The sequence below is a fragment of the Pelophylax lessonae genome (genome assembly GCF_965119305.1).
Source record: "Pelophylax lessonae genome assembly, chromosome: 6".
Lineage (NCBI taxonomy): Eukaryota > Metazoa > Chordata > Amphibia > Anura > Ranidae > Pelophylax > Pelophylax lessonae.
The window spans coordinates 34,025,597-34,169,775 of NC_138773.1; the positions used below are offsets into that span (position 1 = coordinate 34,025,597).

Genomic DNA, 144,179 nt, shown 5'->3' on the forward strand with positions numbered 1-144,179 from the left:
ACCTTCTTCCCTCAGCCAGAACACTGAAGATGGATCATGTATGGGTCTTACAGCATAACAATGACCCAAAACCTACCCCTAAGGCCACAAAGGAGTGGTTTAAGAAGAAGCACATTAAGGTCAGGGAATGGCCTAACCAGTCTCCAGACTTACACCATATTATCAAAAGTATTGGGAGGCCTGCCTTTATACGCATATGAACTTTAATGGCATCCCAGTCTTAGTCCGTAGAGTTCAATATTGAGTTGGCCCACCCTTTGCAACTATAACAGCTTCAACTCTTCTGGGAAGGCTGTCCACAAGGTTTAGGAGTGTGTCTATGGGAATGTTTGACCATTCTTCCAGAAGCACATTTGTGAGGTCAGGCACTGATGTTGGAGAGAAGACCTGGCTCGTAGTCTCTACTGTAATTCATTCATTCATTTACACATGTTCTATTGGGTTGAGGTCAGGACTCTGTGCAGGCCAGTCAAGTTCCTCCACCCCAAACTCACTCATCCATGTCTTTATGGACCTTACTTTGTGCACTGGTGCGCAGTCATGTTGGAACAGGAAGGGGCCATCCCCAAACTGTTCCCACAAAGTTTGGAGTATGTAATTATCCAAAATGAATTGGTATGCTGAAGCCTTAAGAGTTCCCTTCACTGGAACTAAGGGGCCAAGCCCAACCCCTGAAAAGCAACCCCACACCATAATCCCCCCTCCACCAGGAATGGAAGGATGGTCAAACGTTCCCATAGACACACTCCTAAACCTTGTGGACAGCCTTCCCAGAAGAGTTGAAGCTGTTATAGGTGCAAAGGGTGGGCCAACTCAATATTGAACCCTACGGACTAAGACTGGGATGCCATTAAAGTTCATGTGCGTGTAATGCAGCCAATAGTTCTGATAATATATCTTGCATGGAAGAAGGATAACAAACAGTACAGGATTAAATAAACATATCAATCGTTTAACGTATTGAACACAACTGAGCGATGTTACCAGTAGTTGATATGAAGAAAAGGGCTGGACAGTGGACATCCTTACATAAATTCTTAACATTTTTTTTTTTTAAAGAAGATTTTGCAGATTTGTGTCAGTGAAATTATAGATCCAACTTACATCAATTCTAATTAAAAATTCATACTTTACAAAAAAAAAAAAAAAGAACATAATTGGTTACTTAAAAATTAAAATTAATTAAATTAAAAAAAAAAAGTAAAAAGGCTTACATACATTTTTAATGAAAATTCCTTTTTTTAATAGAAGATTTTGTAGATTTGTGGCAGTATAAACCCATAATAACCACTTGCCGACTGCCTAACATCTATCTACGTTGGCAGTCAGCCCCTAACAGGCAAAGCAGCACTACGTCGCTAGACTGTGAGGCTCTAGGGAGCGAGCGCGCACCGCTGGAGGCGCGCTCCCGCTTGCTCACGGACCCCCCCGCGCGTGTGTCTGGCAGACCCGATGTCCGCCGGGCACTCGCGATTGTCCGTTACAGAGGGAGAAAGGCAGGCGGCTAATGTAAACACAGCCACCTGTCATTCTCCCCTGTGTAAGAATTAAGATCATATGGTTCTGCTATGTAGGACCATTGATCTCTGTTCTTACACCTCAAGCCACATCCAATCACAGTTAGAAACACGCCCCTAGGGACACACTTAACCCCTCCTTCTCAAATAAAGTTAACTCCTGCCCTGCCAGTGTCATTTTTACAGTAACAGTGCATATGTATAGCACTGATTACTGCAGTAATGTCACTGGTAACCCCAAAAGTGTCAAAAATGTCAGTCAAGGGTCCGATCTGTCCGCCGCAATGTCGCAATCCCGCAAAAAAAATCGCAGATCGCCGCCATTACTCGTTAAAAAAAAAACAACAAAAATCTTTCCCGTAGTTAGTAAACGCGATAACTTTTGTGCAAACCAATCAAAATACGCTTTTTGCGATTTTTTTTTACCAAACATATGTTGCATAAAACAAATTGGCCTAAAATGTTAAAAAAATTTTGATTTTTAAATTTTTTTGGGGAATTTCATATAAAAAAATGTGAAAAATATTGTTATTTTTGCAAAATTGACGCTCTTTTTTTGTTTATAGCGCATGATCAAAAAATCGCACAGGTGATCAAATACCACCAAAAGAAAGCTCTGTTTGTGGGAAAAAAAGGACGTCAAATTGGTTTAGGCACGGCGTCGCCCGACCGCCCAATTGTCCGTTAAAGTCACGCAGTAAAAAATCGCAAAAAATCGCAAAAAGATTTTGCAGATTTGTGTCAGTGAAATTATAGATCCAACTTACGTCAATTCTAATTAAAAATTCATACTTTACATAAAAAAGAAAAAAATTGGTTACTTAAAAATTAAAATGAATTAAATTTAAAAAAAAAGTAAAAAGGCTTACATACATTTTTAATAAAAATTTCTTTTTTTAATAGAAGATTTTGCAGATTTGTGGCAGTATAAACCCATAATAAAGAAAATTATTACATGTTGCAGCTCTTTGTCAATAGACTGTCATTTAAATACTGTTTACAAGTCTGATTAATCTCTTCTTCAATTAAACTGGCTGCAGTCACCTCTGTGCTACAGCCCACGTTCACATCGGTCCGATTTGACATATCAAATCGCATGTCCAATCTGAAGGCAATTCCCAGCAATGGCACTGTCCAAATCGGTGCGCCGCAGACTTTGCACCAATTCCCAAAAGTCGTTTCTGTACTACTTTTGGCGATTTGGGGGGCGGATTGGAATAGACATCTGTACAGGAACCCGCACAGATGTCTGTGAAATCGCACCCAAAGTCAGACTGAAATGCCGGCTTGAAATCGAGCGAGTTCAGCATGATTTGGAAACGTCCTTAGTGTGAACCTGGGCACAATGTGATCTCCCCGCCTTCCATTACCTACACACATTACCAACGTAGAGTGACTCACGGCTGACTCAGGGATTAAACTTCATCCGCTGTCATCATCAGAGTTATATTTACTACTGGAGAGTCTATCTGGGTGAGCAGAAAGGAGCGGAGATGTGTGGTCACCCAGAGCAACCAGTAATTATATCTTTGACTTTTTCACATCATGTCCAATGAGCTGCATCGATTGACGTAAGCTTAACACGAGGACACATACAAAACAATTGTTCCCTCTGTGTATGCCCCCCCCCCCCTCCAGCGCTGCTAATATTACACATGTGCAGATGTTCCTGTAGCACTGCCCCCTTAGGAGCTGCTGAGTGTGGATTCCCCTGGGTTACCCATAGCAACAGTCCGTAAAACTTATCACTTTAGGACTTGGCTCAGACAACGAACAGTCCAGGGGATTTGGTTTTTGTGTTTTATTTTAGAACTTGGATGGGAGAAGGGATGAGTGGGAAGCTCCAATTTGAACTATGCACAATTTCTGAGCACAACTGACTGTAATGAGTGCGGCAAGGCCGCTGCTTCACCTTGCCACTGAAGTGAAGTAGAAAATAGGTTCCTGACTGAATTTCTCTTCAGGGTCCTGGCTTGGCCCCCCCTTTCTCACTTCCCGTGCATGCTGGCCCCTTGTCCAGTGACTCTCCACTAGAGTGGTCCCCTTCCTGGGCAGAGCCCTGGCAAGCTTCCCGGTACTCACGGACACTGTTTTTTCCCTGGGTTGCTCTGCCTTCAGCTCCACTCATCAGTATCCTGGACCTCCTGGCTCAGCATCACACACTTAAACCACCAGGCCGACGGCCTGTGACCACCATCCTTGCTGACAGGAGGAGAGACCCAGGGCCGTCTTTGATATTGATTGGACCCTGGGCAAATATTTTCTAGGGCCCTCCCGAATCCACTTATCAACTATTTGCAGGCAGTGCGGGCTCAAGGGGGAGCTGCTTTGGGCCCCACAACAATGAATGGACCCAGGGCAGCTGCCCCTTTTGCCCTGTGTTAAAGACGGCCCTGGAGAGACCAACCATCACCCTCCTCCTGGGACCTGGCTTCCCGCCCAAAGACGCCTTGTCACATGTGCCCCTGGCTTTTATGACCCATCCCAGGATGCACCAATGTTGTGACCTCCCACTGGGACAGCCACAAAAGCCTGTGTTTCCTCCACTGTCCAACAGGCTCCCCTACTGGATACAGTGGCGACACTCCCTCAGACCAAGTGAATCACACATGGACACATGTAACAGGGAAAACTACTGATCAGGCTCCCCTGATAAGCAGATGGAGCAAACAATGCTTTTACCTAGTACCTACCTAGGAGATGCTACATACCCAAGGGCTCTGCTCAGCCCTCAGGTCCTGGTGGAGCCCGTCGGCGCATCTGCGCACATGCAGGGGATTTTCAATGCATGTGCAAAGACAGGAAAGGTTTTGGTCCCCCCTGTTAGCAGTCTATAAGCGTGTGTGGATGGCCAGGAAGACTGACGCATGCACAGGTGTGCTGCAGGGCTCTCTTGGGACCCGAGCCCTGCAGCGCATCTGCACATGCACAGGGGGCGGGGAGAATGTCTCCCCTAGGCAAGAAATGCGGAAGTGCTGCTTTTTAGCACAAAAAAAACCATTGTAGAAAAAAATCATAATAATGTAGCGCACTCCTAGGTAGGTGCTAGAGAGAGTATAGTTTTTGGCTCTGTCTGCCTATCAGAGGAGCAGCAGGTAAATCTATATTGCTCTCTGCTTATTAGCGAGCAGGATCTGTTAGTGAGGTCTGCTCATGGTGCTCAGTATGCGATTCATTCTGTCTAGAGAGTGTTTCACACTGGTCCAATAGGGAGGCATGTTGGACAGTGGGAGGAAACCTGACAAATGGAGGCATAGGCTTTGGTACAGTTCTGGTGATTGGCAGGGACAGGTCGCCTCGGTGCATTCTGGGATACTGTATAAAAGCCAGGAGCACATGTGCTGCAGGGTCTTTGGCTGGAGAGCAGAGTCCTGGAGAGAGGGTGGCGGCTGCCTCCTTCTCTGTAGCAGTGGCACGTGGCCTCATGAGGTCGTCCTGAGGGCCAGAGGAACGGAGCTGAACCCAGAGGTCCAGGAGAGCTGACTGAGGGGGAGACACTGGAGACCCTAGAAAAACAGTATCGTGAGTACAGGGGATCGTGTCAAGGGGCCTGACCTGAGGGGGGTCACCCCAGGAGTAGGATAGTCAGTGGACGGGTGTCGGCAGCCAAGAAAGAGGATATTAAGGAGAGCGTCCTGAAGATACACTTAGTTAATCGAGTCATCTGGGAAAGAGACTTAAAGCTAAATTCACCCCATCGGCAAGGTGGATCAACAGCCTGGTTGTACCAAGAGATAGAAGTCCTCCAGTACTGTGCATAGTTAATTCAGGGTATTCCACTATTCCCTTCTCCCATCCCTAATTTATCAATAAAACACAAAAACACTACATACCCCTGGACTGATTATTGAAAGATGCCAAGAAGGAAAGAGAGAGACTATTAATGTCAAGGTTGCCATTGGTAACCCAGAGGGACCCGTAAGTGTGAAATCTAGCAGTCCTCAAGGGGGCAGTGCTACAATAATTTCCACTCTTAAGAGAGGAAGGGGGCAAGATGACATTTAGGGTGAAGGTCCACTTTAAATTAAATGAAGACCCCCAACTGGGTAACACTTAAGACTAGTTTACACTTACGGTTTGCGGGCAGTAAAAGCAGTTGGTTGAGTCGCATTTTTACCGCCTCCCTCAAGCTGCAAAGGTTTTGGGGTATACACATGCCTTGGCCATGATGCTAGGCAAAAGTTATCCACCCTGTCATGTCCGGTGGGCAGGACCCACTGAAGTAAATGGGGCTGGGCAGCAATCGCCTTGAAGCCGCATGCAATGCACCTGGTTGCGGGTCAGTGGAGTGGGCAACCAGGGCGGACCTCCTCACTCGATCCCCGACGATCGGGGAAGAGCGGCGGTGATCACCACCTCTCCTCCCCTGGCCCGACTCCCGCTGTGTCTGAATACAGCGGGAGCGAGCCTCCGGCGGCGCGCGCGCGCCGCCCACAAGGGGAGGAGTCCTGCGACGTAGACCTACGTCGCTGGACGATAACGAGCCACTTTCCCGCAGTACGCTCTATGTGAGCGGTCGGCAAGTGGTTAAATATAGCGTTTATCCCCGAGTGCACCTGAAGTTCAGGGAGCCGGCAGGAGGCAACAGGAGATACAGTATGTAGGAACAGCACATTATACAGCAGTGCTAGCTTAAAAATGCATATCATAAGATCCTCACTTATCGGGATGGCCACGGGATGATGTCAGACAAGGAGGCCCCACCCCTCCTATGCGGGTTACGTCTCTGGGCATAGACTTCATCAGTAGGGATGTCCTATATTATCCCCTGAGGATCAACCTCCCCACCCCGGACAGACCGGCATCTGTAGTGGCCACTGTCCAATTCAAGGGGAGAAAAGACTTGCCCTGTCGAAGAGCGAAGCCACCAGACCAGGGAACCCCTAGTTTCCCGGCTCGGCCAAATCTGACTGTCCACAGATTTTGGACACTTGTCCCATTTCACCAGTAATCTCCCTTTGAAGGGACCTCGTATGGAACTGTGCAAACGGAACCGCCTCGAAGGTAGACACCATCAGGCCCAGCACTCGCATGCAAGTCTGGAGGGAGGACCACCTGCTGGACAGCAATAGATGAACGCAGCATGCAACTTCTGGACTTTGTCCAGAGGAAGGAACACTCTGGCTAGAGCTGAATCCAGAATCTGACCCAGATAATCCAATTTTCTCGAAAAAAAAAAAAACAGGACAGACTTCTGGTAGTTTAGAAGCCAACCAAACTCCTTCAGCGTCTGAATAGTGATCTCTCCATCAAGGCAGAAGAGGAATCCGCTCGCAAGAAAGAGCGACAATTCTAAAAAAATAAAAAAAAAACAATATATTTCACATTTTATTATATAACATTCCCAATAAAAAGAAAATGTAAAAATCAATTTTTTTTCATCATTTCAGGCCAATTTGTATTCTGCTACATATTTTTGGTAAAAAAAAAAAAAACCCCAATCAGTGTATTTTGATTGGTTTGCGCAAAAGTTATCGCGTCTACAAACTACGGGAAAGATTTATGTCATTTTTTTTTTTTTTTTTTTACTAGTATTGGCGGCGATCTGCGATTTTTTAGCGGGACTGCGACATTACAGTGGACAGATCGGACCCCTAGCTGACATTTTTGATACTTTTGGGGGGACCAGTGACATTACTACAGTAATCAGTGCTACAAATATGCACTGTCACTAAACTAATGACACTGGCAGGGAAGGGGTTAACCCAGGGGGGTCAAAGGGTTAAGTGTGAGCCTAGGGGGTGTTTTCTAACTGTGAGGGGAGGGGCTTGTGAAATGATCATAGAGACCTGTGTTCCTATATAGAAGGATCACATGGGCTCTGTGATCATTCCAGAGAGAAGAACGGTCAGATGTGTTTTCAATAGCTGACTGTCGTTCTCTCTCAGCGGGGAGCGATCGCCGGTGTCCAACGGCAAACGTGGCCGCCGGCCCTGTGAATCGGCTTCCCCGCTACCTAATGGGGGTGAGGGCGCCCCCCTAGGAGCGCTTCTGAGAACCGCCGTATAGGTACGGCGTCTCACACAGCCAAGCCAGCCTCCCGCAGTATATCAGCAGCGAGCGGTCAGCAAGTGGTTAAAGAGAAGCAGGCAGCGCTGATGTGGAATGAGGATGACGATGGTAAATGACATCACTGGAATAGATAACGGGGAGGTGAAACTTTGTTATGGCCGTTATTTACAGCAATGACAGCTTGGATCCTGCCAAAAATCCTGTCTCCTTCTAACTTCCTATAGACTGAATGAAAAATATTATCAGTTTTTCCTGTGGATTAGTAAGCATCTCCTCTGTATGTAATAGAGATGAGGAGATGAGGAGGTGTTCTGTAGTCTTGTCCTTAGGTGACACTGACAACATTGCTGCTTCATAGATACAGTATAATGAGTGTTGTCATCCCAGGACAGGAAGTGAGTTATGGGCGGGATCACCAGAGAAAAGATGGCCAGGATCACCATGACAGATCCATTCCAGGGTTTGTATATACTTTAATTATTTTATATGATTAGATAATTGGTTAGTACAGTGGTAATTATTGATCAGCGGTACAGTGGTATTTATTGGTTGGGGTACAGCGGTATTTGATAAGGAGTACAGTGGTGTTTATAGGGGAGGTACATTGGTATTTATTGATTAGGGGTACAGTGGTATTTATTGGTTAGGGGTACAGTGGTATTTATTGATTATTGGTACAGTGGTATTTATTGGTTAGGGGTACAGTGGTATTTATTGGTTAGGGGTACAGCTGTATTTATTGGTTAGGGGTACAGCTGTATTTATTGGTTAGGAGTACAGTGGTATTTATGGGGGAGGTACAGTGGTATTTGATTAGGGGTACAGTGGTATTTATTGGTTAGGGGTACAGCTGTATTTATTGGTTGGGGTACAGTGGTATTTATGGGGGAGGTACAGTGGTATTTGATTAGGGGTACAGTGGTAATTATTGGTTAGGGGTACAGTGGTAATAATAGGGGAGGTACAGTAGAATTTATTGGTTAGGAGTACAGTGGTATTTATGGGGGAGATACAGTGGTATTTGATTAGGGGTACAGTGGTATTTATAGGGGAGGTACAATGGTATTTATTGATCGAGGGTACAGTGGTATTTATTGATTAGGGGTACAGTGGTATTTATTGGTTAGGGGTACAGCGGTATTTGATTAGGAGTACAGTGGTGTTTATAGGGGAGGTACATTGGTATTTATTGATTAGGGGTACAGTGGTATTTATTGATTAGGGGTACAATGGTATTTATTGATTAGGGGTACAGCTGTATTTATTGGTTAGGGGTACAGTGGTATTTATGGGGGAGGTACAGTGGTATTTGATTAGGGGTACAGTGCTATATATTGGTTAGGTACAATGGTGTTTATTGATTAGTAGTACAGTGGTATTTATAGGGGAGGTACAGTGGTATTTGATTAGGGGTACAGTGGTATTTATTGGTTAGGAGTACAGTGGTAATAATAGGGGAGGTACAGTGGTATTTGATTAGGGGTACAGTGGAATTTATTGGTTAGGGGTACAGTGGTATTTATGGGGGAGGTACAATGGTATTTATTGGTTAGAGGTATAGTGGTATTTATCGGTTAGGGATACAGGGGTATTTATTAATCAGGGGTACAGTGGTATTTATTGGCTAGGGGTACTGTGGTAATTATGGGGGGGGGGGGGTATAGTGGTATTTATTGATTAGGAGTACAGTGGTATTTATTGGTTAGGGGTACAGTGATAATTATGGGGGACTTACAGCGGTACTTGATTAGGGGTACAGTGGTATTTATTGGTTAGGGGTACAGTGGTAATAATAGGGGAGGTACAGTGGAATTTATTGGTTAGGGGTACAGTAGTATTTATTGGTTAGGTACAATGGTGTTTATTGATTTGGGGTACAGTGGTATTTATTGGTTAGAGGTACAGTGGTAGTTATTGATTAGGAGTACAGAGGTATTTATAGGGGAGGTACAGTGGTATTTATTGATTAGGAGTACAATGGTATTTATTGATTAGGAGTACAGTGGTATTTATTAATTATGGGTACAATGGTATTTGTTGGGAATACGTTGGCAGTTTACGCTGATAGGTCCTCGCTGTCACACCGGAAGTAGCCAGGGGGCGCCCATCCTGCTCCCTCGCACACACATTACATAAAGGCCGAAGTGGATGATGACGTTCAGGTCACGTGCTCCCTCCCCGCACCTCCTCTTTTTTCCCGCCGCGAGCTCGCGCAGCGCAGGGTTGCCAGGCAGAGACGAGAACGCGCCGCAGCGGAAGGGGAGGGGGCGGAGTCGGTGAAGGCGGGGCGCGGCGGTATTGACGTCATCCTCTCGCGGTGCTTCTCTTTCGGTGTGTGAGGAGGAGGAGGCGGCGGGAGCCACACCGGAGGAGCTGAGGGGGGAAGAACATCCGCTGATACCCCGTCTTACACCGGACGCAGGGGCCTCCCCGGGACACCGAGAAGGTAATGCTGGACTGAGGGTGGTCAGAGGGACGCCGCTACCGGGGAATCGCACCGTATATCGGGGCCTGTGTATAGAGTTCAGTCTATTTATCCCATACAGGAGGCTGTGTATAGAGTTCAGTGTATACAGGATCTCACATAAGTAAGTACACCCCTCACATTTGTGTAAATATTTTATTCTATCTTTTCATGTGACAACACTGAAGAAATTACACTTTCTACAATGTAAAGTAGTGAGTGTACAGCTTGTATAACAGTGTAAATTTGCTGTCTCCTCAAAATTACTCAACACACAGCCATTAATGTCTAAACCACTGGCAACAAAAGTGAGTACACCCCTAAGTGAAAATGTCCAAATTGGGCCCAAAGTGTGAATATTTTGTGTGCCCGTCATTATTTTCCAGCACTGCCTTAACCCTCTTGGGCATGGAGTTCACCAGAGCTTCACAGGTTGCCACTGGAGTCCTCTTCCACTCCTCCATGATGACATCACGGAGCTGGTGGATGTTAGAGACCTTGCGCTCCTCCACCTTCTGTTTGAGGATGCCCACAGATGCTCAATAGAGGTTTAGGTCTGGAGACATGCTTGGCCAGTCCATCACCTTTACCCTCAGCTTCTTTAGCAAGGCAGTGGTCCTCTTGGAGGTGTGTTTGGCTTGACACCATCTGAACCCAATAAGTTTATCTTGGTCTCATCAGACCACAGGACATGGTTCCAGTAATCCATGTCCTTAGTCTGCTTGTATTCAGAAAACTGCGGGTTTTCTTGTGCATCATCTTTAGAAGAGGCTTCCTTCTGGGATGACAGCCATGCAGACCAATGTGATGCAGTGTGCGGCGTATGGTCTGAGCACTGACAGGCTGACCCCCCACCCCTTCAACCTCTGCAGCAATGCTGGCAGCACTCATACGTCTATTTCCCAAAGACAGCCTCTGGATATGACGCTGAGCACGTGCACTCAACAGCTTTGGTCAACCTAGCGAGGCCTGTTCTGAGTGGAACCTGTCCTGGTAAACTGCTGTATGGTTTTGGCCACCGTGCTGCAGCTCAGTTTTAGGGTCTTGTCAATCTTATAGCCTAGGCCAGCAATGGCGAACCTTGGCAGTGGCACCCCAGATGTTTTGGAACTATATTTCCCTTCATGCTTATGCACCCTGCAGTGCAGTTAAGAATCATGGGAAATGTAGTTCCAAAACATCCAGGGGGCCAAGGTTCACCATCACTGGCCTAGGCCATCTTTATGTAGAGCAACAATTCTTTTTTTCAGATCCTCAGAGTTCTTTGCCATGAGGTGCCATGTTGAACTTCCAGTGACCAGTATGAGAGAGTGAGAGTGATAACACCAAATTTAACACACCTGCTCCCCATTCACACCTGAGACCTTGTAACATTAACGAGTCACATGACACCGGGGAGGAAAAATGGCTAATTGGGCCCAATTTGGACATTTTCGCTTTAAGGCTCCGTTCACATGTTAGCGTACGGATCGCGGGCAGAACCGCCGCGGTTCCGCCCACGATCCGGAGATTGTTGCAAATCGCGGGACGCCTGTGCGTTGCCCGTTGATTTGCAATAGCCCCCCAAACGCTGATCAATGTTGCCGCGATTTCCGCCTGACGAATCGCGGTAACATCGCGCAAAAAAAAATCGCGGGACGCATTACGCCCAAAAAAGTACAAGAGCTTCTTTGGAGCATTCGGCAGGCGGAAATCGCGGCAACATCGCTCAGCGTTTGGGGGGCTATTGCAAATCAACGGGCAACGCACAGGCGTCCCGCGACTTGCAATAATCTCCGGATCGCGGGCGGAATCGCGGCGGTTCTGCCCGCGATCCATACGCTAACATGTGAACGGAGCCTTAGGGGGGTGGTTGCCAGCAGTTTAGACATTAATTGCTGTGTGAGTTATTTTGAGGGGACAGCAAATTTACACTGTTATACAAGCTGTACACTCACTACTTTACATTGTAGCAAAGTGTCATTTCTTCAGTGTTGTCACATAAAAAGATAGAATAAAATATTTACAAAAATCTGCAGGAGCCTGTGTATGGAGTTCAGTGTATATGTATATCAAATACAAAAGCCTGTGCATAGAGTTCACTATATATGTATATCCAATACAGGAGCCTGTGTATGGAGTTCAGTGTATACAGTATATACATCAAATACAGGAGCCTGTGTATGGAGTTCAGTGTGATGTGTGTGTGTGTGTGTGTGTGTGTGTGTATATGTATGTGTGTGTATATGTATATGTGTGTATATATATATATATATATATATATATGTATATATATATGTGTGTGTATAATTATTTCTCCCATACAGGAGCCTGTGTATAGTGTTCAGTGTGCATACAGTTTTTCACAAGTGAGTACACCTCTCGCATTTTTGTAAATATTCTATCTTTTCATGTGACAACACTGAAGAAATTGCACTTTGCTACAATGTAAAGTAGTGAGTGTACAACTTGTATAACAGTGTAAATTAATATCTAAACTGCTCGTAACAAAAGTGAGTACATCCCTAAGTGAAAATGTCCAAATTGGGCCCAATTAGCCATTTTCCCTCCCCGGTGTCATGTGACTCGTTAGTGTTACAAGGTCTCGGGTGTGAATGGGGAAGCAGGTGTGTTATCGCTCACTCTTACTGGTCACTGGAAGTTCAACATGGCACCTCATGGCAAAAAACTCTGAGGATCTGGAAAAAAAGAATTGTTGCTCTACATAAAGATGGCCTAGGCTATAAGAAGATTGCCAGGACCCTAAAACTGAGTTGCAGCACTGTGGCCAAGACCATACAGCAGTTTTAACAGGACAGGTTCCACTCAGAACAGGTCTCACCATGGTTGACCAAAGGAGTTGAGTGCATGTGCTCAGCGTCATATCCAGAGGTTGGCTTTGGGAAATAGACGTATGAGTGCTGCCAGCATTGCTGCAGAGGTTGAAGGGATGGGGGGTCAGCCTGTCAGTGCTCAGACCATACGCCGCACACTGCATCAAATTGGTCTGCATGGTTGACGTCCCAGAAGGAAGCCTTTTCTAAAGATGATTCACAAGAAAGCCCGCAAACAGTTTGCTGAAGAAAAACAGACTAAGGACATGGATTACTGGAACCATGTCCTGTGGTCTGATGAGACCAAGATAAACGTATTGGTTCAGATGGTGTCAAGTGTGTGTGGCGGCAACCAGGTGAGGAGTACAAAGACAAGTGTGTCTGCCTACAGTGAAGCATGGTGGTGGCAGTGTCATGGTCTGGGGTTGCATGAGTGCTGCCGGCACTGGGGAGCTACAGTTCATTGAGGGAACCATGAATGCCAACATGTACTGTGACATACTGAAGCAGAGCATGATCCCCTCCCTTCAGAGACTGGGCTGCAGGGCAGTATTCCAACATAACAACCCCAAACACCTCCAAGATGACCATTGCCTTGCTAAAGAAGCTGAGGCTAAAGGTGATAGACTGGCCAAGCATGTCTCCAGACCTAAACCCTATTGAACATCTGCAGGGGAGCGCAAGGTCTCTTAACATCCACCAGCTCTGTGATGTCCTCATGGAGGAGTGGAAGAGGACTCCAGTGACAACCTGTGAAGCTCTGGTGAACTCCATTCCCAAGAGGGTTAAGGCAGTGTGGGAAAATAATGGTGGCCACACAATATTGTCAGTTTGGGCCCAATTTGGACATTTTCACTTAGGGGTGTACTTACTGTTGCCAGTGGTTTAGACATTAATGGCTGTGTGTTATTTTGAGGGGACAGTAAACTTACACTGTTATACAAGCTGTACACTCACTACTTTACATTGTAGCAAAGTGTAATTTCTTCAGTGTTTGTCACATAAATGGGGCGGTACTGTGGTGTAGTGGTTAGCACTTTCACCTAGCTGCAAGAGGGTCGTTGGTTCGAATCCCAACCACGACACTACCTGCCTGCACTGACTTTGGAGTTGATAAAACCCAGTGGACCAACACCAGCAGATGACATGGCTGCTGTAGGAGCCGGCGTGTCGAGCGTTCAGGCTGGAGCCCGTAGGAGCCGGCGCGCCAAGCGTTCAGGCTGGATCCCATAGGAGCCGGCGTGTTGTGAATAGTGGTCAGTATATATCCCATGTAATGGGTCTCGCAGTAGTGATCTTCATGAACTCTCTAGGACTCTATATGGTGACCGGTAGAATATAGTGATTATTATGGCGGATGTCCCATTTGAATGTTCAGCCACTCTGTGTCCCTCTCCCCCTTTTTTATATTTCTATATACTACTTATTTGAATATAAATTTCCTGTAATAACTTTTAATGGCTTATGGGTGCATAATTATAGTATTGCACACACTGTCATGTGTTTAGGGGTATGATCCATTCCTAGTACTCCCCAGTGATTATTCACCTATATATTACGATTGGTAGCTCTTGTGTCCTTTATTATTAAAGTAGTTTGCAGTCCTCTGAGATTATATCATTGGGACACAGGAACTCGTATTTCCTCTTCTATACTAATTATAGAATAAACACTCCATTATAATAATTTGGTTTAATATTCCTTTGGTATCTATGACTGTTCACACCCTATATACTGTCAGTTGTGTTTATAGAGTGGTGTGTTGATGTTTTGTCAGTACGATTTCTATAATCTGTATACCTCAGTACAGCTGCTTCATACAATACATACCTCTTGCAGAATTAGTAATATATGTACCATTTTTAAAGAAAACATGAGCGTGCAGGCAAAGCGTGTTGTGTGTTTTTTTTTTTTTTTTTTTTTCTTATGGGATTCCTGTTCTGTAACTGTAGGTCATACCAGAAAGGCACATGCCTAGAACAAAACATGGCAACAGGTATCTTCAAAAACTACTTGTCTAAGGGACTAAATCGTGGTCTCAAACTACTTGTCCTGATAAAAAAAAAAAAAAAATTCAAATCTACAGTGCTTTTAATATTAAAGGGGCTTTATGGCGACTTTTGCTGCCAGAGCTGTTTTTATAAGAACATGAAAAAAATGTAAGCCTGAAGATTACATAACCCCCCCCCCCCCCCCAAAAAAAAAAAATACATTTTCTGAAAGCGGACACTCCAGAGACTAAAATGGAAGTTCCAATTTTGTCACACAAAATTACCGCGAAGGTCTGGGAAACGCAAACAAAAGAACACACAAGTTAATTTTAGGGCCATGCAAGCGGAGACGGAGCTGTCATCCGCCGGCTCAGCAGGGATCGTGCATTGATCCCCGCTGAGCAGCACGGATCCGCCTACGGAGGCGGACCGTGTGAAAGAGGCCTTACGCGACTTGTCAGCCTGACGTCGCGGTCCATTGACTGCTACAGGACCTGTTCTAATAGGAGCGACACAAGTCGCGCCGATTAGAAAAAGGGTCCTGTACTACTTCGGAGCGACTTGCATAGACATTCATTATATGAAGTCCGTGCAAGTCGTGCCGACGTCGCTGTGCACGGGACTTCACAAGTCGCCCCCAAAGTAGTACAGAGTCGTGCCGCTGCAGTGTGAATGCGGGCTTAGGTTGCGAGTTAACAATAAACACAGGGTTTTACGATGTATAATTTCCTTCTTTTAGATCAAAGGAATGGAACTTCCATGTCTGAGTGCAGTTTAAGCTCTCAAAGACAGCCTTTGTTTTTGCTTACAAGTTAAAAGTATTTTTTGCTAGAAAATTACTTAGAACCCCCAAACATATTTTATATATATATATGTGTATATATATGTATATGTGTGTGTGTGTGTGTGTGTGTGTGTGTGTGTGTGTGTGTATATATATATATATATATATATTATTATGTATATTTATTTTATTTTTTTTTTGGGTGACCCTAGAGAATAAAATGGCGATCATTGTAATATATTTTTATGTCGCACAGTATTTGGGCAGAAGCCTTTCAAACGCAGTTTGTTGGAAAATACACTTTAATTTAAAAGAGAAAAAAATAAACAGTTAGCCCATTTTTTTTTTTTTTTTTTTTGGGTATAATGTAAAAGATGTTATCCCGAGAATTATGATTTTTAAGCAAAAAAATATTGTGATTCTCATTTTATCCAGAATCGTGCATCTCTACTGTCCGCCGCTCGCATCCCTGCAACAAGTAAACAATTGTAATGATCCCTGTACAAAAGTCTGCAAACCCTTAGTTCCTAATAGTGTATTGCCCCTCTTATCATCAATGACCACGTGCAGTCTTTTGTAATAGTGGTCTGAGGCACTGAATTCTTACAGGTGGTATAGCTGCCCATTCGTCATTGGCAAAATGCCTCCCAGGTCATACAAAGTCTTTGGTCGTCTTGTATGAACCACACGTTTTTGAGATCTTCCCAGAGTGGCTCAATCTTAAGATCAGGGAACTGTGATGGCCACTCTAGAACCTTCACCTTTTTCTGCTGTAAGTGCTGTGGGGTCAGCCTTGTGCTTAGGGTCATTGTCCTGCTGGAAAGTCCAAGAGCGTCCCACGTGCAGCTTTTGTGAAACAAAATGTAAATTATCTGCCAGTATTTTCTGATAATATGCTGCATTCATCTTGCCATCAATTTTTCACAAGTTTCCTTCTGCCTTTAGAGCGCACCCCCCCCTCCCCCAACGCATCAGTGAGCGACCACCATGCGGAGAAAATCCGTGTGAAACCAGCCTAGTTCTCCTGAGATTCTCTGGGGTTCTCTTTGTATCCCGGACTGTTCTTCTGGCAGTTGTCTGCAATCTTTCTTGGTCTACCTGACCTTGACTTGGTATCAAGAGATCCCAGAATTTTCCTCTTAGGTGATTTGCCAGCACTGACCGGCATATAATCAAGGCTTTGGCTATCTGTTTATATCCTTTTTCCATGACCTTATGCAGGTATTTTGACAGTTCTTTTTCTGCTCCCTATGGCTCAGTATTGTCTGCTCAGTGCATCCACATGAGTGCTAACCAAACTATTACCTATTATTTTAAAAAGCCAATAATGTGGGAAATTAACCTTTTTTTTTTTTTTTTTTTTTATTGCATTTTTAACGTGTGTCTCACCTTGTGTGTCTGTACCAAGGCCAAACATTCCATGGGATGGAAACCTTTTTTTTCAGCAGGGCCATTTTGTGGTTTTATCTTCAGATTTAAAAAGGAGCCAAACCACTATGAGAATAAATGGCTTTTATATGAATACGTTTTTTGGTATGATCATATCATATTTTCAATATCTCTGCCAAATGTAATGATTTTTGCCGGGGGAATGTAAACTTTTGAGCACAACTGTTTACAAGAATAAACTTGTTACATTTAAGATGTAGCACTTACTAGACAGGTGATTGTAAGAATCGCAACAGTGTTCAAATAACTTTTTTTTTACTGGACTGTTTCTATAGAAGTAGTAATAAGTGATCATAAAGTCATTTTTGTCATAGTTCCTGTCCTGTGTAATTTTGCAGGGAGGGGGACACAAACCACCTTCTTGGGTCCCCCACCAGTGCTCTTGGCTCCTCCTTAGTAGTACCCCATAGTAAGCGGCTTACCATGGGGTACCACCTGCTCCCCAGTTGCGCTGCCTGCATCCATAGACAGACGGCATGGCTCAGCCAGCTCTCTCATCATATTTGACAGCAGCGGGAGCCTCAGCAAAGCCTGTGCGACAGGAAATGAGAGGAGATAACTGCTATAGAGGAGCACAGTGCTGGATCAAGTGAGGATACCAGTAAGGATTGGGGGAGGAGAGGTGGGGATGATCCGGTTACCTAATGTAGGGAATACATTAAGGTAAAAAATGTTTGGGCTTTAGATTCACCTTAAACACTTGAAGACCAGGTTTTTCTGGCACTTTTTTTGTATACATGTAAAAATCGTGTGGGTTAACACCAGGGGCGATCAAAGGGTTAAATGTGTGCCTAGGGGGTGCTTTCTATCTGTGTGGGGGATGGGCTCACTGGATGAACAGAGACCTGTGTTCCTAAATGGGAGGGAGGAGCAGAGGATCCCTGTGTTTATCACTCACAGAACAGCGGTCAGCCATGTTTACATTGGCAGACCGCCTTTCTGTCTGCACTGGGGAGAGCTCACTGGTGCCTGGCGGACATTGTGGCAGCCAGACCCACTGTTTGGCTCCCCCTCTAGCCAACTGGCGCATGCACAAGCCCACACTGCTACATGAAGAAGTGATGTACACCCTAACACTATATGTATGTATGGTATGTATAGATTTATTTATTTTTAATGCAAAGAACAATAAGTCTGCCTGTCAAAATCTAAAAGATGTCACGTTTTAAAATTGGGCACGCCTCCATGTGGCGACTGAGCAACTTGAATTTTATTATCCATAGGTGGCACTTCAAAAGCCCTTACAGGATACCACCTTATACAGTGGTCTAGTGCTAGAATTCCTGCCCGTGATCTGGTGTTTGCAGCGATAACTTTACATGTAAGGGACGATCGCTGTATGTGTGCGGAATCCATACATAGTTACATAGTAGGTGAGGTTGAATAAAGACAACAGTCCATCCAGTTCAACCTGTGTAGGTGTGTGTGGCTGTAATCATCTCGCATACCCCTGAATGTTCTGATCCTTGAGATGTACGTCTAGAAGTCTTTTGAAAGCCACCATATTGCCTGCAGAAACCACCTCTTGTGGTAGAGAATTCCACAATCTTGTAGCCCTAACAGTAAAGAACCCCCCACGTTGCCTGAGGTTAAAACGCTTCTCCAATCGCATTGTATGCCCCCGAGTCCTCATGCAATCACTGCGACTGAATAGCTTTTCTTCTAAGCCTAGATCCCCATTGAGATATTTAAAAATTGCTATCATGTCCCCCCTCAGGCGTCTCTTCTCCAGGGAGAATAAATCAAGCGATTGCAGACGCTCCTCATAATCAAGGTCCTCCAATCCCCTAATTAGTTTAGTTGCCCTTCTCTGGACTCTCTCCAGCTCCAACACATCCCTCCTGAGGACTGGTGACCAGAACTGGATAGAATACTCCAGATGCGGTCAGACCAGAGTTTTATAAAGTGGAAGGATTATAGTCTTATCTCTGGAATACATCCCTTTCTTAATGCATGCTAATATTCTGCTGGCTTTGGCAGCTGCCGCTTGACATTGCATGCTGTTGCCTAGTCTATCATCAACCAAGGCTCCCAGATCCTTCTCCATTTTTGATTCTCCCAGGGGTTATCCTCCTAACGTGTATTGTGCTTTTATGTTGCTAGTCCCCAAGTGCAAAACCTTACACTTCTCTACGTTAAACCTCATTTGCCAAGTTGTTGCCCACTCCGTTATTTTGTCCAGGTCATTCTGTAGGATATCTGCTTCATGCTGTGCTGTTATTGCCCTGCCCAATTTTGTGTCATCTGCAAAAACTGATATTGAACTACTGATCCCGTCCTCGATGCTGTTTATGAATAAATTGAACAAGGTTGGTCCCAGGACTGAGCCTTGGGGGACCCCGCTTACCACCCCAGACCAGTCTGAGTATGCGCTGTTTATTACCACCCTTTGGACACGGCCTTTTAGCCAGTTCCGTATCCAAGAGCAAACCCTGCTGTCGATACCTGCAGACCTTATTTTATAAATTAAGCGCTTATGGGGAACTGTAGCGAAATCCAAGTACACCACATCCACTGGTCTGCCCCTATCTAGCTCACAGCTCACCTCCTCGTAGAATGTTAAGAGATTGGTTTGACAAGAACGCCCATTAGTAAACCCGTGCTGGTTACTACTAATGATGCTGTTGCCCTTAGCAAACTCTACGATATAGTCCCTTATCATCCCCTCCAGAAGTTTACATACTACTGATGTCAGACTAACAGGCCTATAATTTCCCGGGATATGCCTCTAACCCTTTTTGAATATCGGAATCACGTTAGCTTTCCTCCACTCCCCTGGTACATCCCCTGTCCTAATACTGTCAGCAAAGATCAGGAACAGTGGTCTGGATATAACCTTACTGAGTTCCTTGAGTACTCTCGGATGTACGCCATCCGGGCCTGGTGATTTGTTTGTGTTAAGTTTATCCAGCCTTTCCCTGATTTCACCCTCTGTTAGCCATAGTGGCAAGTCCTGTGTATTACTACTAACCATACAGTCATGGTCAGTGTACCCCTCCTTTTCCTGTGTAAATACTGACGAGAAAAAAGCATTCAGCATGGTTGCTTTTTCAGGGTCTTCTGTAACCATCCTCCCATCATTGTTAATTATGTGTGCAATATGCTCTGCCCTAGTTTTTTTGCTGTTGATATACTTAAAGAATTTCTTTGGGTTTTTTTTTTACTATCCTCAGCTATTTGTCTCTCAAAGTCTATTTTAGCCATCTTGATTTCGTGTTTACACTTCTTATTTGCCTCCTTGTATTGGTCGAAAGCCAATACTGTGCCCTCTGATTTATATTTCCTGAAGGCCAATTTTTTTCCCCTAATAAGATTTTTAACGCTCCGGTTTAGCCAGCCAGGTTTGGCTTTGTCTCTTCTAAATTTATTTCCCGTAGGAATGCACTGCAAGATGCCTTTGCTTAATATATTCCTAAAGCATTCCCATTTTTCCTCTGTGGTCAGGGATCCCAGGGTTCGGTCCCAGTTTACCCTTTCCATCAAAGAGTACAATTTTGGAAAGTCTGCCCTTCTGAAGTTAAGGGTTCTTATGTTCCCCACTTGCCTTGCTATATTGTTGTTTACGCTAAATGTGATCATCCTGTGATCGCTAGAGCCCAGGTTGTTCTGGACCCCTACCTCCGAGATTATGTCTGGGTCATTAGTGATCAATAGATCCAGGATTGCGTTTTCTCTAGTAGGAGAGTCCACCAACTGTGACATGTAATTATCCTGTAAGGTTTCCGTGAATAGACGGGCCTTCTGTGAGTGTGTAGTCCCCTCTCCCCAGTCAATGTCGGGATAATTGAAGTCCCCCAATATGATGACAGATCCTAGCTTTGCCACTTTACCCAAAAGTGCTAAAAATTCCTGCTCTACCTCCTCCCCTTGTTTAGGTGGCCTATAGCAAACCCCCACAATTACTTTCCCCTTTTCTCCTTCCCTATGGAGTTCTACCCATACGGATTCTAACTCCATACTCATCCCTTCCGTAATGTCACTCCTCTCTATCACCTTTACATTATTCTTGACGTAGACATACCCCTCCCCCTCTTTTTCCTATCCTGTCCTTCCGGTACACTGAATACCCTTGGATATTTGCCAGCCAGTCATGTGAGGGGTCGAACCAAGTCTCTGTTATTCCCACAAGGTCTATGTCCTCCTCATGTACTAACATTTCCAACTCAACCATTTTATTAGCTAGGCTCCTGGCATTAGCATATACCCCTCTTAGTTTTACGGAAGATAAACGTGATTGGTGGTTATGTTGATTCCTGTTTGGTCTGCAGGATACAGATTTTCGCCTTCATTGACCGACACAGCTTCATATTGTTTTGACCATTGGGATGCCCCAAAGCAGTAGAAGCATGAGGGGTGGGAAAAAATAATGCCAAGAGAAACCCGATTTCCCAAGGCTAAACATAGCCAACCAGGAACACCTGGAGCTCACCTAGAAAAAACCTACACCCTCAAAGAGAAAAAAACCTCTTTAGACAGCAGCCTGCAAAAACCTTGCGGCCAAAAGAGGCATCCAAATATGCCAACACATCCACCCTGTAGAATTTTTGTGCACGTGTGCACCGACGTCCTAGTTGCCGCCTTGAAAACTTGCATCACTGATGCCCAATCGCGACAAGCTCAAGAGGCACTCAGCCCTAGTAGAATGCAACCGAACTACCGTCTGCTGTGACCATATCCAGATGGATCAAGAAGAAACCGCTAATCTTTACGAGATCCTTCAGTAAGGACAAAGAAAGAAAGCATCTGATTTTCTGAAGAGTCAGTAGCTGCCAGGTAAACCCTAATTGCTCGAACCACATCCAAAAAATGCAAAACAATTTTCTTGGGATGCTCGGGCTTGGGAAAAATTTAAAGGCAGCACAATGTCTACATTGAAATGAAAATCGGAAGCCACCGTAGAAAGCAAAGACTGATTAGATCAAAGTATCACCTTATGTCTCTCCAATTCCTCCTGTATTGAATTGTATTGTAACTGTAATGTCTTCCCTCATATTGTAAAGTGCTGCGCAAACTGTTGGCGCTATATAATTCCTGTATAACAATAAAAAATTTCTCTGTGGACCACCAAATAAGATGAGCGGCAGGACCACACCACCAATTCCGACATTGCGGACTGAAGCTGTAGCCACCCAAAAAGGCAACCTTCTGTGACCATGTAAACAAAGGAATCTCTCTGATGTACTGAAGAGGTTTTTGAAAAAAAAAAAAAAAATGATAAAACCCTATTAAGATCCCATGGAATAACTGGGATCTCCTCGGAAGAGCCATCCTTCAATACCTGGCTTAACAGCCACGCTGTTAAAGCCAGTGACTGTAAAGCAGGATGGAAGATCTGCCCTTTAGACAGCAGATCTTCCCTGAGAGGAAGACTCCAAGGAGCATTGATGACCGACCTTACCAGATTGCCCAGCAGAAAGGTCTGGGACAAACTTCTCCACCCATTCCAGGAGCTTGGCCACTTCCCCGCCCCACCAAGACGCTCTTGGTGCCCCATTGAGGAAAGATGTAGGCCACGGTCTCGGCATTGTCCGAATGAATCCGGACTGGGCAATCCTACAAAAAGTTGTCCAGAGACTCAGGCAAAACGTTATCGTGCTGAATTCCAGAAGATTGATTGGAAATTTTTGACTCTTCTAATGTCCAGGACCGTTGTATGTCAAGCTTCCCCCAGCACTTTAAACTAGGCAGAAACAAACTGAGGACTGTAGCAGTGTGAGGGGTTATGTCTGCAGGGAAAGCTCTATAGGCATGGGGAAAGCTTTTTCCTGCCTAGTGTCCTACTCCTGTAGGGGGCAGCATACCCCCAGTGCTCAAGAAGATCTGAAGCTGCGTCTGTCAATGAACGATGGAGAAAGCAGGTTTTTTTTTTTTTTTTTTTGAGCCCTGACAGTGTAGGAAGTGTCCGTTCTGGCCAAAGGTGCTTTCCAGAGCTCCATTTCCTCCTTCCCTTTTTTATTTTTCCCTTGGAAAAAGTTTGTGTGCAAGAGGCCTGACTGTAAGACAGCCTTGTCTCTGCTCATTTTTGCTGATCTGTGCATATCTGCTTCATACAAAACTTGACATTTCTTTATTCCCTGTGAGTGTCTACCCCTGGGGAAGACGATGCTCCGCTCAATTAATTCCTTTATCCACACACCCAAAATACCTTACTGCAGGGGAATTTCAAAGTTTAGGTTTCTGATGAGATACATCAAGTGTCAAAATACGGAAAATTGGCTTCATTAGAGGGGGAAGGTTCAGTTACTGATACTAAAGTTAATTTATTTCCATTGACTCCCTTTGGCTGGCTGTGTGAACACTGTCAATCTAAAACAAATTCACCTTGAAGGCTATGTTGTGTAGACCAGGCTTTCCAAACCAGGGTTCTGTAAAAGTCTAGGGCAGTGTTTTCTCACCTTTTTGAAGTCAGGGCTTCCTTTGAAAAGTATTTTTTAGTCTCAAGGCACTCCAGTTAAGGCTTGTGTCGAGGAATGCGCACAAAATTGTATGGCTTCCCTACATGCAGACAAAAGCACTGCTCTTTAGCAGGAGCACGGGGGTGGGGTGTCATTAAGGGCCAATTTACACTATTACAGCTGTCGCAGAGCTTTACCGCTGCAACAGCTCCATTACAGGCAGCACTAGGGGGCATTGTGGTATTGTATCCCTTTTTTTTTTTTTTTTTTTTTTTTTTTTTTTTTTTTTTCTGAGAGCTTTATTTGAAGTGTACAAAACATACACCTCATTCACTGCAATGTCATTGAAATCATTGTTTCCCTGTGTGTCCCTGCGGTAACAGACGTTTTACCATGCAGTGTGAATTGGCCCTAATTTTTACTGGTACCCCCATGCATTAGCAAACGTAGTGCAGTGGGAGTCTGGTGTGTGTGGTGGTTGTTTTTTTTTTTTTTTTTTTTGGTATGCTGTGATTTAAAGAGTGCTGGCTGCCAGGTGTAGCTTTGTACTTGGCACTGGTATCAGATACCCTACTGATACTGAGTATCTTCAGGAATACTCCTGAAAATGCTCTGGATGCCCGATGCAGATACTTTCCCGGTGCCCGAAATTGCATTCTACCGCAGGGGGAGCACATCTCCGGTTGGCTGCCCGTGGGGGGGGGGCACATCTATGGCTGGCTGCCCGTGGGGGGGGGGCACATCTATGGCTGGCTGCCCGTGGGGGGGGGCACATCTATGGCTGGCTGCCCGTGGGGGGGGGGCACATCTATGGCTGGCTGCCCGTGGGGGGGGGGCACATCTATGGCTGGCTGCCCGTGGGGGGGGGCACATCTATGGCTGGCTGCCCGTGGGGGGGGGGCACATCTATGGCTGGCTGCCCGTGGGGGGGGGGCACATCTATGGCTGGCTGCCCGTGGGGGGGGGGCACATCTATGGCTGGCTGCCCGTGGGGGGGGGGCACATCTATGGCTGGCTGCCCGTGGGGGGGGGCACATCTATGGCTGGCTGCCCGTGGGGGGGCACATCTATTGCTGGCTGCCCGTGGGGGGGGGGGCACATCTATGGCTGGCTGCCCGGCAAAGGAAGGAGGTGTCTGCAGTTCTGGCCGTTGTTAAAATTTTCATAAGTGCAATATGAAAAGTTTTTTATATCGTATATAAATGAGCAGGGCGCTGAAAATGAGCCACCTTGGGTGTCAGAAACTGATGTTACTGATTTGTTTCTACGGCTGAAGAACACAATGAAAAGAGAATCTAAGCGGTGATGCAGAATATCAGTGATGTGTTATCCTGTTGGGTGAAAGGATTACTGTTGAATGGACAGAAGACCCTTTTAAATTGATCACAATTGGGGCACGACTCCACAGTGCTGCCTTTAGATCCTCTGACTAATGTATCTGTATGTGTTTGTAGTTGTAGATTTCATTCTGTTCACTGCTAGTGTAACAGATCTAGTCCCACCAGATCACAAGCTGGTATATATTTTTACATTTTAGTTCTTTTTTTTTTTTTAGTCCAAGCTTCTTGGCTGTGATTACATACAGTGGGGAAAATAATTATTTTAATCCCCTGAAGATTTTTTAAGTTTTCTCCATTTCAAAGAAACATACATAGTAGAGCTGCACGATTTAATCATATGAAAATCGCGATCTCGATTCACCCCCCCTGACGATCTAAACCCGACATATTCTGCTGAGGGAGCAGAGAAAACAGCTGTGGAAAACTCCCAGGAACTATAAACAAAATGATTACATTGTATCTTTTCCTTCCCTCTGCCAGGGAGAAAGGAAGTTTAACCTCTTAAAGACTGGACCTTTCTCTGACACTTGTTGCTTGCAAGTTAAAATCATTTTTTTTTGCTAGAAAAGTACTTAGAACCCCCAAACATTTTATATATATTTTTTTAGCAGAGACCCTACAGAATAAAATGGCGATTGTTGTAATATTTTATGTCACACTGTATTTGCGCAGCAGTCTTTCAAAAGCAATTAAACTTTAATGAATAAAAAAAAAAAAAAGTAACAGTAAAGTTATCCCAATTTTTTTTTGTTACACAGAGAATCGTGAGAGAATCGTGATCTTTATTCCAAGCTAAAAAATTGTGATTCTCATTTTGGCCAGAATCGTGCAGCTCTAATACATAGGTGTATTTTAAATGATAGAGACAGAAAATCAACCAAAAATCCAGAAAAATCACAATACAAATGTTATAAAGTGAGTTGCAGTTCAGTGAGTAAAATAAGTATTTGATCACCTACAGACCAACAATAATTCTGGCTCCCACAGACTGGCTACAGTATGTGCTCATGGGGTACACAGATTAGTCCTATAAGTTAATGAGTTGTTGTTAGGAGCAACTTCTTAAAGACAACCATCCACAGAATCTTTCATTCAAACTTCATCATCATGGGCAAGATCAAAAAGCTGTAAAAGAACATCAGGGACAAGAGTGTAGAACTGCACAAGGCTGGAATGGGCTACAAGACCATCAGCAACAAGCTTGGTTAGAAGTTGACAACTGTTGGAGCGATTATTTACAAACGGAAAAAATACAAAATGACCAATTGCCCTAGATCTGGAGCTCCATGCAAGATTTCGCCTCATGGGGTAAAGATGATAATGAGAAGTGAGGGATCAGCCCAGAACTACACAGGAGGAGCTTGTGAATGATCTCAAGGCAGTTGGGACCACAGTCGCCAAACCATTGGTAACACAATATGCCGCCATGGATTGAAATCCTGCAGTGCCCGTATGGTCCCCTTCCTCGAACACCGTCCCTACAGTCATGTAGGTGGAAGCGTTGTGCTTTGGGGCTTTTTTTTTTTTTTTGCCGCATTGTTTGGGTCAATGGACAGGGCCATATACTGTAAAATCTTGGATGAGAACCTTCTTCCCTCAGCCAGAACACTGAAGATGGGTCATGGATGGGATTTCCAGCATGACAATGACCCAAAACATATCGCCAAGGCAACAAAGGGGGGGCTCAAGAAGCACATTAAGGTCATGGAGTGGCCTAACCAGTCTCCAGACCTTAATCCTATGGAAAATTTATGGACAGAGTTGCAAAGTGACAGCCAAGAACCTTAAGGATTTAGAGAATGTTTAACCACATCCTACCCGCGGTGCACCTATTCTGGGACGCTGTCGTATGATGGCGTACCAGAACAGCCTCTCTCGCAGGGGCGCGTGGAGCGGTGATTGCAGCCGCGCCATGTTGCTAGGACTCGGTGAGACCCCGATCTCGGTAAAGAGTCAATGACATGACTCTTTACCCATGTGACTGGCTGTGTCCAATTGCAGCCAGTCACATGTAAATGAGGAAGTGCCGTTATTTGGCTCTCGTGAGGCGAGGAGAGCCGATCAGCGGCTCCTCCTCACAGGGGAGACAAGGACATGTAATCGGGGCACTGATCATTATTACAGAAAATTGCAGTAGAGTGCCAATCAGTGCCCATAGTGCTGCCAGTCAGTGCCTGCTCATCTAGGCACTGATGTGCACTGACTGGCAGCACTATGGGCACTGATTGTGGGCACTGGTGCCGCCCATCAGTGGGGCATATTAGTACCTCACAAGTGCCAACTCATCAGTGCCCATCAGCGCAGCCTATCAGTGCCCATCAGTGAAGGAGGAAAAATATATATTTTCAAAATTTACTCACAGAAAATAATTTTTTTTTGTAAGAAATAAAAACCCGGTGGTGATACCACCAAAAGAAAGCTCTATTTGTGTGAAAAAAATGATACAAATTTCATACGGGTACAGTGTAGCATGACCGCGCAATTGTCATTCAAAATGTGAGCACTGAAAATTGGCCTGGGCAGGAAGGGGGTGAAGTGCCCGGTTTTGAAGTGGTTAAAGAGTGGACCAAAATACCTCTGAGATGTGTGCAAACCGGGTCACCAACTACAGGAAAAGTCTGACCTCTGTGCTTACCAACAAGGGTTTCTCCACCAATTACGAAGTCGTGTTTTGCTTGGGGATCAAATACTTATTTTACTCACTGAACTGCAACTCAATTTATAACCTTTTGTATTTTTTTTTTTTTTCTGTATTGTTTGATATTCTGTCATTTTAAAATACACCTATAATTATAGACCCTTCATTTCTTTGTAAGTGGTCAAATTTACTAAATCTGCAGGGGATTAAATAATTTTCCCCACATATAGGATCCTTTAATATTTTGACAGGTTTTATGACTGCTTTTATCTGGTTACAATCCTAGCAGAGTATTTTTTGGAGAAATGGGTCAGTCATTGAAAGTGACATGTTAAAGCTCATGGTAGGTTACTGTGACGCTGCGTTTTTGAATCGTGGGCAGAATTGCCGCGGTCTGCCTGCAATTTCAAAGCGCAGAGATGCGAATGGCTGCAGAACACACATTTGAGATGCCATCCGTTTGAATGGCACCTAAAATCTCTGTGGTTCTGCCACGATTGTTGAGCTGCAGAGGACTAAAGAAGTTCTCTTTTTCAAGATTTCCTCTCCTCCCTTCTGTTTCCACCCATTGGGTAGCAGTACTGGCAGTAGGTAATAGTCAGGTGTTTGTAGTTAGCAGTCTGTAAATAAGTCTGACCATTGTGTCAGCAGTTAGCAGGTTCATGTATTTTACATCAGCACTATGTCACAGGTGAAATCTAATCTCTCCTTTCCTTTTTCTGTGTGTTGCTCTTTTCAAGGCCGTGAGTTTATCTGAAATCATTTGAGCCTTGACCTGCTCACGTACAGTTAGTCAATCCTGGCATCAATGCCAATGTGTTCTGCCCACCTCTCTAACCCTTTGGGCTGCACCCCCTCCAAATTGTAGTCAAATGGTTTCATGAACAAAATAGATCTTGGTGTATTCTGTGCTAATTGTCCTTGATTATTTTGAGGATTACTTTGGTTGAAAAATACAAAGTTTTGAAGATCTAAAGGGGAAATGTGAGCATTTATTCTCTTTTGAGGATTCTATACCAGTCAATTTCCTGACTGATTTGGACACCTATTTATTATTTATTGCAAGTCAGATTATCTAGTTTTTAGTATTGAATTTGGAAGCGTATGGGGAATTCTGGACAGTCTGCGCCTACAGCCCTGGGCTTCCAGCTGCACCAGTTTTCTGCTGGTTTGTCAGGTAAAAATTTAAATTTGCAACAGGGCTCAACAAACCACAGGCGCCAGGTCGCATTGGTGGTTAGATTTAGGGGCCTGGGTTACTATCGGAGGGGTCTTGTCGCCAGAAATCCCAAGTCTCCTGTGAGGTGCGGGAGTCTCCCGCATGCGGGCTGCGGCTCCTGACACCCGCAAGTGCCCCGCCTGCATGTGGGAGACTCCCGCACCTTGCAGGAGATTTGGGATGTCAGGCGAAAGAACGGGGTCTGTCAGATGTGACAGAATGGAGCTGATGCTTCCTGTGTAGTTCTGGCTCAGTCCTGTCACAGGCGGAGTGATATCAAATGTACTCCGCCTCTGAGAGGAGAGATACAGGTAGCCTCCATGCCACTCAGTGATCTCTGTGCTAGGGGTGCAATTAAAAACCAAAAGCACAGTAAAATCTCAGGCACCATTATCAGCACCTTCATTTTTTAGTTCCTTGGGAAAAATGCCGATCACATCATTTTCGGCTGAGATGCTTTGGCCGCCAAAATTTCGGTACATCTATAATCAGTGCTGTAGCCGGCAGTACTGATTGTTTGGGGAAAACATGACAGGCTGGTTGTACAGAAGTCTATCATCTATTCGAACCATCTATGGACAGGATGATTGAACCCAAGTTGATCATCTTGGGTACAACCTACATGTCAGATTTTTCATGCAATTATTGCCAGCAGCTATAGCCACTATCAATAATCGCTGTGTTCTCCTGGCAGAGACGGCTCTGCAGGAGGTATTCCCTCATCACTGACTAGGTCGATCGGAGGAATCAAGGCCATATTTACAAAATCGCACAGTCTATGGGCAGCTTCACCTGTGAGATTTTGGTGACTGGGCACACATACTAGTGCTCCTGAGTTTTACTATATTGGGTCAGAGGTATATTTAAGCTGTGGGAATTTAAAGCAGGCACTGATCTTATAGTAAATCTGTCTCCACATTAGTGTGTCAAGGTTGCTAGATCTTGCAGTTAATTTTCACGATAGAATTTATTTTGATATGGAGAGTAAGTGTACGGCTCCATTCACATATAGGCATCTTGGATCGTTGGCATAATCTCTGCGATTTCTGCCCGTAATCCCGAATCATTGCAAATCTCGGGACGCCCGTGCGATTCCCTTGATTTGCAATGGCACCCCAAACGTGGCACGATTTTGCCATCATTGTTTGTTGACTGACAAATCAAGCAAACAAAATCACGGGATGTCTGTGGCCCAAATAAGTATAAGAACTTTTGGGCAACCGGCGTCCCGCGATTCTGTTCACACTGTGATTGGGGTGCCATTGCAAGTCGCGGGAATCGCACGGGTGTCCCGCAATTTGCAATGATTCGGGATCACGGGCAGAATCGCAGAGATTATGCCAACGATCCAAGATGCCTATATGTGAATGGAGCCGTACACTTACTCTCCATATCGAAATAAATTCTATCATGAAAATAAACTGCAAGATCTAGCAACTTTGACACACTAATGGAGACAGATTTACTATAAGATCAGTGCCTGCGTTAAATTCCCATGATCGCGATCCGAGACGCCTAGATGTGAATGGAGCGGAAGGCCTCATGCACATGGGACGTTTTTACAGCGGCTGTTTTTGGCGTCGGACCCTTTTTTTTTTTTTTTTTTTTTTTTTTTTTTTCCTGCAGCCAGTAATTTCCCCAGCATGTTCTCCTATGTCTCCATACACAGCAGTTTTTGACAGGGGCGTTTGCTGGCGGGAAAAAAAAAACCCAGAACTAATGGGAGAGGAGTTTTTCAGCTGTAAAAAAACGCGTCTATTCTGCGTTTTATCAACATTTTTGAGCCATAAGCCTTTGTGGGAATATAGTTTTTGCTAAAATAAAAAGCTAACAAATGCTACAGCTGGAAAAAAAGCTAAACGCTGAAACTCCTACAACTTTCTACTGACCTTTTTTAATAACGTCCAGTGTGCTTGAGTCCTAAAACTTGTTGGGGATTTGCCTGAATTCAGTACTAGGATGGTGGAAGTGCATGCAGCTTGTGATGTTCTAAGACATTTTGTCAAGTGAAGCTAAACCACAAAGGGAAGTCTGAGATCCGGGGCTTTGTCTATAGAGATCAGCAAAACTGGTGCTTTGTCTTCTCACAAAAGGACCAGTTTTGCTGCTAAAGTTGTCCCCCGTTTTTTTTTCTTCCCATCTGTAAAAGTTTGAATTGGAACTGTTGGTGAATGTAAACATTTGGAGAGGACGGCTTGAATATGGAAAGTGTATTCATCTTGCTGCCTTGGAAAATGAATTGGGCCAGCTGTATGGCATGGTGTAAATCCTTAACAAAATGTTGATTGGAAAAATGAGACAAAATATATTTACTAATGAATGGATACATGTATAATGAATCATCGAATTACAAAGTATAATTTTCTCCTCTGTCAAAATGTGTCAAAAATGAGTGCTGAGAACGATGAAAAGGCTTTCATAAACAAGAAAAACGGGAATAAAAAATGTGCGCATGAATGCAAAATGGCAACTTTAATATGCAGCGAAGTGTGTGTGTGTGTGTTTTTTTTTTTTTTTTTTTTTTTTCCTAGTGTATACATTTTTAAAAAGGTTCTTCACTCTAGCACAGAAATCCTGTAGATGCTGACTTTTAATAACAGGACACTTGGACTCCATTCACACTACTTGGACTCCATTGACCGCTACAGGAGCCGTTCTAATAGGAGCGACACAAGTCGCTCCGACTTAGAAAAAGTGTCCTGTACTACTTCAGGGGCGACCTCGGAGCTACTTGCATAGACATTCATTATATGAAGTCCGTGCAAGTCGCGCCGAAGTCGCCCCCGAAGTCGTGCTGCTTCAGTGTGAATGCGGTCTTAGTGATTTATTTTAAAGGAGACTTTACAAACATGTTAAACTTACCACCTCTGTGCGGTTGGTTTTGCAAAGAGCTGCCTGGATCCTCTTTGGGTTCTTCCCGCCTTCTCCTGGCCCCTCCTGCCTATTGAGTGCCCCCCACAGTAAGCAGCTTGCTATGGGGGCACCTGAGCTGCAGCTCCATGTGTCCACTCAGACACAAAGCTGCCGTTTTGGCCCCCCCCCCCCTCTCTCTCTCTCCTGATTAGCCTACTGACTTTGACAGCAACGGGAGCCAATGGCACCGCGGCTGTATCTCAATCAGGAGGTAGAGTCTCAGAACGGCCGAGGGACTTGTGGACATTGCTGGACAGAGGGGGCACAGGTAAGTATTAAAGGGTGCTGCGGGGGCTGCTTGCATACAGAAGGGAGTTTTATCTTTATGCATAGAATGCATTAAGATAAAAACCTTCCTGACTTTACAACTCCTTTTAACCAGTTCTGGACCGGAAGGATTTGCCCCCTTAATGACCAGGCCATTTTTTTGCTATTCGGCACTCCGTTGCTTTAACGGTAAATTGCATGGTCGTGCGATGCTGTATCGAAAAAAAATTGATGTCCTTCCCCCCCCACAAATGGAACTTTCTTTTGGTGGTATTTGATCACCTCTGCGATTTTCCGCTCCCCGCCACTATAAACAAAAAAAAAAATGGCGACCATTCTGAAAAAAAAAAACATTTTTCACATTCTGCTATATAACATTCCCAAAAAAATGTAAAAATCAAAATTTTTTCATAATTTAGGCCAATTTGTATTCTGCTACGTATTTTTGGTAAAAAAAAAAAAAATTGCATTCAGCGTATTTTGATTGGTTTGCGCAAAAGTTATCGCGTCTACAAACTAGGGGAAATATTTGTCATTTATTTTACTAGTAATGGCGGCAATCTGTGATTTTATGGTGGAACTGCGACATTGCGGCGGACAGATGGGCCCCCTAACTGACATTTTTGACACTTTTGGGGGACCAGTGACATTACTACAGTAATCAGTGCTAAAAATATGGACTGTTACTGTAATACTGGCAGGGAAGGGGTTAACCTAGTGGGTGATCAAATGGGTTAAATGTGAGCCTAGGGGGGAGACCTATAATCCTATATAGGAGGATCACAGGCGCTCTGTGATCATTTCAGAGAGAACGGTCGGCTGTGTTTACAATAGCAGACTGTCCTCTCTCTGCGGGGATCGATCGTGGGTGCCCGGCGGCAGTCGTGGACACCGACCCGGTGTATTGGCATCCCTGCTGCTCAGTTGGGGGGCAGAAGCATGGCCGCCGTAGTGCTAGGTTGTTTTGTACAGCCAAGCCAGCTAGCCGCAGTTTTACTGTGGTGGGGGGTCGGCAAGTGGTTAATCTGTCCAGGTATCCAGCGCTGTCCCAGCCCAGGCTAGTTCAATAGCTTTTGGTTCCCGGCACCCTTAACTGCGGGCAGCCAGCTGTGCTGCATGCAGCTTCACAGCCAGCTGCCCCACTGAGCTGTTTGGATGTAAATGGAGTGTTAGGAAGGTTGATTTTACAGAAGGGTTGTGAATAAATCCCATTGGTAGTCTTAACAATATGTACTGCACTTGTTGGGTCTTCCCAGTGGGAACTCTCAGGTGGCAGCTCTGCTCTTTCATAGGGTATTGAAGGGGCTAGTTTACACACATTCTTTACCGCATTGGCCTGGTGTGATGTATGGGGGAATGTGATGTGTAAAGAGGGCATTGTACTATTAACTTTTTTTTATGGTGTCACAAAATAACACTTTATTTAAATCTCTGCACGGTAGGACTGTGTAAAAATGCAGATATACGGTGCACCGCACCTCAGCGAGGTGTTCTTCTGTGAACAATTTTTGTGCCCTTGCGGTGAGCCGGCATTGATCTGTGCAGATCAAAACCGCTCAACATAACCTGGTGTGAAAGAGATTTAAGTGGACAAAGTGAGCAGCAGGAGAGCTATTTGCTCCTACTGCAGTCAGTCAATTCTTAGGGGGGGGCTTGGCTTGAGCTGTGTCTCTTGGTGCATGCAGCCCGGCTCGGGAGCATTCCTGCATGTGTGCTCCCATGGCACACGGCTTGCCATAGGCACTCACAGGGAGTAAAGCCCCGTACACACGTACCGAACGATCGGCCGTCTTTTGTCCGAGGGCTGTCGTGTCTGTTGAAAAGTGCAAAAGACTGCACACGAATTTTGTCGGCCAACAGCCGACTGCAGAAGTGATGTCATGTGATGGTTAACTTTCCTTGTCTTTTTTTCTTTTCTGAGCATGCCCAGTCTTGCAAATCTGCTGTCTGTCGGCTGAATTCTGTATTTACTGGCGAACAATCGGCCGTTCTGGTGTCGGCATACAAAAATCTTAATGTTTGCACAACCGATTCTGTTCGGCCGAAAGTGTGCTGTCGGCTGTCGGAAGCATCATACTAACAAGCCGAAAATCGGCCGATTGTTCGGCGGCAGACAATCTGCACGTGTGTACGGGCCTTAAGAGGCAAATGACGGTGGGGGACTGACTGTTCATTATAATATGCACTGGCCATTTAAACATGCTCTCCCTGTGCTTGCATTGATTCCTCTGGTTTCATCCCACCCTCCAAAGACATACTGGTGTTCGGTTATTTGGCTTCTGTCTAGATGGGCCCGTGTGTGTGTTGGGGCCCTTTAATGTACTCTTTAAGTGTATCTATATGCCTAGCCATGCTATATAATCAATGGGAAGTTTACACTTGGCTTCTGTGTGTTGGATTTTTTTTTCTGTAGGTAGACCTAACTAGCTGTAGTGAGACATGTGGAATTCCATTACTTGTTGTGAGGTTATGGCCTGACCGCTTTTGCAGTCTGCCATCCAGACATAGGATTTCCAATAGCTGATTAAGTGTAGTGTGGACATTTGGAGCCAGACAGTGGAGTCTGGAAGCCGGGGGACCTGCACTTCTCTTGACATCAATAAATCACTTTAAAATCCGGCATTGTACCATTCGGAGGTAATTCTCGTTCCTCACTGTGCCAGAGGACTAAGGTGTATGCCAAGCCAAAGACTTGATGATTATGGATAGAGCAGGAAAAGATTAGAGCTCTCCTGGATTTTTGCAGCTATGCGTGACCTTGTTGAATGAAGGCTCACTTCATGTCCTGGCAATAGTTTTTCACCAGGCAGAAAGTGAAAGAGAATCTGCAATAGGGGCACAGACAGCAATACAAATCTGACCGGTTCCAGTCTTCCCCCCTACTACTAAATAACATTTTTTATTTTTTTTCCTTTCGGTCTGTTTCTGTTGGAGAGCTCACCCTTACTTTTTTGTTTTTGCTGAATCCTGCATAGCAGTTATTACCTGACGTCTCTATTGGTGCCCATACACTAGACGAAAAATCATTTGAAAGTCTGTCGTTTGAACAGTTAAGTTTTTGGTACAGTTTAACCGTTTGCTGACCGCCGCAAGTACATATACTGCGGCGGTCAGCCCCGGCCAGGCAAAGTGACGTATGGATATGCCACTAGCCTGTCACGTGATTGTGAGGCAATAGCGGGCGCCCGCCCCGCCTCTTTCCCTGGGAAGTCCGTGCGTGTGACCGGCGGACCCGATGTCACTCGCGATCGGCCGCCGTGAAGGGAGAAAGGCAGGCGGCTATTGTAAACAAGTCGCCTGTCATTCTCCCCTGTGTAAGAATAGCGATCATACGGTTCTACTATGTAGGACCATTGATCACTGTTCCTACACCAGTAGCCATGTCCAATCACAGTTAGAAGCACACCCCTAGGGACACACTTAACCCCTCCTTCCCCAATAAAGTTAACCCCTTCCCTGCCAGTGTCATTTTGCAGTAACAGTGCATATATATATATATATATATATATATATATATATATATATATATATATATATATCACTGATTACTGTAGTAATGTCACTGGTAACCCCAAAAATGTCAGTCAAGAGTCCGATCTGTCCGTCGCAGTACCGCAAAAAAAATCGCAGATCGCCGCCATTGCGCGTTAAAAAAACACCAAAAATGACAAAACTTTCCCTTAGTAAACGCAATAACTTTTGCGCAAACCGATCAAAATCCGCTTTTTTGCGATTTTATTTTTTTTCCCCCCAAACATATGTAGCATAAAACAAATTGGCCTAAAATGTTAAATTTACATTTTTTTTTTGGGGAATTTCATATAAAAAAAAAAGTGAAAAATATTGTTGTTTTTTCAAAATTGACGCTTTTTTTTGTTAGCGCAAAAAGTAAAAATCGCACAGGTGATCAAATACCACCAAAAGAAAGCTCTGTTTGTGGGGGAAAAAAAGGACGTCAAATTTGTTTAGGTGCAGCGTCGCACGCCTGCGCAATTGTCCGTTAAAGTCACGCAGTGCCGAATCGCAAAAAAAACACCTGGTCAGGAAGGGGGTAAAATCTTCCGGGGCTTAAGTGGTTAAGTACAACTCGATAATCGGTTGTGTTTTTTTTTTGTTTTTTTTTTTTTGGGATAGGAAAAAAAAAAAAAGTTTTTAGTAACTGCAAATCGGACGATAAATTGAAAGCTTGTGTTTTTTTAAAAAAAAAAAAACTGAACAGTTGGTGCTGTTAATGTGCGACAATTTGATCACAGAAGATAAACGTTCGTGTCAACAATAAGCATAGCAAGTGTACACACAAATGTACAACCAGCAGTTTTTTTTTTTTTAAATCTATTTTTCTTTTATTCTGTGAATGTTCCCTGGGAAAATTTAATTTTAAGAAAAATAAAACACCAAAAATAATGCATTAAAAAAACGATTTGTTTGAAAATCGGTCATTACATGATTGCAATTTCATTTGCTCTCACGACAGTGTTTGTTTTTGGTAAATGCATTCAAATTATTTTGAAACTGGCATTTGGCTAGCATAAGCTTTCCTACTCGGTCAATCCAATGTATTTATTTTTTTGTCTGGACATACATTAAAGCATAGCTGGTGCTAATTAATTTTAAATTCAAAGTTGTTATTTAACACTTCTATTGCCAATGCCATGTATTAAGGTGGTGACAGCTTCTCATGTATTGTGGCATTGGCAGCAGGCTTTCTAATGGAAGTAATCCAATGGCTGTGCAGCCACCAAATCGGCTTCTGTGACCCCCGGAGATCACTGCCCGCTCTGGGCTAAAGTGTGATGTCGGCTGTCACTCCAGGCTCTGGAGGGTAGGGCTGCACGATATTGGGTAAAAAAGTATATTGCGATATTTCGTTTTTAACGATATATATCGCAATATTTCTCCAGACAGTCTCCGGAGGAGGGATCAGTTAGCAGAGCTCAGCTTTCTGCCAGGGGATCCACCACACTCCTAGAACTTCTCCCGCCTGAGCCTTCTGTCGGAGCCAGTGTAGAGGAAGCGGGCTGTCGGTAGCAGCCTTTGTCCCGCAGTGCTCCTCCGCCATGCTCCGGACATCTCCCCCCTCTCCTGCTGCAAACACTGTTCCGCCGCCATGCAATCCGCCCCGTACTCCAGCCCTCCCTCTTAGTCAACAGCCGACCATTACTCCGCCCTGCTCCGCCCATTGTCTCTCCATTGAAAAACATTACAGCCTGATCCCGCCCCCGATGCAGCCAGGAGAGACAATGGGCGGAGCAGGGCGGAGTAATGGTCGGCTGGATTCTAGAGGCAGAGCTGGGAGGGAAGTGTGGGACGGACGCAGTCACTGTAAGTCCTCCTCCTCCCCCCGAGTCCCGACTTCTCCCCGCTCTGCCTAATGCCTAAATATCGTGGCTTCGGCGATATGAATATCGCCCGTGCCTGCAGAACGATAGTCGATATCACATCGACTATCGTTCAGCCCTACTGGAGGGATCCCAACAATGTCGGGATCCACCCAGATGCCTTGACTGATAGCTGGCTCATCCTGTCAGCGCGCTGCTGAGAGCCTGAGCCAGCAGCTCCCACCCCCTTTCCCGGCCCAGTGCTCCTGGGAGTTCGGGAGGAGCAGAGAGTGGTGACTGACAGTCACTGCTCTTTGCTCCTGGGGGACTGAGAACTGCATGTGATCACTCAGTTCTCAAGCTTAGCGCTGGTTCAAAACGGCTGTAGCATGAGACAGATCCACCAGCATGGAGGTTATGTATGTGGGGTGTGTGTTTTTTTTTTTTTTTTTTCTCTCTCAAATGTTTTGTTTTGAAAACAATCATGCAAATATTATCATGTGACCTTTTTAATTAGAACTACCAGCATTTTATTCTCCACGGTCTCTGCTGTCAGAAAATGTTTTCTGACAGCAGGTGTATTTTTTTTTTTTTTTTCCTTAAAAGAAATATAAAGCTTTGATATTTTTGTGTCTCTAAATAGAATATGCAGATGTGTTCTGGTTTTGTGGGTCAATGTATGTTATTATTTATGCAGATTCTATTTCCTGCTTTAGTATTTCCCTACATTGTTTGTAGCACTGCTTCCTTGTGATGACATTCTCTGGGTTTGGTCTGTCAGTCTTATTTTTAATCTTGTCTCTGTGCAACTTCCACTTAGATTTAACAAAACATCTGCAATTGGGAGGGAGTAGTGTGTAGGCTAAACAATCCGTTTCATTTTTGTCCAATCAAGTCCTATATATATTTAGACTGCAATAGATTATACAGTTGGGTTGTTACAAGGCTGGCCTGTATAGGACTGAGCTGTTCTCAGACTCGCCCAATGTGAATTAGCACTTGGCCCATGCAGGACTTGGCAATGTGTTCACAACTTTTGCCCTCCCAAGTTGGATGCCATGTCCTGCTTGGTTGAGGGGCAGGTAGGTAAGTAAACATTGTTGCTCTGCCCTGCATCAGCATTTAAATCGAAGATTCACCCTCCCGTTTTACAACTCCCCTGCTCCCTCCTTTAACACAGTTTGGCTGTTTGTATATAATTTTTGTACAGGTAATGGGGAAGTTTTGTAAATGTTCCTTAAAGTGGTTATAAACCTCAGATATTAAATATAAACAAAGCATATCCATCTATGGCGTGTACTTGTCTCAGTTAAAGGATACGTTCTCCTTTTTGTAAAAAAAAAAAAAAAAAAAATTGTATGTCCATGTGCAGAGTAAATCTGTGTGGGAGAGCTTTTATAATCAGCTGCTGCATCTGCAGAGCTTTAATGAAGTTGCAGGGTCTGCAACCCTTAAGTAATTTCCTTTTTGAGTGTCTCACCAAAAGGAAATTTTTGTTGCAGGGGATGCTCAATCTGACTTGTATTTTAGTTCGGCTTCTGGGAAAATCAGTGTCAATCACACAGGCTGGAGATGACATTTCTGGGGGGCGTTATGCACACCATCTGTCTACAGAACCTCTCCGGGTTCTCATATTGCTTTGTATTTAACCACTTGCCGACCGCCGCAAGTACATATACTGCGGCGGTCAGCCCCTCACAGGCAAAGTGACGTATGGGTACGTCACTAGCCTGTGAGGCTCTGGGGAGCGCGCGCCGCCGCGCGGTCACGGACCCCCCCTGCGCGCGTGCGACCGGCGGACCCGATGTCCGCCGGTCACTCGTGATCGTAGGGTGCAGAGGGAGAAAGGCAGGCGGCTAATGTAAACAAGCCGCCTGTCATTCTCCCCTGTGTAGGAAATAGTGATCATAGAACAGGGGAAGTGTGATCATATGGTTCTACTATGTAGGACCGTTGATCACTGTTACTACAGCTCAAGCCACAGCCAATCAGTTAGAATCACGCCCTTAGGGACATGCATAACTCCTCCCTCTCAAAGTTAACCCCTTCACTACCAGTGTCATTTTACAGTAACAGTGTATATGTATAGCACTGATTACTGTAGTAATGTCACTGGTAACCCCAAAAGTGTCAATGTCAGTCAAGGGTCCGATCTGTCCGCCGCAATGTTGCAGTCCCGCAAAAAAAATTGCAGATCGCCGCCATTACGCGTTTAAAATAAAAATGACAATCTTTCCCTTTGTTGGTAAACGTGATAACTTTTGCGCAAACCAATCAAAATACGCTTTTTGGGATTGGTTTTAAAAAATAAAAAAAAATTTTCGTCCAATTTGTTTTATGCTACATACATTTTTTTTTTTTAAACCAAACATAGCATAAAACAAATTGGACGAAAATGTTTTTGATTTTTACATTTTTTTTTTTGGGGGGAATTTCATATAAACGTGAAAAATATTATTTCTCTAGCGCTCATCGACAGGCGTAGTCCTCGGTGATACACCACCTTCGGGTTATGTTACCTCCGCAGGAGCAGGACTAGACAGGAAATTAAAAAGCTCTGGCCACACCCTAGGGGCAGTCCCAGAGGGTATATCCTCTCTCTCTGCCTCAGCAAATCCAGTTATTTTCTGTCTAGTTAGGAGTAAGGACCTAGACACCTTGCTGGGATCTTAGGTCCTGGCAAGAATTTTTTCTTAAAGGATTTTTTTAGACAGCTTTTTTCTCCAGTGTTCCTGTGAGATCTTCAAGCAAGAAAGCTGAACTGGGCGACGGGCTGGATGTTGAGATCCGGTGGTCACCCCAGTTCAGCCTACGAGCGCGTGCAGGCCATAGCTCCGCGCTGGGTCGGCCGCGACAAAGTCCCATTTAAAGGACTGTCCACGCGAGTTAAACGTCTCGCCGAAACGCCAAAGACCATGAGTCACGGCGTCCGTATCGGTCGACAGCCCTCCCGCCCCGGTGGAGAGGGGTACTGTCAGGAGTTGGTGCCCGCCTGGTTCCGGTATGGTGAGTAGTATGTTCCCCCTTTTTCCCTGACGGGTTTTGTGGTGAACGCGGGCCCCTCTCTGTATGGTAAGAAAGAGTCCTTTCTATCCTATAACATGTCACAAATCCTCCTACTTTGAGTGTGATTTATGTGTGCAAAAGCCAGGAGGCTTGGCTTGGAAGCAAACAATCTATTGTATACATGTTTTAAAGATGTAATCTGTGGCATTCTGGGAATCTTATGGGTTTAAGTATAAGCTACCTACCAGTCAGAAGCCACGGACATGTAGACTGCCTTCCAAATCAGATCTCCAGCTATTAGCAGGCCTCCCGAACGGCCACGCGGTCCGCCAGGGCCGGTACCGCCAACCACGCCATATCCCCATGCAGAGAGAGTGTTGTGTGCCCTGCAGCACACAGCTATTCAGTTTAGGCCGCCGCCATTTTTTTTGCTGGATCGCACGAGCCGCCATTTTGGCGTAGCCTCGTGTCTCCAGCATGGGGGCGGCCATGTTTGAGGTGATCCTACACCTCGTGGAGCTTGGGGGAGGCGCCGGAAGGCGTGCAGAGGGGCGGAGCCGCCTCCTTTCTTCCTGGGCAGCCAGCCAAAAGACTTCCTGTTTGTCAAGACAGCGCTGTAAGCTGTTGCAGTTTAACTCTGAGCATCAAATGGTGAGCCTGGGGGTCTATCTCTCTCTCTCTCTCTCTCGATCGATAGGGATCCCTAAGCAGGTAACACTAAGGGGTTTTTTTGTGGCGCTGGGGGTCAGAAAAAAAAAAAAAAAATTATCCAGGAAGTAACTGGAGTTATTATGCACCCTGCCACACATATTCCCCCACCTGTTTCCCTCGAGGGGGCCTCGGGACCCGCCGGTGCACAGAGTATAGAGTCATTTACAGCAATTTTGGAGTCTATGGTGGCTCGGGTGGAGGCGGCCTGTCAGGGACGGGGGTCAAGGAAGCGACCCCCGCCTACCCCTATACCATCTGACACCTCTGACTCAGATTCAGAGATGGTCACGGCAGTTGCAGGTTCCTCTGCAAGGGCTGTTATCCCAGGTAAAGCCCCTTCAGACAGTGAGGAGGACGCTTCTTCTCTTGCTATAATTCAGGAAGAAGCATTGGTGGACGCACTAGTTGTGGCAGTGCAGGAAACCTTAAAACTTGAGGCTTTACCGGCAGAGGCAACTGAAACAGAGAGGCCTTTTGGGACTAATAAGCCCATCAAGACGGCGAAGGCTTTTCCTGTACCTAAATGTTTTGGTAATCAGATTAAAGGAGAATGGGAGCATTCTAAACGTACCTTTACTATTTCCAAGCGTATTGCTAGACGCTATCCGTTTGAGGAATCCATCATTAAGAAATGGACGGTACCACCAGTCGTGGATCCGCCTATTTCCAGGCTGAATAAAGCCACGGTTATTCCAGTGGAGGACACTTCGTCCTTTAAGGATCCGGTGGATCGAAAGATAGAAGCAGAGTCCCGCACTATCTTTTCTCTGATAGGGTCAGCATTTAGACCAGTAATCGTTATTGGTCTAGTTTCCCAGACACTTACGGAATGGGTGAAAATGGTACGCCAAGATCTTAGGGGAAAAGATATTCCCCAGGAGACATCTGATTTGATGGAACAGATCATACAAGGGCTACGGTTTATCTGTGACGCAGCCTTGGACACTACTCCCCTATTAGGGCATGCATCTAAGTTAGCAGTGATCCTCAGACGTGTGCTATGGTTAAAATGCTGGTCAGCTGACCTAGGTTCCAAAAAGACCTTGACCAATCTCCCCTTTCAGGGGAATCGTCTATTTGGAGCCAACCTAGATGAAATCATTAAGGATGCCACTGGGGGCAAGAGCACTTTTTTGCCACAGGCTGCAAAAGCTAAGGGACCTCGCAACAAGCGAGGACCTTTCTTTACCGCCCATAAAGGACGCCCGGCTGGTACTAGCGGGAAAGGCAAGACTCCTCCAGGAGGGTTCAAGAAGGGGACCAACCCAGCCAAACCCGAAGCAAAGGAGTACACAGCCTGAAGGTGCGCCCCCACCCGGTTTCAGGGTGGGGGGACGTTTTCACCGGTATTCAGGACATTAGATCGAGCATCTACCACTACTACCGGTGCGATTCTTCCCTTCCAACATTTAAGTACCACAGGAAGCGGTAGTTACCGTTCCCTGAAAAGATCTTTTCCTTTACCTTTTCCTAAGATTAGTCCCGATACCTCACAGGAATCGGATCTGGTTGACCAGATAGGCCAAGTAGCCTCTAGTCGGGTGACTTCGGTCCCTGAGGTTCAACCAGAAAAGATCACCTTTCCTCATAACTATCAGGTATCTGATAAATGTGTGGGAACAGAAAACGACCAGACTTTCTCGGATGGTCGGGGCCAGATAGCTCTAGGGACGCCTGGTTCAGATCCAATCAGCGCCAGTGGTCCTAGAAATTCTAGGCTGGCCTCCTCAAGCCGGCCTGGCCGACTTGGACATGTTAGTCGCAGACGTTCCGTGGGAACTTCGTCTCAGGGAGTGTCTGTGGTCTCAAGGACCAATTTACCTTCGTGCTTTACAGTCGCTGGTTTTAATGGCCTGGCCATTGAGACCCAAGTACTGAAGGACAGAGGTTTGTCTACTTCAGTCATTCCTACCCTTATTAAAGCAAGGAAAGCGACTTCCAGCAAAGTCTATTATCACACATGGAAGACTTATATTGCGTGGTGCGAATCTTTAGGATTTCCTCCACGTACCTATTCGGTGACTCGAATATTGGCCTTTTTGCAACAAGGGGTTGAGCAGAAGCTAGCCTTGAGCACCATCAAGGGTCAAGTTTCAGCATTAGCAATCTTCTTTCAGAAGCCTTTAGCTACCAAATCCTTGGTGCGGAATTTCATCCAGGGGGTGCGGCACCTGGCTCCTCCAGTCCGCGCGCCCTTACCGCCCTGGGATCTTAATTTGGTTTTGTCGGTTCTACAGAAACCTCCCTTTGAAAACATCAGGGAGATTCCCTTGCTTACTCTATCCCAGAAGGTGGCCTTCTTGGTGGCTATTACTTCTGCTCGCAGGGTGTCAGAACTGGCTGCATTATCATGCCAGTCACCATACCTAGTGATTCATAGGGATAAGGTAGTACTTCATCCTAAGCCATCTTTTCTTCCCAAGGTGGTTTCAGATTTTCATCTGAATGAAGATATTGTACTACCTTCCTTGTGTCCTCAGCCCAAGCATCATCGGGAACATGCGTTGCATTCCTTAGATGTGGTTCGGGCAATCAGGGTATACCTGAAAGCTACGGAATCATTCCGTAAGACGGATTCACTTTTTGTGATCACGGATGGCCCCAGAAAGGGTTTGCCTGCATCTGCCGCGACCATTGCCAAATGGATTAGACAAACGGTGGTACAGGCTTATTCTATTAAGGGTCAGAGTCCTCCGTTCCCTGTTAGGGCGCACTCCACTCGAGCGCTCAGTACTTCCTGGGCCTTTCGCCATCAGGCGTCAGTGGTCCAGGTATGTAAGGCGGCCACCTGGTCGTCGGTACATACCTTTACAAAATTCTATAAAATTGATGTGACGGCATCGGCCGATGCCTCATTTGGCCGCAAGGTTTTGCAGGCCGCAATTTGAGGAGACCGGTGGTCTACCTCGAGGGTTTTTTTCTGTTTGAAAAAAAAAAAAATTGTTTTCTCTTTTTTTTGGTTGAGTCTCATCATTAAGGATGAGCATTGTAAACTTCTAGTTGGCACCGGTTGGGCCTTCTAGATTGGGATTTGATTTCCATTTTCCCACCCCTCAGTTGTGATACTGCTCTGGGACGTCCCGAAGGTGGTGTATCACCGAGGACTACGTCTGTCGATGAGCGCTAGAGAAAAATGGATTTTTGTAAAATCTTACCGTAAAATCCTTTTCTCTTAGCTCATCGACAGACGTAGTCCCCGCCCCTCTGTTTTGGAGTTGGGTTGGGTTAAATTCTCTAAGCACTGCTTTTTCACATAACTGATTTGCTGAGGCAGAGAGAGAGAGGATATACCCTCTGGGACTGCCCCTAGGGTGTGGCCAGAGCTTTTTAATTTCCTGTCTAGTCCTGCTCCTGCGGAGGTAACATAACCCGAAGGTGGTGTATCACCGAGGACTACGTCTGTCGATGAGCTAAGAGAAAAGGATTTTACGGTAAGATTTTACAAAAATCCATTTTTTTGCAAAATTGATGCTCTTTTTTTGTTTATAGCGCATGATCAAAAAATCGCACAGGTGATCAAATACCACCAAAAGAAAGCTCTGTGTGTGGGGAAAAAAAGGACTTCAAATTCAATAAGGTACAGCGTCACACGACGACGCAATTGTCTGTTAAAGTCACGCAGTGCCGAATCGCAAAATACCCCCTGGTCAGGAAGGGGGTAAAATCTTCCGGGGCTTAAGTGGTTAACAGAAATTCGTTCTGCATGGGCCTTGCATGCATGAAAAATAGATCCTGAATGATTTTTAGTAGGGATCGACCGATGTCTGTTTCTCGTTGTCGATACCGATATTTTGGTCAATGCATATCGGTATGGGCCGATATTTTTGTACATTTAAAAAAAAAAAATGTATTTTTCTTTACTTTACAGGTACTCTTGTGGAGGGATCTGGGGCTCTAAAAGACCCCAAACCCCTCCTCTGTACTTAAAAGCATTCAAAAAGCCAAGTTTGGCTATTTTGAATGCTGTCATATTTTTTTTTTTTTTTTTTTTTTTTAAATCTGGTGCCAGACAGTACCTGGAAGTGATGTTACTCGTGACATCACTTCCGGGTTTTTGCACGGAGACCCAATTGGAGCCGAATGCAGCTTTGATTGGGTCTTCGGCGGCCGCGCAGGCTGGTTGCCCAGTTCTCACGGTGGGATGGGAGACCCGAGTGAGCCGACGGGGGAGGGGGGGGGGGGGGAGTCTGCTCCCATTCCTTGTAATAGCAGCTGAGCGGCATTTTCAGCCACATCGGTTGTCATTACAAGACAGCTGACCGTTGGCTATGGACGCCGGTACCGGGGTGATGCCTCTAGCTGCATGCATCACTCCGGTACAGCACTTTCCCGAAATATGGTACACAGATTAGTCCTGTTGGTGCTCCTAACGACAACTCGGTATGTGTATAAGACACCTGTCCACAGACTTTATTCCATTCAAACTCACCATCATGGGCAAGACCAAAGAGCTTTCAAAGGACATCCAGGACAAGATTGTAGACCTGAACAAGGCTGGAATGGGCTACAAGACAATCGGCAAGAAGCTTGGTGAGAAGGAGACAACAAATGAAATACAAAATAACCACCAATCACCCTCGGACTGGAGCTCCATGCAAGATTTCCCCTCATGGGGTAATTCTGATCATGAGAAAAGGGAGGGATCAGCCCAGAACTAAACGGGAGGAGCTTGGGAATGATCTCAAGGCAGTTAGGACCACAGTCCTAAAACAAGCCATTGGAAATAAAATATACTGCTGTGGATTGACATCCTGCAAGGTCCTCCTCAGGAAGGCACATGTACAGGCCGGTCTGAAGTTTTCCAATGATTATCTAAATCGGTGGTCCTCAACTCCGGTCCTCTGGGCCCACTAACAGGCCAGATTTTAAGTATTACCTTGGGGAGATGCAGACCAGAATACTGCAATTACTGAGCAGCAAATGATATCACCTGGGATGTATTTCAGTTATCTTGCAAACCTGGCCTGTTAGTGGGCCCTGAGGACCGGAGTTGAGGACCACTGCTCTAAATGATTCTGAGAAGGATTGGGAGAAAATGCTGTGGTCAGAGGAGACCAAAATTGAGCTCTTTGGCATTAACTCGACTCAATGTGTTTGTAAGAAGGAAAATGCTGACTATGACCCTAGGAACACAATCCCTACAGTCAAGGATAGAGGTGGATACAGAATGCTTTGGGGCAGTTTCTCTTGTAAAGGTACAGGCAGACTTTGCCGCATTGAGGGGCCAATGGACGGGGCCATGTTTTGTCAAATCTTGGATGAGAACCTTCTTCCCTCAGCCAGAACACTGAAGATGGGTCTTCCAGCATGACCCAAAACTTACCACCAAGGCAACAAAGGAGTGGCTCAAGAAGAAGCACATTAAGGTCATGGAGTGGCCTAACCAGTCTCCAGACCTTAATCCTATAGAAAATGTATGGAGTGAGCTAAAACTTTGAGTTGCCAAGAAACCTTAAGGATTTAAAGATCAGTGAGAAGTTGAGCAAAATCCCTCCTGAGATGTGTGCAAACCTGGTCACCAACTACAAGAAACGTCTGACCTCTATGCTTGCCAACAAGGGTTTCTCCACCAACTACCAAGTCATGTTTTGCTTGGGGATCAGATACTCAATTAACTGCAACCCCTATTAACATGATATTCTGTCTCTTTTTAAATGCAGTTAAGATGAGAATGATAGACCCTTCTTTTCTTTGTAAGTGGGCAAACTTAGAAAATCTGCAGGGGAGCAAAAGATTTCTCCACTGTACCACCCTGCATTGTCTGTATTAAAGGTAATATGGTTCCAGGCTCACTAACTGCTAGCTCTTTTGTTGCTTCTAAATGTCCTCAGTTTGGAAAAAGGGGAATTAAAGTACCCCATGTGGGTTTTTTTTTTTTTGTCATGTGACCGCTGCCCATCTGCACTAGTTCATAATTTAACAGACTTTTTGGTGGATTGCCATCATTACCTGACGTTACCTCTACACTTTGGAATACACAAGTCTTATTTTGTCACCAAATTTCAATTTAGTTTTAGTCAAGTCTTTTTACTAAAATGCCATTTTAGTTGTATTTTAGTCCACTAAAATATCCTACATTTTAGTTGGCTAAAATCTAATGGGTTAAGTTATTTGCAATGCATTGATTAAGCATTTCTCTAGAATTTCCAAACTCGTATTCCTGGAGTAAATAAACAAAATTTGAATGTTCTTTAGGGCTCTTTCACACGATCCGCCTCCGCTTGCAGAGCCGGCGGGTGACAGCTCCGTCTCCGCTTGCAGAGCGGAGAGGGAGGTGTCTCAGCCCCCGCTGCCCTCTATGGGGGATCGGATGAGAGCGGACCGCCTGTCTGCTCTCATCCGATCCCTGAACGGATGGAAAAAATAGGGTTTGAATCCGTCCGGATTTCACGGATCGGATACGGATGGCAGCGGGTGTCAGCGGAGGCGTCTCCGCTGACATCCGCTGCCCCATAGGGCTGCATGGAGGATCCGATCAGATCCGCCTAAAAAAAATGACAGGCGGATCTGATCGGATCGCCCGTGTGAAAGAGCCCTTACGGCATTAGGTTTGAACAAACAATACACACAGATTTGGTTATTATATAATGTCTTTAGAAGTAAAACTTCCCTCACATTTACATTGTTTTTGGAATTCAATTTCTTCAGTTTTGGCAATTTACAAAAATTGTGTCCTTCGTTTGTTTGTCGCACTCCCCCCGGTCACTTGGAAACTTGCTGCTGACAAATATTTTCATCAATCCCCTGATTCTTTCTGATTGAGCCCCTTTCACATGCGCTTTCCGATCCCGGTCCGCCTGTCAGTTTTTCAGGTGGACCTGATCGCATGCTCCATGCACCTCTATGGGTCAGCGGATTTCAGTGGTGACATGTCCGCTGACACCTGCTGCTATTCGATCCGATCCTGTCTGTGAAATATGGACGGATGGAAACCCTATTTTCCATTTGTCTGGACGATCAGATAGGATGAAAATTGACAGGCGGTGCGTTATACGATCTCCCATAGAGGAGAGCGGGGCTCTGACAGGTCTGTCTCCGCACAGAGCGCAGACTGAGTCTGTCATCCGCCTGCTCAGCGGGGATCGGCGGATCGATCCCCGCTGAGAAAATCTTGAGTCCGTTGGGTGCACCGCCCGTGTGAAAGGTGCAAAAGGATTGGTTTTCCGGTGTGCCCTGGGTGTAAAATTAGGCAGCGCAGCGTCTATTAGCTGACAACCCTCGTGGGATCAGCTGTTTGCGAAGCGGCTGTAAAAACATTGTCAGGCCCCCCCCTTTTTTTTATTTGAGGTCCCCTTCAGTTAAAAGGCAGATCGGCAGGTAATTCAGATAATGCTATGGGGAATAAAGAGGATGTCAGGGTGTCCTCATGCAAAGAACAGCATGTGGGTATTTTTTTTCCTTCCTTTGCCAGAGAGAGACTTGCAAATTGACTACTTCCTTCAATGAATAATAACTTGTATCTATTTATAAATGATATTGCTTGCTTTTAATTGGGTTACAATGTTTCATTTGTAAAAACACATCTGTAACTTCCCTGTCCTGTCTTATTGCGTGCGTTGTGCAGCTGTACATCCAGTGGCAGCCCATAAGTCCTCGGTGTTTGCAGCGTTAATCCTCTTATAGGTGTTGTGCACACATAGCTGGCTTCCATGTGACAAGTTATGTAATGGGAATAAACTGTATTACTTGGCTGTGCCGTGGCCTTTACTTACTGGGCAGGGCCTCTGGGCTTTTCAGCCTTCTGTCTTTAACCCGCTGAAGTCTTTAAGTTACTACTGAATCGCTCTTTATGCTTGAGGGACATTGGAAGGCAGATGGGGAAAATAAGGAGCTGCTATTGCTGACTTATTAAAAAAAAAAAAAAAAAAAAAAAAAAAAAAACAGATCTTCGCTGCATCTAAGCACAACAGACCAAAAACCAATATTTAATTTTAATATTTTATGCCACTCAGTTTGAGAAATCACTTTGAAAAACACCCTAGCATTCTTGAGTAAGGGCAAATGATTGCAGCATTTACATCCTGGAATCCACCAGCCCTTGGCTCAAACATGCATGCAGGAGAGTTTGCTCAGCTGAGAACCCCCCCCACTTCGCCTCCTCCCTGGACATATGATCAAATTTGTTTAGGCAAGAAACCAGGAAGTAACTGAAGTAATGTAAAAAAAAAAGTTTTAGACAAGCATATTTATATACCAAAAGTATTGGGACACCTGCTTTTACACATGCATTAAGTTTAATGGTATCCCGGTCTTAGTCTGTGGGGTTTAATATTGCCTTCCCTTTTACTGGAACTAAGCCAAGCCCAACCCCTGAAAAACAAAAACAACCCCACACCATAATCCCCCCTCCACCAAATGATTTGGACCAGTGCACAAAGCAAGGTCCATAAAGACATGGATGAGTGAGTTTGGGGTGGAGGAACTTGACTGGCCTGCACAGAGTCCTGACCTCAACCCGATAGAACACCTTTGGGATGAATTAGAGCGGAGACTGCGAGCCAGGCCTTCTCTCCAACATCAGTGCCTGACCTCACAAATGCGCTTCTGGAAGAATGGTCAAACATTCCCATAGACACACTCCTAAACCTTGTGGACAGTCTTCCCAGAAGAGTTGAAGCTGCCAACTCCATATTAAACTCTACGGACTAAGACTGGGATGCCATTAAAATTCATACGTGTGTGTGTGTGAAGGCAGGCGTCCCAATACTTTTGGTATGCATTACACTTTCCTATCTATTTACTAATGCTGGCAGCAGAAGGATTATATGTATGTATGTATGTATGTATATATATATATGTGTGTGTGTATGTATGTGTGTGTGTGTATATGTATATGTGTGTGTATGTATGTGTGTGTGTGTGTGTGTATGTATGTATGTATGTATGTATGTATATATATATGTGTGTGTGTGTGTGTATGAGTGAAATTCCACTTTAAAAAGGGAAATGTTTTTCTGGCAGTGATCCTTACACTTTCCCCAGGCTGGCCATGCATAATTTTCTTGTAAAGTGTTTGTTTTTTTTTTTTTGTTTTTTCCCCCTTTTAGATTTACCAAAACCACATAAATGAGGTCAGACCTAAACACTGTACATTTGTATGCAAACAAGCCCTTGTACTACATACTTCAATTGAAAGGAAATTGAACAAGAAAGTTGCATAATGTATGGCCCGCTATACCGGTTTGTGCTGAGCAGCTGCAGATTTGCGTGCATTTGTGCGCACCCTGCGTGCTCCTGGCACAGTTACCCACGGCTAACTGAAAGCTCTTGTTTGCAGCTTGCATTTGGGAGATTTCCGAGGAGGTCCCTGCCAATCGTGGTGGTCACATGAACCATAAGCCCTGCCTCTCGAGAAATTCTAAAGCCACACATTTTTAGATGTGTGGCATGATTAAATGGCGATCTGTGCTTGGATTGCTTTTCAGAGGCATTTGACAGACCGATCGCCTCCTAAATTGCTGTTTTTAACCCTGTAAACGTTTCACCATTGCATTGCACCCGGTTGAGTGTTTGCAATGCATCCCCTTTTGCTTGAAACGCAACATAAATAGATTTTGGTGCAAAGCATTGCAACTGTGGCATGTAAACGCCCGCATTTGCTGCCTTTTGCAGCTTAAGAGGGGTGAAGGGAAGTGTGCTAAAAAGGCGCATCTTAAGCCCGGCAGCAAGTGTAAACAAGCCCATAGAATGTCAGGCTTATAATATTGCTCTCTCCTGTAATGTGACACACTTTAAATCTGCTTGCTGTTAGTTTTTCCTTCCTTACAATCTACATTTTGCAGTAAGCATTCCTCTCTCCTTCAGGCTCACCCTGTGACGCGTGGAATTCTATGTATTAGCTATTGCATTGCCTTGGCAACAAGCCTCGTGGCAGTTGTAATGACAGACTTGACATTTTGTACTTTCTATGGTTTTTGTTTGTCAGCCGCAAAGATTTATTTAATTTTTTTTTGCTAGCTATACAAAGGTATTTAAATGTCTTGTTTCTGCATTTCATGGACACTTTTTTTTTTTTTTTTTTTTTTTTTTTTTTTTTTGTTACAAAGTGGTTTACATTGGTTTGTCTAGTTTTGTGGCAGTGCCTCCACTGTTCAACCTATATTAAGTCGACCTACAGTATTTGTGGTTCCCCCCTCCTGAACCAACCAATGGGTCCAGGAAGTCTTAACACTCCCATTTGTATTGCACCATCTATTACTTTCAAGTTTAGTTGCCATGTCTGCTCAACTATATCAGGTAGGTCATGGTTTGAGTCTTTTTTTTGTGGCTTTGAATCCCCCTAACTTGTATGAAGGGATGACTGCTTGGCTAGGTCACTTTCCATAATTTAGTTCGAGAGACCATAAGGCCCCTTTCACGCGGGCTTTCCAGTCCGTCTGTCAGTTTTTCAGGTGCTCCATGTACCTCTATGGGGCAGCGGATGTCAGTGGAGACACACTGGACTGCCCTTAATACTTTTTTGCTCTTCTGGCCATTGGCTCTGTTTTCTGACACTTTAGGTTGTAGGTGAGCCCTTGCTGTTCTCCTATGTCATCACATCGCATTATATCAGTGTGCAGTTGCCGGCCAGTGCACATTTCACAGAGGAGGCTTCAGGGATCTCGTCGCTGAGTGTGAAAGTAACATGATGAGCAAAAGATAGGATAAAGTATTGTACCTTCTTCCTCTACTCTTTAACCACTTAAGCCCCGGAAGATTTTACCCCCTTCCTGACCAGGGCCTATTTTGCGATTCGGCACTGCGTGATTTTAACGGACAATTGCGCGGTCGTGCGACGCTGTACCTAAACGAATTTGACGTCTTTTTTTTTTTTTTTTTTTTTTTTCCCCACAAACAGCTTTCTTTTGGTGGTATTTGATCACCTGTGCGATTTTTTTTTTTTTTTTTTTTTATCATGCGCTATCAACAAAAAAAGAGCGTCAATTTTGCAAAAATAACTATTTTTCACTTTTTTTTATATGAAATCCCCCCCCCTCCCTCCCCCAAAAGTAAAAATCCAAATTTTTAACATTTTCGGCCAATTTATTTTATGCTACATAAGTTTGGTAAAAAAAAAAAAATCGCAAAAAGCGTATTTTGATTGGCTTGCGCAAGTTATCGCTTTCACTAACAAAGGGAAAGATTTTTGTCTTTTTTTTTTAACGCGTAATGGCGGCGATCTGCGTTTTTTTGTTTTTTTTTGCGGTACTGCAACATTGCAGCGGACAGATCGGACCCTTGACTGACACTTTTGGGGTTACCAGTGACATTTCTACAGTAATCAGTGCTATACATATGCACTGTTACTGTAAAATTACACTGGCAGTGAAGGGGTTAACTTTTTTTTTTTTAGAGGGAGGGGTTATGTGTGTCCCTAGGGGCGTGATTCTAACTGTGATTGGCTGTGGCTTGAGGTGTAGGAACAGTGATCCAACGGTCCTACATAGTAGAACCGTATGATCACTATTCTTACACAGGGGGGGAATAACAGGCGGCTTGTTTACATTAGCCGCCTGCCTTTCTCCCTCTCCACCGTCGATCGCGAGTGACTGGCGGACGATCGGGTCCGCCGGTCAAAAGGCACGTGGGGGGGGGGGTCCATGACCGCGCCCGCTCCCTAGAGCCCTCACAGGCTAGTGACGTAGACCTATGTCGCTCTGCCTGTGAGGGGCTGACTGCCGCAGTAAATATACTGTGAGCAGTCGGCAAGCGGTTAACTTAATCCTTTCACCCTTGAAATATAGAAATGCAAGACACTAGTGGGGTTTTATTTATTTATTTTTTTTGGGTATGCCCATAGTTTGGCTTTGTGCAATTTTGTTTCTTGCCCAGAGCACCTTCTCTTATTCTCAGCAGCCAAATGGAGCAGCATTTTAAGTGAATGTGTTTTGCCATGCAAGGTGGTATAGTGTACAGTATAATATGGCTGCTCCTGACATTTTGGTAGTGAACAAGCACAAAGCATTTGTGTGAAACGCGTCTACTATAGCCTTCCCTGCTGTACCTTGTACCACATATGTGAATAGAACTTTTTCTTCATCGGATCCCTGGGTGGTGTGCGTCCTATTTCTTCACATATTTTGGAGCTGGCTCCAGGACTGTGGTGAACACTGCTGGTGTATTTAAATTCAGTAAGGTTGCCTTTTTTAATCGGTCTTCCGTGGGCTCCATTATAGCCAGAGTCCATTGCAAAACCATGTTTCAAGGTCATAAGTAAAGTCCTTCCCGAATCCTGTTCTGTATCCCCTTCGTTTATCACTGCTTTGTTCTCAGCCAGGTTTGAATATATTGGATCTGAAAACTAGACCCCCGCTTAATGCCGGCTTCAACTTTCACAGGCGTTTTCTGCCGAATCCTAAGGGAAGACTTGGATAAGTTCCAAGTATTAGACAGCAAACACAGCCCATGAATTTCACTTTGCACGTTCATTTTATTATAGTTTCAATGGAAATGCGTGTTTCTAAGTTTGTGTGTTTCCTCTCCTTGGCAGCGGTTTTCACTTTCAGGCAGTATCTTTTGTATTGCATAAGTTTGAGGTTTGTGAGAATGTTCATTTACATCAGCCAGTCATGCTGTATTGTAACGCTGGCAGAGGATATAGGTCGTTACAATATGTCCTCACTTCACCTCTGTGCTGGGTGGTGCGAAGATTGCCAGTTATTCTAAAATCCTCCTTGTGTGTCTCCCATTGTTCTGAAGTTACAGTAGCAACTGCAAGTGAACTAAAGCTGGCCATAGATGACTAGTTTTTTTTTCAGGAGGGCTAATTGAAAAAACCCAAGCGGATTTCCCCATCCACAGGTGGATTGGAGAAACCTAACCACTGTTTATATTCGGATAGTGGGACTCCTTCACTGTCGGAATACACTGATCAGTGCTTCAGCCGATTGAATGAAACTTTACCCACAGTCATGTTCGAGGGGAATTAATCATTGAATCAACTCCTCTAACAGGAGCAACGATTCATGGCTCAAAATTTCAACTGGTCCCTGTTAACTCGGCAAAATTTAATACACGCTTTAGGGCCAGTTCACATTGGTGCGAAGCGGGAAACCATGCAAATCCAGTGCGGGTTCCCACATACCACCTGTATCGCTGGCGGTTCACACCGCCCTCTGTGAACTGCTGCAAGTGTCAATACAAAGTTTTTGACACCCCTAGATCAGTTCGCAGTGCGACCTGTGCATTCAGGCAGGAATCGGATCGCATGGGTGTGAAAACTGTAGAATGTTTTTGGTTTGAGATTTCATTCACTCATCAGTGCATTATGATCAGGCTGCATTTTGGTTACCTTTTTGTATCCATATGGCTGTCGCATTTGTTTTTTCTTCCTCTTATTGGACCGTAATCTCATTTTCCTTCCCTCCAGTAGATAAAAGCTGGTGGAGCAGGAGCCATGACTGAAATCAGCGACCTCGACCGGCAAATCGAACAGCTCAGGCGCTGTGAACTCATCAAAGAGAGTGAAGTGAAAGCACTTTGTGCCAAGGCCCGGTGAGTATCTAGATACTGACCTGTCTTTTGTGCTTGCTGAGCTGTCGTGTGTGTGTGTGTGTGTGTGTGTGTGTGTGTTTTTTTTTTTTTTTTTAATACCAGGGTTAGTGTTTGTGTAACTGCTTTAAAGGCCTTTGGATGTATGAGGTACTCCCAAAAAAGTAGGAGCTTTGGAAGTATGTAACTGCCAGGGCCTAGCTTTCACTTTAACAGGTCCCTGTCTGTGCTGCAGGAGTACACACAGCAGCTCCTGTGAATGAAGGACAACAGGTGTTACTCTTCATAAATATGTAATATTGCTATATTTTTGTAACACTTTGATCTTCAGATATTGTCGGCTCTGGCAAGCTTAGTGACACCATCTTTTCTCTTTTGTTCATTGACGGACACGGCTCTTCTTCTTGACCATTGGGTTATACTGCCCCCTACAGGAGTAGGACACTAGGCAGGAAAAAGCTTGACTACGCCTATGGGACAGTCCCAGGGGGGTATACTCCCACTCTCAGCTATAGGCACTCAGTTTTTTTATGCCTAGTCAAGAGTAAGGACCTGGTTCCTTGCAGGGATCTCTGGTCCTGACCATTTTTCCTTTTTAAATTAAAAAAAGAAAAAAAAAAAACTTCTTCCTATCTTCGTTATTTTGTTCCTGTGAGAATATACAATCAACTGCAGGACTGGGCAACTGATTCGATAATCTATATCCAGAGGGTTCTTCCAGTCTGGTCAGCGAGCGTGCATGGGCCTCAACTCTGCGCTAGGTCGGCCGCGACATAGCCTCACTGGATCGGGGCTGGCCTGCGAGTTAGGTCTCGCGAGGGCGCATACGACCTGGCCCTGGGGGGGTCACACGTTCCTCCTGTCCCCCCTCTTTCCCTGGAGGGTTTTGAGGTGGATGTGGGCCTGGGATGGTTGGAACCCTGAGTCCCCCCCCCTCCTCTAAAATTTTTGTGGTCACTGTGGGGTGGCCCCAGTGAGGGTGGCTGTAGCCACCACCCTCGATTTGGGCATCCGCCCTCCCCTCCGCTGCCCCTGGGTGGTCAGCAAGCGGCTGGGCATTCACAAAAATTTAGGCCGCAAGTTGCAGCCTACTATGCCATGTGGCCGAGTCAGGCACCTTTGTTGGGGGGGAGGGAGACAGCCACCAGTGAGGTTAGCTGAAGCCCCCACTCTTCCTTTGGGCATCTGCCTGGCTGGTATCTGTACTTCCACACAAATTTAGGCCATGGCCATGCAGCCAGCTTGGCGCCTCCCTTGGAAGGGGTGGTGCTGTGGGGGCGGTTTATTTTTTGATGGCAGCCATGCCGCCATTATTGTATAGGGCACCCTATACAATGAGGTGCGTCACGGTGGGCGGGGGCAATTTACTATCATGCAAGCTTATATGGAAGGGCCCAGAGGGCGAACAACCCCCCCCCCCCCCCCCCCCCCCCCCCGTTTTTTGTGGGGTCCAGTAAGTGGTCCATTCGTGGGCCCTTGGTCGTCGTCCCCTTTGCGGGATTGCAGTTGGCGGCCCTCCCCTGATTTGTTGTTTTCTGGGTGAGTTTAGTACAGTGATGGCTAACCTTGGCACCCCAGATGTTTTGGAACTACATTTCCCATGATGCTCAACTACACTGCAGAGTGCATGAGCATCATGAGAAATATAGTTCCAAAACATCTGGGGTGCCAAGGTTCGCCCTCACTGGCTTAGTATATTATATAGCACCCGCCCTCCCTGCCTTATCTGTCAGATCCTAAATCTGTTTCCGCTGCTGTGGACACGAGTCACCGTACTGGGTCTGCGTCCACACACACTTGAGTGCTTAGTGAGTATGATCTGCTGCTCTAGCCACGCATGAAAAGACACTGGATGCACTGATTGTCAGTTTGTGAAATTTTTAAATTTGGAGAATGCGGCTGAGGAGGCGCCGGTCCCTTTTGGCACCACAGGCCCTCCAAAGCGAGGGTGTTGCCCTTTCTCGCTTACTTTTACAACATTGTCACAAAACAGTGGAGTTGTCCAAAACGCACACTTGTGGTTCCTGCATTTTCTATGCGGTCTCCTTATGAGGATTCCCGGCTTAAAAAAAAAAAATGGACGGTCCCACCTGTAGTGGACTCTCTGGTTTCCTGGTTGAGGAACACCTCCCTGGTCTTTTAAGGATCTGGCTGATAGGAGAGGGGGGGCCTCTGGCCCGCCGTATGTTCACTGTGCCCTGGTGTCGCAAACTTTGACCGAGGTGGGCTAAGTTTTTATGCCAGGACATGGAGGGGGAAACCGCTTCCCCCCTGCCTTTTCGGGGCTGGTGGATCAGTATGCCCAGGGGGCTACAGTTCATCTGTGATGCCTCGTTTCGGCTCTTTTGATTTCTAGGCTGTCTGTATCAGCAGTGGTCCTTTGGCGTATTATCTGGCTGAAATGCTGGCCTGCGGACCAGACTTTTAAGAAGACCTTATCTGATCTCCCTTTAGTAGGGAATTGTTTTGTTTTGAGCTTCCTTGGATGACATTAAGGGTCTCACAGGTTATTTTTCTTTCATACAAAGAGTTTGTTCATGTTCACAAGTACCATGAGGTGGGGGGGAGAGAAGAGTTCTCTTCGGCAGGCTACCAAGGGCAAGGTGCCCCATCGTAGACGTGGGCCATTCTTGGCTCATAAGCTTTTTCATTCCTCTGTCTCAAGACATGGGATCAAAGCCCTTCAGGGCCTCCACCAAGAGAGGCCAAGAGAACCAAGTCTGGCAAGCCACAAGTGGGCTCTTCCAGACCTGCGGACAAGGCTTCCTCTGCATGACTGGGCGCCCTCACTCATATCTGAGGTGGGGGGCGTCTTTGCTGGTTTCTGGATCAGTGGACCTCCCTGGTACAGGACAAGTGGGTCCACGAAGTTACTCGGTCCGGTTACAAGATCGATTTTCGGTCTTATCCTCTGGAAGGGTTCTTCCCTTCCAACCTGCACTTGTCCCCCAGATTGCTTACGGGATCTCTTGGGGCAGTGCAAGACTTGTTACTTCAAGGGGTGATTGTCCTGGTTCCGACTTTGGAATTTTTGTGTCAGCGAGGGATCACGGTACTGGGGTACCTGGACGATATTCTCCTGCGAGCGGAGTCTCCGACTGCTCTAAAGGACAACTTGGAGATTACTGTGCGAACTCTGAGGGAGTCCAGTTGGATTCTGAACCTTCAGAAGTCTGCTCCTGTTCCGTCCACAAAACTGGACTATCTGGGTCTGAGTCTGGCCTCAGCCAGAGTGTTTCTTCTAGAAAAATTCCAGAAATTGCAGGAGGCAATTCAGATTCTGTTGTCCAGAAGATGGGACATCCCTCCTGGCTTTCATGCGGATGCTGGGCCTGATGGTGTCTACCTTCCAGGCAGTTCCGTTTTTTGCACAGTTTCACATGAGATCTCTGCAAAAAGATTCTGGTGAAATGGAATAAGAATCCAGTCTCTAGAGGTGGCTTCGTTCTCCCTCACTTTGACAGGGAAATCCTTTCTCCCCCTGTATTGGATGGTTGTCACCACGGATGCCAGCCTGTTCTGGCAGGGAGGTGTTCTCGGCACAGATTGTACTCAGGGGGTCTGGACTCTGGAAGATCAATGTACTGTAACTCCGAGCAATCAATCAGATGTTATATCTGGATCATTGGAATATTCGTCTTCATGGGGTGTCTGGTACGAATTCAATCGGACAATGCCACGGCTGTGGTCAGCCCATCACCAAGGGGGCACAAGTGTCCTGGCGGCTTGGGAAGTAGCCGGCATTTTAAGGTGGGCAGAACGATTTGTTCCAGCCCCCTCTGCTGTACACATTCCACCAAGGTACGAAGGTTTGTGGCACGGTCTCTGGATCCTCTGGATGATGCCACAGACGTGTTAGTGGCTCCTTGGAGGGCGTCTTGGAGGCGTCTGATTTACGCGCCCCCCCTTTCAAACTTCTGCCAAGTTTTCTGTGCAGTTTCGAGGCAAATGGGATTCTGGTCATTCTAGTGGCCCCAGAACTGGCCTCATCTGTCTTTGTACTCTTGATCTGGTAAGGCTGTTCTCCGGTGCTCCTTGGAGCCTTCCTCTCAGGGAAGATCTGCTATCCCAAGGGCCAATCTTCCATCCTGCTTTACAGTCGCTATCTTGAATGAAGATGTACATTGTGTGGTGTGAGTCTCCTTTTGGGTTCACCCTAGCTCCTTTCGGTGGCTCGGATCTTGGCCTTCCTCCAGCTGGGGGTTCAGCAGCGCCTGGCCTTGAGTACCAACAAGGGCCAGGTTTTATCCTTGGAGGTTTCCTTTCAACGACCTCTGGTCATTTATTGCTTGGTACGTACCTTTATCCAGGGAGTTCGACACTTTGCTCCTCCAGTGCGGTCTCCAATGCTGCCGTGGGACGTCTGGTGCTGTCAGCTCTTCAGAATCCTCCTTTGGAAAGTCTTCAGGAGTTTCCCCTTCTTACGTTGTCTCAGATGGATCAGACAGTCAGTGATTCAGGCCTATTTAAGGGTCAGGTTCCTCCGTTCCCTGCTAAGGCACACTCTGCTTCTGGGCCTTCCGTCATCAGACAGTCAGTGATTCAGGCCTATTTAATTAAGGGTCAGGTTCCTCTGTTCCCTGCTAAGGCACACTCTGCTTCTGGGCCTTCCGTCATCAGGTGCCAGTGATGCAGGTTTGTGAGGCGGCCACCTGGTCGTCTGCACAGTTTTCTAAGGTGGATGTTTTGGCATCTGTGGATGCTTCTTTTGGCCGCAAGGTTTTTGCAGGCTGCTATTTAGAGGACCTGGTTTGTGTATTGGGGTTTTTTTTTTTTTTTTGTGAGCTCCAGTTGTTTATGGTTGAGCTCCATGTTACCTGGTTGGCTACGTCTAGCCTTGGGAATTTTTTCTTGCTCCCCCTCATGTTTGCCACTGCTTTGGGACGCCCTTATGGTCAAGAAGATAAGGAGCTGTCCATCAATGAACGAAAGAGAAAATGGGATTTTCAGTCTGGTCCTGATGCTTTGAGCGAAACTGGTAAATGCCAACGAGCACCTGCTGGAGGGGGAAGGCCTGGTACTGGATCCCAGGAATGGAGAGCATGATCTCTTAAATTGTCAGTCCTGGCAAGTTCTGTGCAGCACAGAAACTTTCTGACAGTGAATGAGATCATTAGAATGGACAGCCTAAGAAAGTAATGTGTTTTGGATGGACTGGTAGAGTAGAAGCTTAAGTCTAACTGTCTTTTGTTTTACAGGGAAATTCTGGTGGAAGAGAGCAATGTTCAGAGGGTGGACTCTCCCGTCACGGTAAGAAAATGTTCTCTTCCCTGTCATGTGAAGGAAGTCTATCGGGGCTTCCAACACCTCCTTTTTTTTCTTTTTTTCTTCTGTGGTGGAAATGTTTTAAGTTATAGTGTGTCTCAGAACGTTTCACCTCCATAAAGAAGTGCAGAAAGGTGACGTTTAACCTTGTAGTCCAGTTTTTTTTTTTTTTTTAATTTCTGGTGTGTTTTCTGTGGTCTCTAAACCCGCCCTCAGTCCCTGTCATCTGTGGCTCATTTTTTTTGGCTACGTTTTCTTGTCACTGACAACTAATGACCTTATCTGCTATAACCTCTTCAATTCCCCTCCCATTACTGCACCTAGCCAGTGAATTGTGGAAGTGACCCAATACACTACACACAGGGAGAGGCAAAGATAGAATACACATCTGCTGAATTTACATTAACACCAGTTTGAAGCAGAGCTTTGATTTCTTGAGATTCATATGGTCCTTAATTAGCAGGAAGGCCTTTAAGTGGTAGTAAAGCCCGCTTTGTAATTTTTAGCTACAGTCTGAGGCTTACCTGTAGGTAAAATTAATATCTTCTAAACGTGCACCATTGAGATATTTACCCTGGATGCAGCCGGTGACCTCACCGGCACATGCGCTCTGTGTAGTGTCTGGCATACCGTGTAAAAGCTTTGTGCCGTAACCAAGGGCTCCCACGCACATGCGCGGGAGTGATGTCATCGCGACTCTGGCCACTCTGGAACCTGCGAAAATCTCAGCGGTCATAGTATTTCATAGTGTGCTAGTATGCGTTTGTATTTTTATTTTTTTTGTTTTTTTTTGTGTTCAACTCCTTTTGCAGTTTACTACCGCTTTAACCAGCCATGTTGCAGCGCCACTGGAGTATCCTTACTTTTGTTGCATCTGATGTGTTTTTTTTTCTTCCGATGCGTCTGAAGCCGGCGCCATCGTTGGGGAAACCACCTGATGCTGATCCTATCCCTACTGCCGCTCTTCTACTATGTTGTCACAGTAATCTCGCACATGCATGGAAAGCTATCCTTTGCTTTCTGTGTGCTGGTTACAGTGTGAACAACCCCTGTGATGTAGCTAGTCATATGGGGTTTCAGGAAGAGATGATACTCGGCATTCTCGTGAGACAGCTTCACTGCCAGGCAGAGAGGGTTACCTCAACATGACACCTCACTGCACACTCACAGCATGCCATAAATGTGAAATGTGAATCTGCAAATTGCGTAGTCGGATACAGTACAGGGCAGACAGCGGGGACAGAGCACTGGGAACCAAGTGATCAGCTGGGTTTGATTGCTCAGTTCTGTGTTAGAGCCGGCAGGGGACAGATGCAGCATCGGTGGGATGCTCTACATAGTAAAGTATAAATAAATAAAAAATCTTTCGTTCATTTGACTGACACAGCTCCTGTTATTCATAACCATTAGGTTATTTATGCCCCCTACAGGAGTAGGACACTAGGCAGAAAATAATTCTGGCTGCACCCATGGGCTGTCCCAGGGGGGGGGGGGTATACTGCCCCTCTGCTATAGCCAATCAGTTTTTTTTCTGGAAGTATAGGAAACGGAGGGTGCGTGGGCCTAGTGCAATATCTTCAAAACCTGTTTTATTAAATTGTATAAAACTGAGGTGAATGCACTCACAAACCAATGCTTGCATCATGGCTTAGACAGAACATCTGCTTAAGTCCATATACGTAAATTCACAACGGCTCGTAGACACATCGACTAACTTGTTTCAAGGTTACCCTCGTCAGAGCCTGATAAGAGGACACCCCCCTAGACTGACTGTCTAGAGCACTTCCTACACCCGCTTGTAAGACAAGTGGGTCCACAAAGTCATTCGGTCTGGCTACAAGATCTAGTTTCGCTCTGGTTGCCGGCAAGGTTTTTTTCCTTCCAACTTGTCCCCAGACCGCTAATAGGGTCTGTTTGGGGTGGTACAAGACCTGTTCATTCGAACTGTGGTGGCATCCCTGCGTCAGAAAGATTTCCTCTCCTCTATAAATATCAAGGATGCCTACCTTCACATACCAATGTGCCAGTCACCAGCGTTTTCTCCGCTTTGTTACGGGAGAGGAGCATTTTCAGTTTGTGGCGTTACCCGCATCTGCTCCTCGAGTCTTCACAAAAGTGTTAGCCCTGGTGCTAGCTTTGCTACGCCAACGTGGGATCGCGGTGCTGGGCTTCTTGGACGATCGCCTTAAAGCGGAGTCTCCCTCTGCTCTGGTGGAGAACCCAATACAAACTCTGCAGGAGTTCTGCTGGATTCTGAATTTTCAGAAGGCTGGACTATTTGACCTGACTCTGGACAAACTCCAGAAAATGCAGGCTGCAATTTGCCTCATGCTGTCCAAGTGGTCATCCCTCCGGACTTGCATGCAGGTGGTGGGCCTGATGATATCTACCTTCGAGTTGATTCTGTTTGCACAGTTCCATACGAAGTCCCTGCAAAGGGAGATTCTGACCAAATGGATCAGACTCTGCTGTCTCTGGACAATCGGATCCGGTCAGGGAACGAAGGAGTCCCTGATAATGGTGGCTTTGTACTTCAGCTGGGAAAATCCTTCCTCCCCTTGTGTTGGACAGTGGTTACCACGGATGCCAGCCTGTCCGGCTGGGGAGGCTTTCTTGGTAAGCATTCTACTCGGGGGATCTGGACGCTGGAAGAGTCCAGACTACCAATCAATGTCTTGGAACTCTGAGCGATCAGACTGTCTGGATCATTGGACGGATCATCTTAGGGTTGTCCAGTACTCGTTCAACCGGACTATGACACGGCTGTGGCTTATGTCAATCACCAAGGGGGCACAAGAAGTGTCCTGGTGACTCAGGTGGTAGCCAGCATTCGAAGGTGGGCAGAACGGTTCGTTCTAGCCCTTTCAACCGTACACATTCCTGGGGTGGAAAACTGCCAGGCGGATTACCTCAATCGGCAGGCTTTGGACTAGGGCTGCACGATATTGGGGGGAAAAAAGTATATTGCGATATTTCGTTTTTAACGATATATATCGCGATATTTCTCCCAGACAGTCTCCGGAGGAGGGATCAGTTAGCAGAGCTCAGCTTTCTGCCAGGGGATCCGCCACACTCATAGAACTTCTCCCGCCCGCGCCTTCTGTTGGAGCCGGAGTGTAGAGGAAGCGGGCTGAGTGAAGTGTCGGTAGCAGCCTTTGTCCCGCGGTGCTCCTCCGCCATGCTCCGGACGTCTCTCCCCCCCCTCTCCTGCTGCAAACACTGTAGCCTCTCCGCCGCAATGCAATCCGCCCCGCACTCCAGCCCTCCCAGCTCTCCCTCTTAGTCAACAGCCGACCATTACTCCGCCCTGCTCCGCCCATTGTCTCTCCATTGAAAAACATTACAGCCTGATCCCGCCTCCGATGCAGCCAGGAGAGACAATGGGCGGAGCAGAGCGGAGTAATGGTCGGCTGGATACTAGAGGCAGAGCTGGGAGGGAAGTGTGGGACGGATGCAATCACAGTGAGTCCTCCTCCTCCCCCCCCCCCCCCAAGTCCCGACTTCTCCCTGCCTAATGCCTGAATATCGTGTCTTCGGCGATATGAATATCGCCCGTGCCTGCAGAACGATAGTCAATATCACATCGACTATCGTTCAGCCCTACTTTGGACCACAGGGAGTAGTCCCTTCATCCGGAGGGGTTTCATCAGTTGTCTTCGATTGGGCACCTCCGAGGTGGATCTGTTAGTTCGACTCAACAGAAAGGTGCAGAGGTTTGTGGCTTTCAAAGGATTCTCTGGGGGGAGCCACAGACGTGCTGTTGGCCCCGTGGGATCTTCTGCCCAATCTACTATGCAGGATCAGGGCAGAAGGGATTCCGATCATCTTAGAGGCTCCGGACTGGCCTTGCGCCAATCTGGGGCGGCTGGTCACCGACGTTCCTTGGCAGCTTCCTCTCAGGGAGGAACTGCTGTCCAAGGACCGATCTTCCATCCTTTACAGTCGCTGGCTTTGACGGCTTGGCTGTTGAACGCCAGGTGCTGAAGGATGGGGGTTTATCAGAGTTGGTGACTCATACACTGTAGAAAGCTAGGAAATCTACTTCTAGGAAGATCTACCATCGTACGTAGGAGACATACATTGCGTGGTGTGAGTCTCTTGCAGTTCATCCTCGCACCTTCTCGGTGGCTCGGATCTTAACCTTCCTTTTAACGGTGGGGTTGAACAGAAATGTTTGGCCTTGAGTACCATCAAGGGACAGGTATCGGCTTTGGCGGTCTTCTTCCAATGACCTTTGGCCACACACTCCCTGGTGCGTACTTTTTCTTCAGGGTGTCCGACATTTGGTTCCCCCCAGTGCAGGCTCAGTTGCCGCCTTGGGATCTTAATTTGGTGCTTTCAGCTCCACAGAAGCTTCCCTGTGGGCGATTTTCCTCTGATTACACTGTCCCAGAAGGTGGCCTTTTTAGTGGCTATCACCTCTGTGCAGGGTGTCGGAATTGGCGGCGTTATCCTGTAATTCACCTTACCTGGTGATTCACGGGGATAAGTTGGTTCTTCGCCCCTGTTCGTCATTCCTTCCAAAGGTTGTCTTTGATTTTCATTTGAGTGAAGACATTGTGTTGTCTTATGTGTCCCAGGCCTAAACATCCAAAGAAATTTTGCCTTGGATTGGATGTTGTCTAGGCAATTGTGTATGGAGTCTTTCAGGAAGTCAGACTTGGTGCTCATGGATGAACCTCAAAGGGTTTTATGCTTCCTCTGCGACCATTTCCAGATGGATCAGACAGACTGTGGTTCAGGCCTTTTTCATCAGGGGTCAGGTTCCTCCTTTCCCTGTCAGGGCACACACTACTATGGTGCTTAGCCTCTTGGGCTTTCCGTAGTCAGGCGTCAGTGACGCAGGTTTAAAAGGCGGCCACCTGGTCTTTGGTGCACACTTACAAAAGTGGATGTGTTGGCATCTGCGGATGCTTCATTTGGCCGCAAGGTTTTGCAGGCTGCTATTTAAAAGGACCTGATTCTCTTTGAGGGTGTTTTTTTTTTTTTTTTTTTTTTCCCCCCCAGGTGGGCTCCTGTTGCCTGGTTGGCTACTGTTTAGCCTTGGGAAATTTTTTGTTACCACCCCTCATGTTTAACACTACTTTGGGACGTCCCAACGGTTTTGAATATCCGGACCTGTGTCCGTCAATGAACAAAAGAGAAAATGGGATTTTTGACTTACCGTAAAATCCATTTCTCTGATGTCCATTGACAGACACAGCACCCACTCCCGTGGCTATAATTCTGCTGACACTGCTTGTAACAAAACTGAGTGGCTATAGCAGAGAGAGGGACTATACCCCCTGGGACTGCCCATGGGTGTAGCCAGAATTATTTTTCTGTCTAGTGTCCTACTCCTGTAGGGGGAAGTATAACCCAATGGTTATGAATATCAGGAGCGGTGTCCGTCAAACATCAGATAAATGGATTTTAGGGTAAGTCAAAAATCCTATTTTACTCTAATCTGCAGCTGTCAGAATCTCAATTTAGAGACCTGGTATCTTGCCGCTATTTTTACTAAGATACTCCATTGATGTCATGGTTTTTATTTTCATAATTGTATTGCTATTGTTACATTAACTTGGGTGAATTGTAGCCAGTGCAAGAGTCAGCCAGCTGAGTTTGTATAGATTACTCCACTTCTAAAGGTTTTTTATTTTTGACGTCATTAAAATTTTTGCTAACTGTTATATTTTTGTGGCAGTTTTTCAAATGGTTTGTGCTGACATTATTATTTTTTTTTTTTTTTTTTCCCCCTGCAACAGGTGTGTGGTGATATCCATGGACAGTTCTATGACCTGAAAGAGCTATTCAGGGTAAGTACTTTATTGTGTAGAACAGCTCTCTCTCCTACCCACCCCTCCGTGTTCTGAGGGAATATTTGGTCAGTTCACTCTGTTAGCTCTCCAACTCTTCTCGCCGGCTACTTGCAAACCCATTTCTGTGGGCCCAGGCTAGCGTGGATAGTTCTGTCGGGATGCATCATCATGTCTGCTGGCTGAATGGTACTTGTATATCACTACTTGAACTACTGCACTTTCCGTACAAGAAAAGAGGACATTAAGCATTCATTTCAACACTCTTCCTAGAAGTTTACATGTGCCTATAATTTGTGTATGCTAGTTGTAGACATCCAAAAGCCTGGAAGGAAGGGGACTGTGCAAAATTATTCACACACCCTGGGTTATACAGTGGGGAAAATATTTGATTCCCCCCCTACAGATTTTGTAAGTTTTCCCATTTACAAATAAATGAAGGGTCTATAATTATCATTGGTGTATTTTAAATGATAGAGACAAAAATAGCACATGATACAAATGTTATAAATTGAGTTGCATTTTGTCCTGTCAATGTAAGGTGTTCCTAATAACTTTTTGTGTATAAAAGACACCTGCCCACAGAATCTTTCTTCCATTCAAACCTCACCATCATGGGCAAGGCCAAAAAGCTGTCCAAGGATATCGGGGGGAAAGATTGTAGACCTACACTAGGCTGGAATGGGCTACAAGACAATCTGCAAGAAGCTTGGTGAGGAGACAACTGTTGGAGCGATTATTCGCAAATGGGGAAAAAATACAAAATAACCATCAATGACCGTCTGTCTGGAGCTCCATGCAAAATTTCGCCTCATGGGGTAAGGATGATCATGGGAAAAGTGAGGGATCAGCCCTGACCCACACGGGAGGAGCTTGTGAATAATCTCAAGGCAGTTTAGCGCACTGCCAAACCATTGGTAACGCAATGCGCCGCCATGAATTGAAATCCTGCAGCGCCTGCAAGGTCACCCCCCCCCCCCCCCCCCTCAAGAAGGCACATGTACAGGCCCAAACATGTACAGGCCCATCTGAAGTTTGCCTTCTGAAAGTGCTGTGGTCATGTGAGACCAAAATTTAGCTCTTTGGCAATTACTCAACTCTCTGTGTTTGGGGGAAGAAAAATGCTGACTATGACCCTAAGAACACCATCCCAACAGTCAAGCATGGAGGTTGAAACCCTATGCTTTGGTGCTGTTTCTCTGCTAAAGGTGCAGGCCGACTTTGCCACATTGAGGGGCCAATATAATATAATATTGCTACATAGATTAGGCCTGTCAATTTAAGAAGGTGCTCATAACGACAACTCGTTAAGATGCATGTCCATTGAATCTTTCTTTCATTGAAACCTCATCACCATGGGCAAGATCAAAGAGCTGTCACATGACATTAGGGACAAGATTTGTAGCCCATTCCAGCCATCTGCAGGTCTACAGACCATCAGCAAGAACAATCAGCTTAGTGAGAAGAAAACTGTTGGAGCAATTATTCGCAAATGGACGAAACCTAACCATCAATCCCCCTAGGTCTGGAGCTCCATGCAGGATTTTGCTTTGTGGGGCGAGGATGATCATGAGTAGTGAGGGATCAGCCTAGAACTACACGGGAGGAGCTTGTGAATGATCTCAAGGCAGTTGGGACCACAGTCACCGAACAAACCATTGGTAACACAATGTGTCGCAATGGATTTAAATCCTGCAGTGCCCATAAGGGCCCTTTCCTCAAGAACACCATCTCTACAGTCAAGCACGGAGGTGGAAATCTTTTATGCTTTGGGGCTGTTTCACTGCTAATGGTACAGGCTGACTTTACTGCACTGAGGGACCAATGAACAGGGCCATGTATTGCAAAACCTTGGATGAGAACCTTCTTCCCTCAGCCAGAACACTGAAGATGGGTCGTGTATGGGTCTTCCAGAACTACAATGATCCAAAACCTACTTCCAAGACAACAAAGTGGCTGAAGAAGAAGCACATTAGGTCATGGAGTGGCCTAACCAGTCTCCAGACCTTAAGCCTAAAAAAAATTTATGGAGGGAACTGAAACTTCGAGTTGCCAAGTGACAGCCAAGAAACCTTAAGGATTTAGAGAAGATCTGTAAAGAAGAGTAGACCAAAATCCCTCCTGAGATGTGTTCAAACCTGTTCACTAACTAGAAGAAACGTCTTTACCTCTGTGCTTGCCAACAAGAGTTTCTCCACCAAGTACTAAAGCATGTTTTGCTTGGGGGATCAAATACTTTACTCACTGAACTGCAACTCCATTTATAACCTTTATATCATGTTTTTTTATTTTCTGGATTTTTGGTAGATATTTGGTCTCTATCATTTAAAATACACCTATGATGACCATTCTAGACCCTTCATTTCTTATTATTTTCCCCACTGTAGGTTCGAAAGCTCAAGTGATTGGATTAGGGATAAGCTTTGGAGGACATACACCTGCCTTTTCCTGTAACCATACTCCAGTCTACTCTAAATCCCCAGTTCAGTCTAAATAGTGTCCTAAGGTGATGGACCTCAGAAGAATTCACTCTAGGTTTAAGGTGATACTAAAAAGTTTAACTTACATTTTCTTCTATTTTTGTACAGTATTTGAATGACGGCCCTGTAACCATTTTAACACAAAAAAAAACTCACTCAAGCCTCCACTCTACAAAAGTACCTTTTCTCTTTCGTTCATTGACGGACACCGCTCTTGTCATTCTTGACCATTGGGTTACACTGCCCCCTTAAGGAGTAGGACACTATTCAATTCTGGCTAGACCCATGAGCATGGGGTATACTCCTCTCTGCTATAGTCACTCAGTTTTTTTTCTGCCTAGTCAGGAGAAAGGACCTAGTTCCTTGCTGGGATCTTTGGTCCTTGCAATATTTTTTAGATAGAAAATGTTTTCCTCCTGGATTTTTCCTGTGAGATCTACAATCAACTGCCAGACTGTGCGACGGGCTGGATAATCTAGATCCAGTGGTCACCCCAGTCTGGCCAGCTAGTGCGCGCAGGCCTCAGCTCAAGGCTAGGTCAGCCGCGACCTAGCCCTGCGAGTTAAAGTACACTGCGGATGTGGGGCTTTGTACCTGGTGGGGGCTCCTACAGGTGCCTGTGTCGGCGGGTGGTGATTCTGGTGGGGTCTTCTCCCTCTGAGGATCGCTCTGTGCCCTGTGCTTGGCGACTGGGTGGTGCTGCCAGCGTGTGTGGGTTGTCACTTAGTGTGTTACACTTTTTTTTTTTTTTTTTTGTGTGCGGTCCCCCCTGCTGACTCATGGAGTCTTAGGCGCACGTTTCCCCACCTGATCACCCTCTAAAGCTGCGGGGCCCTCCGAGCCCTCCAAAAAGAGCCCCCTGCCTCATCTGTCTCATCAGATCCTGAATCTGATTTGGCCGCTGTGGACCTTCTGGGTCTGTAGTCAAACGCCTGGAATCCTATGATAGGATGATGCCTCCACATCTGCCACCATGCACAAAAAGGCGCTGGTATATGCACTGATCGTATCTGTGCGTGAGACCCTGAAGATGGAGGACACAGCTGAAGCTGCGATGGAGGCGTAGGTACCCTTTGGCACTCACAAGCCATCCAGAGTGGGAAAGGGGTTTCCTTTCCCTGCCTATTTTGACAGAATTTCGCTAAGTGGGGACGACCAAAGCGTCCCCGTGGGGTTCCTAAGCGCTTTACTAGACGTTGCCTTATGAGGAGTCCCTTCTTAAGAAGTGGACTGTGCCACCAGCGGTGGACCCTCTTGGTTTCCATATTAAACAAGGCAAACATGATTCTGGTGGAAGAGTCCCCGGCCTTGAAGGATCCAGCTGACCGAAAGGCAGAGGCTGTGGCCCGCATTATGTACACCTTAGATGGTTTGGCAATGAGGCCAGTATTTACCATTGCCCTAGTGTCGCAAACTTTGACCAAGTGGGCTAAGCTCCTACACCGTGACCTAAAGGGAGAACCACTCCCGTCTGCCTTTGCTGAGCTGGCGGATCAGCTGATCCAGGGGCTGCAGTTTGTGTCGCCTCTTTGGGTATGGCTCGCCTCTGATTTGGCGATGGTCCTTTGGCATGTCTTTTGGCTCAAATGCTGGTCTGTGGACCAGACTTCTAAAAAGGCCTTGACTGATCTTCACTTTCGAAAGAGTCTGTCTGGAGCTACCCTGAATGACATCATTAAAGGTCTTGCAGTGGGTAAAAGGTACCCTTTTTTTTTTTTTTTTTGCAAGCTACTAAGGGCAAGGAACCTGTTCGTAGACTTGGGCCCTCCTTCTCGGCTCATAGGAAGTTTTTTTCATCCCTCAGTGCCTGACCATGGCTCGAAGCCTCTCAGGACCTCCTGGAGGATCCAAACGAACCTGGTCTGGCAAGCCGAGAGCGTGCTTCTCCAGACCTGTGGACAAGGTTCCGAGGATGGGGGGACGTCTTTGTGTGTTTCTGGACCCGTGGACTTCTCCGTTGCAAGACAAGTGGGTACACAGTCATTTGGTCCGGCTACAAGATCAGAGTTTCGCTCTGGTCCCCCGGCAAGGTTTTTTCCTTCCAACCTGTGCCTGTCCACAGACCGGTTACAGGGTCTGTTTGGGGTGGTACAAGACCTGTTCCTTCAAGGGGTGATTGTCCCGGTTAAGACTTCAGAATATTTCAGGGTTTTTACTCAAACCTGTTCAGTCCCTAGGAAGGAAGGCAAAGTGCGTCCAATCCTGGACCTCAAGGCACTAAACTGCTTCGTGCGAGTACAAAAGTTCAGAATGGAGTCCATTCGAACGGTGGTGGCATCCCTGCTCCAGGGGGAATTCCTCACCTCTAGATATCAAGAATGCCCATCTTCACATTTCAATATGTGCCAGTCACCAGCATTTTCTCAGCTTTGCTGTGGGAGAGGAGCATTACAAGTTTGTGGCGTTTACCCTTTGGTCTCGCCCCTGCTCCTCAGGTCTTCACAAAAGTGTTGGCTCTGGTGCTAGCCTTGCTATGCCAAAGAGGGATCGCGGTACTGGGCTACTTGGACAGTCTCCCTCTGCTCTGGTAAAGGACCTGGAGATCACCATACGAACTCTGCCTGAGTTCAGCTGGGTTCTGAATTTTCAGAAGTCTTCCCTGGTTCTGTCCACGAAGCTGGACAAATTGGGCCTGACTCTGGACTCTGCCGTAGCCAGAGTGCTCCTTCCTCTGGACAAACGCCAGAAATTGCAGGCTGCAATTCGTCTTCTGTTGTCCAACAAATTGTCATCCCTCTGTACTTGCATGCCGATGCTGGACCATCGAGTTGGTTCTGTTTGCACAGTTTCATATGAGGTCCCTGCAAAGGGAGATTCTGACCAAATGGGACTAGACTCCGAAGTCTCTGGACAATCAGATTTGGCTGAGTCGGAACAAAGGAGTCCCTGATATAGTGGCTTCATTTTCTGGAGCTTCGGCTAGGAAAATCCTTCCTCCCCTTGTATTGGACAGTGGTTACCCCGGATGCCAGCCTGTCTAGCTGGAGAGGTGTCCTTGGCAAGCATTCTGCTCAGCCAAGGACTGAGACTGACACTGGGAGAGTCCAGACTACCGATCAAGGTCTTGGAGCTCCGAGTGATCAGATTGTGTCTGGATCATTGGACAGATTATCTTCAGGGATGCCCAGTGCGTATTCAATCGGACAATGCCATGGCTCTGGAGGTAGCCGGCATTCTAAGGTGGGCAGAACGGTTCGTTCAAGCCCTCCCTGCTGTACACATTCCCGGGGTGGAAAATTGGCATGCGGGTTACCTCAGTCCGCAGGCGTTGGACCAAAGGGAGTGGTCCCTTCATCTGGAGGGGTTTCTCCAGCTGTGTCTCTGGTGGGGCACCCCCAAGGTGGCCCTGTTGGTGTCTCAGCTTAACAGGTGCTGGGGTTTGTGGCGCGGTCAAGGGATCCTCTGACAGATGCGCTGGTGGCCCCGTGGGGTCAATGTTGTCTGATTTTACACCTTCCCTCTCAAGCGTCTGCCCAGACTCCTTCGCAGCATCAAGGTAGAAGGGATTCTGGTCATGGACTGGCCTTGCTGGGCCTGGTACGCTGATCTAGTGTGGCTGGTCGCCGACGTTCCTTGGAAGATTTCTCTCAGGGAGGATCTGCTGTCCCAAGGAAGCGATCTTCCATCCTGCTTTAGTCGCTGGCTTTGATGGTTTGGCTGTTGAATGCCAGGTGCTTAAAGGATAGAGGTTTGTCTGAGTCGGTGATTCCCATGTTTTAAAAGGTAGGAAATCTACTTCTAGGAAGATCTACCATTGTATGTGGAAGACGTACATTGCATGGTGAGTCTCTTGGGGGTTCATCCTCGCTCCTCTCTGTGGCTCGGATCTTAACGGGGGGGTTGAACAGAACTTGACCTTGAGTACCATCAAGGGCCAGGTATCAGCATTAGCGGTCTTTTTCCAATGGCCTTTTTGGCCACACTCCCTGATGCATACTTTTCTTCAGGGTGTCCGACATTTGGCTTCTCCAGTGCGGGCTCCGTTGCTGTCTTGGGATCTTAATTTGGTTTGGTTCAGCTCTACAGAAGCCATCTTGGGAGATTCCCCTGCTTACGCTGTCCCAGAAAGTGGTCTTTTTGGTGGCTATCACTTCTGCACGCAGGGTGTCGAAACTGGCAGCATTATCCTGTTCACCTTTATTTGGTGATTCACAAGGATAAGGTGGTGCTTCGCCACTGTCCATTATTCCTTCCTAATGTGGTCTCTGACTTTCATTTGAATGAAGACCTTGTGTTGTCTTCTTTGTCCCAGGACTTGACATCCAAAGGAAATTGCCTTGGATGTGGTCCGGTCAATTAGGGTGTACCTGGCAGTTACGGAGTCTTTCAGGAAGTCAGACTCTCTATTTGTGCTCACGGATGGACCTCACAAAGGGTTGTCCGCTTCCTCTGCGACCATTTCCAGATGGATCAGACAGGTGGTTCAGGCCTATTCCATCAGGGGTCAGGTTCCTCCTTTCCCTGTCAAGGCGCACTCTACTAGGGAGCTAGTGCCTCCCTGGGCCTTCTATCAAGCGTCGGTGAAGCAGGTTTGCAAGGCGGCCACCTGGTCGTCGGTGCAGTTTTACAAAGTTTTATAAAGTGGATGTGTTGGCATCTGTGGATGCTTCCTTTGGCCACAAGGTTTTGCAGGCTTCTGTTTTACCAGGACCTGATCCTCTTTTGAGGGTGTATTGTTTTTTCAGGTGGGCACCAGTTTTTGGTTGAGCCCTTGTCGCCTGGTTGGCTACTGTTTGGCCCTGGGAATTTTTTTTGCTGTTTTCCCACCCCTCATGTTTTGACACTGCTTTGGAACGTCCCAATAGTCAATGACAGGGGTTGTGTCCATCAATGAACAAAAGAGAAAATGGCTTTCTTGACTTGCCATAAAATCCATTTCTCTGCTCTTCATTGACTATCACTGCACCCACCCCTCTGTTTTTTTCTTACAAGCAGCGTCAGAATTATGAGGGAGTATACCCCTGGGACTGCCCATGGGTGTAACAAGAATTTTTTTCTGGCTAGCGTCGTCCTCTTGTAGGGGGCAGTGTAACCCAATGGTCAATGACAGGAGCTGTGTCCGTCAATGAACATCGGAGAAATGGATTTTACGGTAAGTCAAAAATGCAATTCTATTTTCTAATCGATATACAGCTGTCACATGACCTAGCTCTCGCCCAGCCTGTCTGCATGGAAACATAAGCAGGAAGAACTTCTAGTACTCTGAAATCAAAGCCCTAAAGGTACTCGTACACGCCATCCTTTTAGCACGAACTTTGTAACAGTTGCTACGTAACACCTTCTGGACATGCTTACCCTATATATGCCACACCCTACTCTGGGTAACCTAAAAGAGATTACCCTCAATTATAGCTATGGTGGCTACCATTCTAAAGGGATCCATGCCAAGATCTCAGGTTACATTTTCTCTGCTCTAGGGCCACACAACACCCAACCTCTGTGACCATGCTTTCCCTGCACCACACCAAGAACTGATATGATTGCTGGTTTCTGCATCTGATTTTAGTTTTATTTCAGGCATGCCACAAACCGCCTACCTATTAAGAGTCTGTAATTTATTCCTAGGACAACTGATCATCCTAATACACCAATTTTAACCCCTGCAAGTAAACATTAAAAATACAAATATATTTATTTCTTTCAGGTTGGGGGAGATGTTCCAGAAACCAATTATCTTTTCATGGGAGACTTTGTGGACCGTGGCTTTTATAGTGTTGAAACATTCCTCCTCCTCCTAGCACTGAAGGTAACAAAATGTAAAAAAATAAAAAACTGTGTTTTGTATAAAATACTTCTGTTTTCTCCTTGCTTTTGATGCTTGGTAAGGGAGGGGGGGCTTAAACTTGGCAAAAAAATGGTAAGATGGTTGTAAATGCAGAAGGTTTTTTTTTTTTTTATCAATGCATTTTGTGCATTTAAGATAAAAAGCCTTCTGTGTGCAGAAGCCCCCCTAATGCTTACTGGAGGTCCATCTAGATCCAGTGATGATGCAGGAGTGTCTCTGCTGCCCCGGTCTCCCCTCCTCATTGGCTGAAATAGCCGTGTGGCGCTATCGGCATAAGGCTGCAGTCAGTCAGCCCAGGGGCCGGGCCGCTGCTTTGTGTCTGAATGCATACAGGGAGCTGTGGCTCGGGTGCCCCCATTGCAAGTTTTTTGCTGTGGGGGCACTCAATGTTATGGAGGGGCCAGAAACACAAGAGGGACCTGAAAAGAGGAAGAACTAGGCTGCTCTGTGCAAAACCACTGCACAGGGCAGGTAAGTATAACATGTACGTTATTTTTAAGAAAAAAAACACTATCACTTAAGTTATTTTTTATTGGGCCTAGGATCCTATAGGGCAGGGATATGAAAACTGTGGCCCTCCAGCTGTTGCAAAACTACAAGTCCCATCATGCCTCTGGGTGTCATGCTTGTGGCTGTCAGTCTTGCTATGCCTCATGGGACTTGTAGTTCTGTAACAGCTGGAGGGCCACAGTTTGCATATCCCTGCTATAAGGGTTCTCTGGGATCAAGTTTAAAGAATACCGCAGGTACTTTCATGTTTCATGCACCACTTAAAACACAGAAGAAACGTTACATCTGTTACATAATTTTAGACCTCTCCCCAGTTGGGGTGCAAATTTCTTTCCTTTAAAGTGTTACTAAACCTACAACAGTAAAATCAGTCTATATATGCAGAAAGCATGCTTGTTATACTCACTGTGGAACCTAAGGGGTTAATCTTCTGCATTGTGTAAACTGTTTGATCCTGTATTTTCCGATCCTCCCAGTCTTTTACTGTGCCCAGTCCATTTAAAGCAGTGGTCCTCAACCCTGGCCTACAGGGCCCACTAACAGGCCAGGTTTGCAAGATAACTGAAATAGATCCCAGGTGATATCATTTGCTGCTCAGTGATTGCAGTACTCTAGTCTGCATCTCCCCAAGGTAATACTTAAAATCTGGCCTGTTAGTGGGCCCTGAGGACCGGAGTTGAGGACCACTGATTTAAAGGACAGAGCCTTGGAGTCACTCTGAACATGCTCAGATTGGTGTATATTGCTAGAGAGGTGTGCGTTTGTGTTTTTGAGAGGATGCATGTGATCGCCACAGGGCATGCACACACGCTAAGCAACAGATACTCTTCTATGCCAGAAAAGTAAATTTTTTCGGATGGAAGGACACCCTAAAGCGAGATTTTTCATCAAGGTGAAACTGGCTCCGTGTAAGTTGTGCGTACCACATAGGAAATGGTAGCTGTCATTGACTCCACCTGAAGCCCAGGGGCGTGTCAAATAGTCGATGACTAGCTCTGTAAACGGGAAGTTTGCCTAATGCAGTGTCCTTCAATAGAAAGTGAGGCATACAATGGAGAGGGGGGGGAGTAATTTTGCAAAGCAATGAAATTTTCCGCCAAACACTAGATGCAGATGGGACAAGCATGTGAAGTTAAAGCCTTTTTTAAATAATTTGAGGACTATATATAGCTGAATGTCTTATCCATTGTAAAATTGCAGGTCCGCTACCCAGATAGGATCACACTGATTCGTGGCAACCACGAAAGTCGACAGATTACTCAAGTGTACGGCTTCTATGATGAGTGTTTGCGCAAATATGGCTCAGTGACTGTTTGGCGGTACTGCACAGAAATCTTCGACTATCTCAGCCTGTCTGCCATCATTGATGGAAAGGTGAGGAAAAAAATTTCCGCTTTCTCTGCTTTTTTCAGATACTTGATGAATGGTAAACCACCTGATGGTTAGGATTTCCTGCTTTAGTTACAAATGTACCTAGATTACCCTCTTGTACACTCGTCCGTAGTGCCTTATTGGTTCTCCATCCTCACTGGCTGCTCATCCACTTTGGATTTGTCGAGCCTTTTTTTTTTTTCCTTTCATCTTAAAATAATTCTTTGATCTTTCTTCCCACAGATTTTCTGTGTGCATGGTGGATTGTCGCCCTCTATACAGACTCTGGACCAGATCCGAACCATAGACCGCAAACAGGAAGTCCCTCATGATGGGCCCATGTGTGACCTTCTGTGGTCTGATCCAGAAGGTAAGTGTGCTGCAGCCTTATTGTCGTGTTGCGCAGACCCTTTTTTGCCCCTTGTTTTGGAAATTTATGTGCAATATATTAGTCATTTATAATTCGTAACTGCTTGCTAGGTTTTAATAATGCAAATTTGAAAAGGTCCCCCCTATATGGGACTTAACTGGCCCAATTGTATTGTAACGTCAAAGTAAAGAAATATAGTGTAAACAAATTATATAAAATCATACAAATTTTTTTATTTTTTTTCACAATGGGTTAAAGAAAATACAACAATCGTGGCTAATATACAAAGCTCCAACATGATAGACAGACTAATATCTATAGATCTGTATAGATCACTCTGGCTGCTGTGATAGGTACCCCATGGCAGAATAGACTAAAGGGTTTAATGCCGTGGCTTATGTCAATCACTAGGGGGGCACAAGAAGTGTTCTGGAGATAGCCGGCATTCTAATGTGGGCAGAACGGTTCGTTCCAGCCCTCTCTGCCATACACATTCCGAGGTGGAAAACTGGCAGGTGGACTACCTCACTCGGCAGGCGTTGGACCAAGGGGAGTGGTCCCTTCATCCCGAGGGGTTTCATCAGTTGTGTCTCCAGTGGAGCATCCCCAAGGTTGATCTGTTGGAGTCTTTGCTCAACAAAGGTGCAGAGGTTTGTGGCTCAGTCACGAGATCCTCTGGCGGACGCTACAGACACGCTGGTGGCCCCATGGGGTCAGTATCCTCTGATTTACGCCTTCCCTCTTAAGCTTCTGCCAAGACTTCTACCCAGGATCAAGGCAGAAAGGATTCTAGACATCTTAGTGGCTACGGACTGGCCTCATCAGACTTGGTACGCCGATCTGGTGCAGCTGGTCGCCGACATTCCTTGGAAGCTTCCTCTCAGGGAGGATCTGCTGTCCCAACGACCAATCTTCCATCCTGCTTTAGTCGCGGATGGGGGGGTGGGAGAAGGATAGAGGTTTAAAAGCTAGGAAATGTACTTCTAGGAAGATCTATCATCATACCTTGAAGACGTACATTGCGTGGTGAAGTCTCTTGCGGTTCATCCTTCTCGGTGGCTCGGATCTTGACCTTCCTTCAACGGGGGGGTTGAACAGAAGTTGGCCTTGAGTACCATTAAGGGCCAGGTGTCTGCTTTGGCAGTCTTCTTCCAACGACCCTTGGCCACACACTACCTGATGCGTACCTTTTCTTCAGGGTGTCCGACATTTAGTTCCTCCAGTGCAGTCTCCATTGCCGCCTTGGGACCTTAATTTGGTGCTTTTGGTCCTCCAGAAGCCTGAGAATCTTCGTGCGATTCCCTTGCTTACACGGTCTCTGAAGTTGGCTTTTTGGTGGCGATTACCTCTGCGCACAGGGTGTCAGAACTGGCGGCATTATCCAGTCCACCTTACCTGGTGATTCAGAGATTAGGTGGTTCTTCGCCCCAGTCTGTTGCTCCACTCAAAAGTTGTCTCGGATTTTCATTTGAATGAAATCATTGTTGCCTTCCCTGTCTCCCAGGCCTAAGCATCCAAATGAAATTGCCTTGCATGCCTTGGATGTGGTCTGGGCAATTAGCGTGTACCTGGCAGCTATGGAGTCTTTCAGGAAGTCAGACTCACTATTTTGTGCTTACGGATAGGCCTCAAAGGCTTGTCCGCTTCCTCTGCGACCATTTCTATATGGATCAGACAGATGGTGATTCTGGTTCCTCCTTTACCCATTAGGGTGCATTCTACTCGGCACTCAGTGCCTCCTGGGTCTTCCGCCATCAGGTGTCAGTGACGCAGGTTTGCAAGGCTGCCACCTGGTCATCAGTGCACACTTTCACAAAGTTTTATAAAACATAAGTGTTGGCATCTGCAGATGCATCTTTTGGCCACAAGGTTTTGCAGGACTGATCCTCTTCGAGGTTGTATTACAGGTGGGCTCCTGTCTCCTGGTTGGCTACTATTTAGCCTTAGGGAATTTTTTTTGCTGTTCCCACCCTTCATTTTTAACACTGCTGTGTCCGTTAATGAAGGAAAGAGAAAATGGGATTTTTGTCTTACTGTAAAATCCATTTCTCTGATGTTCATTGACGGTCACAGCACCCACCCCTCTGTGGAGTTGTAATTCTTCTGACACTGCTTGTAACTGAACTGAGTACCTATAGCAGAGAGAGGAGTATACCACATGGCACTAGCCATAGGCTTAGCCAGATTCTTTTTCTGCCTAGTGTCCTACTCCTGTAGGGGGCAGTATAACCCAATGCTTATGAAGATCAGGAGCTGTCTGTCAGTGAATGCCAGAGAAATTGATTTTATGGTAAGTCAAAAATTCCATTTTGTTTTTTTTTTTATGCCCACTGCACATCATCACGTGGTGGGGATAAGCGTTACGCAAACCCCCCCCCCCCCTTACGTTGTTTTTTTTTTTTTTGAGAAATTTGCACTCTATTTTGCTTGACTCATAGGGCCAGCCTATTCACTTGAATGGGCTGCCCTATGCACCTTTTATCGCCCAAAAAGAAACTCCTGATTATTTTCAAACAAATAGCTTCAAGCTAATTTTTTTTTTTTTTTTGAAAGCCAATCGTGGCAGATTGCTTCTCGTTTGGGGTGCCATTTAAGGGATAAATGCCACCCTAACTCGTGTTGCGCATTGTGCTGCAATCACGGGCAGAAATGTGAATCGAGCCTTCGTATGCTTTAGCATGAATTGTACCCTTTACTGGAAACACTTGCACTGAGTTGAAGGGGGTGTCCCTATATTTTTGGCTAGATAGGTGTGTTGGTCAGGGATGCGCAAACTTTTCACCACATAGTAAACGTTGTGTGAAATGGGCCCAGTGTATAATAATAATGCTCTTCTGCTTTCTAGACACCACTGGATGGGGAGTGAGCCCGCGAGGAGCTGGTTACCTATTCGGCAGTGACGTCGTAGCACAGTTCAATGCAGCCAACAACATAGACATGATTTGTCGGGCACATCAGCTGGTTATGGAAGGGTACAAGTGGCATTTCAACGAGACAGTCTTGACTGTGTGGTCGGCTCCAAACTACTGTTATAGGTGAGCCTCCTTTTTAAGGGTTAATGTGTGTTTTTTGCCCTTTGTCATGTTAGTTTGTCTAACTCTGCCTCTCTCCTGCCTAGATGTGGAAATGTTGCTGCCATACTTGAACTGGACGAACACCTCCAGAAGGAGTTTATCATCTTTGAAGCTGCACCACAAGAGACCAGAGGGATTCCCTCAAAGAAGCCTGTCGCTGACTACTTCCTGTGACTTGTTCCCCCTCCCCTCCTTCGCCTCTGGGGGCCTCTCCACTATTTCCTCCTGATGTCTATTTTTGACCTTCTCCCGGCACCTCTTGACCCTTTCTCTCTGGCCTCGGGACCAGCACGGAAGAACCTGTAAAGAGAATCTCTTGGTCCCTTTTTAGGTCTTGCAAAGGATGATGTGATGCAGTGAGGGGGGTGTAAAGGGGACCGTGAACTCTTGTTTGACACTGGGGGCAGTCACAGCATTGTAGGGAATAGAGAAGTGGTGCTCTGCGGGTTGTAAAATGGAGCAATGTACTGTGAGTCTCAGGAACTGGGTTTTCTTAAAGATGTGTAAGACTTTTTTTTTTTTTTTTTCTTTTGTGGGGGGGAGGGTTGAGGGCAAAAGAGCATTGTGGGAAGGGGGGATGACATTGGGGAAGGGGGAGAGTTATGCAAGGAAACCAAAATCCTTTTAAACATTATATTTTTTTTTTTTAGAAGTTTCTTCCTCAATTTTATAAATTCCTAGCACCCAAATCCAGTCATTCCTCTTCACGATCTCTGACTGACCAGTTTAGGCTGGCACGGTCTGTTTATCTGCTGGGACAATGCTAGTTTGGAGTGCCTTAGTGCAAGCAGACCCTGGGCTCATATTCCCAGCAGGGCTGAGAAAAATGTGCGCATTTCCCGAATATGTTGCCATAAATTCATTTCTTGAGTTTCACCCCTTTTTTCTCTTTATTTATACCCTCCCCCTCTCTGGACTTTGTGTTAGCAGCCATGCTAAATCCACCCCACGTTTCGGCTACTTCTGACATACAAGATGCAGAATTAAACAGCATTATGGAGACACAGTGCTGAAACGCAGAGCACTGCAGGGGGGTTTAGGTCATCATGCCAGCAGCCTACCCTGGCTGGGAAAAAAGAAAAATCAATGGCTTCATTTACCAGCAATCCTCTGGATTAGTCCTCCTTCCGGCCCTCTCCTCTTTCTCCCTGCCATCTTTTTATATCGTCACCCTTTGCATTACAAAAAGGAGAAATTTAAACTGTTTCCCAGTCTTTTTTTTTTTTTTTCCAACATCCTGCACATTATATCAGTCAAAAGTTTTTATTATTTTTTATTTTACTTTTTGGTAGATACAGCCACAGAAGTCTGCTAATAAAACATGAAAAAAGATTAAAAAAAAAAAACTGGAAACATCAAAGTGTGTCTTGGTTTGTTCAATTACTTAGCCATGCTTAAAGCTGAACTTTTACTTAAATGTAGTTCATCTATGTACTACTATCTACAGTGCATCCAGAACTTATTCACAGCGCTTTACTTTTTCCATGTTTTTTGTTAGGTTACAGCAGGGATCCTCAAACTATGGCCCTCCAGCTGTTGCGGAACTACACATCCCATGAGGCTTTGTAAACCTCTGACATTCAGACATGACTAGGCATGATGGGAATTGTAGTTCCTGAACTGGAGGGCCGTAGTTTGAAGACCCCTGGGTTACAGCCTTATAAATTCATGATTTCCTCAAAATATTACAAACAATACCCCATAATGACAATGTAAAAGACGTTTGAAATCTTTGCAAATGTATTAAAAATAAAAAAACGAAAAAATCCCATGTACAGAAGTATTCACAGCCTTTGCCGTGACATACAAAATTGAGCTCAGGTGCATCCTCTTTCCACTGATCATCCTTGATATTTCTACAGCTTGATTGGAGTCCACCTGTTGTAAATTCAGTTGATTGGACATGATTTTAAAAGGCATAACACCGGTCCTATGTAAGGTCCCACAGTTAACAGCGCATGTCAGAGCACAAACCAAGCTATTAAGTCCAAGGAATTGTTTGTAGACCACCGAGACAGGATTGTATTGAGGTACAGAGAAATTTCTGCAGCACTGAAGGTCCCAATGAGCACAGTTGCCTCCATTATCCATAAATGGAAGAAGTTTGAAACCACCAGGAGGACTCTTCCTACAGCGGACCGCCTGGCCAAACAGTGATCGGGGGAGAAGTAACCAAAACAACACTCCGCCAATCAGGCTTGTATGGTAGTGGCCAGACGGAAGCCATTCCTCAGTAAAAGGCACATGACAGCACATATGGAGTTTGCCAAAAGGCACCTGATGGACTGTCAGACCATGAGAAACAAAATTCTCTGGCCTGATAAAACAAAAATGTAACTCTTTGGCCTGAATGGCAAGCGTCATGTCTGGAGGAAACCAGGCACCACTCATCACCTGGCCAATACCATCCCTATAGTGACACGTGGTGGCAGCATCATGCTGTGGGGATGTTTTTCAGCGACAGGAACTGGGAGACTGGATTGAGGGTAAGATGAATGCAGCAATGCACGGAGACAGCCTTGATGAAAACTGCGTTCTGGACCTCAGACTATGGTGAAGGTTCCAAGAGGGTGACCCAGCCAGAGCCCAGACTTCAACCTGTTTGAACATCTCTGGAGAGATCGGAGAATGGCTGTTCACCAACACCCCCACATCCAACTTGATGGAGCCTGAGAGGTCCTACAAAGAAGAATGTGAGTAACTGCCCAAAAATAGGTGTGCCAAGCTTGTAACATCATACTCAAAAAGACTCAGGACTGTAATTGGTGCAAAAGGAACTTAAACAAAGTATTGAACAAAGGCTGTAAATACATGTGATTTCTTTGTTTTTTTTTTTTTTTTTTAATTAAATTTGAGAACAAACGTCTTTCCTGTTGTCATTATGGGGAATTGTTTGTAGAATTTTGAGGAAAATAATCAATTCCATTTTGGAATACGGCTGTAACATAACAAAATGTGGAAAAAGTGAAGCGTGGTGAATACTTTCCAGATGCACTGTATGCAAGTCCAAAAGTGATTTCAGACATGTGCATCTTCTTGTGAACCTGTAGATATAAATCAATCTCCTTTCAAGCCCCAGTGCTCCAATCCCCACCACATAAATATACTTACCAGAGCCTAAGACCTCATAGCACAAGAGATCTGAAAACTCTCTTGATCCCTCTGAGGGATAGATTTTTCTCTCTGCAGGATATTGTTCATATTAACCACTTCAGCTCCAGAAGGTTTTATCCCCTTCGTGACCCGGCCATTTTTTTTGAAGTTTGGCGCTGCGCTTTTTTGGAAATTGCATGCTTATGCAACGCTGTACCCAAATGTAATTTATCTTTTTTTTTTTTTTTTTTTATCACACAAATATAGCTTTCTTTTGGTGGTAATTGATCACCGGGTTTTGTTTTTTTTGCAATATAAACTAAACACCGAAAATTTTTTAAGAAAAAAGCTTGACTTTACCTTTTTGCTTTTAACCACTTCCCGCCCACCTTTTAGCAGATTGTCGGCCCAGTGGTGGTTTTCCTGTTCTAAGTGGATGTAATAAAACGTCCTTCAGAACTGCTGCCCCTGCATGTGCCCCGATGGTGGTAAAGAGCCTGACGTGGGTTCTTTACCATGTGATCAGCTGTTTTCAATCACAGCTGCTCACTGTGTATATGGGTACCGCTTATCTGCATTACGATAATCGACTTTCCTCCGTGGGGAGATGCACACAGATAATGCAATGATTATCAGTGCAGCCCCATCAGTGATTCATGCCAGTGCTGCATATTAGTGCCTCCTTCGCGCACATCAGTGAAGGAGAAAAATTGCTTATTTACAAAATGTTATAACCGAAACTAAGCGTGTTTTTTTTGTTTTTTTTTTTTGTTTTTTTTTTTTTCCCCCAAAGAGAAAAAAAAGGTGGTGATTAAATACCATCAAAAGAAAGCTCTACCTGAAATCTGAAAATTGGCGTGGACAGGAAAGGCGTGAAATTGCCCAGTTTTGAAGTGGTTAACATATCCAATATAAACAAATTCCTTCAAAAATGTTGGCAAATGCATTCTGCTACATGTCTTTGGTTAAAAAAATCCCAATAAGTGTATATTGGTTTTTGTGAGAATTTATAGCGTCTACAAACTATGAGATTTATACTGGGAACTTTTATTTTTTTTAAATATATAATGGCAGTGATTATTGACTTGCAATGTGACTGATAGTGTGGCGGGCAATATGAAATGTACTAATGCTGGGGGGGGGATGAATTGCCACTGACCTCCCCCAGTGACATTACAGTGATCAGTGCTAATCGCATACACTGTCACTGGCTAGGAAGGGGTTAACATCTATGATGATCAAGGGGTTAAATGTATGCCTAGTGGGCCATACACACTATACAATTGTCTTTTAGATTTTTTTTCCTTTTTAGATTTACAAAACCATATGAGGTCAAATCTAAAAACTGTCAATTTGTATGCAGTCAGGCAGGCCCTTGTACTACACAGTTGAAGGTAACTCTAAAGGAAATCTAACAACAAAAGTTGTATGGTGTGTATCCAGCTTAACTGTGTTTTACTGTCTGTGTGTTTTTTTTTTTATTGATGTGCCATGTTTTTTTTACTCCCAGCTATGCAGAAAGGGAAAAAAAAGGCACATCGCTGCTGCCAGTAGAGAGCCCTGTGTTTTTACCTGCACAGAGCTCGCTTCTGTCATTCACTCAGCCAATTTGGCAAGTTCTGTCCAGAAATCATTGGCTGGGACCTGCTGATTGGCTTGTGTTGTAGAGAATGACTGCATAGCCTTGCCGGCAGGTGCACCTACCCAGGAATACCAAATCACGTACATGTTCCTCATCAGAGGGGTGATGCTCAGATGAGTGGAGTTTCTCTGGTAATGACTGCTTGTCCTTTGCAGTTTTGTGAGCATGTTATCTGGATTTTTAAATAAAAGCTGCTACAAAACTGCATGGTGGGTATCAACAGAGAAGTGCGGCTCCTCCAAGCCAACGTATTGACATCGCCCCTCAGACGATGTTCTGCAAGACTGAAATGTGTAAGAGTGATGTCAAGCAGTGATGCCATTGCGAAGGCTTGGATAAGCAGCATTTCTCTGTTAATGCCCGTCTGTTCTTTTGCAGTTTTGTCAGTGTATTATCTGGATTTGCAAATTAAAAATTGCTACACTGAGATTCTTCCTCTGTGTGAAACCAAATTTTAATGTAAATGACCTCCACAGAGAAAAACAGCCATCAATCCCCCTGAGGTGGGTCAAAAGCTTTTTCAGACCTCTTGTGCTGTGAGGTCTAATGCCCCGTACACATGTGCAGATTGTCGGCCGATTGTAGGCTTGTTAGTATGATGCTTCCGACAGCCGACAGCGCACTTTCGGCCGAACAGAATCTGTCGTGCAAGCATTAAAATTTTTGTATGTCGACACCAGAACAGCCGATTGTTCACCAGTCAGTACAGATTTTGGCCGACAGACAGCAGATTTGCAAGACTGGGCATGCTCAGAAAAGAAAAAACACAGGGAAAGTTAACCATCACATGACATCACTTCTGCAGTCGGCTGTTGTTGGCCGACAAAATTCGTGTGCAGTCTTTTGCACTTTTCAACAGACACGACAGCCCTTGGACAAAAGACGGCTGATCGTTCAGCCGACGATCGGTACGTGTGTACGAGGAATTAGGCTCTGGTAAGCATGGTGGTGGTTGGAGCACTGAAGCTTGTGCAGAAGATTCATTTATATTCACAGGTTCACAAGTGGATGCACTTGTACGAAATCACTTTTTGGACTTTGTGGACTTGCTTTAAAAGTTATTTTACATGTTTTATAGTATTACTAAAGGGATATAAAGCAGTGCAACACATATGTAGTACGGCTGTGGTTACTTCTCACACTAATATTTCACTTAAATTTATTTAATTTCACACTAAGCTCCATTTTCCTTTTTTTTTTTTTTTTTTTTTTTTTTAAATCTTTAGGAAACCAATAGCCACAAAGGATATACACTGCTCAGCATAAATGAGTACATCCCTTTTTTTAAATTAAATTTTAATCAATATCTCAATGAACAATTTTTCCAAAATTTTGACAAAACTGAGTTTTTATAGAACTCTTGTTTAGCTCATTACATGGAAGTAAGGTTAATAACTTAGATTACATCTTCAGTTTTAATCAAATTAGTTGATGCAAAAATGAATATGCCCCACAACAAAAACTACTACATCTAGTATTTTAGGCATGTCTTCTATGCATGGAATGAACAAGGTGGCTAGCTATTGCATTGGCTATCTTTTTTCCATTCTTCAAGAACAACCTCTTTTAGAGGCTGGATGGTGAGTGAAGCTCAATTTGTCTGTTCACAATTCCCCATAGGTGTTTTATTGGGTTCAGATCATACTTGGCCATTGAGTCACTTTCACTCTTAAGAAATGCAACAGTGGCCTTAGATGTGTCTTTTGGATCATTGTCCTATTGGAAAAGTGCACAACAACCAAGGGCACGGAGTGATGCAGGCATCGTCTCTTTAAATATAGAGCAGTACATCTGTGAATTCATGCTACCATCAATGAAATGCAGCTGCTAGACACCAGTCGCACTCATGCAGTCACACAGAAGGACACTGCTGCCACTTTTCACTGTAGACACCATGCATTTTTCTTTGTACTCCTCACCTTTGCAATGCCATACAGTTTTTAAGTCATCAGTTCCAAAAACATTTATCTTGGTCTCATCACTCTAGAGTACAGAGTCCGAGTAGTTGTCTTTTTCAGCATGGGCCCTGGCAAGTTCTAGGTCGGCTTTTTTGTGCATGGAATTCAGGGGAGGCTTTCTTTGTGGACGACACCCATGCATGCCATTCCTCTGCAGTGTACGCCGTATCGTGTCACGAGAAGCAATCCAGTTTGGCTTTCTACTAATTTAGCTAATTGCAGTGAACTTGCATGGTGATTTTCTTTAACCCTTCTTATCAGAAGGTGCTTCTGTTGAGGTGTTAACCTCCGTAAACAGCCTGGACATCTCTGGGATGGTTACAGTTCCTTCTTTATTACAATCACTTTTGCTACAGTATTCTGACTGATGAAGCTTTGCTGATCATCTTGTAGCCTTCACCTTTCTTGGTGTAAAGAAATTTTCTTTCTCAGCATGACGGGATGCCCTTACCCGTATCTGGGGTGGGGGGATGTCTTCGCTGGCTTCTGGTCCACAAAATTATTCTGTCTGGCTACAAGATCAATTTTTGGCCCTATCCTCTGGAAGGGTTCTTCCCTTCCAACCTGGACTTTTCCCCAGATCACGCTTGGGGCAGTGCAAGACTTGTTACTGCAGGGGGTAATTGTCCTGGTTCTGACTGCGGAACATTTTCAGGGGTTTTACTCAAACCTCTTTACAGTTCACAGGAGGGAAGGAAAGGTACGTCCAATTCTGGACCTCCAAGGTGCTAAATTGCTTTGTGTGGGCACAGAAGTTCCGAATGGAGTCCTATTTGCACGGTAGTGGCGTCCCTACATCAGGGGGATTTTCTAGCTTCTATCGACATCAAGGATGCTTACCTTCACATTCCAATATGTGCAGGTCACCAGCGCTTCCTCTGCTTTGCTGTGGCCGAGGAGCATTATCCGTTTGTGGCGTTACTCTTTGGTCTCGCCTCTGCCCATCAGGTCTCCACAATAGTGTTGACCCCGGTGCTAGCATTGTTGCATCAGCGGGGGATCACGGTACTAGGGTCTCCAACTGCTCTGATGTACAACTTGGAGATTACTCTGCAAATTCTGAGGGAGTTTGGATGGATTCTGAACCTTTTAGAAGTCTGCTGGTTCTGTCCACAAAACTGGATTATCTGGGTCTGACTCTAGACTCGGCCTCAGCCAGAGTGTTTCTTCTTCTGGAAAAACTCCAGCAATTGCAGGTAATTCAGCTTCTGTGTCCAGCAGACAGTCATTGCTTGCTTGCGGGTGTTGGGCTCGATGGTGTCTACCTTTTTGAGGCGGTTCCGTTTGCACAGTTCCACATGAGATCTCTGCAAAATGAGATTCTGCTGAAATAAGACAAGAATCCAGTCTCTAGAGGTGGCTTCGTTCTCTGCCACTTATACGGATACTAGCCTGTCCAGGTGGGGAGTCGCTGGCACAGATTGTACTTGGGGTCTGGACTTTGGAAGAGTCCAGACTGATGATCAATGTATTGGGAACCCTGAGCCATCAGACTTTGTCTGGCTCATTGAACAATACATCTTCAGGGGTGTCTGGTAGCAATTCAATCTGACAATGCCACGACCTTGGTCTGTCAATCGCCAAGAGGTGTCTCGGGAAGTAGCCATCATTCTAAGGTGGGCAGCACGAGTTGTTGCAGCACTCTGCTGTACACATTCCTCGCAAGGTACGGAGGTTTGGGGCATGGTCTCAGGATTCTCTGGCTGATGCATTAGTGCTTCTTTTGGCTGGGAGGTTTTTGCAGGCTGCTAGAGGATCTGATCCTCTTTGATGTTTTTTTTTTTTTTTTTTTTTCTCCCAAGTGAGCTTCAGTTGTTTATGGTTGAGCTCTGTTACCTGGTTGGATGGGTTTTAGCCTTGAGAATTATTTCTTGCTGATCCCACCCCTCATGTTTGACACTGCTTTGGGATGTCCCAATGGTCAAGAAAATGAGGAGCTGTGTCCATCAATGAATGAAAGAGAAAATGAGTTTTGACTTACCGTAAAATCCATTTCTCTGACTTTCATTGACACACAGCACCCACCCCTCTGAGGAGTTGGCTTTCTTCTGACACTGCTTGTAACAAAACTGAGTGCTTATAGTTGAGAGTGAGAGTATACCTTCTGGGACTGCCCCATAGCTATAGTTAAGCCTTGTGTCCTATGCCTGTAGGAGGCAGTATAACCCAATGGTTAAGAAGATAAGGAGCTGTGTCTGTCAATGAACATCAGAGAAATGGATTTTACGGTAAGTCAAAAATCCCATTTTTTGCAGCATGGTCTTGAATGAATTTGTTAGGGAAAACAATTAGTGTATGTATATATAATACACACGAGCAAATCTTGGCTGCAGGCAATTGCCAGCATTTTGTATTAGTGTCCCTTAGAAAAACTTTCCTTTCAGAACCAACATTTTCTGACATCTGTTGTGGTGTATTAATTTATGCTGACCACTGTAAATCTATTTTGTGTGCACCAAATGTCTTTACAAACGACTTTACCATAGAAAGTCAGCAGTGATGTTACAGTACAACATCTGGCGTGGTCAGAGCTGTGGTCCCACCTTGCAACAGGCTGCTTGAAGATCTCCTGTAGGAAATGCAGAACATGACCAGTCACCCTGCACAAGGAAGGCCCTGCCCAGGGGAAAATATCACACTGGTCTGAAAGAAACACACAAAGCCCACAAATTCAATTAAGAATACACAGCTCTCTCTTATTCAGGCAATATTTGATTGTCACGTTGTTTACCTTTAAAAAAAATATTGCTAAAGCAGATGGCTTCTGGTTGAATATAAAATTGTCCTGACTTAAGCTTCGTACACACACACCGATTGTTGGCCGACCGATCGGCCGTCTTTTGTCCAGTGTTGTTGTGTTGGTTGGAATGTGCTCTAGACTGCACACGAATTTTGTCGGCCAACAACAACCAACTGCAGAAGTGATGTCATGTTCTGGTCTACTTTTCGTGTGTTTTTTCTTCTCTGAGCATGCCCAGTCTTGATCATCACATTTTTGTCTGCCGAAATCTGTACTGACTGAGGAACAATCGGCCGTTCTGCTGACGGCCAACAAATTTTATAGCATGCACACCAGATTTTGTTTGACCGAAAAGTCGCAGTCGGTTGTCGGAAGCATCATACTTACAAGCTGACAATCGGCCGATCGGACGTTGGCCAAAAATTTACGGCCAACAATCGGTGCGTGTGTACGAGACTTAAGAGTCTGTCTGGTTTTTATACTCCTTAGGGTTCATTGATGTGATCTCCGCTCCTGAGTACCCAGATTTTTGCCTCCCTACTTGGACTAGCAAGGGGTTCCCTCTCTTCTATTGAATGTTATAAAAGGTCTAAGATGTCCAAGGTGAGATGTTAGCGGTGGGTCCTTTTTTTTTTTTTTTTTTTTTTGCTTGGACTTGATTTCTCCCAAGCCCCCGCCGCCACCCCCCCCGAAATGTTGCCTTCATGGAATCAATAAAAAGCAGTGATGCCAACCAGTGGTTGAAAACGGTGGTGGCCCACAGGGGTTCTGCCACAAATAATTAGTGTGGTAGATGTACACCGCCCAATATCGTTTCAAGTGTTATTCTCCGGATGTCTATTCTGTAGTTCTGGGGCCAGGTGCAGAGCTGTAAAGGAGGGGACTTCCAATGGCAGTGCTGATCACAAACTGTGGGAGGGAGCATGGAGCTCAAGCAGATGGCTGGATAAAGAGGTGAGGTCCAATGAGGAGTTTGTGTAAGGCAGCAGGGGGAAGGGCAGGGAGCTGGAGCCTTGTGTGTATATAAGGCATGTAAAATTCATCTGCGTGGTCCCCAGAATTCAAAGTTGTGATTTTAGGGGTCCTCAAGGTCTGAAAAGTTGGCGACCATTGATATAAAGGAGGTACTCTGCTGGCTTAAATGAAGCACATTGCAAGGTCCACATGTAATATCTAGGCCCCCGTCCTTTAAAGAATATCTAATGTTTGTATATTTTAAGTTAAAATGGTTCTAAAGACTGAACTCTGTGTGCAGCTTCCCACCAGACCCCCCAATAGTTAGCCCTATCTCAATCAAACGATGTGCGTGAGAGCATGCTCTCCCGCCTCTCTCCCTCCTTGTTGGCTCAGATGCCATTGGTTCCTGCTGCTGTTAATCCCAGCCAGTGAGGAGGGTTTGGGGTGGGTCTCAGTCCCATTCTGCCCTTTGTGTACTCACAGGGGGGCTCAGGAGTGAGCATGCGTAACTTCCCCCCATAGCAAGCAGCGTGCAATAGGGGCATGTGGCGGGAGCCAGGAGCACTGGCGGACCAGAGAAGATGAGGATTGGGGCTGCAGGTAAGTAACATGTTTATTTTATGCTTGGCTTACCCTCAGATTTCACTCATAGGCCAACAGTGATGTCAGACTACTTCCAGTTTTAACCTGGGGAACACAGAACAGCCAAAATCTTGCAATAAAAGAATGCCCCCTACATTGGCGATCAGTGGGAAAAATGCCCCTTACATTGGCGATCAGTGGGAAGATTGTCCTCTTTACATTGGTGATCAATGAGAAGAATGCCCTTACATTGGTGGTCGGTGGGAAGAGTGCCCCTTACACTGGTGGTCGGTGGGAAGAGTGCCCCTTACACTGGTGGTCGGTGGGAAGAGTGCCCCCTTACTCTGGTGGTCGGTGGGAAGAATGCCCCTTACACTGGTGGTCGGTGGGAAGAATGCCCCTTACACTGGTGGTCGGTGGGAAGAATGCCCCTTACATTGGTGGTCGGTGAGAAGAATGCCCCTTACACTGGTGGTCGGTGGGAAGAATGCCCCTTACACTGGTGGTCGGTGGGAAGAATGCCGCTCACATTGGTGGTCACTGGGAAGAATGCCCCTTACATTGGTGGTCAGTGGGAAGAATGCCCCTTACATTGGTGGTCAGTGGGAAGAATGCCCCTTACATTGGTGGTCACTGGGAAGGATGCCCCTTACATTGGTGGTCAGTGGGAAGAATGCGCCTTTCATTGGTGGTCACTGGGAAGGATGCCCCTTACATTGGTGGTCAGTGGGAAGAATGTCCTCTTAACATCGGTGGTCATGGAGTGCTATAATTTCCCTACATATATTCCTCATGACAGATTTTCTTGAAGCTACTGCAATTTCTGTTTTTTGTCCTATTGGAATACTCGTTTCTGCTTTGCGTCTGTATGTGTAACTACTTGCAGTTGAAATGTGTTCTCCTACCTGGAGGAAGGTGGATAAATGTTGGCTGATGTTCAAGTTTGTGGGTTCAAAGCAATTCACTTATCTCAAAGAGGTAATAGAAACATACTCACACCTCAAGACAAGACGCTCTGAAATTCCTACTTCTGTGCATGCAGATCATGCTTTTTCAAGACACAGCCTCTCTCCAACCTTCCTACCCTGAAGGAAGCCTTGAAATAATTTAAAGGTCCCAGAGGAATCCAGCTGAAAATTATATCTGCATCTCAAAGTACATTATCATGGTCAGTGAGTTGCAGAAGTTTTAAAGAAAACCATTCTATTAGACAAAACTATCTTTAGGGCTCTTTCACACGGCCGCTCCGTGTGAGAGCTCCGCTGCGGTCCTTTTTTTTTTTTTTTTCACGGAGCGGATGACATTTCTGTCATCCGCTCCGTGTGTCCGCATATCATCCCATCCGTTTGCGGATGATATGCGGACCTAATATAAGTCTATGGGGATTGTGGATGTCAGCGGATGACACCGCTGACATCCGATTTTCCTTCCTTTCCGTTTTTTGAACGGAGGAAAAATAGGGTTCTGTTCCGTTCCAAAAAACGTAACAGAACTGAAAGGAAGAAAATCGGATGTCAGCGGATGGTATTCCGCTGACATCCGCAATGCCATAGACTTACATTATGTCCGCAAATCATCCACAAAAAAATAGGATGATTTGCGGACATACGGAAAGCTCGTGTGAAAGAGCCCTTACTAATAATTCAGAAATGTAACAAATAGAAAACCGAAAAGAAGCACAGATGTCAATAGAAAGATGCCCCCTTATCATTGGTGTGCACAGCCTAATGCATTATGGTGTGAACCCCAGAGCACAAACACTCATGCATGTATATCAGCAGAGCAGTAGACAGTGTCAGAAGTTTTAATTTTTATTTTTTTTTATTATTTTATACAATATATATATATATATATATATATATATATATATATATATATATATAATTTTTTTTTTTTAATTTTAGGAACCCTGGTAGGTGTCTTTGAAATATTAGGGGCCAAACAGAGAAAAGGACTGAGGACAGAGCTTACTTGTCCCTTTCTTTGCAGCCTCAGCTGCACTGTACAGTAAACAAATGGAAAGTCTCTGTGCTGAGCGGCTTCCTGTTCATTCACAGATTGAAGCATAGTACTCATAGTTTTAGTGAATGAACACAGGAGTGATTGGTACAGATCACTCACCGTGTTCATTCATCCATCCTGAATCATCATCCTCTGCTGCAGTGGGTGGGAGGAAAGCCGGCAGCACTGCAGGGTGGAGACAGCGGGTGTCAGGAAGCTGGGGAGTTGGAAACGCACAGGGTGATTTGAGGGTGCCCAGGCACACCCTATGCGCATGCTTATGTCCCTACATTGGTGGTCAGTGGAGAAATGCCCCCCTACATTGGTGGTCTGTGGGGAAATGCCCCCCTACATTGGTGGTCACTGGAGACATACCTTGTTACATTGATGGTCAATTGGGAAATACCACCTTACATTGGTAGTAAATTGAAGAACCCTCTACATTGGACAGTGGATGATTTTTACACCTCGATTGGGGATCATTGGACAAGTAGATCATAAACAAAAGAACAGATGTCAATAAAAAGATGCCCCTTACATTGGTGGTCAGTGAAAAAAATGTCCCTTACATTGGTAGTCAGTGGAGAAATTACCCTTACATTGATGCTCAGTAGAAGAGAGCCTCTCATGTTGGACAGGGGGTGTTTTTCACTCTTAAATTCGAGATCAATGGAAAAGTGGACAAATGATAAACAGCAATGGTCACAGATATCAATAGAAAGATGCCCCTTACATTGGTGGTCAGTGAAGAAATGCCCCCTCACAGTGGTAGTCAGTGAAGAAAGGATCTTTACATTGGGTGGCAGTAGAAAAAGAACCCCTTACATTATTGGACTGTGGAAACTTTTAACCCTTAAATTGGGGATCATTGTAGAAGTTAACCCTTACATTAGATGGCAAGTGTGGGTGGGAGAATAATCTGCTTTTGCTCAAGGATGCCTTAGCAATATCTAGAGCAGTGGTCTTCAAACTGCGGCATTTAGCTTGCCTTTATCTGCCCCTTGAGGCACTATTCCTCCCACTGACACCAACTGTAGGGCACTATTCCCCCCACTGACACCAATGAGGGGGCACTATTCCTCCCACTGATACCAATGATGGGGCACTATGCCTCCCACTGATACCAATGATGGGTACTATTCCTCCCGCTGATACCAATGATGGGGCACTATTTCCCCCCATTGATACCAATGATGGGGCACTATTTCCCCCATTGATACCAATGATGGGGCACTATTTCCCCCACTGATACCAATGATGAGACCCTATTCTTCCCACTGATACCAATGAGGGGAAACTAATCCTCCCACTGATACCGATGATGAGGCACTATTCTTCCCACTAATACCAATGAAGGGGCACTATTCCTCCCACTTATTCCAACGATGAGGCACTATTCCTCCCACTGATACCAATGACGAGACACTATTCCTCCCACTGACACCAATAATGGGGCACTATTCCTCCCACTGACACCAATGATGAGGCACTGAAGATCCTCTTTAATGGCACATGAGGTATTTTTCTCCACTTTGATTTCAGGTTTAATAACATAAAGAATCCAGTTTCATTTTTTTTTCTTTTTTCACAGATCCAGTCTTGTTACCCCCACTCCCCCAACCCCATCCTACCCTTTGTTATGGTCTCAAACCTGAGACTATCTTGCTTCTTTATCTGTGTCACATTATCAGAAGAGGAAACTTATCACAGTATAAAAACCCAGTGACCTTTATAGCTTGCATTCTCTTTGGTGACCACTGGGTGGCAGTATCTGAGCATAGAACAAGCAATTGTTGGCATGCCACCAAGCTGGGTCGTTGTATCAGTACAGAGATGGTTCCCAAGTTGCGTCATACCTAGACCAAACACACAAAGACTTTGTTCAAAAAAGTTTCTAAAAAAAAAAATTATTGATGTTGCCTTTGGTATTCAGAAGTAGTCAAACTTAGTGATGGACGAACATCGGTCGGGGCGGTTCGCGAACGCCAGCCGCAAATTTTCTCAAAAGTCTGCGAACCGCGAGTTTGCGGCGGGCCCCATTGATTTTAATGGGAGGCCAACTTTAAAAACCTTTGTCATATTTGCAACCACAAAAGACGTACTAGCTGTGCACATACACATATACGTACACATATATAAATAGTCCCAGCACATGGATAATGTCATAATTGCAATTGAAAAAGTTGCCCTAAATTTTTTTTTTTTTTTACCAGCAAAAAATATTTTTTATTTTTTCATAAATCAGCCAGAACTGACAGCAGCCGGTAAATACATTGTCTAATACATATAGGGTCCATTCACACATCTGTAAAATGGGTCCGCATCCATTCCACAATTTGACGGAACGTTTACAGACCAATTGATTTTCAATTCCAGTCTGAAAAATTAGGCATTCACAGGATACAGAAGTAAGTGTCGGCCATTTCAGGCCCCAAAAATTAGCCCACATGCGTTTACCTGACAGCTAAGAACGTAGTATTCTGTGGCTGAAGATACATTAGGCATTCACACAGTATACAGAAGTAAGTGTCGGCCTGTATAGGCTGCAAAAATTAGCTCACATGTTTTGAACTGACAGCAAAAAAACATAGTTTTTGATGGCTAGAGGTATGGTAGGTGTTCACAGTACACAGAACCGTAAGTGTCAGTCTGTATAGGCTCCAAAAATTAGCTCACATTGTTTGAACTGACAACAAAGAACTTAGTATTTGGCGGCTGGAGGTACATTAGGCATTCATAGAAAAAATAACTGTCGGCCCTGAAAGGCCCCAAAAATTTGCCATTCAATGGACATGAAATGCCTTTTATGCTGCTGTATGTAGCGAAGCCAAGGGCCAGGAATTGTTGTGGTTGGAGGAATTTCAATGAAACATGGTCTACTGGTCACATGTGTTGAATTCCTCAGAGATCCATGCCTCATTCATTTTTATAAATGTGAGGTAGTCTACACTGTCATGAGCTAGGCGAGTGCGCTTATCGGCCCCCCCTGCTGCGCTGAACGTCCTTTCGGACAGGACACTGGATGGGGGGCAAGCCAACATTTCCATTGCAAATTGTGCAAGCTCTGGCCAGAGGTCAAGCCTGCTCACCCAGTAGTCCAGGGGTTCATCACTCCTTAGAGCATCCACATCGGCCGTTAACCCGATGTAGTCGGACACCTTTTTTTACGCTCCAACATTTGAGCCACAGAAGTCTGCCTTTTTCCAGAAAAACATGACGACGGTATCATGGAAGGTGGAGTGTTGGACAACTGTGAGGAGAAGGAGAAGGAGAAGGGGGAGGAGAAGAAGAGGCTGGACGGTGAGAGCATGGAGTGTGGCTTTGTGGGTTCTGACAGTTTTGCTCCCACTGGGCTTGGTCAGGCCTGTCTTTAACATTGATTGGACCCTGGACAAGCAATTTATTGGGTCCCCCCCCCCCCCCCCAGCTCCCACCATGCCACCATGCAATTTTGCTCTCCGTCTGCTCTGAGAGATACAATAAGTAGCAGCTAAACTCAAAATCAGTTTACTGCAGCAGATAAGGCAGTGATTGCTCACTGATTGGTTGCTAGTGGTCACTGCACATCATTACTGCAAAATGATTGGCTGCTAGAGATTACTGCATATTATTACCACTCACTGATTGGTTGGTAGAGGTTACTGCATATCATTACTGCTGATTGGTTGCTAGAGGTTACTGTAGTACAGCATTACTGTTCACTGGTTGCTAGCGGTTACTGCACATCATTACTGTAAACTGGCTGCTAGAGATTACTGCATATTATTACCACTCACTGATTGGTTGCACTGTATAATCTGTGAATCAGGCTGTGATGTAGCATTGTGCTCTGTATAGGGTTTAGGGGACGGTAGTGAGCCACCTAAAGCATATTTAAAGCCAATAATATAGCTTATTGAAGCTTACTAGTCCTTAGATATGGTGGCTGCATTGGTTTTCTTAATTTTTTTTTCATCTGATAATACTGAAAATAACACTTCCTGGTCCTTCTTATCTACTCTAATTTATCCATTGTATCTAGGGGGGGGGGGGGGGGGGGCAACCATGGTTGTAACACATACTGCACTTGAAACATGTCTGCTGTTCATCTCCATGAAATATTGGATTGATGGGACTAGCAGTTTTTTTTTTTTTTTTTTAAGGAAGGAAGTGACAAGGACTCTGCATTTCTATCAGGATCAACAGATATATGCAGCACTTGCTGAAAATGTCCTTAGCTTGAAAATGTAAAACAAATCCAGCCACCACATCTAAGCATACATAACATTTTTATTATTAGGTTTAGATATTATTAGGTTTAGCACTGATTACTGTAGTAATATCACTAGTCCCCAAAAAGTGTCAAAAATGTCAGGGGTCCGATCTGTCTGCTGCAATGTCGCAGCCCTGCAAAAAAAATGCTGATCGCCGCCATTACGAATATAAACAAAAAAATTAATAAAAAGTCCAAAAATCTATCCCGTAGTTTGTAAACGCTATAACTTTTGCGCAAACCAATTAAAATACCCTTTTTGGGATTTTTTTTACCAAAATTATGTAGCAGAATGCAAATTGGCCTAAACTGATAAAAAAAATTCAATTTTTAACACTTTTTTATTGAGAATGTTTCATAGCAGAATGTAAAAAATATTTTTTTTTTCAAAATTGTCGCTCTTTTTTTTTTTTTTGTTTATAGTGCAAAATCTAAAAACCGCAGAGGAACCGCAGAGGTGATCAAATACCACCAAAAGAAATCTCTATTTCTGGGGGAAAAAAAGGATATCAATTGTATTTGGGTACAGCGTCCTTAACCACTTGCCGACCGCCGCACGACTATTTACGTCTGCGGTCAGCCCCTCACAGGCAAAGTGACGTAGTACTACGTCGCTAGCTTGTGAGCCTCTAGGGGGCGAGTGCGCGCCGCCGGAGGCGCGCTCCTGCCCCCGCTCGTTCCCTAACAAGTCTGTGCGTGTGACCGGCGGACCCGATGTCCACCGGTCACTAGCGATCTCCCCGTGGAGAGGGAGAAAGGCAGGCGGCTGATGTAAACAAAGCCGCCTGTCATTCTCCCTGATGTAACTGCAGAGATCATACGATCCTGCTATGTAGGATCGTATGTCTCTGTGGTTACATCACTAGCCACACCCCTTTACAGTAAGAAGCACGCCCCCTAGGGACACACTTAACCCCTTGATCACTAATAAAGTTAACATCTTCCCTGCCAGTGTCATTTTACAGTCATACAGTAACAGAGCATATGTTTAGCACTGATTACAGTAGTAATGTCACTGGTACCCCCAAAAGTGTCAAAAATGTCAGTCAAGGGTCCGATCTGTCCGCCGCAATGTCGCAGTCCCGCAAAAAAATCGCAGATCGCCGCCATTACTCGTTAAAAAAAAAAACAATAAAAATGACAAAAATCTTTCCCTTAGTTAGTAAACGCAATAACTTTTGTGCAAACCAATCAAAATACGCTTATTGCGATTTTTTTTTTTACCAAACATATGTAGCAGAAAACAAATTGGCCGAAAATGTTAAAAAATTTAGATTTTTACATTTTTTGGGGGGAATTTCAAAAAATATTGTTATTTTTTCAAAATTTACGCTCCTTTTTTGTTTATAGCGCAAAAATTAAAAATCGCACAGGTGATCAAATACCACCAAAAGAAAGCTCTGTTTGTGGGAAAAAAGGACGTCAATTTCATTTGGGTACAGCATCGCACGACCGCGAAATTGTCCGTTAAAGTCACGCAGTGCCGAATCGCAAAATAGGGCCTGGTCAGGAAGGGGGTAAAATCTTCCGGGGCTTAAGTGGTTAAAGTAACGCAGTGCCGAATCGCAAAAAATGGCCTGGTCATTAAGGGGGAAAATCTTCTAGTCCAGAAGTGGTTATAAGATTGAAACTTTTTGAAAGCTGAAACTTTTGATCCAAGATCCTCTTTTAACTGTCCAGTAAAGCTCAGGATGAGAGAGCAGGGCGGACATTTGCCTCTTCCTGTGTCCTGCAGGCTGGCCGGGGCAGATGCTTGGCTGCTGTGAAGGGGGGGTGGGGAGGTGTGAAAATAGGCAATCTGATGCAAGATGGAGCAGACAAATGGTGTCTGAGATTTGGGAAGGGGGGTGCAGGTGCAAACAGGATTGTGCATGAACAGCAAGATCTTATTTTATTCATCCGGAGGGTGGGCTCCAGCTATTCTCCAGCTGCCATGGAACTATAAGCACACGCATGCCCTGCCATATTCCAGTTGACTCAGTAGTAAAGAGAAGCTGTCAGGTATTTTTTTTTCAGTTAGTGCCATATTGAGTCCCAACATTTACCTAAAACATGTTTTCAGGAGACTTTCACATTTTTCTTTTGGCATTTTTTTAATATTCCATTTGTGGATGATAAGTGGATAGCATTTTTGCCTTGAAGCACTGGGGTCCTCAGTTTACCAGTAATGGCGAACCTTGGCACCCCAGAGGTTTTGGAACTATATTTCCCATGATGCTCATGCACTCTGCAGTGTAGGTGAGCATCATGGGAAATGTAGTTCCAAAACATCGGGGGTGCCAAGGTTCACCATCACTGGGTTAGACCCACCTTTCTCAACCTTTGTAACACAAGAGAAGCCTTGAAATGTCTTTTAAGTCTCAAGTTGAGATATTGGAAAAGATTTATAGATTAAGGAGTGTGGGGTACTTTGTGATTTGGACACCCATGACTGCTGTATAGGAGAAAATACTGTAGTAGTAAAACCAGGAAAGAAAGGAAGACAGTGAAAATTTGGTGTTCAGTGGAAAAATGGCCACTTATATTGATGGTCAATGGAAAAGCGGCATCTTACACTGTTGGGCATCTAAGTGCCCCAATACTTTAATGTTCAGTGAAATGCTCCATTATCTTGGTAGTCTTTGGTGAAAGGGCCCTCCTTATGCTAGTGATCATTGGGAAGAGTAACATAACACTGGTGATTAAAAGGAAGAAGAACCTTTACATGGGTGGTCAGTGGGAAGAGTAGTCCTTATATTGGGGGTCAGTGAGAAGAACGTCCCTTATATTGGGGGTCGGGGGGGAAGAACGTCCCTTATATTGGGGGTCAGTGGGAAGAACATCCCTTATATTGGGGGTCAGTGGGAAGAACATCCCTTACATTGGGGGTCAGTGGGAAGAACGTCCCTTACATTGGTGGTCAGCGGGAAAAATATCCCTTACATTGGGGGTCAACGGGAAAAATATCCCTTACATTGGGGGTCAACGGGAAAAATGTTCCTTGCATTGGTGGTCAGTGGGAAGAATGTTCCTTACATTGGTGGTCAGTGAGAAGAATGGCCCTTACATTGGTGGTCAGTGGGAAGAATGCCCCTTATATTGGGGGTCAGTGGGAAGAATGCTCCTTACATTGGGGGTTAGCGGGAAAAATGCCCCTTACCTTGGTGATCAGTTGGAAGAATGCCCCTTACATTGGGGGTCAGTGGGAAGAATTCCCATTACATTGGGGATCAGTGGGAAGAATGTTCCTTAAATTGGGGGTCAGTGGGAAAAAAAATCCCTTACATTGGTGATCAGTGGGAAGTTTGGACCTTACATTGGTGATCAGTGGGAAGAATGCTCCTTACAGTGGTGATCAGTGGGAAGAATGTTCCTTACATTGGAGGTCAGTGTGGAAGAATGTTCCTTACATTGGTGGTCAGTGGAAAGAATGGTCATCACATTGGGAGTCCCTGGGAAGAGTGGTCCATGGATTGGTGATCAGTTGAAAGAATTGTCCTTACATTGGTGGTCAGTAGGAAGAATGTCCCTTACATTGGTGGTCAGTGGGAAGAATGGTCCTTACATTGGTGGTCAGTGGGAAGAATTGTCCTTACATTGGGGGTCATAGGGAAGAATGCCTCTTACATTGGTGGTCAGTAGGAAGAATGTCCCTTACATTGGTGGTCAGCGGGAAGAATGGTCCTTACATTGGTGGTCAGTGGGAAGAATGCTCCTAACATTGGTGGTCAGTGGGAAGAATGGTCCTTACATTGGTGGTCAGTAGGAAGAATGGTCCTTACATTGGTGGTCAGTAGGAAGAATGCCCTTTTTCCTTTTGTACCTCAGAAAAAAATGATCATACTTTTATTGCAACATATAAAAAAATGTACATCAGAGGAAGCTAAACAGTACACAAAGGCTGATAAATAATTGTTCAAGGTACTGCCAATAGAGAGAAAGAATAGCACATAGAAGCAAGTTTTTGGGAATAGTTGGGATCAGGGGGTGACGGAAACCATACACTCAAAAGGATTACAATAAAAATGAAGGGTACACATTGATAACAACAGAAAAAACACAAACTTTAGCACCAGAAAACGTTTGAATTAGTCTTTTTTTTTTTTTCTCTCTCTCTTTAATTTAAAAGGGGTTTCCACCTACTGATCACTTTATAAACTCCTCATGCTCCTCTGACAACTTCATGAGAAATCAGAAGGGTTGTATTTAATATCTGGCGGAGAAGATAATTTGTAGATCTTTATACTTAAGAAAGCTGAATGATGCTTTGTGGTTGGTCATTTGATTGGTAGAGGTGGACCTGACTCTGCAGTCTTCTGCTGATGGGAGAAGTACCGTCATCTATATAATGCTTTGACACCTAACTTGGCTGCATGGTGGTCTAGTTCCTTATGTGCTGAACTTCTAATTGGAACTACTCTGCCATTTTAACAAGTTGACTCTGTGTTACCTTCCAGGACAGCACATGAGATAGAGGTCCCCCTCTACCAAGAACCCCATCACCAAAGACAAAAGTCCTACTACAGAACTAATAAATTGCATGAGGTCCCCCACATCTGTAAAGGTCATGGTCAACCACTTTGATGCTGTCTCGGAAAAGTGGACTTGGGAAAACAGGAATTAGATGTATCGTCAATACTGTTCGGGACAAAGGAAAAGGAATTGGCAGCACTCCAGATTGAGTCAAAATCCAGATTTATTGACTGGACATCCAAATATGACAATCGTGACAAGGTAGACGCGTTTCACACACTGTGTGCTTAATCACGTAATGATTAAGCACACAGTCAGTGTGTGAAACGCGTCTACCTTGTCACGATTGTCATATTTGGATGTCCAGTCAATAAATCTGGATTTTGACTCAACCTGCAGTGCTGCCAATTCCTTTTCCTTTATCAAGTTTTCACGGAGGCGAGCCGGGGCATGCACCGGTGTGAGCCATAAGGCAATTACACCACCTTGAGCAGTGAGTTCTTGTCTCTTCAACTGTTCGGGACAGCAGGGTTTCTGTCTTTATTGTAAATTCTATATATTATCTGTTTACTTTTTTTGTTTTTAATTACGTCCTTTAGTTCTTGTTTACTGCTGACCAGTTCTACGGTCGTTTCTAACAGTGTTTTTTGTCGATGTGTTTCCTGTATCTCATGGAGGATCCTCTCTTCTACGGTCCTGGAAACAGTTACCGATAAATCTAATTCTGGTTTATAGTACAGCTTCTCTCTAAGCAAATTTGCATTGGCATTTGGGGAGATTTACTAAAACTGGTGCACTCATAATCTGGTGCAGCTGTACATGGTAGCCAAAAGCAATGGCAGCTGGTGCTCCATGGGCTGGGGGGCGTCAGACGGACCACACCACAACCCCCCCCCCCCGGACCACACCAGCTCGCACACCATACCCGTTCAACCCCCCCCCCCCCCAAAACCACACCAGCTCGCACACCATACCCACCCAACCCCCCCCAGTCCACACCAGCTCGCACACCATAACCCACCCAACCCCCCCCAGACCACACCAGCTCGCACACCATACCCACCTAACCCCCCCCCAGTCCACACCAGATCGCACACCATACCCACCCAATCCCCCCCCCAGTCCACACCAGATCGCACACCATACCCACCCAATCCCCCCCAGTCCACATCAGCTCGCGCGCCATACCCACCCAACCCCCCCCCCCCAGACCACACCAGCTCACACACCATACCCACCCAACCCCCCCCCCCCCAGTCCACACCAGCTCGCACACTATCCCCACTCAACCCCCTCCCCCAGACCACACCAGCTCGCACACCATACCCACCCCCCCCAGACCACACCAGCTCGCACACCATACCCACCCAACCCCCCCCCCCAGTCCACACCAGCTCACACACCATACCCACCCAAATCTCCCTCCAGTCCACACCAGCTCGCACACCATACCCACCCAACCCCCCCCCCCCAGACCACACCAGCTCGCACACCATACCCACCCAACCCCCCCCCCCACCGGACCACACCAGCTCGCACACCATACCCACCCAACCCCCCCAGTCCACACCAGCTCGCACACCATACCGCCCCCCCTTCCCCCATCGCCTGCTCACTCACCCTGGACTGACGTGGAGGGCAGGCAGCAGCGGCGGCTTTCCCTGCCTCTCCTCACTCCTCCTCCTCCTCCTTGCCCAATAGCATGGCCTCTCCTTTCGGCCAATCGGGGAGGCGGGTCTCAGGACCCACTTCCTAATTGGATGGGAGGGGAATCAGGGTGATAATAGCGAATATTCATTGCTCTGCGCCCCAAGCCCACCTTTTTTTGAAACCTATTAGAGTCCTTGGCTCTAATCACGTGTTTCAAAAAAAAAAAAAACCCCTTTGGAATCCATGTGTCCAACGCCCGGCGTGTAGATTAGGGGGCTGGACGCATGGATAGGAGGGGCAGCGCTCCTGCACCTCCAATGCACCAGCCGCCACTGGCCAAAAGTTAAAGTAGAGTTCCAGCCTAAACCTAACTAGTCTTAAAATGCACCCCCCCCCTCCTGTCTTCTGTGTCAGCCAGCGGTGGCAGATGGAGAGGGGAGAGAATGCTCCGACAACAGCTGGGAATTCCAGGAATGGTGATGCCTACCTCCCAACTGTCCCTGATTTGGAACAAAGTCCCTCTTTTATCCTCATTTGTCCCTCAGTTTGGTCTGATCTATATAGTTGTATATAAAATGCACTTTTTATCTTTCAAAAAGTTTTTCCCAGTGCTAAACTTTCATCTAATTTCTAAACTGCTGAATTTAAATTTCAAACGCCAACATAAAGGAATAGTAGTGGTAAAAAAGAGCACTTGTGGGTTTAAATATTCTTTTTTTTTTTGTATAATTGTCCTTTAAGTGGGTGTGTCCTATGCTTACATACTTTTGGTGTCCCTTGTTTTCATATGAAAAAAGTTGTATGATAGCTTGTTCATTTAGGCTTTGACAATAAAACCTGGAAGCTGATTGGTTTCTATGCCGAGCTGCACCAGATTTTGCACCATGCCGTTTTAGTAAATAACCCCTGTTGTGTCCCAACTTGTGCAAACGAGTGCCTTTTTTACACTTCATATATATAAACTTCAAGATGCTTCACTTACTTCCACATCTCAAGTGAACATCGTATCAGTGTTCATTAAAGTGGTTGTAAACCTCAGACATGAAATATGAACAAAGTATATCCCTCTATAGTGTGTACTTGTCTCCATCCAGAGCACTAAGTGTCATTTCTGTCTGCTGCCTCCTTCCTCTGCTATCAGCATGAAGCTCTTCTGACAAGTTTTCCTGACACCAAGAAATATATGGTGACAGGGGAGGGACCTCTAGCAGATTGACAGCCTCAGCTCTGTTCCTGTGTTCTGTGTGGAGGGAGGTGTGCCCCTTCCATCCAATCAGCTCTCAGAGATCTCCTCAGTGAGCTCGGCAGAGTGTAACTTCAGCTCTTCGCCCCCTGCTGTTTCTGAACTCTAAGACGAGATTTATAAATTCAGCCCTTTGCATGGATGTATAGCAGAGAAGACTGCAGACAAACAGGTACAACTTATGCAGGAGGGTTTGTTTCATCTCTGTGTATCGCCTGAAGCCATTTACTTCACTGGGTATATGGAAGGATTTTACAACCACTTTAGCAAAGTGACATCTGACATCTTAGCCTTGAAGTACTCATTAAAAAGAGAAAAAAAGCGAACCTTCTCTTAGAGGTTCCTACAGCTTTTGGATATGTCCGTGTCTGTCTTAAATGGGGACAAACTATAAGCAACTGACTTAATAATTGGTAAAGCAGCTTCTATTAGTCAATGTAGGCATAAAGGGAGCAAGTGACCACAATAGCATTATGGGGAAATAAGGTGTATGTCTAGGGCTGGTCTATAGGCACAGGCCTATATTTTCAAGACTTTATGCCCTTTTGTACCTGACAATTTAAAATCCAAGTAGTATCTTCTATAGTTTTGTTCCTGTTTTGGCCTTACAAGTCCTTCTGAAAATGCTGGAGGCTCTCGCTCTCTTGAAGGACATCTTACATCCAGCCTCCCCCTGTGTATAGGCGTTGAAGCTGGGCTCCTGAGAACTGCAGTCCTGGCTTGGGCCCAGAATTTGGTAAGAAGAAGCGCACATCAGAGTTTTTGGAGTAACCTCTGCTAGACTCTTCATCTGCTCCAGGAGGAGTCCCAGAGCAAGTTGGGGGGCCGTAATTTCCTGTGCAGCTCATTTCCTGCCCATAAAGCCTAAAATCTGTTTGTCCATCATAGAGCGCAGCAGTGTCCTGGGAGGCCTGAAACGACGGGGGGAACCTCTGTAGGGAGGGAGGACGAGGGACCACTTGACCCTGAGAGACAGCAGGTTCTGATTGGCTGGCGAGAGAAGAAATGATGCAGTTAGAGTCTAGTGTTAATGTCTATGCTATACAATGACTTCAATTCAAAAAGCATGAGCAGCTGTGGGCTCTTCAATTGGTGATTGGGTGGAGTCATGCAGAATATTCTACAATTATTACAGCTATTTTATAGCATAGATAGAGTCTAGAAAGGCTATTGTGGATTTTAAATCTCATCAGTGCAAGGCTTAGACATGAGTTCTTAAGAGCTGTGGCGGCCCATCCATTGGGGGCACAGGGGCGCCGCCCCCCCATCTATGCATCCAGCCCCCTAATCTACATGCAGGGCACCAGACGCATGGATTCCAATGGGACACTTTTGTTTTTGAAGCACGTGATTAGAGCCAGAGGCTCTAATAGGCTTCAAAAAAGGGTGGGCTCGGGGCGCAGAGCACTGCGCCCTTAGCCCACCCAGTTGTGTGGCAATAGCGAATGAATATTCGCTATTGCCACACTGATTTTCCTCCTGGCCAATCAGGGACCGGGTCCTGAGTCCCATTTCCCGATTGGCCGAAAGGAGAAGCCATGCTATTGGCCAAGGAGGAGGGAGGAGACTACTGAGGGGGAAGCCGCTGCCTGCTCAGGGTGAGTGAGCCGGCGACCGGAGGGGGTTGGGGGGGTTAGGTGTGAGTACTGGAGCTGGTGTGGTCGGGGGGTGGAGGGCTATGGTGTGGTCCAACTGCCGCCCCCCCCCCCCCCCCCGGTTTATAGAGCACCAGCCGCCACTGGTCATAACCATGGGATTTTACTGGAAGACTTTTTATTTTGATAATCTGGCTTGCTGTACTACCTTGTTGCTTTAGTTCTACTATGTAAAATCTATGATTTCTATATTTTGCACTGATGAGGCTTAACAAGAACAAGCCCAACAAGGCTTTATATAGCCTGAATAATGGCTCTCTAACTTAGACTTCTTAAGTGGCAACGGCTATTACATACCATCTACAAACTGCCCACTGGGACACATCCCTTTCCTGAAATGTGATAGATCCTTTTTTGGGATTTATGATATGTTAGCACTCAAGAACACCTAGATACAAGTAAGTAATAAATACAAAAAACTGTGGCACTGCACCTTTAAATTCATATAATATACTACTTTTTTTGCCTTCCTCTGGATCAACTGCGGGTATAGGATTGTGTATATGGGATTGTATGGTTGGAAAAACTGTTTTTTTTTTGTTTTTTTGTTGGTTGGACCAGATGGACTTGTGTCTTTTTTCAACCTTACTAACTATGTAACTATATATATATATATATATATATATATATGTTATATGAACATGTCCATTCACCCAAAAGTGCAAAAAAATCATAGTACATAAATTCACCAAAAATGAAATATAATCCAGTGACACTTAAAAATGTCCAATCCCTTTGTGATTTCCACCACCCCTTCAAAAATGAGCCTCATATCAAAAAGAAAGACCCCAAAAAATGAGAGGTCAGATAGCGCTTTTTAGATGCCTTGAGGACATTCACTACACTCCTCCACAAAGATCAGGAACTACAGGGCACACCAGCAAGGATCAATAGGAATCCGCTATAACCAGCACCTCCAAGCATCAGGATTCCGGTAAAAAAACAAGTGACACAGGCTTCATAGTGTAAAATTGTCTACTTGAGAACGTCTGCTATGACGAAACGCATTTGAGAAGAGAAACTGTGCTTGTGTCATCACGCCACTAGACCGAGTGGCGGCTGGCGTGTTTGCTGTTTCTTGTATATGTTGCTAAATGTAAGTACCTTTCTGTCTTATTAATAAACAATATAGTGACTTTAAACTATGAATGTAACCCGCTGTTTTTATGTCTTTAGAATGTGGTAATCTCCAGTGGACTTTTCCTTGTCTGTGTATCTGCTGCCACTATTATAAAGGACCCCCACTCTTTATGTTACATTTTAACATCAAGAAGCATAATACATTAAAAGTGGACAAGAGCAGAGCTGCGCCCCAACAGATTGAAGGTAGTTAGACTTTTTTTTCGGTACTTTATAGGTAAAATACTACTACTACTTACCATGTGTACATGTTGCCAACTCCCGCTGATGGCATCTTTGGGTAGGCCTGTCTCTCTGGAGGCAGATAGGACTCTGTAGTTTGGGAGTTTATGTCCAAGCTGGCTCCTTGATCCTGATTGGCTGTCATGGGCAGTGTTGAGGGCTCAGTGGCTTCGGCAGAGGGTGGTGTTGGGTTGGGGGGTGTGATGGGGTGGAAGGAGCAGTCAGGACTGGGGAGCGGGAGAGCCAGGCCACTACTGATGTCCAGGGTGGAGTCGCAAGGTCCTGAGTAGAGGGGTCTCTTACATTCAGCTAGAGCGCAGAGTCGGAGCGAAGAAAGCAACAAAGAAAATGGGACATACAGTTAGTAAACAAATAGACCATACAGTACAGCATTCCGATTTTCTACTAAAAGAAATACATCTACTTTTGGAGTTTAGGAGGTTTTTTTTGGGTAATCTGTGCCTTGTATGTCCAGTCAAGACTTCCTGTCCAATAGTTTCTCTGCTGACGATCTTCTGAGTATGACTATTTTATCCATTTTACATGGTGCTTTACTTGGAGATCTGCAGGCAGCAAAGTGAACTAGTAAAGCACATGTGTCAAACACAAGACCCGTGGGCTGAATCCGGCCAACCAGGCCACTTCATGTGTTTCCTGCAGCTGCGGAACCCCCTCGTCTCCATTCCACCTTGTCTCAGCAGTCGACAGCAGAGAGGATGATAAAACTCCTCCACCAGATCCTCCGGTTCTCCGTGCAGCCTCAGTACCCCTTCGTCTTCACCTTCCCTAGTCTCAGCACCGATCAGACTCCGTGGCGGTTGGTGCTCCATGGGCCCGGGGGGCAGCAGACCGACCGCACCATCCCCCCCCTCGGACAACACCAGGCTGCACACCATCCCCCCCCCCCCGGACCATAGCGATAGAGGAGAGGACAAGGCAGACAGACAGGACCCCCCCGCTCGCTCACCCTGCCTGGATGCAGCGGCTTCGGCTTCTTACCCCGTCTTCTGGGTCTCCTCCATGCCCATTGGCATGGCTTCTCCTTTTGGCCAATCTGGAAACGGGAATCAAAACCCACTTCCTGATTGGCCAATAGTGTGACAATAGTGAATTTTCATTCGCTATTGTCACACAACTGGGTGGGCGCAGTGCGCCCCGAGCCCACCTTTTTTTTAGCCTGTGAGAGCCTCTGGCTCTAATCACAGGGTTAAGAAAAAAAAAAAGCCCATTGAACTCCATGCGTCCGGTGCCCCGCATGTAGATTAGGGGGCTGGACGCATGGATAGGGGGGGGGCAGCGCCCCTGGGCCCCATATTACCAGCCGCCACTGATCAGACTCCAACAGCCCTCCTCTGGTCCTCCTCTAGACCCTGCACTTGCTGCTTCCCAGCTCTGCGCCCAGCTGCTTCCCAGAAGCAGAACAAGATAAGGGGGGTGCACTGTGGTTTAAGGGATGGTGGGGGGCTCTTGACATCTGATGTACAGTGCCTTGAAAAAATATTCATACCCCTTGAAATTTACCACATTTTGTCATGTTACAACAAAAAACGTAAATGTATTTTATTGGGATTTTATGTGATAGACCGACACAAAGTGGCACATAATAAGTGGAAGGAAAATGATAAATGGTTTTCACATTTTTTAAACTATTTTTTTAAATATGTGAAAAGTGTGGTGTGCATTTGTGCATTTGTATTCACCCCCCTGAGTCAATACTTTGTAGAACTGCCTTTCACTGCAATTACAGCTGCAAGTCTTTTTGGGAATGTCTCTACCAGCTTTGCGCATCTAGAGAGGGACCTTTTTGCCCATTTTTCTTTGCAAAATAGCTCAAGCTTTCAAGTTTTCAACATTTTTTACAAATAAATATGTGAAAAGTGTGGCGTGCATTTGTATTCACCCCCCTTTACTCTGATACCCCTAACTAAAATCTAGTGAACCAATTGCCTTCAGAAGTCACCTAATTAGTAAATAGAGTCCGCATGTGTTTAAATTAATCTCAGACTTCTCAGTATAAATGCAGCTGTTCTGTGAAGCCTTTAGAGGTTTGTTAGAGAACCTTAGTGAACAAACAGCATCATGAAGGCCAAGGAACACACCAGACAGGTCAGGGATAAAGTTGTGGAGAAGTCTAAAGCAGGGTTAGGTTATAAAAAAAAAATATTGCAAGCTTTGATAATCTCACGGAATGCTGTTCAATACATCATCATTTATATGGAAAGAGTATGACACAACTGCAACCCTACCAAGACATGGCCGTCCACCTAAACTGACCGGCCGGGCAAGGAGAGCATTCATCAGAGAAAGCCAAGAGGCCCATGGGAACTCTGGAGGAGCTGCAGAGATCCACAGCTTAGGTGGGAGAATCTGTCCACAGGACAACTATTAGTCGTGCTCTCCACAAATCTGCCCTTTATGGAAGAGTGGTAAAAAGAAAGCCATTGGTGAAAGAAAGCCATAAGAAGTCCTGTTTGCAGTTTGTGAGAAGTCATGTGGGGGGACACAGAAAACCTGTGGAAGAAGGTGCTCTGGTCAGATCAGACCAAAACGCTATGTGCGGCGGAAAAATAAAACCGCACATCACCCTGAACACACCATCCCCACCGTGAAACATGGTGGTGGCAGCATCATGTTATGGGGATGCTTTTCTTCAGCAGGGACAGGGAAGCTGGTCAGAGTTGATGGGAAGATGGATGGAACCAAATACAGGGCAATCTTAGAAGAAAACCTGTTAGAGTCTGCAAAAGACTTGAATGGGGTGGAGGTTCACCTTCCAGCAGGACAATGACCCGAAACATCCAGCCAGAGCTATAAGGGAATGGTTTAGATCATGGGTGTCCAACCTTTTGGCTTCTCTGGGCCACATTGAGTGTAGAGAAATTTTCTTGGGCCGCATATAAAATATATAATATAGTTAAGATATATAAGTAATAAAATGCTGCTGCGCCCCTTCCCGCGCTGCCGTGCCCCCCCCCCCAGCACTATTTTAACACAACTAGTGGATGATCCCCTCCAAGGCAGCCTCCAGTTAGTTGGAAATCTCTGTGGCCATGCCCCCGACCCGACTTCCTTCCTCAACAGCAAAAAAAAAATTGTCAGGGGCACGCATTGCCTGTGGTTCCGGGCCGCAGGTTGGACATGCCTGGTTTAGATCAAAGCATATTCATCTGTTAGAATGGCCCAAAGTCCAGACCTAAATCCAATTGAGAATCTGTGGCAAGACTTGAAAATTGCGGTTCACATCAACTCTGACAGAGCTTGAGATATTTTGCAAAGAAGAATGGGCAAAAATGTCCCTCTCTAGATGTGCAAAGCTTATAGAGACATCCCCAAAAAGACTTGCAGCTGTAATTGCAGGGAAAGGCGGTTCTACAAAGTATTGACTCCGGGGGGTGAATATAAATGCAGCCACACTTTTCAGATATTTAAAAAATAGTAAAAAAATGTGAAAACAATTTATAATTTTCCTTCCACTTCACAATGATGTGCCACTTTGTGTCGGTCTATCACATAAAATCCCAATAAAATACATTTACGTTTTTTGTTGTAACATGACAAAATGTGGAAAATTTCAAGGTATGAATACTTTTTCAAGGCACTGTAAGGGGGAGTGGGGTGTTCAACCATCCCTTTGAAGGCAACCATAATGCTGATGCGGCCCACAATGAAATTAAGATTGACACCCCTTGTAGTAAAGGGTTCTTTGGACCTCTTTAACAGTTCCCTTCCACATCCATACCTGGAAATGGAGTGCAGTATATGAAATGCCTACCTGGCTGGAAGGGCTCTTGGTCTTGTTCTGTGTTCGTTGGTTTCCTCTTGGCTCTGTTTGAGCGATCTCTGTAGTAAAACAATGAGTTTTATTACTTTTGTATCAACTTGCAGTAAAAAATGGATAACCTCGTCTACATTTGGCTTATAATGGGATTTAAAAACCAAAAACGATTGCATTCATGTTTAGATTGCACTGGCATGCTGAACCCACTCTAGTAATGCCAACAGTGTTTTTGTGTATCTTTTACCTCTTTTGCAATGCAACCAAACAACACAGAAGGGGAGAGTGTAGCACAAAAGCATGCATATTGCTTTGCTAAACCTTCAGAGGGTTAAACAGTCCTTAACCACTTCAATACCGGGCACTTTCACCCCCTTCCTGCCCAGGCCAATTTTCAGCTTTTAGCGCTGTCACATTTTGAATGATAATTGCGCAGTCATGCAACGCTGTACCCAAACTAAATTTTTATAATTTTTTTCCTTACAAATATAGCTTTCTTTTGGGGGTATTTGATCACCTCTGGGTTTATTCTTTTTTGCTAAACAAATGAAAAAAGACCGAAAATTTTGAAAAAAAAAAAAAGTTTTTCTTTGTTTATGTTAAAAATTTTGTAAATAAGTAAGTTTTCTCCTGCACTGACGAGCACTGATGAGGCTGCTCTGAGGGGCACTGATAGTCACTGATGAGGTGGCACTGATGATAAGGCACTAATATGTAACACTGATGGGCACTGATAGGCGGCACTGATAGTCACTGATGAGGTGGCACTGATGATAAGGCATTAATATGTAACACTGATGGGCACTGATAGGTGGCACTGATATGCAACATTGATGGGCATTGATAGGCGGCACTGATGGGCACTCATAGGCAGCACTAATGGGCACTGTTGCTGGCACTGATAGGTGGCACTGATGGGCACTTATAGGTGGCACTGATGGGCACTCATAGGCGGCACTGATGGGTTGCACTGATGGGCACTGATAGATGGCACTAATAGGCAGCACTGATGAGGCACTGACATGCATTACTAATAGGCACTGATTGGAATCCCTGATAGGCACTGATTGGCATCCATGGTGGCCACGGTTGGCATCCCTAGTGGCATGGGTTGGCATCCCTGGTGTGCTCTAGTGGGTATCCCTGGTGGGCATCCCTAATGGGTCTGCACAGATAATCAATGCACTGATTATAAACTGAGACCCCCCCCCCATCAGGAGAGCCCCCGATGGGCTCTCCTCTACTCGCACCTGGTCAGTGTGAATGGGGGGAAAGCCGATAAACGGCACTTCCTGGTTAAGATGTGACCAGCTGTGATTGGACACAGCTGATCACATGGTAAAGAGTCTACGTCATAGGCTATTTACCAGAATCGGAGATGCGGTGTGTCAGAGTGACACACCGCACCACCGATCGCCACTCTGTGTGCGCCCTCGTGGATGCGCGCAAGCGGCTTATCATGCTGGACGTCCTATGATGCCCAGTCAGGATAACAACCACTTTGCGGCCATCATTCTGCTATATGGCGGGCAGAAAGTATGTTTTTACGCTATGGAGCTAGGTGTTTGCCTAGAGTTCTCTTTTACTTTATTAGAGTAATAGTACTCTTTGGCATCCTGTGCATGATTGACTGTTCACATTGTTGCTGGAAAGAACGTTATAAGAAACTTGTGGTGTACTGTAGCAATTGTGGGGGCGTCCCTACCTCTTATTCTTCAGTCCGTCTTCCCGAAACCCTTTTGCAAAGGGGTTGGTCTGGATTTTCAGCTGTGTGATCTGCAAGCAAAAAAGTAGAAAATTATCTTTAAAAATGCTGAAAGAATTCCATCAAAATAGAGGATGCCCCCTCAATGACCCGGAGGAGGTACCCGCCTCTCTCCTTTTTTACCACACCAATCCCAACATCTAGAGTGCTGACTTACCATCAAGACCAACGAGCTCCCACCTGAGATAACCCCATCAACCTCTTCATAGTGAGACTAAAGCCCAACACCAACAAAAACTTTATCTTCAGTTTTAAATAGAGGAGGGAAGGGTTAACACTTCTGTTGGAATTTAAATTCGATCTCTGTCCCCTTGAGGACATTTTTCTGTCTGGCTGTAAAGCCTTGTTTTGTCCCTGTTGACCATTTTTCATAACACTTCCTGTTTTATCTGACATGCACTACCTAGGCAAGAAATGTGGAAAAGTCTTCCTGATGGGGACACAGGATGGGTGTAGACCAGTGGTCTCCAAACTGCAGCCCAGGGGGGGGGGGGTTCAGATGTGGCCCTTTGCTTGTTTTTTTTCTGGCCCTTGGGGAACTATTACTCCCACTGACACCATTGATGGGGAGCTATTCCTCCCACTGACAACAATGATGGGACACTATTCCTCCCACTGACACCAATGATGGGGCACTATTCCTCCCACTGATACCAATGATGGGGAGCAATACCTCCCACTGACAACAATGATGGGACACTATTCCTCCCACTGACACCAATGATGGGACACTATTCCTCCCACTGACACCAATGATGGGGCACTATTCCTACCGCTGATACCAATGACGGGGCACTATTCCTCCCACTGACACCAATTATGGGACACTATTCCTCCCATTGACACCAATTATGGGGCACTATTCCTCCCACTAATACCAATGATGGGGCAATATTCCTTCCACTGACACCAATGCCTGGACACTATTCCTCCCACTGACACCAATGATGGGACGCTATTCCTCCAACTAATACCAATGATGGGGCACTATTTCTCCCACTGATACCAATGATGGGGCACTTTTCCTCCCACTAATGTCAATGATGGGACAATATTCCTTCCACTGACATTAGTAATGGGGCACTATTCCTTCCAGTAACTCCAATAATGCGGCATTATTTCTTCCCGATACCACCAATTGGTCACTATTCCTTCCACTGATACCAATGATGGGGCACTATTCCTCCCACTAATGTCAATGATGGGACAATATTCCTTCCACCGACATCCATTCCTTCCAGATAAAAGTTCCCCAAGAGGACATTAGTAACATTAAAAGGTTCACAGAGGTTATAACCTCTGTTTTACAGAATAATTGGGTTTGGGCTTTAAAGCATTACCTTACACACCTACAAATTTGTCTTCTTTCAATCTAATAGTGCATAGAATTAGTGTGGCGCAATAAAGTATAAACATAAACTATACACTCATTAACTAAGACACAGTCTCCAGAACTAGTGACCAGAGTGAAATCATAAAAAAAATTGAAATAAATCAGAGAGTCCCATACAAAGAACTACACCGCTGTGTAATGAATAACTGACAGTTCATATATCTTCTCAGTGTTTCAGGTGACCTACCACCTCCAGATGAATTGCCTGCTCACCTCCAATACCAGACCCTACTACAGAGTCACATTCATGACACAATTCCTCGTATGAAAGGTACAGCAACACTCTTCTTCCTCCTGTCTCGGGGTATAGCTACTGCCCTTTCCTTGATCCTCAGTCGTTGGCATAATATAACCTAGAATAAAACTGAAAGACCATAGTGCTCTCTATTTCCAAACATATATTGTTAAAACATAAGGGGATTAAAAACTCTCACACTTAAAAACATGGGCTTCGACTCCTTCCACCCATACGCGTTACGGCCCCCAATTGGGCTTTTTCAGTAGTTTTACCAAAAAATGTTTGGAAATAGAGAGCACTATGGTCTTTCTGTTTTATTCTATGTTGTATTATGCTGATGACTGAGGGTCAAGGAGAGAAGGGCAGTAGCTATACCCCGAGACGGGAGGAAGAAGAGTATTGATGTACCTTTCATTGGTCAGAGGCGAATGTGACTCTGTAATGGAGTCTGATATTGGAGGTGAGCTGGCAATTTATCTGGAGGTGGGGGTGGTGAGGTAATTGGCGCTGCCTAAAATTAGTTGTAATTACGGGTAATATCTCATATGTATGGGGTCAGTTCATATATATATATATATATATATATACATAAAGTGCAGTATATAAAACAGTATAAAATATTCAAGTAATCAATTAATCCAGTGAAAAAAAAAAAAAATGATAGAAATATAATTTAGCTGTGAAAAAAGTAAAAAGATCTATTTTTACTATATATGAAATACATATTTTACTTTTTTCACAGCTAAATTATATTTCTATTACTCGCACGGATAACACTTTATCACTTTTATTTATCAAAGTTTTTTATATCGCTAACCACCTATTATCTGATATATTTCACTAGTTATTGATGTTGATTAGCAGCTTATGATTTTTTTTATTATTATTCCTTTCGGCTAATCTTAGATACCACAGCCAGTATTATCTGGCCAATCTATCACTGTTGCACATGCGCACGCATATTTAACCACTTTACCACCGCCCACAGTAATATTACTGCGGCAGAGTGGCTCGTTATCGTCTGACGACGTAGTACTACGTCGTCAGACACTCCCCCTTGTGGGCGGCGCTTGCGCGCCGCCGGAGGCTCGCTCCCGCTGTTTTCAGTCACAGCGAGAGTCGGGCCAGGGGAGGAGCAGCGGCGATCGCCGCCGATCTTCCCCCGATCGTCGGGGATCTAGTGTGGAGATCCGCCCGCCTGTGTAAACACAAGCGGGCGGATCTCCATAGTGACAGGGAGTGACAGATCGGACTGTTCAGCATAGCTGGACATCCGATCTGTCCATGACTCACTCAGTCCCCCCCCCCCCACACGTCAGTAAGCACCAGGCATACATTAACCCCTCCCTCTCCAATAAAATTAACCCCTTCCCTGCCAGTGTCATTTTTACAGTAACAGTGCATATATATAGCACTGATTACTGCAGTAATGTCACTGGTACCCCCAAAAGTGTCAAAAATGTCAGTCAAGGGTCCGATCTGTCCGCCGCAATGTCGCAGTCCCGCAAAAAAAATCGCAGATCGCCGCCATTACGCGTTAAAAAAAAAAAACACCAAAAATGACAGAAATCTTTCCCTTTGTTAGTAAACGCAATAACTTTTGCGCAAACCAATCAAAATACGCTTATTGTGATTTTTTTTTTACCAAACATAGGTAGCAGAAAACAAATTGGCCAAAAATTTTAAAAAAAATTTTGTTTTTACATTTTTTTGGGGGGGAATTTCATTTAAAAAAATGTTAAAAATATTGTTATTTTTTCAAAATAAACACTCTTTTTTTGTTTATAGCGCAAAAAGTAAAAATCGCACAGGTGATCAAATACCACCAAAAGAAAGCTCTGTTTGTGGGGAAAAAAAAGGACGTAAATTTCGTTTGGGTATGGCGTCGCACGACCGCGCAATTGTCAGTTAAAGTCGCACAGCGCCGAATCGCAAAAAGTGGCCTGGACGGAAGACAGCAAAATCCTCCGGTGGTAAAGTGGTTAATGAATAGTTGGAAATTATGCGCACGGATTTATTGCACTAAGTCGCTTTAGTATTATTATTTTTATTCACTGGATTAATTGATTACTTGAATATTTTATACTGTTTTATATACTGCACTTTATGTATATATATATATATATATATATATATATATATATATATATATATATATATGAACTGACCCCATACATATGAGATATTACCCGTAATTACAACTAATTTTAGGCAGCGCCAATTACCTCACCACCCCCACATTAATTCAATATTGACCATTGGTCTATATTTCAGAGGTAGGCAGCAGCCATTTTTTAAAGTAATTTTACATCTAGAAATAGATTATTTCTCCATAGCGCGGATATTACTGTGAACCAAATTTATCTGGAGGTGACCTGTCACCTAAAACACTGTGAAGATATATGAACTGTCACTGTTCTGTGTATGGGACTCTGATTTACTTTGAAATCATAAAATTGTGAACAAAAAATCAATCTGGTCACTAGTTCTGTAGAGTATATCTTGTTTTTTTGTGAAAAGTTAAATGTATATAACTTATTGTATAGCAAAGCATACACTTCTATGCATTATAATTTTAATGAGGTGAATCTTGTAAATATATCTGTAAAGCGTTAGAGGCAATCTTTGCCTGGGTGCAAGGCATATATATACTGTATATATTTTCATGTTAGAAGCACAGTTTTTTTTCAGCTGGAACTTGGTGGAACTCATTTCCTCCACCTTTGGTTCAAGCTCCCCGCTCATCACCCTCACTTGTAAACACGGAAGTCCGGCTTCCATGTTTACAAGTGACAGCGTATCTTCCAATGGCTCCTGTAGATCTGAGCAGATCCTACTGAGTGCAGGAAGGGGAGACAAGGGAGATGCAGGTGCCCGGGTTGCAGTTTGGTCACAAGCGGGAGAAGGGCATCGCGTTATAGGCTGACCCACTGTGATCTCCATTTTTTCCTGGTGCTCGTATGCCGACACCCCTACTGGATGATCGCCCTGCAAGTAAGAGAGGCGGAGCCACCTACAGTGTGTGGGGAGGTACCAGGGCCGTCTTAATTATTGATTGGACACTGGGCAAACATTTTCTTGGGCCCTCCAAAATTCACTTATTAACTATTTGTGGGCAGTGTGGGCTCAAAGGTGAGCTGCTTGAGGCCCCACAACAATGACTGGGCCCCGGGCGGCTTCCCCTTTTGCCCTGTGTTAAAGATGGCCCTGGGAGGTACTAGAGCTGGATGGGTGCTTTAGCTTAATAGGTCAACAAAAGTAGGACATGTGCAAGATGGCAGAGCTTTTAAGGAGGGGGGAAGACGATGGAGCAGTGGAGGGGGGGGGGGATTGTGTGTTGAGGTCAGAGCTAAAGAGGGGTAAAGGTGAGATGTGGATGGGGAATGCAGAGGTAAGCAGCTGTGGAAGAGGGCTGAACTCTGCACTCGTAGTTGAGTTCTGCACCTATTCTCTGAGAAAAAAAACCCTGGTTAGAAGTATTTTGCATACACAATTCAGTTGGTGATTGCGCTGGTTATTTTTTCACTACTGTTCTTTCAATCTAAGTTGTCTCTTTAAACAGGTGCATGTTTTCTTCAGACTGACATTCACCAGCACTCCTGGCTGACTCTCAGGAGATATCCCAGCAGTGTTTACCTGCTCCCACTGTCCTCTCTCCTTTTTCCTGTGCCCCCAAGAAGGGCTATCTTTGTGTGTTGTGGAAGGATCCTTGCATCACCCGAGCCCTGGCCCGAGGTCACACCCCCCCCCCCCCGCCCAGATTAGGGGTAGCATCAAGAGCCACAAAAGCCTCCTCAGCACTCCATCTCCCTTGTCCACCCGACTACCCCTGTTGGCATGACTGATGCCTAATTATAAGGTGGTCTGCCCCCTGCTATCCATTTAGTGGGGATTGGCTGAGGTCCTCATGAATATTCCAAGCAGCTCCTCCTAGCCTCCACCCACTATATCTAGAAGATTCTCTAATGTCCCAGAAAACAGGAGGAGGCACCAGAGCAACTGCTAGGATGAGTCATCCAGATTAATCATACACTAACCGCTACACTAACAACCTAGCACACTAGAGGGTGCTACACACAGTATTAGGAGAAAACGCCTCTTCTGACCTCTGCATTGTGACTGAGCTCAGAGAAAGCACATGAGTAAGTAGTTACACTTTATGCAGATACTACCAGGGTTTTTTTTCTCAGAGAATAGGTGAAGGAACTCTCCTCCCCCAAGTTACCCCTCAACTCTGCCCCCTAGCACCACACTTTGTTTCCACCCCCTACCCACCTCCCAGTACCACCTCTTTTAGAGAAAACAGAACCAGGTATAATTTTATGGTGCTAAGTAATCTGTATGAAATGTGGTAATTTATAATTAGAAAAACAGTAAAATGGATCCCATGCAGCCAGAAACAATAGCCCCCCCAAAGCAAAAATAGACCCCCCACAATAACAGATGCTCCCAACAATAACAGATCCCCCAGCAACAATAGACCACTTGCTACAAAATACTGCCTCGCAACAATAGATCCACCCCAGGAACAATAGACCCCTTCCTTAACAGTGGATCCCCCCCAGCAACAATAGGCCACTTGCAACAAAATACCGCCTTACACAACAGATTCACCCTGGGAACAATAGACCTCACCAGCAACAATTGACCCAAACTCCCTTAACAGTAAAACTCTCCCAGCAACATTTGACCCACTAGCAACATAATACCTCCCCAGCAGGAATAGATCCCCTAGCAGCTGAACTCATTGGACTCTTGAGAACACCCCACTACCCCCCTTGCCACTACATAATTGCATGCATTCAGTGCTGGAACTGCGTTCCTGCTGAAAAAAAGCCCCGGATACTACAATGCTCTGCTAGTAAACTGTCTGCTATAAGCTATCCTAAACTAAAATATGAGTTTTTAGGGAGCCTACCCTTTAACCCCACCCTTGATCTTACCTTTTCATTCTGGTAGGCAGTGACGGTCAGGAAAAGGGTCTCTGGGAAGGTGAAAGATGAACATCCTCCCCATCGGCGGCTGTAGACATCCTGAGCTCGGACGATATGGAAACGGGGCTGGTAGCGGTGCATGGAGTGCAGGATGATCTGGACGGGAGACAAAGTCACAGGACCCAATGTGTACAATGCTTTAAACTTACGAATATCACTGTACTTTATACCCCATCCATGCTGCTGAATTTCCTACATGTTTAAAGTGTATCTATTCTAGAGCCAAAATATTTTGTAGATCTTTAGAGAGTAAACCATACAAGTGGAAAAATATTTGCAATGTTCATATTCAATTTTAACTACATCCCCCCAAACTATCCTCTGCCCTGGTTCCTTCCCACAGGTCCTTACATGTCCCATCTGGTCCAGGGTGTTGTTGGTGAGTTTGATCTTGTGGAAGGAGATTGGCTGCTTCATCCAGTGTGACCCAGGGGCCGGCGAATCCGGGTGGATGTACACTCGCTCCGGCAGCCGCGGTTCCGCTCGTCCACTGGGCTCCCAATGGTCTTCCTGCCATTTGTAGCGATTGTTGTCCACTGGGACGATGTCAGCCAGAAGGACATACTTCCCATCTGGCTCCAGACCACTGACGGTGACCTTACACTGAGGGAACATCCGTCTGCAAGAGAGAATGACAAAGGGGAGGAATTTAAACATTTTAAATGATTTTCCAGCTTTACTTAAAGTAGACCTATAAGCCAAACGTTTTATTTTTTTTATTTTATTTTGGATAGAGTAAGGGAGGGTTATAAACCTTGTCAGATTTTTATTTTTTTTCGCCATCTGTGTCCCATTGCGGAGATTTCCCTTTACTTCCTGTCCATTAGCCAAACAGGAAGTGAGAGAAAATCCCTGCAAATTAATGGAATTCCTTGGGGACCCCCCAGATCGCCAGAGCTAGTGTCCCCAAGATTTCTCCTCTATTACTTTTCTGGGGACAACCCAAAATTTGGGATTTTCTTTTCACTTTTAATGATAATGGTAAACAGGACAAATAGGGTGAATCTCCCTAACGGGGGCACAGACAGCAATAAAAACTGACAGGGGTTCTAATCCCTCTCCATCTATCCAAAACTGAAAAAAAAAAGTTTTGCCTTTAGTTATACTTTAACCGCTTTACGACTGCCCGCCGCAGTTATACTGTGGTAGGCAGCCGCTCCTGGGCAAACCGACGTAGCTATACGTGCAGGAGGCTAGGGGGTAAGCGTGTGCGCCGCCGCCGGTGAGCTCCTGCCCCTGCTCATCAGCGGCTGCGATTGCCACCTGACACCCGCAATCGCTCCCCGCTGAGAGAGAAGGACGGTCGGCTGTTCTAAACACAGCTGACCATTCTTCTTCCTGGAATGATCATAAAGCGCCTGTGATCCTTCTATATAGGAACAGCGGTCTCTATGGTCATTTCACAAGCCACGCCCCCCCCCCCCCCCCCACATTTAGAATCACTCCCCTAGGCTCACATTTAACCCCTTGATCACCCACAGTGTTAACCCCTTCCCTGCCAGTGTCATTATTACAGTAACAGTGCATATGTATAGCACTGATCACTGTAGTAATGTCAATGGTCCCCCGAAAAGTGTCAAAAATCAGTCAGGGGTCCGATCTGTCCGCCGCAATGTCGCAGTCCCGGTAAAAACCGCAGATCGTCGCCATTACTAGTAAAAAAAAAAAAAAAATTTAAAAATGACATAAATCTTTCCCCTAGTTTGTAGATGCGATTACCTTTGCGCAAACCAATCATAATACGTTTATTGGGATTTTTTTTGCCAAAAATATGTAACAGATAACAAATTGGACTAAGAGGATGAAAAAAATAGATTTTTATTTTGGGAATTTTATATAGCAGAATGTAAAAAATTTGGTTTTTTTTTTGGTTGCTCTTTTTTTTATTTATAGTGCAAAAATTAAAAAAAAAAATAGCACAGGTGATCAAATACCACCAAAAGAAAGCTCTATTTGTAGGAAAAAAAGGACATCAATTTTATTTGGGTACAGCGTCGCACGACTGCGCAATTGTCCGTTAAATAACGCAGTGGCAAATCGCAAAAAAAATTGGCCTGGTCATCAAGGGGGCAAATCCTTCCGGTCCAGAACTGGTTAAAGAAAATAGTTGAATAAAGAATTTTTAAAAAGCTGTCTTCTGCAGTACCTCTTCTCCACCACAAGATGTCCTCAGTCTTATCAGTTAAATTACATCCATTGTTGTTTTAACCTGGAAGAGGGAGGACTTTGTGTGATTACAGGGTGTCGTGGACCCGCCCCCTAAAGGGAAGTCACCATGGCTCCTCCCACTCGCGGTGTAATGATGCAGAGATTGATGATAATGTCATCATGTCAGCACTGCTATCATTGAAATAAAAAAATATGCACTGTTACTGTAATAATGACACTGGCAGGGAAGGGGTTAACACAGTGGTGATTAAGGGGTTAAGTGGGAGCCTAGGGGAGTGTTTTCTAAGTGTATGGGAGAGGGATTTGTGAAATGATCATAGAGACCTGTGATCCCATATAGAAGGATCACAGGAGCTCTGTGATCATTCCAGAGAGAAGAACGGTCAGATGTGTTTACAACAGCCGACCGTCCTTCTCTCTCAGCGGGGAACGATTGCGGGTGCCGGATGGCAATCGGTGCTGCCGGTCCCGTGGATTGGCATCCCCGCTGCCTATTGGGGGCGGGAGCGCTCCCCCCCCCCACACAGGAGCGGACCAACATGTCCAGCCTGAAGACTTCTGGAAAAGGTAAATATAATAAAAAAAAAATGAAAAGCATAAGATACTTCCAGAGGGTCCTCCAGGGGCAAAGGGAGGTCCAAATTGGGCTCTTATGTGCATCTACAACAAAGCCTTTTTTTTTTTTTTAATGGAGTATGGAAGGGTTGGTATAGCTCTCTGGTTCCCCACTTTGGGGATTCCTCCTCTTTGTTTGTCCTGGTGAGTTATGGGAAATCCTAAATATTATAGTCTTCATAAAAACACACGGTAAGGGGAAATATTCCAACTGGGGCGTCTCTTCCAGCGATGGCTAATAGAAGATTTTTATCTATAACCTTTCTATTTGCAATATGCATCCCATTGGAGAGATTTATCTTCACTTCCTGTCCCAAAGCACAACAGGAAATCTCTACATAGAGAGGTAAATCCCCTCCTAGGCAATGATCTCCAGGACAAATCAAGTGGATAAATCTCCACAACAAGCACATAGAAAATTTAGGCTTTAGGTACTTACTTTAACCGCTTTACCACCGCTCACTGTGCTGCTACTGCAGCAAAGTGGCTCGTTAATGTCTGGCGACCAGACTCTCCCCTCTCTCGGCGGCGCACGCCGCCGGAGGCTCGCTCCCGCTGTATTCAGACACAGCGGGAGTCGGGCCAGGGGAGGAGAGGCGGCGATCGAGTGAGGAGATCCGCCCGCTTGTGTAAACAAAGCGGGCAGATCTCCTATGTGACAGGCAGGGTCAGATTGCAGGGTTCAGCATAGCTGAACCTGCGATCTCTGTCTGTGTCATTCAGTCCCCTCCCCCCACACACGTCAGTAAGCATGAGGCACACATTTAACCCCTTGATCACCGATAAAGTTAACCCCTTCCCTGCCAGTGTCATAATTACAGTAACAGTGCATATTTATAGCACTGATTACTGTAGTAATGTCACTGGTACCCCCAAAAGTGTCAAAAATGTCAGTTAGGGGTCCGATCTGTCCGCCGCAATGTCGCAGTCCCACAAAAAAAATCGCAGATCGCCGCCATTACTAGTAAAAAAAAAATAAACAATAAAAATGACAAATCTTTCCAGTAGTTAGTAAACGCGATAACTTTTGCGCAAACCAATCCAAATACGCTTATTGTGATTTTTTTTTACCAAAAATATGTAGCAGAAAACAAATTGGCCTAAAAAGTTTAAAAATTTTGATTTATAAATTTTGTTTTGGGAATGTTATAGATCAGAATGTAAAAAATATTGTTTTTTTTTTTTTCAAAATTGGCGCTCTTTTTTTCAAAAATTAAAAAAAAAAATCGCACAGGTGATCAAATACCACCAAAAGAAAGCTCTGTTTGTGGGGAAAAAAAGGACATCAATTTCATTTGGGTACAGCGTCGCACGAACGCGCAATTGTCCGTTAAAGTAACGCAGTGCCGAATCGCAAAATATGGCCTGGTCAGGAATGGGGTAAAATCTTCCGGTCTTAAAGCGGTTAAAAATATGCTCCTTGAGAATTTTTTTGTCAAAGACATGTAGCTACAAACATTTTGGCCTAAATATATGACAAAAATTGAATACATTGGTTATTTGTTAACTGTCAAAATAGAAAATGTCAATTTTTTCGCAAAATTTTTGCTCTTTTTTTTATTAATGTCGCAAAAAATGAAAAGCGCAGAGGTGATCAAATACCACTAAAAGAAAGCTCTGTTTGTGGGAAAAAAAGGACGTACATTTCGTTTGGGTACCAAATTGCATTATCACGCAATTGTCAGTTAAAGTCGCGCAGTGCCAAGTTGCAAAAAGTGGCCTGGTCGTTAAACAGGAAAATCCTCCGGTGGTAAAGTGGTTAAACTGTGAATAACAGGAGGTAGAAGTGACTTGTTATTCACAATAATCATTATTGGAGGTACGGGAAACCATTAGAGGTTTTGCAGCTCTTGAATTGTAGGACTTTATTATTCAATTGTGAAAAACAGGCCCAAAAATATGGATCCTCCTCCCCGAATATATCTCACCTGCCAGATTTTGTGATAATCATTTCCGTCCCGATGGCGTGGAATTGTTTCCAGAGCTCTCTGTTCTCCAGTATCATCTTGACGTTTCCGGGCAGACGAGGTGCATCACAAGGGGGCTGTGGCTGCCCAAACCCAAGGGCAGGACCAGGGGGCAAGGAGAGAGGCGTGAGCGGAGCAGCTCCCAGAATCCTCTGGGAATGGTCCAGTGTTGGGAATAGGCCATCATACCTCTGACTGGGGGGGACCTCCAAGTCTGCAAAAAAAAAGAGGCACATTTAGTTTCTTAGCATTCTGTAACCAGTGCTGGGACAAGGTAATCTAGAGCCCATGGGGGAACATTCCCAATTCCCCCCCCTTCCTCAAGATGTATGAGCATTATGTGTCACCCCCACCCTCCTCCCTCCAGAAAATTGAGCACCAATCTGCATGCTTACCCCCTAAGCGTAAATCCCCAGAGTACAAATCCGCCCCCCATCCCCCAAATCTCCCCAACAAAAATGCCCCTCCCAAAAAAAGTCACCCCTCCTAGCAAAACCCTGTACCCCTCAAATTTCCCCTTCGAGTACACATCCACCCCCCACTCCAAATCCCCCCTCCAAGCACAAATCCTCCCCAAACATAAATCTCCCCTAGCACAAATCTCATCCCCCCTTCACTATATCATCAATTCCAGCACAAACCCCCCCAAATCCCCCTAAACACCATTCTTAGCAATTCTTACCCCCTGCCGCCCCACTCCAAATTGCCCCTCCCAACACAAATTCCCTCCCTTTCAATCTCCTCTCAGCACCCCCCCATCACATGAAACCACAGTGCCCAGGGCAGCCGTTCCTCCTGCCCACTGCTTGTCCTGGCTCTGTCTGTAACTGTCTTCGTTGGACAGCCCATGGCATATCGAATAGGAGTAACTTTAGTCCTGCATTTGGGTATTCTTGGTCTTATACTGTTGTTCATTTTTTGGCTATCACAATTACTTTCAATGACCTCTAAATCACATACTTTATCAATACAACCATCACCAACAGTACTGATCGCTTCAATATTTCCTTTGTTTGATTTGGTTCACCACGTGTGATGGTTGGTTGAATTTGGCACAAAATAAGGATAGAGGTTTGACAAAGGAATGGGGTTGTGTTAGAATGAGAGTAAATGCATCATAGGGTCACCCACAGTAAAGGGAAACTTTTGCTTTGCCTTATATGAGCAAAGTACAGGTTTACCTTTGTCTAATAATAAAGAATAATTGTTGGAAGAATGTCACAAATTGCCCAGCCATCGTGAATTCTGACCATATGTTACCTAATACAGTGTTTCTCAACTCCGGTCCTCAGGGCACACTAACAGGACAGATTTTATGTATTGCCTTGGGGAGATGCAGACCAGAATACTGCAATCACTGAGCAGCAAATTATATCACCTGTGATGTATTTCAGTTTTCTTGCAAACCTGGCCTGTTAGTGTGCCCTGAGAACCAGAGTTGAGAAACACATCGATTTCATATTATCATCGGTGACATCTAGTGGCCATAATGTGCTTTTTTTCCTGAAATATCTCAATCAGGAAAATTCCACATTTGGACACTAGATGTAGCTGATGATCATGGGAAATCAACATTATAAGCAAACTATGGTCAGAATTCTTGATGGCTGGCTGAAAGAGTTAAGCGTTGATGTGTATAAGGTTCAAGTCTATATGTTAAGTGGGTGGTAAAGATTTAGTATTATTACTATTTTAGGGGCCATTTTGACAAGTGTTAAAAATTTCTGAGGTTTACAACCTCTTTAAGGCAGGATTTAGAATTTAAAATATTGTAAGGACACTTGGTGAAGCTTCTGGTTATTATTTTGTGTTCTTTGTTGAAACCCTCTGTGCCTCAAACTGCCAGCTCATCGGTGGCCAAAGCTAACCTACCACATGGTTACTTAGTGTGAAACTGACATTTATCTTTTGGTGCTGTAACCCAATGAGACCACCACATGTCCTACTCCCAGCTCCATGCATGGACCAATAATCATTTTTTATTGTGCCATCTACCAAGGTGCTGCAGAAAATAAGTGATACAAAGAATGGGGAGTAACAAAGAGACTGAAAGATAAACCCATGTTGGTGGTTTTGAAGCTCTGTCTTTGCTCCACAGATTTCTGTTCAGCTGTCAAAGGAAGGAATATACACTAGGTGTTTTCTATAGGCATGGCAAACAGTAGGGCCAGCTTTATACAAAGTCTACAAGACTGATTATGCAATTATATGCTCTGTTTCTATCATCCTTATGGTGGACAACAAGGGTTGGCCAGCGTTTCATCCGGCAAAATTCAGCTCTTCTCACAAGCCTCGAGTCAGTCACAAGCTGCTCTGTTTGACAGCTAGGTGCTAAATAGCCCTCATGTCCTGCTAATTGGAACCCTGCCGGGAACTATGTTAATGAGAGAGGTGGATTCCCTCCTGTTCCCTAATAAATTTAACACAGACCAGATACACACAACATCCTAAATATAAAAGAACCTCAACAAATATATGAGAACCTCATAGTCAACCTCAGAAGACCTTCAATAGGACCTTACTAATATTCAAGGCCATGTGACGGGGATTTCAGCAGTCTACAGAAAGCCACCGGAAACGTATTCATTTATCTGAATTTCCCTAGAAGCTTTCCATAACCTATACCTATAATATAATCTCCACAACCTCGAAAATGTCCCAGCACCTTCCGCAGTATGACCCAACTCCTTGGAAACCCATAAGTACAGCAGAACCACAAAACTACATCCCATGACCTTGCTAGACTCTTTGGTTTTGCAAAAAAAACTTCACAAATAAAACTGAATTCTTGAAAAACCCTTAAGCCCCGTACACACGCACAGATTGTTGGCCGTAAATTGTTGGCCAACGTCCGATCGGCCGATTGTAGGCTTGTTAGTATGATGCTTCCGACAACCAACTGCGAATTTTCGTCCGAAAAAAATCTGGTGTGCATGCTATAAAATTTTTGTTGGCCAACAAAGAACGGCCGATTGTTCCTCAGTCAGTACAGATTTCGGCAGACAAAAATCAGATGAGCAAGACTGGGCATGCTCAGAGAAGAAAAAACACAGGGAAAGTCAACCATCACATGACATCACTTCTGAAGTTGGTTTTTGTTGGCCAACAAAAGTCCAGTGCAAGTCTAGAGCACATTTCAACCAACAAACAACACTGGACAAAAGTTGGCCGAACAGTTGGCCAACAATCTGTGCGTGTGTACGAGGCTTTAGAAGAACATGAAGTCTATCTGTACCAAAAGAGGAAAAGCAGAACCTAAACAAAAAAATAAAATAGTCCTCTTCATAGGATCTCAGAGGTCTAGAGCAACCACCAGAACCGTATTCATCTCCCTAGAAGCCTTCTATAATCCCCACAGCCTTTAAAATGTTCCAGAACCTTCTGCTGTACAACCCAACTTCCACCAAAACCCATAAACACACTAGAACCACACAACTGCATCTCATGACCTTGTAAAGCCCCGTACACACGCGTCGAAAATCGGCAGGGAATTTTCGTCCGACGACCGATCTGGCGATTTTCGGCTTGTTAGTATGATGCTTCCGACAACCGACTCCGACTTTTCGGCCGAAAAAAATCCTGGTGTGCAGGCTATAAAATTTTTGTCCGCCGTCAAAACACGTCCGATTTTCGTGCAGTCAGAGATTTCGACAGGGAAAAATCTAATGAGCAAGTCTGGGCATGCTCAGAGAAGAAAGAACACAAAGAAAGCAATCCAACACATGACATCACTTCTGAAGTAGAATTTTGTCGGGCGAGAAAATTTGTGTGCAGTCTAGTCACATTCCAACCAACAAAACACAACTCTGGACAAAAGACGGACGACCGGTCGGCCGATAATCTTTGCGTGTGTACGAGGCTTTAGACTCTCTGGTTGTACAATGGAACTTCGCAAATAAAACTGAATTCTTAAGAAACTTCAGCAGAACATAATAGTCTATTATGGGCAAAACAGGAAAATAAGAACCTAAACATAATTTAAAATATATCCCTCTTCATAGGATCCCAGAGGTCTAGAGAGAAAGCCACCAGAACCTCATTCATTTATTTGAATCTCCCTAGAAGCCTTCTATAATCCCCACAACCTTTGAAATGTTCCAGAACCTTCTACAGTACAATCCAACTTCCTCCAAAACCCATCAGCACACTGAAACCATATTATGGCCTTGCTAGACTCTCTGATTGTACAATAGAACTTTACAGATAAAACTGAATTCTTGAGAAGCCTTCAGCAGAGCATGAGGGCTATTCGGTCCAAACAGGGAAATAAGAACCTACATAAAATAAAATATATCCCTCTTCATGGGATCTCAGAGGTCTCCAAACTTTTCAAAGGAAAAGAAAATGTCCTGAACCCAGCATCAGTGAGAATAAATATGGCCTCAGGGTTGGTGGCCTCAGGGTTGGTGGTCAGTAGGAGGAGGAATAGTGCCCCATTGCTGGTGTCAGTAGGAGTAATAGTGCCCCATTGCTGGTGTCCGTGGGAGTAATAGTGCCTCATCATTGATATCAGTGGGAGGAATAGTGCCCCATCATTGGTGTCAGTGGGAGGAATAGTGCCCCATCATTGGTATCAGTGCGAGGAATAGTGCCCCATCATTGGTGTCAGTGGGAGGAATAGTGCCCCATCATTGGTGTCAGTGGGAGGAATAGTGTCCCATCATTGGTATCAGTGGGAGGAATAGTGCCCCATCATTGGTGTCAGTGGGAGGAATAGTGCCCCATCAATGGTGTCAGTGGGAGGAATAGTGCCCCATCAATGGTGTCAGTGGGAGGAATAGTGCCCCATCAATGGTGTCAGTAGGAGGAATAGTGTCCCGTCAGTGGGAGGAATAGTGCCCCATCAATGGTGTCAGTGGGAGGAATAGTGCCCCATCATTGGTGTCAGTGGGAGGAATAGTGCCCCATCAATGGTGTCAGTGGGAGGAATAGTGCCCCATCAATGGTGTCAGTGGGAGGAATAGTGCCCCATCAATGGTGTCAGTAGGAGGAATAGTGTCCCGTCAGTGGGAGGAATAGTGCCCCATCAATGGTGTCAGTGGGAGGAATAGTGTCCCATCAATGGTGTCAGTGGGAGGAATAGTGCCCCATTGCTGGTGTCAGTGGGAGGAATAGTGCCCCATCATTGGTGTCAGTGGGAGGAATAGTGCCCCATCATTGGTGTCAGTGGGAGGAATAGTGCCCCATCATTGGTGTCAGTGGGAGGAATAGTGCCCCATCATTGGTGTCAGTGGAAGGAATAGTGCCCCATCATTCGTGTCAGTGGCAGCAATAGTGCCCCAGCATTAAAACTTGTGGAAGGAATAGTGCCCCATCATTAATATTAGTAAAAGGAAAAACACCCCATCATTTGTGTCAATGGCAGAAATTATGTATAACTGTTGGTGCTAGTGGGAGGAATATAATCCCCACAACCTTTAAAATGTTTCAGAACCTTCTGCAATATAATTTAACATCCTCAAAACCCATAAGCACACCAGAACCATGCAACTGCATCTTATGACCTTGCTAGACTCTGGTTGTACAATAGAACTTCACAAATATAACTGAAATCTTGAGAAACCTTCAGCAGAACATGAGGTCCATTTGGTCCAAACAGGAAAATAACAACATAAACATAATATAAAATATCCCTCTTCATAGGATCTCAGAGGTCTACAGAAAGCCACCAGAACCTTATTAATTTATCAGAATCTCTCTAAGCCTTCCATGATCTTTACAACCCTCAAAATGTTCCAGAACATTCTGCAGTACAACCCAACTCCACCCAAAACTCATTGGCACAGCAGAACCACACAATTGCACCCCACGACTTTGATAGACTCTCTGGTTGTACAAAAGAACTTTACAGAATAATTCTTGAGAAAACCAACAGAAGAATAGGAGGTATGTCTGATCTAAACAGGAAAATCAGTGGACATGTCCGCCGCTCCATAGAAAACTATGAGTGGTCCGATCAGGTTCGTCCGAAAAACGGACAGGCGGACCTGATCTGTCCGCTGGTGTGAAAGGGGCCTTAGACACCAGAACTTGGGAGATCCACCAAGAAAATGATAAAAAAATGATTTATACGTAACGACGTAACGCTAAAGAAGAAGAGGGTCCACACAGCAACCACTTTATTTTTTTTATAAAGCACCCAACCACAGCGCATGGTATTTGTGTTGTGCTGCTGTGCGTTGTGCATTGTGCTCTATGCAATATAATGAATGGTGCCGCGGCACACCGTACACAGAGCAGGTGCATTGCCTAGCGTTGTGGAAATGCATGTTAACGGGTGCATTTTAGATCACTTTTCCTCAACGAAAAAGTGTGAATAGGCCCTTATTCACAATGAATAGCATGTTAATGGTAGTAGATTGACTTTACGCGTTTCACACCATAGTTATTAATCATAAGCCTTATGATGAACCGCTTGCTGTGCCCATTATGAGGGGTTCCTATCATCCCTGTGCTGAATTCCTGGATCTGTACACCTGCTGTCCCCATTATGAGGGGTTCCCACCATCCTTGTGCTGAATTCCTGGGTCTGTACACCTGCTGTGCCCATTTTGAGGGGTTCCCACTATCCCTGTACTGAGTTCCTGGGGCTGTACATCTGCTATGCCCATTATGAGGGGTTCCCACCATCCCTGTGCTGAGTTCCTGGGACTGTACACCTGCTGTGCCCATTATGAGGGGTTCCTACCATTCCTGTGCTGAGTTCCCAGGTCTGTACACATGCTGTGCCCATTAAGAGGGGATTCAACCATCCCTGTGCTGAGTTCCTGGGCCTGTACCCCTGCTGTGCCCACTATGAGGGGTTCCCACTATCCCTGTGCTGAGTTCCCAGGTCTGTATCCCTGCTGTGCCCATATTGAGGAGTTCCCACCATCCCTGTACTCAGTTCTTGGGTCTTCATCCTTTCTGTGCCTATTATGAGGGGTTCCCACCATCCCTGTGCTGAGTTCCCGGGTCTGTACACCTGCTGTGCCCATTATGAGGGGTTCCCACAATCCCTGTACTAAGTTCTTGGGCCTTCATACCTGCCATGCCCAATTTTAGGGGTTCCTACTATCCCTGTGCTGAGTTCCCAGGTCTGCACACCCGCTGTGCCCATTATAGGTGTCTCCACCATCCCTGTGCTGAGTTCCTGGGTCTGTACACCTGCTGTGCCAATCATGAGGGGTTCCCACCTTCCCTGTGCCGAGTTCCCAGGTCTGCACACCCACTGTGCCCATTAAAGGGATCTCCACCATCCATGTGCTGAGTTCCTGGGTCTGTACACCTGCTGTGCCAATTATGAGGGGTTCCCACCATCCCTGTACTTAGTTCTTGGGACTGTACACCTGCTGTGCCCATTATGAAGGGTTGCCACCATCCCTGCAGTTAGTTTCCAGGTCTGCACACCTGCTATATCCACTGCTTGAGAGGCTTTTCACATCTGCTGAGCCCATTTTGAGGGGTTCCCACCATCCCTGTTGAATAGTATAATTATTATTGTGAGAATATAAGGAGGAGGAATGCCTAAAGGTGAGTGGGAACACCCAAACCCAACTGTAAGGTAGACAGGAATAGAGCCAGAAATACCACTGGAGTCTCTAAGAGACATAACAATTCAGTGTTGTTAAATATCAGCTTTTGATTGGGCCGGTCTTTAATTGCAATCAAACAAGGTCATCCAGCGCCCAGGGCAAAGATAGCAAAGTTCGCCCCCCCCTTTCCTTTAGGGTTAGGGTCAGGGCGCCACCATCCCTGCAATCAATTATTGTGCCCAGGGCAGCCGTTCCTGCTGCCCACCCCTTGTGCCAGCCCTAATTGCAATACTTCCATGGTTCTATCTTAAAGTCTAACTTTTACGCACTGCTTTGTGGTGGGAAGGCAAGGTGGAGAGGGGTCATGCAATGGTCACATGACTTACAGCGCAGGCCCCTGATGTCACCAAGGCAGGTAATAAGACAGCAGGTGCCACCCCCCCCCCCCCCCAAACACCCAAAAAAGACACCTTTTGGAGGACTGCCCCATAAAAAAATAATGAATTAATATCATTCTAATTCTGTAGGTATCAAAAGCTACTACATGAGACTGATGTGAAGAATAGAATAACACAAAGTTTAATTTTCCCACTTTTATAATACAAACAGCCATCCAATCAACTACTGGCAGTCCAGGGACCACGGGAGGGAAGCCCTAACCTCCGACAACCAGATATCTCCCTTCACTAACCTGCAACAGCCAATAGAAATAAAGAAACTCACATGACTTCCCCATAGAAGGACAGAAAACAAATTGGACTCAGAATTTTAAATAGATGCCTACTAGTGATCGACCGATATCGGTTTTTCGTTGCCGATACCGATATTTTGGCCATTGCATATCGGTATGGGCCGATATGTGCCGACATTTTGAACATTTAAAGTTTTGCAAAATACAAAAACACAAAATACAAAGCACAATTTTCAACACAAATCTGTTACTGAGCCCTTTGGTGGGTGGCTGGCTGGCACCCTGTGGTGGGTGGCTGGCTGGCACCCTTTGGTGGTTGGCTGGCTGGCACCGTTTGGTGGCTGGCTGGCACCCTTTGGTGGGTGGCTGGCTAGCACCCTTTGGTGGTTGGCTGGCTGGCACCCTTTGGTGGTTGGCTGGCTGGCACCCTTTGGTGGTTGGCTGGCTGGCACCCTTTGGTGGCTGGCTGGCACCCTTTGGTGGGTGGCTGGCTGGCACCCTTTGGTGGCTGGCTGGCAGCCTTTGGTGGGTGGCTGGCGGGCACCCTTTGGTGGGTGGCTAGCTGGCACCCTGTGGTGGGTGGGTGGCTGGTACAGGCCTGTGAGTGGGTGTGTGAGTGGCTGGCTGGCACCGGGCAGCTGTGGGTGGTTGTATGTATGTGGCGGCTGTGTTAAACACACTGTTTGTGCACTGTACACTCACTGTCCCAAGGCGGCCTAAGAAGGCAGAAGCTGTCCCAGTGCGCGGAGGCACGTGGCGCAACATACGCGATGACGTCACGGCAATATCGGTAACCTCCGGGGCCGATTCCGATATATCAGGGAAAGTCCATATCGGCCCTTGATATATCAGCCTTGCCGATAATCGGTCGTTCCCCAGCCTACACACATCATATTCCACTTTAGGACCATCCATTGGTTGTTGATTGATTATCGATTGAGAAAATCAGCCGATAACCCTCTCCCTCTTGGCTTGGATTAGGATCATCTCATCGCGGTGCCGACCTTCCCCATCGCAAATACGGTTTCGTTACAACAATTTGCTGTTACAATCTAAGCTGACAATCTCGGATTGTGTATAATCGCCTACCACTAGGTCAGTAGGGGAGTATTGTAACCTTTCTATTACAAAATGGATACATTGAAACATGCATTTTATACAATGTTACACATATCCTCATCACCTTCAGGCTCGGTGCACACTAGGCGACTCTAAGGCTACGTTCACATGTGGGCGTATCGGATCGCGGGCAGAATCACCACGATTCTGCCCGCGATCCAGAAATCAATGCAAATCGCGGGACGCCTGTGCGCTGCCCGTGATTTGCAATGGCACCCCAAATGCTGTGCGATGTTGCCGCGATTTCCGCCTGCCGAATCACAGTAACATCGCGCAAACAAAATCGCGGGACGCATGACGCCCCCAAAGAAGCTCTTGTACCTTTTTTGTGCGTCCCGCGATTTTGTTTGCGCGATGTTACCGCGATTCGGCAGGTGGAAATCGCGGCTACATTGCACAGCGTTTGGGGTACCATTGCAAATCACGGGCAACGCACATGCGTCCTGCGATTTACATTGATTTCCGGATCGCGGGCAGCATCGCAGTGATTCTGCCCGCGATCTGCTACGCCCACATGTGAACGTAGCCTAAAGTTGCTGTAAATTTGATGTGGAACTTTCATGTGACTTTTACACTCTGTGGCACTCAAATCGCAGGAAAATCGCATCAAAGTAGTGCAGGAGCCTTTTCTGAAGTCGCAACGACTTCAGAAGTAGTAATGGCTGTCATAGAAAAGCATGGCATTTCCCTTTGGATTTATCTTGCGACAACCAAAGTCGCAGGAGTGTAGCTTCGGTTCACACTAGATGCGGTGCAAATTCACAGCGGACTGTGCACCGCATCAAAATCGCAACCCGTTCATGCAAATCAATTGCGTAGTGTTTGTTAAGTTAGCGACACCCTGAAATTGGTTTGCATAAAATAAACGGTTTGCAGTGCGAGTTGCAGAATCCGATTCTGGTGCGGACACCAAAAAGTGTCCTGCACCAGTTTGGTACAAATGCGATGCGATTTGAGCCACACAAATCCATGGCTCAAATCTCCCCCCAGAGACACCGCATGTAATTCGCACAGGAATGTGCTGCGATTCCTGTGCAAATTACATGCGGTGTCCGCACCACATCAGTGTGAGCACAGGCTCAATGTGACAAAACATTCTCCCTTTTTCTGGCTTAATTGGCTCCTTCATGACCCCCCACCCCCTCCAGATATCTGTGCTGTTTAACCTGCACCCAAGCTGGCCATACACTGTTAGATTTTTAAAGGAGTGATTGTACCGAAAATCACATCAGTTAATTAAATAATGTCAGCAGAGACTAGAATGTAATTGGAAAGTATGTCAAAGTTTTCCTTTGCTTTTTGATTTTGTGTTGAATAGAATTTCCAGAACAAAAAGCACATAGACTGTTGGAAATTCATTCGTTCAAGAAAATTATGTTTTCATCACTGTAGTCAAAATCAATCGTCGATTTGACCCCACTAACTGTTAGATAATCAAACCAACGTTTAAATATGAACATTTTCAAGGGAAATTTTACTGGTTTAGGGCCAGATGTAACAGTCCTACGCTGTAGAGTCAACCAAGCCCATCACAATCTGATTGTACAATCTACTTTAGATTCAACAACAGCTACAGATTGCAAGGAAATTCTTGACTGGGTACACATTGAATTGTTTAGTCTGGCCCACAGATTGCACAATTTTGGCAACACTGAAGGAGATTGTTCAGAAGCATATGGCTGAACTTGGTTTTGATTGTTCAGTTCCATCTTTAACACGTTACTGTACTACACATTGGAGGGCTTCTTGATTAGTTTAATCCCTTCTCACCCGTCTGGTTGTTCAAATCTTTAGCAACACATAGACACCACAAGCCACTCACAAACAATCTACTTACCGTATATACTCCAGGATAAACAGACTTTTTCAGCACGTTTTTTTTATGGCTTATACTGGAGTCAGGGTACCACTTACCTGTTCTCCGGTGCAGTGCGCATGCGCCGCCGCCACTCGGGAAATCCTGTACACGTTCAGCTATTTCCGGGCAGACCGCGCATGCGCGGGGACGTGTTGGCGCCGGGTAGCACCATTTTTAAATGTAAGGTGCCTCATGGAAAGGCAAGTGAGGCTCCTCCGCAGCCCCCTGCATCTCATCAGGAGATGCAGTGCTGTGGGCATGGTACAGGTTCTCCTGTACCATGCCCGCAGCACTGCATTTCCTGTACTATGCCCGCAGCCCTGTACCATGACTGTACTATCTCCTGTACCATGCCTTTACCATGCCTGTACCATCTTCTGTACCATGCTTGTACCATCTCCTGTACCATGCCTGTACCATCTCCTGTACCATGCCTGTACCATCTCCTGTACCATGTCTGTATCATGCCTGTACCATCTCCTGTACCATGCCTGTACCATCTCCTGTACCATGCCTGTACCATCTCCTGCACCATGCCTGTACCATCTCCTGTGCCATGCCTTTAACATGCCTGCACCATCTTCTGTACCATCTTCTGTACCATCTTCTGTACCATGCTTGTACCATCCCCTGAACCATGCCTTTACCATGCCTGTTCCATCTCCTGTACCATGCTTGTACCATCTCCTGTACCATGCCTGTACCATCCCCTGTACCATGCCTTTACCATGCCTGTTCCATCTCCTGTACCATGCCTGTGTTATCCCCTGTACCATGCCTTTACCATGCCTGTTCCATGTCCTGTACCATGCTTGTACCATCTCCTGTACCATGCCTGTATCATCCCCTGTACCATGCCTTTACCATGCCTGTTCCATCTCCTGTACCATGCTTTTACCATCTCCTGTACCATCTCCTTTACCATGCCTGTACCATCTCCTGTACCATGCCCACAGCCCTGCATCTCCTGTACCATGCCCGCAGCCCCTGCACCATGCCCGCAGCCCCTGTTTGAGGTCTCGTGGTGGTCCAGTTGGGTCCAGTAGTGCTGCATTTCCCACCCTAGGCTTATACTCAAGTCAATACGTTTTCCCAGTTTTTTGTGGTAAAATTAGGTGCCTTGGCTTATATTTGGGTCGGCTTATACTTGAGTACATACGGTATATGTCACAATTGTGTTAAAAATTGGTAAGAATGACCAATCGAAATGTTACAACGTATGGCCAGAATAAACGTGACCAGTCAACAATTTTTAAAAGGCAAGTTTCCCAGGGACTGGGCCTCTTCGTCGTCCTTCTGAGCCCTCCAACAACAAGAACGATAATTGAGACCTCAACCCAAGAACCAAAAATATTGCAGCATTTAACTTTTTGTTTGAGATGTAGGAAAGACATAGAAGAGGCCTAATGTCTTAATAGACCCCAACATGCTCTCTTACCTGAGTACCTGTAGGCATCATGATGGGCGCTGGTAGCGGGGTAGGTGGGCGGCAGGGAGTGCGGCGGTCTAACGGCGTACGCTGGTCCGTATTGCTGGAATAAATCGGAGTGGTACATGGTCTTCGGAGGCCAAATATCAGAACATGAGACCTTACAGGGTTCCCTGTAGGACCAGAGACGTGTCAACTAAGATCCTTCCCAACTGGTGTGAGGACAACACATTGACTGATCCTTGAAGGCCCAGCCTACACCTTTTGATGTGGGACCCTCCTGCTAGGTGAGAGGGAATGCTTGGGGGGGGAGGTCTCTTCACACATTAGGACTGAATTAAACTTTATTAAGGACCCTTTATGGCTGCAGAGGGGCCTCAGTTTGTCCAGTTGTCAGGAAATGCAGAAATCAGGGACGGAGATAGAGAGACAGGAGGGGGGCCGGGAAGCCACCTCAAGCCAAGTGCTATCGGAGTTGGATGACGGCTGCGTTATTCATGAAGAGGGTTTGTTACTTTTTAGTATTTAAAAAGATATTTTTGGTCATTTCAAAGAAAGAATTTGAAAAAAAAAAAAAAAAAATTAAATATTGTAATTTTCTAACAGATCACCTCATTTTCTTATTTTTGGAACTAAAGTAATTAGCGACCATCTGCATTTTAACCGCTTCTGGACCGGAAGGATTTGCCCCCTTAATGACCAGGCCATTTTTTGCGATTCGGCACTGCGTTACTCTAACGGACAATTGCGCGATCGTGCGATGCTCTACCTAAATAAAATAAATGTCCTTTTTTTCCCACAAATAGATCTTTCTTTTGGTGGTATTTGATCACCTGTGTGATTTTTATTTTTTGCAGTATAAACAAAAATAGAGCGACAATTCTGAAAAAAAAAAAAACAATATTTTTCACATTCTGCTATATGACATTCCCAAAAAAAAAATTTTAATGAAAATTTTTTTACATTTTAGGCTAATTTGTATTCTACTACATATTTTTGGTAAAAAAAATCGCAATAAGCGTATTTTGATTGGTTTGCGCAAAGGTTATCGCGTCTACTAACTACTGGAAAGATTTTTGTCATTTTTATTGTTTTTTTTTTTTTTTTTTACTAGTAATGGTGGCGATCTGCGATTTTTAGTGGGACTGCGACATTGCGGTGGACAGATCGGACCCCTAACTGACATTTTTGACACTTTGGGGGGGGGGGGGAATGGGGGGGGACCAGTGACATTACTACAGTAATTAAAAATATGCACTGTTACTGTAATAATGACACTGGCAGGGAAGGGGTTAACACTGTGGGTGATCAAGGGGTTAAATGTGAGCCTAGGGGAGTGATTCTAACTGTGGGGGGGGGCATGGCTTGTGAAATGATCACAGAGACCTATATAGAAGGATCACAGGCGCTCTGTGATCATTCCAGGGAGAAGGACGGTCAGCTGTGATTACAACAGCTGACCGTCCTTCTCTCTCAGGGGGGAGCGATCGCGGGTGGCAGGCAGCAATGAGTTGAGTGGGGGTGGGAGCGCCCTAGCTGCAGGCGCGTGACTGACGTATACCGGTCCTAAAGCGGGCGGTCCTTAAGCGGTTAACACATATCACTCATTGGCGTGCGCACAGGGTGTGCCAGGTGTGCCTGGGCACACCCTAATTACCCTATGTGGCGCAGATACCCCCTGTTTAAACTCCTGATATTTCACCAAAATACGCTAAAAGGGCTCCTAAATTTTTTTTTAGAAAACTAATAAAAAAATATAAAATTGTAAAAAATAATAAAAACTACTGACACTGATATCACTAAAACACGCGTGTCTAGATTCAGCTTCTCCATAATAAAAATAGTTCCTGTTCCCCTCTTTGCTGTGCAATGCAATTCGAAAAATAAATAATTTCCTGTTTTTTCGCATTTTAGAGCATTGGGAGGCCCATAGATGCCAATGACAGCACAACAAAATGCTTATAACATGCATTTTGATGCGTTGGCAACAAGTATTAACCATTTGACCTCCAGGAGATTTACCCCCCCCCCCCCAACCCCTTCATGACCAGGCCATTTTTTTCTATACGGAATTGCGTTGCTGTAACTGACAATTGTGCGGTCATGCAATGCTGTAACCAAACAAAATATATACAATTTTTCCCCACAAATAGAGCTTATTTTTGGTGATATTTGATCAACTCTGTTTTTTTTTTTAATTTTTTGTGCTATGAACAAAAAAGACAAAAAATGTGAAAAATAAACAATATTTTTTACTTTCTGCTATAAAACATATCCAATAACAAATTTAAAAATCACATTTCTTCATAAATTTAGACCAATGTGTATTCTGCTTCACAGGGGAGGAATGGGCCAGGGGGGCAAATGCCCCCCTGGGTCGCTCTGATGCCCCGTAAAAAGGCTGCTCCGCTTCTGCCACAGACATGCCTAAAGGATTCCTGGTGAAGAGAAGTAAAAAGTCTGGGTAGAGGTGGGTAGAGGGCGGAACCAAGGGTCGGTGCTCAGAGGTTGGTAGAGGGTGAAACCAAGGGTCAGTGCTTTGAGGTGGGTAGGGGGCGGAGACTTAGAAGGGGCGGTTCCTGCACCTATACTCCGAGAAAAAAAAAGCTCTGGGTATATTTATCTTTTTATACAGGTTAGTCAGCATAGGTGTTAGGAGTGGGGAGGGGACATTTTTAATACTAGTTAGGTTTATGCTGGAATTCTACTTTAACTCTACAAATATTTAACTATAACTAAAGGTAAAACTTTTTTTTTTCTTTTTTTTTTTTTTAGTTATGGATAAAGGGTAGAGGGAGAGGATTACCTGTCAGTTATTGCTGTCTGTGCCCCCATTCAGGACATTCACCCTCTCTATTTGTCCTGTTTACCATTATCATTGAAAGTAAAAGAAAACCACAATTCTTGGGCTGTCCCCAGAAAAAGTAATAAGTAGGAAATGTTCCAATGAGGGGACACTAGTTCTGGTGACCTAGGGGGTTTTACAAGGAATTTCCTTAATCTGCAGGGATTTCCTCTCACTTCCTGTTTGGCTATGGGACAGGAAGTAAAGGGAAATCTCCACAATGGGACACAGATGGCAAAAAAAAAAAAGACCGCACCATATCACCAAGACCGCACCATATTCAAAAGAATGTTATATAGCAGAATGTGAAAAATATTACTGTAAAAATGACACTGACAGGGAAGGGGTTAACTTTATTAGTTATCAAGGGGTTAAGTGTGTCCCTAGGGGCGTGATTCTAACTGTCAAGGGGCGTGGCTTGTGATGTAACCACAGAGACATGCGATCCTACATAGCAGGATCGCATATCCTCTGTGCTTACACCAGGGAGAATGACAGGCGGTTTTGTTTACATCAGCCGTCTGCCTTTCTCCCTCTCCAGCGGGAGATCACGAGTGACCGGCGGACATCGCAAACCAATCAAAATACGCTTATTGCGATTTTTTTTACCAAAAATGTGTAGCAGAAAACAAATTGGCCTAAAATGTTAAAAAATGTTGATTTTTACATTTTTTTTTTTGGAGAATTTCATATAAAAAAAATGGGAAAAATATTGTTATTTTTTCAAAATTGTCGCTCTTTTTTTGTTTATAGCGTAAAAAGTAAAAATAGCACAGGTAATCAAATACCACCAAAAGAAAGCTCTGTTTGTGGGAAAAAAGGGATGTCAATTTCATTTGGGTTCAGCGTCGCACGACCGCGCAATTGTCCGTTAAAGTCACGCAGTGCCGAATCGCAAAATATGCCCTGGTCTTTGAGCAGCCAATTCCTCCGGGGCTTAAGTGGTTAATGCACAAAAACAAAATATAATACCCAATTGTTTGGTAAAACATCAAAGATTATGTTAGGCTGAGTAAATAGATACCAAACATCACGCTTTAAAATTGCGCACGCCTTGCAACAACGACAAATCACGTACTTCTTATTAAGCATGTGTGGTGTGATAGGTGTTTACATACCGACGGGGGACCGACACTTGCGTTTGACTTTGTTTGACTTTTATTACACTGTCCTTTGCTCTTTTTTTTTTTTTGAAATCACTTTTATTGTTATCACAAGGAATGTAAATGTCACTTGTGATAGCAATAGGGCAGTGACAGGTCCTCTTTACTAAGAATCTGAGGTCTGTTAGAACCCAGATCTCCCCTCTGTCCTTAACCACTTCCCCCTTAATGACCAGGCCATTTTTTTGCCATTCGGCACTTCGTTACTTTAACTGACAGTTGCGCGGTCGTGCGATGCTGTACTTAAATAAAATTGATGCCCTTTTTTCCCCACAAATAGAGCTTTCTTTTGGTGGTATTTGATCACCTGTGCGATTTTTATTTTTTGCGCTATAAACAAAAAAAGAGCGACAATTCTGAAAAAAAACAAACAATATTTTTCACATTCTGCTATATAACATTCTCAAAAAAAATTAAAAATCTAAATTTTTTAACATTTTAGGCCAACTTGTTTTCAGCTACATATTTTTGGTAAAAGAAATCGCGTATTTTGATTGGTTTGCACAAAATTTATTGCGTCTACTAACTACGGGAAAAATTTATGTCATTTTTATTGTTTTCGGGTTTTTTTTACTAGTAATGGCGGCGATCTGCGATTTTTAGCGGGACATTGCGGCGGACAGATCGGACCCCTAACTGACATTTTTTACATCTTTGGGGGTACCAGTGACATTACTACACTAATCAGTGCTAAAAATATGCACTGTTACTGTAATAATGACACTGGCAGGGAAGGGGTTAACACTGTGGGGTTAAATGTGAGCCTATGGGAGTGTTCTCTAACTGTGTGGGGAGGGGGGCGTGGTTTGTGAAATGATCATAGAGAGTGAGACCAGTGATCCTATGTAAAAGGATCACAGGAGTTCTGTGATCGTTCCAGGGAGAAGAACGGTCAGGTGTGTTTACAGCAGCTGACCGTCCTTCTCTCTCAGTGGGGAGCGATCGCGGGTGTCAGCAATAGGAGCCGTCTGACCCATGCATCGGCTTCCCCGCTGCTGAGTGGGGGCGGGAGCGCTCGCTCGCCCCCTAGCTGCCTGCTCACAACAGACCTACGTCGATTTGCGCAGCAGAGCCACGTTGCCACAGTAAATAGGCGGCGGCCGGCCGGTCGGGAACTTACCAAGATCGGTGTGATCAGATGCTTTTTTCAAACCACTAATGGTTTGTTTACAACTGCGAAACTGGAAGTGATGAAATTATTATTATTATTATTATACAGAATGTATTTAGTGCCAACAGTTTGCACAGTGCTTTGTAACATGAAGGCACACATTACAGTTAAAGTACAATTTACTGAGAGATCTGGGGTCTATTAGACCCCAGATCTCTCCTCTTCTCTTAAAAGCTTCAAATCTTACCAAGATTGGTGTGATCTGATGGTTTTTTTAAACCAGGAATGGTTTGTTGACATCCGGTGAAACCAAAAGTGATGAAATACTCATTGCTTCCGGTTTCTCAGACCATAGAGGTGTTGGGGGCCCTTCCAGTTTCAGATCAGATCTATAGTAAACCAATTAGATCTATGTGTGCACCAAAAGTAATTTCAAGCCTAGCTATTACCTTGTAAAAATAGACAGCAGTGACATCACCACTGCACTGTACATGTGTAGAGAGCAGAGCTATGGGAGGGGCCCTGCATGCTCCACCTACTACAGAAATCTCCAGGAGGGGGCGGAGACAAGACCACACAAGGAGAGAGAGCAGCAGTGAGCGGTCTTTATTACAGGAAGTCTCACACTGGATTACCGCACATGTAAGCAGGTCTAAACTAGTTAGGTACTTCCCCGGATGGGAGGGTTGGAGTTAAGGGAGATGCACAGCCAAAGTTCGTTCTGCACTCCTGTGACCCGTTTACAGCAGAGAGCGGTCTGAAGTCTACTCTCTGCTGACGTCACAGAAGTCGGTCCAAGCCCTGCGTCATCACGACCATGGAGTTTGGATCCACTAGGTGCCTGGACCGACACCCGGCTCAGCCTCTCAGCGAGTCACTTCCCCGCTGACGAGCGGGGGCGGGAGCGTGGCGCGCGCTCGCCCCCCTAGCTGCCTGCGCGCGACCGACGTGTACCTACACCGGTTCACGCAGGAGCGGCTGCCTGCCGCAGTACAAGGACACATATTAACCGTTTGCCCCGTACAGGCAAAGTGACGTAGGGCTACGTCGCTCGCCCTACGAGCCTCTAGGGGGTGAGCGCGCGCCGCCTGATGCGCGCTCCCGCCCCCGCTCGTTCCCTGACATGTCCACGCGAGTGACCGATGGCTCCGATGTGTGCCGGTCACTCGCGATCTCCCGGTGGAGAGGGAGAAAGGCAGGCGACTGATGTAAACACAGCCGCCTGTCATTCTCCCTGGTGTAAGAATAGTGATCATACGATCCTGCTATGTAGGTATGTCTCTGTGGTTACATCACTAGCCACGCCTCTTTACAGTTAGAATCACGCCCCTAGGGACACACTTAACCCCTTGATCATTAATAAAGTTAACCCCTTCCCTGCCAGTGTCATTTTTACAGTAACAGTGCATATGTATAGCACTGATTACTGTAGTAATGTCACTGGTACCCCCAAAAGTGTCAAAAATGTCAGTCAGGGGTCCGATCTGTCCGCCGCAATGTCGCAGTCCCGTAAAAAAAATCGCAAGATCGCCGCCATTACTCGTTAAAAAAAAAAAACAATAAAAATGACAGAAATCTTTCCCGTAGTTAGTAGCTGCGATAACTTTTGCGCAAACCAATCAAAATACGCTTATTGCAATTTTTGTTACCAAACATATGTAGCAGAAAACAAATTGGCCTAAAATGTTAAAAAATGTTGATTTTTACTTTTTTTGGGGGGGAATTTCATATAAAAAATGTGAAAAATATTATTTTTTCAAAATTGTCGCTTTTTTTTTGTTTATAGCGCAAAAAGTAAAAATCGCACAGGTGATCAAATACCACCAAAAGAAAGCTCTATTTGTGGGAAAAAAAGGACGTCAATTTCATTTGGGTACAGCGTCGCACGACCGCGAAATTGTCCGTTAAATTCACGCAGTGCAGAATCGCAAAATAGGGCCTGGTCTTTGAGCAGCCAAATCCTCCGGGGCTTAAGTGGTTAATTACACAGGTTCTGAGGCTTATATAATGCATATAAGGCTCTGAGTGAGTTTATTACCACCGTAATCAGCCTCAGAACCTGTGTAATTAATGTGTGTCCTGGTTTAAAGGGATGAGGTGACGGCCCTATGTATGAGGTGCCCAGAAGAACCCGACCCGGGGGAGGCCTCCAATCTGACCCACACTTGGCGCCCAACAAGGAGGGGATCACGGAGGAAGTGTCACCCGCCTGCCCTACACACAGATCTGGAAGAAATACAGAATGCCAAGACTTATGAAGAATACATGCAACGGATGGATTTACAAAATATTTGTTTATCCCGGAGCGAAACATGAAAAAGCACCGTGACCCAATGAGACGCAGGCTTCCCCAAGGGGCTTCCATTGCTGCTTCAGGTCCCATCCTGAGTCACAGAGTTTCCTAAGATTGCTGACATAAGCATAATATGAATCCATCAGTCTGGGTTCTGTTTTGGCCCATGTTGGTGTTTTCAATGCTTCCACTCAATGTTTCTTATTACAGCTCCTACAGTTCTCCATTATATAAAATCCAACAGGGATGGTGGGAACCCCTCATAATGGGCACAGCAGGGGTACAGACCCGGGAACTCAGCACAGGGATGGTGGGAACCCCCTCATAATGGGCACAACATGGGTACAGACCTGGGAACTCAGCACAGGGATGGTGGGAACTCCTCATAATGGGCACAGCAGGTGTACAGGCCCGGGAACTCAGCACGGGGATGGTGGGAACCCCCTCATAATGGGCACAACATGGGTACAGACCCAGGAAATCAGCACAGGGATGGTGGGAACTCCTCATAATGGGCACAGCAGGTGTACAGATCTAGGAACTCAGCACAGGGATGGTGGGAACTCCTCATAATGGGCACAGCAGGTTTACAGACCCGGGAACTCAGCACAGGGATGGTGGGAACCCCTCATAATGGGCACAGCAGGTGTACAGACCTGGGAACTCAGCACAGGGATGGTGGGAACCCCTCAT

The 144,179-nt window shown here is 45.3% G+C and overlaps 2 protein-coding genes across 4 annotated transcripts; one reads left to right on the forward strand and one right to left on the reverse strand.

Annotated features, from left to right (window-relative positions):
* The first annotated feature begins 9,825 nt into the window (after positions 1-9,825).
* On the forward strand, positions 9,826-80,189 carry PPP4C (protein phosphatase 4 catalytic subunit). 3 transcript variants are annotated; one of them, XM_082261167.1, is made up of 9 exons: positions 9,826-9,995; positions 54,205-54,310; positions 59,506-59,557; positions 65,320-65,370; positions 73,495-73,596; positions 75,346-75,519; positions 75,760-75,886; positions 78,732-78,921; positions 79,005-80,189. In XM_082261167.1, the coding sequence occupies exons 2-9, from the start codon at positions 54,213-54,215 to the stop codon at positions 79,132-79,134; spliced, it is 924 nt and encodes a 307-aa protein (XP_082117293.1). In that variant the 5' UTR covers positions 9,826-9,995; positions 54,205-54,212; the 3' UTR covers positions 79,135-80,189. The 3 variants fall into 3 exon arrangements, with proteins under 3 accessions (XP_082117293.1, XP_082117292.1, XP_082117291.1); XM_082261166.1 differs by having other exon boundaries at positions 9,826-9,975; positions 54,189-54,310; XM_082261165.1 differs by having other exon boundaries at positions 9,827-9,975; positions 54,186-54,310.
* A 23,997-nt stretch (positions 80,190-104,186) lies between these two features.
* TBX6 (T-box transcription factor 6) lies at positions 104,187-136,201 on the reverse strand (the record flags this gene model as incomplete). Its single annotated transcript, XM_082261601.1, has 8 exons — positions 104,187-104,520; positions 106,565-106,856; positions 110,320-110,387; positions 112,028-112,098; positions 118,662-118,808; positions 119,064-119,331; positions 123,425-123,677; positions 136,084-136,201. 8 exons carry the CDS (start codon positions 136,199-136,201, stop codon positions 104,187-104,189), a joined length of 1,551 nt encoding a protein of 516 aa, XP_082117727.1.
* Between the last annotated feature and the right edge of the window lie 7,978 nt (positions 136,202-144,179).

Bases quoted from the DNA above. Each gene is read 5' to 3' on its own strand.
- PPP4C (XM_082261167.1), top strand. From the start codon at position 54,213: ATGACTGAAATCAGCGACCTCGACCGGCAAATCGAACAGCTCAGGCGC. The intron at 75,520-75,759 runs GTGAGGAAAAAA...TTCTTCCCACAG, and splicing joins CTGCCATCATTGATGGAAAG to ATTTTCTGTGTGCATGGTGG. The intron at 75,887-78,731 runs GTAAGTGTGCTG...TCTGCTTTCTAG, and splicing joins TCTGTGGTCTGATCCAGAAG to ACACCACTGGATGGGGAGTG.